This window comes from Argiope bruennichi, chromosome X1 (genome assembly GCF_947563725.1).
Source record: "Argiope bruennichi chromosome X1, qqArgBrue1.1, whole genome shotgun sequence".
Classification (NCBI taxonomy): Eukaryota; Metazoa; Arthropoda; class Arachnida; order Araneae; family Araneidae; genus Argiope; species Argiope bruennichi.
Genome location: NC_079162.1, coordinates 125636021 through 125748725, shown reverse-complemented (window position 1 = coordinate 125748725; position 112705 = coordinate 125636021). Strand labels below are relative to the sequence as shown.

The following is a 112705-nucleotide window of genomic DNA, read 5'->3' as shown; positions in this document are numbered from 1 at the left end:
TCTTAAAGGGAACTTTCGGAATTCTACTCGGAAAGACTACTTTCTGGCTGGAATTTACAGACTGTTTACATATTCATTTATATATTTCATTTAAAAATATTACTGTGGTAAGGTCATTAAAATTACTTGTTTACTACTTCTCACCAATTTATGTAAACCTGCTAAAAGTGCTGTTAGGATATGCTATTTTATTAGCAGAGGTACTTCTTATGAAGTACCCTATTAGTTTTGAGATATCGCCAGACGTTTATATTATACCCATGAATATTTGATTGATGAAGATTAAATTCTTTAAGAACCTTTATTTACTGTTATTTTTATTTGAATTATTTGTTTATTTTCTTCATTATCGTAATCTTTAAAATAAAAAGTATTAAAATGTTAAAAAAATACACAATGTTTTAATATATATATGATCGATACTTATTTTTTTCTATGTCTATGCTGCCGTTACCAATATTCGGATTCAAATCCATTCTATGAATGAGACCAAAACCACAGCAAGTTTTCTCGATATCAAATTCTTTCATTCTACTGTGACTGCTTGGATATTTAGTATTTCATAAATTATTAAAAGATATTTCAACATTATAACCAGTTGCACTTCAGTTAACGCACATATGAGAATCGCTTAACTGGTAACATTTGATACATTTAAATCGACGACGAAACCTTAAAAAACAAAATAATTAAAAAAACCCACATAAATCTAATTACTTTGATATTCATCTCTTAAAGCGAAAGTGATTCTAAAAAATATTTCAAAAGTTATCATAAAAAATATTATACACTAAAATTAATTGAAAGAAGCTTTACTAGATTATTCGAATAACTACTGTAAGAAGCAATGTTGAATTGTTAAACAGTTTGTGAGTAGAGAGATTTTATAATTTTTTCGATAGCAATGTATAGTAGAAAAGCTTACCTGTTTCGCACCAATTAGCAAAAGCTTTCAGTGTTAGTATTCATACTTGTTTCTGCATAATTTTCATTTCTTATTTATTAACTTGAAGTAACGCCTTCATGAAAAGTATACAATTACTCAAAAGATGATGACATACATCGCAGTTGATTAATCAGTAGAAATAAGATACCCCCAAGAGGCTACTCCACCCTGACCGTTCAGATAAATTTAATGGCCTGATTGATCACTGCGACAGCAATGACGGGTACCATGGCTGATTCCTAAGGTCATCACTGGCCACGGTAAAAACCCTCACATAGGAGGCATGTCCCGGCATCGGTAAAGAATAACCAAACCCACACTATTTCTGTACCCAACAGGGAGGAGAAAACCAATCATCATGTTGGAAGTTTCCCATCCCCATTTTTAAGGTGCCCCCGGGGGGATGTATGAATAAGATTAAAAAAAAGGAAGATAAAATAGAAGCAGCTTTAATTCTGATAAATATAAACATGAAATATGATAACAATTTCTGATTTTATTTCAATGCAAAGTGTAAGGCATTTGAATCTAAACTAATTAAAATCATGTCAATCATATTTAGAGCTAGAAATTTACGACTTTTTTTCTTTAAAATAAAATTAGAGAAATTTACGCGGTTTCTACGGCAAGCTGATAAATTTTTAAAAACAAAAATATCAGTGATAAAAATTGAATCAGACTACAAAGAACCTTATCTTTGTTTCTGAATTGATAAGAATGAAGGGTATTTTTAACGCAAAATAAAATGAACTAAGTTATTTGTTTAGTCTGTTCATCTTTCGAAATAAATTTAAAATTTTATCTCCAACATTTGTGATTTCTATTTTACATAAACGAAAAGTCTTCATAATCAAGTACAGTACTATGTATTAAACATTTTTTGTCAATAGTTTATCAAAGTGGCTTAAATTATGCAAGGTACGTCATAAATTCATATAAATTTCAAAAATTCATAATAAAAGAAGGAACGCTCAGAAAAAATTTCGGTTTGTACGAATATGATCAGGCGGACATTGATTTTTTTCCCATGTATAAAAGAATTATTCCTAAAGTAAGCAAAAGCGAGGGCTATCACATCATACTGAGATGTTTTATGAAAAGTAGGCAAAGATAAACAGACAATAAAGTTGGTCACAATAACAAAACACTGTGCATTTATTTTGAAGAAAAAGATGTTCAACATACCACCGCTTAAGATATTCGGTTAGTGGGTCGCGTCATTAAACCTATTACAAGTTAGTGCAACATGTTGGCATGAATGCCACCATCGGTTCATCGGATAGCATTTTTTCAGTTCTAACAAAGGGATTGCGGAGTCATGATACACATGAGACTTCAAGCATCCCCGCGACCAAAAATATGCTGGGGGAAAATCTAGTAATCGTGGGAGCTACTTAAACTTACGACCTCGACTTATTACTCGGTCTTCAGTGAAAGTATCTAACAGTTATGCCTTGATTTCAAGTGAAAAATGGAGTGATGCACCATCCTGCAAGAATATGACGACATGCAACGCATGTCTTTCCTACAATGCAGGCGCAACGTGATCACCCAAAAGTGTAACATACAGTTGTACAGTGACTGTACAGGTTTTCCACCCGGATACAGGGGCAACGCTTTTCAAAAAAAGAAAGAACCCAAAATGAGAAATGCGATGAGGAGAATGCAATGGCTTGGTTAAATAAACACTCTCCGACTCTTTTTGCAATGACGCTACCATGCAGTGAAAAAGGGGTTTCATTTGTTTAAACGAAGGTCGGCAAATATTGTGGGTCACATTCCATTTGTGCCGAAGCCCATACAGCAAAGTTTAGACTTTCATCTATATTTGCTGGTAATAACTGGTGGCCTGCATCTTGTACAGATTCCGAGATTATATATGAATCCAAGATTCCAACATCGAATCGAAATTCTTGAATCTCCATAGTTCTCCCAGTTTCACGAACACTGCTATTCCTCGTCGACGTCTCGGTTGATAATTCTTTTATAACACTTTTCACGAAAAAGACGTCGTCAGAGGCGGCGGCAAAGTTTTACCGACAGGGAGGCAAGACAAATCCGACACAGGGACAAGCAAAATTTCTTTAATTTGACTTCAAAATAATTCATAATAATTAGTTTTTATATTTAATTTTAAAAATTAAGCATTATTTAATACTGATTATTTCTTTCATTGTTAAAAATTTAAAAGATATTTGTAAATTTTTTTTCTAACCATCAAGTAATATTTGAGTCTATTTTTTTATGGATTTCTTGAGATTTATTTGCATTAAGATCTAATTTTGAAAAAAATATAGTTATATTTCATGCTAGATTGCAATATATAGATAGAAACACAGATTGCGCCAGAATGACGTGTCATGTTAATTGAACAAATGCATGTTCTCATCAGGGAAACTATATAAAATGAATGTATAAATTGTATTCAAAAAGTTTTATAAAAGAAATGCTTTTGAAATCTAGCATGATAAATAAAAAATATTCGATGTTAAAAATTAAAATAAAAAATATTCGATGTTAAAAATTAAAATAAAAAAATAATCGATCGATTAAAAAAAAATCGATTTTTTTTATAAAAATTTCAACAACGAGCAGGAACGTTGTTGTTACTTATGGCACTTGCCATAGATAAGCCGGCTGACGAAGTCAGTGATTTAAGTTGAATTTGTACAGTAACTTCTGGGGGTTAAGGCCTGTAGCACCCGAGGGCAGAAGTCTTAACTTCTAGCTCATATGAAGATGACACTCACACACTCGCTTGCACAATCCCTTTTTACAGGGAAGCTCTTTCACACACCTCACAGATAGAACGCAGGGTAAAGACCAGCGATGTCCAAACCAGGACTGGAACCCGGGACGCCCAGATCACGGGGAAGGCGTGCAACCCCTAAACCAGGACGCCAGCACGAGCACAAATTCATATGTATTTCGAAACTGATGCGAATAAGCACGCGTGCATAACAAAAATTTACTCTGATTGGCACATGAACAATATAGAATACGGAAAAGATACAACGATGTTGTTGTTTCTTAAGAAAGTCAGGGAAAATATTTTGTAGATATATGTATAAACATTATTTTATGTAAGACATAAAAAATTTACTTGTAAAAAATGGGCTACTTAAACATTAGGTTTTCCATGTATTTATTTTTAACGTATGTTCAGACTTAAAAAAACACCAATGCATTTTATTAAAAAACAATTAGATCTAGAATACGAATTGTCCTATCTTCATTTTTAGGTACGTGTTCTTTTGGTTAAATACTTTTTTCCCTCTAACCTATTGCAAGCTAATATTCCTCTCCAAATATGAATTTTATCCCCTCTGTTGCATGCATTGGTTTTTCTAAACCCCTTCATATACATTGACGAGTCTGAAATGTGCATCGAATTACTAAATTTTTAATTTTAAATCTGCAATTAAGTGAAAATATTAAGTAATTTAAAATGCAAAAATCACTTGAAAACGCTTCATTACCTCAAATGTCTTTATATTATTTTAGGGATTAAAATAAAAATAATTGTCCTAAATAACATGTGTCATTTAATCAGGAAGTTAAGTAAATTCATATGTCAAGGGGTTATTGTATTATACATAAATATTTTATGAATAATTATTTTAATCATCCTTTTATCACAACATCTTTATCTAAAGTCTATTAAAAAGTTAGAAGCAACTGACATTTTTTTTTTTTTTTTGCCACGAAGAGTAACTGACAGAAAAAACGAAAAAGAAAATTTAAAATTCACTTGTAAAGTTTTTAATCACATCGGTAGCAACAACAAATAAAATAATAAACCACAATTCTCAACTTAAAAAAGCTAAAAAACATAATGTTCATCACTTTTTGCCGAAAAAACCTAATGTTCATCACCACAGATCAGTTGTATGAAACCAATCAAAACAAATCAGTTGTTGTTAATTGGAGGTAAATGAAAACACATTGTGACCTTTAATCAAGCATGGATTTGCCTAATTGAGTGCAATAAAAATAGGTTCATTTGCTATACGAAGGAAAAAAAAAAACGTACAAACCTGGTTCTGTCAATGAAAAGAAAGTGTCAGTAAGGGATTTATGATTTTTATATGATATTAAAAGTAAGAAGAGAAGAAAACAAATGTTAAAATCAACTCAAAATACTATCAAGGAAAAATTTTACGCCCAATATCTACAGAAGAATTTCTACTTCTTTATCTCATGACTTTCAAAGAGTGAAATTTTATCAAGACAAAACTACAAATCATACTTCGAAAAGTGCCACTGCATTCATTGGAAAAAAAAATGAAGACTAATACAAGTATTGCATATATATCTTTTCAAGACGTTTTTACAACGACCTCTGACATTTCCACTATAGACTATTGTGCCTTTGGTCTGTTAAAAAGAGCTCTTTCTGAGAGCAAAACCACCACGACTAATGGACTCTGGAAAACAGTGGAAGACAAATGGAAATCAATAACCCTGGAAATTTTACGAAAAGCCATTCTATCAGAGGAATCACTGTGAATTATAGTTAAAAAAAGGCTATTAGATTGAACATTAAAAAAAATAATTTTTACATTTTAAGCAGCAATTAAATGGCTCCAAGACAGTTCTAAAAATATGTTAACACCCTCTGTGAAAAAAGTAAAATAAAAAATGATTTGGAACATGTTAGACAGAAGTGCCCTGTAATAAAAATTTTTAACTTGAATTGTAAATCATTGTTTCCGTTCGTAAACAAATCATAAAAAATGTATGGATTAGAATTAGATTTTATAAAACATCTTGTGTCGTTCAGGGAATCCTTTTGTTATTCTTTCTGTTAAAAAAAATGAAGAAATATAAACTCGATTTTTCAGAATGATAAGGACGTATTGCTAGTATTATATCATGATTTCTTCAAAGAAAACAAAAGACATTTTTGAAAAGCACATAAAATTTAATAAATAGCTATGCTTTTTTTAAAAGTACAACAATACATCAATTTTATATTAAACCTGCATCTTTACACATTTGATAAAATGTGGAATCTGGATCTTTCAGCAGGATTTTTGGGTTGCCAACTTCACGAATACTCCCACTTTCCATAACTACTATCCTGTAAAACAATTTTTCATTAGGAATTAAAGATTAAAAACCACATATTTATTTGCAAATTATGCTTTCTAAATAATTAATATCAAATAACGTAAATATTTCGCAGTATTTTGAAGAAGACCTCATGTCAGAAACCTGAATAAAACAGATTACAGTAAAATTAATGATATTCACGTGGAATATTATGAAGGTTGTCTCCAAGGTTAAAAACAGAAATTTCTTTTAGACGTTTCCTCGTTTCTGTAACCTTCATAAAACCTAATATGATACTCAGAAATCTGGCATTTTTTCTATAGAAATATAAATCTTGTTTGTAAAATTAGTTCTCAATTGCTACATTGCGCTATTTTAAGGTGGCCATAAAATAACTTTCCCCGTTTGGCGGCATCTGCTGCTAAAACGAATGAACGAAATGAAACCGCATTTCATATACAGACTGTAGAAGGCATGGGAAGATGAATTACGCAGCAAAAAGAAAAATAAAGTACTAAAAGTTGTCGATAGGAGAAATATTGCCGCTGCTCTCACGTACGAACGAGGAAATTTGCACATCGAGATAGATTATGTAAAATTCTTAGTGCGTGCGTGACAGCCGTGGTATGTATTCCTTGTAAAAAGGGAAGAGCAAACGACCTGTTAGCAGTTCTTTCTTCACTGTTTTTCTTGATGGACTGTTGAGGTATGCTTAATATGAGCCCTACCTTACCTCAGCATTAGTAAAATTGTTACCAGTTACCAGTATTGGTAAAACTGTTCTACAATAGATAGTGTAATGCCGTGGCTGCTCTTAAGCAAACTTGCATGTCTTGAAACAGAACATAAGACGAGCTGTTATGAACGTGGAAACTGACAGTATACAAGCAGCAGTGGAGAACGTTATACACTGTATGCAATATGTTGTACACAGAACCTAGAATATAGAAAACAAATATAGTCCAGAATATAGAAAATGTTACAGGGGGCCTTAATATTGATGAATAAAAGATTATTTTCTGTGAGCTTCAGGAATTCATTCATAACTGTACTCCCACAGCGCCAATATTCCCCTATTTTTGGTACTAATTTTTTTTCTGTGGAATTCATCTTCCCATGCCTTCCACAGTCTGTATATGAAATGTGATTTCACTTCGTTCATTCGTTTTAGCAGCAGATGCCGCCAAACAGGGAAAGTTATTTTATGGCCACCCTGTATATATGCAATATAAATAGCAAATCGAATTGTTGATAATTTTGATTAATTATACTGTAACTACCGGTGTGCATGACTATGAATGTATCATTATCGAATTCCATGAGATGATGCAATTTAATTCAATTGCGGCAGATTTTTAATTTTCAGGAATTTTTTCAAATTTAAAATGTTTAAGATATAATTTTTTATTTTAATTTATATATTGCTTTATTTAAAGATCAGAGTTCAGAAACACGTACAAATATGATCAACGTTGTTAGGCTGTGTGAAATACACTTATCACTAAATTCATCAATTTAAATGTTTATGGTAAGCTATTTTACGATCTCCGATAACAGCTTCTATTTTTTAATTGCTTCATAAGCAGAGAACATTTTAATAAACACCACCAAATGTAATTTTAACCATAAAATTATTATTATTATTTTGAAACAGCAATGTACCAACATCTAACGCTGAAAAGAGGGTTGCCGTAAGTTCCAACCAACTCTTTTGATGAAACAGAAACCTAGACGTTTCAGTTTCCTATCTCAGACCATAAAACAGCATCTTGATTTAGTTATCAATTATTAAAATTAATAACAAATCGACTTAAATTTATTTAAAAGCTAAATGAATTTTTTCTTCCACTCGTTCACTTTCTCATAACTCTAATATACAATTATTTGCAAAAATGATCCTTTAGTGAGTTAAGCAAAAGAAGTATATTTTATTGCAGGAAAAATGGATGAAAATTAAACTGAAAATAAATATAAAAACTGTTAAGAAGAACGCTTTCTTCAGTATATTAAAAAAAAATGCATCAAAAATTTTGAAGTCAAAGCAAAAAGCAGAAAAACGTGAAGAGAAACGGAAGTATGCTAAGTGCATTGAAACTGCAATCACATTTATAACGTACAGGATATTTCAACGTTATTCATAAAATAACAAAACTAAATTGAAGTGTCGTTTTACAAACTGAGTGGAAATGATTAATTTTGGCATAATCTTTACACAAAGAATTTCGTTTGTTCTCATTTTTGCAAATGCAACTTCTGGTTTGCAGACAAAATAGCACCATGCAGTGAAAAAAATGGTGTAGATTTTCTGGTAATAAGAAGCGAAATCTCCTACAACCGCTCAGAGGCTATTCAGATGAGAATTTAATAAACCTCTGTCAACGGAATAATTCATTAAAAGATAGTGAGAACTATTTCATGAGACTGGATATGCTTTATATTAAGGAGGTCTCAAATAGGTTAAGCATCCATAATGAAAATGTTCTTCCATTAGAGATTTATTTGAGTACAGTTCTAGTAAATCTATTCGCTTGGCAAGCTAATAGATTTAACTTGCCCAGATCTAGTGTTCATAAAGTTCTTTACGAAATGTTTAAGCTGACTGCTCATACATAGCAGATTTATAAAGAAATCAGACCTAATAATCGAGTTATCTGTAAAGAAATTCTCGACCGTATCAGTAATGATGATACATTTCTTCAAAAAGTCGTATTCAATGACGAAGTAACATTTCACACTTCAGGAGAAACTAACTGTCACAACTGTAGGATTTGGGACATTTGTGTACAGCTGGTAATCCTGCTGCCACTGAAAAAGCAGAATAAGAGGATTTGTGGTGACCGACTGCTGCCTTAATTATCATCCAGCTATGCCGGCAACCAATTCTCCAGATTTTAAGAGCTCCTTTGGAGAAGTCTGACCCCTTTCTCTTCTCTATAGCCACACTTTGTCGAACAGTCATGTGCCCGCAGTCCTCATTCTTTGTTTTGCCGCTTTTTTTTTCAGTGGTTGACCCCCAGCCATAGAGTCAGGTAGGATAGTCAAACTTTGAACGTTCTTCTACATCTTCAGCTTCGCCTGTCACCTTTTTCACGAGGTGCAGGCCATGTAGGATTTGGGATTTGTAAAATCCAGACTTTTAAGGTAGTATTTTCATTTTTGAGGCTGCCTTAAAGTCAACGTTTGGTAGGCATCAACTCATAATTAAGTGATTGGCTCTTTCATTTTCATGCCGTCTATCAATTCGGACATTTACTTGGGTATGCTAGAATGTATGTATGTTGTGCCAAGATTAGAAGAATACAGCCAAATATTTTTTTAGAGGTGTCTCCTGTCATTGGGCTATACATGCTTCCAATTTCATGATGAAATATTCCCAAATCGATGAATTGGTAGAAATGGGGAATTTTCATGGCCTTAACATATTTTTGACATCCTTTCATTAGACTTCTTTCTCAAGGGATACCTGACGAACCAAGTGTATGTTGCAGAAGTTCGCGGATTCTAATTAAGAAATCGAATCATCACAGACACAACTACAGTACTGTGACTATTCAAATATATAGAAATGTCTGCAAGGAAATTCAGAACAGATCTGATATTCTAAGCAACGAATGATGTTCATGTTGAAGTGTATTAATACAAATTTTTTTGAATTATTAAATAAAATTCAGTAAGTCTTTATTCTCTTACTCCTTCCTTATTCTGTATTATTAATAAAAATTATTATTAATGATTTCTCTATTTACAAATTAAAATATGTAAATATTATGATACATTATAAGAAAATTATGAATTTCAGATTAATATAACATAAAAAATTATTACTTTGCAGGACTTTTCACATGGAATATAGCATAATCATTTAAATAAGTAATTATTATAAATTTAGTATAAATAGGTATTATTAATATATTATAAATAAGTAATAAATTATATTTATTTCATAATGATTTTAACAATTCAATGTAAACACATGTTACTGTCCTTATATTTTATAAATTTATTTATTTGTTAACAAGGCTAATAATATTCTTTATATTGATTTACAAGTAGTTATCCTCAATAAACGGCTCTAAGCAGTTACATAACTGGAAATCGCCATTGACCTTGAAGGTAAGTCACCACTCTAAAAACTTTTTGATCACATCTCGTAAATTGATTCTTTTGCAGTGGCGTTATTTTGTGGCGACAATGTGAAATATTATTCACATTATAACTCTCCTTGATATTTAATGTATTTTTACTCTCATAAAACTGGAAAATTTAATTTTGCGACACTTTTGTTATTAAGTAAGTATCTTATGAGGTTTCCGAAGATAGTAGACAAATAGATATGTTTTCATGGTAATACCAACTGAAGAGAACGCACGGGTGAGTGTTACTGACATGAAGACAAAAATGCGTTTACATATAAAGGAATATATATATATATATATATATATATATATATATATATATATATATATATATATATATATATATATATATATATTGATTATTATACACTGAAGGAAAAAAATCCCAACACCAAGAAAAAATTATTGTAGAGTAATGAAATTTGGACAATGCATTTGTCTAGTTAACGTGTTTAATTGATTAAATTTTCAAGATCACAGGTTAATTTAAGCTCAAGAAAATGCATTTCAAATGTGAAATTTTGTTACATTAATAATCGGGGTATCCTCCAGAATTTTGAATGCAAGCCTGCAACAGTTCAAGAATTGCAACTATTCATACAAGTGCCGAATGTCACTTTGTGGTATGGAATTCTATGCTTGTTGTACTTGTTCTGTCAATACTGGGACGGTCAGTGCAGGCTGTGGATGATGCTGGAGTTGTCACTCTAGAGAGCACGTTGCATTACAACAGTGGTATGAGGGTGAGCTTTATCCAGTTGGAAAACTCCCCCTTGAATGCTGTTCATGAATGGCAGTTCAACAGGTTAAATTAACAGACTGAAGTACAAATTTGCAGTCAATGTGTTTGGGATAACCACGAGAGTGCTCCTGCTGTCACAGGAAATTGCTCCCCAGGCCATGACTCTAGAAGTAGGTCCAGTCTGTCTAAGCTGCAGACAGTTTGATTGCAGTGTTCCCCTGGCCTCCACCTGACCAACACATGGCCATCACTGGAGCCAAGGCAGAACATGCTTTCATCAGAAAACACAACAGATCTCCACTCCGTCCTCCAATGAGCTCTGGCTTGACACCACTGGCGTCGCAAACGGCAATGACTTGGAGTCAGTGAAATGCATGCTACAGGGCGCCTGGCTCGGAGCTGTCCTTGAAGTAACCGATTTCTAATAGTTCCTTGTGTCGCTGTGGTACCAACTGCAGCTCGAACCTCTGCCGCAGACGCAGTACAATGCGCCACAGCCGTACGCCGAATATGTCGGTCTTCCCTCTCAGTAGTGCCATTTGACTACCTAGAACCCTGTCTTCTTGAGGAAGTACCATCCCTTGACCACTGCTCCCAACAATCATTCACAATGGATACATTTCGGCCAAGTCTTTCTGCAATATCGCGGGAAGAAAATCCACCTTCTCGTAGCCCTATTACACGACCTCGTTCAAACTCAGAGAGCTGTTGATAATGGCTTCTTCGTCTTCTTAAAGGCATTCTTGGCTAACATGAACTCAATACGTCAGATTTCAAAGATAAATAATGCTCACGAATTTTACAGCACGCATTTAAAGTAAACCTGATACGTAACTTCTGAGTGGCGCTACTAGCGTCACACTTATGCAGGAAGCGCGAAATTTGAATCGATGTTTTTTTTCAGATGTATAAACATGTCTACCAAATTTTGTTTATCTAGCACAAGTCCTTCTTAGTGTTGAGATTTTTTTCCGCCAGTATGTGAGAAATTTCATTTCAATTTAGATAATATCTTTAAAATAAGTTTATCTAATGAGATATGTATATTTGAAGAGAGTGGTTCTATTTTGGGGCATTTTTATATCGTCAATGATTTCTTAGGCGAGTCACGGAGGCATGAAAATACGAAATTTAAATAGTTACTTGAATACTTACTTGTCGTAATCTATAATTGTATTCAATCTGTGAGCAATGGTGATCACAGTATCGTTATTAAAAGCAGTGCGAATCGTGTTCTGAATGAGGCTATCTGTATCCATATCCACTGAAGCTGTGGCTTCATCTAAAACCAAAATTTTCGTCTTTTTCAAAAGTGCTCTTGCTAGGCAAAGAAGCTGTCGTTGTCCAGCACTAAAAAGATGTACAATATCAATTATCTGAAAAATTTCATTCAGTTTTTAAATAGGATGGAAAAATCTGTTTCTTACACCCATTTTTTTTCATTGTTTGCTTTTCTGATTATATTCATTTTGCAATCGAGTTCTATATCGTGTGATTTGTTGTTGAATATTGAGAATAGTTACAATTTTGTCACATATATGCATTAATCCACTATAAAGCCAGGAAGCATGTATTCAAAAAATTAATTAAAATATAACGGCAACAGGTAGAAAGAACTGTTAAATATTTGTTTCGCTCGATTTGTTTGGAGCTTTATTAAAACTGATATAAAATTACAACTGTTACATAAAATAGTGTTATGGAGACAGTAAATTGTCTCAGCATAAATAGCAAAAATTAAAACTATGAACGTTTTCGTTACAAACATAACACACATTACATTAATCACAGCTTAAAATAAATTATTTTATATCTAAAAACGATGAACAACTCCAAATAATGAAAAAGCAAATGAAAAAACTTAATTGCTTTAATAAAAAGCGATCTCCATAAAGTTATCGTAAAACATTTATTACGTTGTCAAATCTTCGAAAGTAACAATTTGCTGATTTTCGCAAATTTGGTAGAAAAAAAAACTAAATCAATAACTAGAATTCATTACAACAAGTGGGACCGAAATAAATTATAGAAATTTAATCAGTTTGTAGGGAAAGAAAGATGAAATAAATACCAGGGGAAACTTAAGGAATTATGGGTAATTGAAAATAACGGGAATACTTATTTTCAATGTATTTTTAGGAATTTCTACCAACAATTTAGGTATAATTTATAAATTTTTAATAACATTTCGTTAATAAAAAGCAATATTTTTGAAGATATAAAACATTTATTACGTTGTAATATCTACGAGCGTAACAATTTGCTGATTTTTGCGAATTTGGTAGAAAAAAAAAACTAAATCAATAACTAGTATTCATTACATCAAGTGAGACTGAAATAAATTATAAACATTCAATGAGTTTGCAAGAAAAACAAAGATTAAAAAATATAAGGATAAAGTAAGGAATGATAGGTAATTGAAAAGAACTGGAATATTAATTTTCAATGGATTTGTAGGAATTTCAACCACCAATTTAGATATCACAATGACAAAAAGATTTGTCATTGTGATATCTAAAATTGTGATATCTATTTGTGCTTGTGAAAAAGCATTCATGGAGAAAATATTATCATTTTCTTCACCTACGAGGTAGTGAGAATGGGATTTTGTAGGATTCTAATAAAGGAATTTGCTGACATCTTTTACTCATAACTGGCAGGAAAACGTAGCATAACTAACCTGGCCTTAAAAAAGCGAATTCCGGTTAGACATAATTTTATTCTACGAATCAGGACGCCAATCAGTTATTTAGAGAGAAAAATATGTTTTCCCTTAAAAATTCTTCTTATTTACACCAAGAAAATATTCCTATGATAACTGAACTGAGTTCTTGTAATTTGCTTACCTAAAGTTGGTACCACCTTCTTCAAGATCGTATTCTAAACCTTCACTTAAATTGGATACGAATGTCTTTAAATGAGCTTTATCCAAACTTTCCCAAATATCCTCATCTTTGTACTCATTGTTTGGGTCGACATTCATCCGAAGTGTTCCAGTAAATACAACAGGATCCTATAAAAATAAAGAAAATCCTAAAAAAAAGGAAAATCGTAAAAGCAAAACCTATATACAAAGAAACGGTGCAACTAAACAGTTCACTGGATGATAAATTATTTTGATGGAAACCTTGGATTTGTTTAGACTTTGCCAAGAAAATGAGCAAGAGAGAGGTGTCATTTCATTGTATTAGATTTTAATTTTATACTATAAGCAGCTCACTATAAAATTCACAATTCAGAATTTCCAGCTTCTTAATATATTGACATCTATGATTATTTAGGCTATTGTTATCGGAATTTGTTTACGAAGTCTTTTCGTGTAACGTAACCGTCACACAGCAAATGCAATTACACATGTCATATAACGTCTAAAAGCAAGTTGCTTCAGACTGTGCTGTGAAGTCATGTCTTATTTTATTTTATTTTATTTATTTATTTGCCTGTAAAATGTGCGATAGATTCCAAAAATAAATTGGTACATGAATTGACTCTGTTACTTGTGTAGTCACTTTGATTCAGTTAAAAACCAATTTATTTATTTAAATAACACTTGTTTGAGTACCTCCAAATTTTTTGCTTGCAAATGATATATAAATGTCTCAGTTTCAGTTTCCATATCTAAAAACTCCGATGATATGATATACGTGTCTGACTCATTAAAAATGTCAAAGGATTAAGAGTAAAAGAAAGAGTGCAAAAGCAATAATTGTCTCAAAAAAGAAAAAAAAAAGGGGGGGGGGCGAAATTTCAGACGAAATAACATTTTGCTTATTTTCAAACTTTTGTTTTATCCGTATGTGTCGTATGGGAAATGGAACAAAGCAAATATTTTGCTTACTAGAAACAGAAAAAACGCTGGTGTTTAGAACTAAGAGAATTTTCACTTTTGGTCTATTATCACCTTAACTATTAGATAGAATTTCATGAAATTAGACATATAAGCAGGTTAATATAGTCTATATATAAAATCGCCCACCAATGTCTGTTACGCTGTTTTGGCGTCTAGCTAGACTCTGGCTCTGGATAAATTCTACCCGAGTTTAATTTTTTAAGTGTTCCACGCCATACTGTAGCTGTTAAAAGATGCGTTAAACTAGTTACAGAGTCTGTAGAGCAAGTGCAAAGACATGGAAACAGAAAAGATCAGTTTTGGTTTCAAGATTCACAAAACTATTCTAAAATTTGATTAAAAAAGGTGAATTCACGACATTTTTTACTAAATGAAGAAAATCAGCACACCTTAATCGACTTTATACTTGGAAAATATGCGGGTGGAACTCAAATTGCAGCTACATTCTCATGATGAGATCTTAAAAAAATTGTAAAACCGGCAGAGAGCAATAAAATGATATATTCTTATAAAATTGAATGCATAAAATCATTCGCATTAGCAAATAATCCAGTGGAAATGGTTTTTTATTATTTAAAATATTGCACAACGACTGTTTGTAAAATGGTAAAAAACTTCAAATTCTTACTTATCTTCTAAAACTTATGACCTTTTGCATGAATTCAAAACACAATAATAATAACTTTAATATTAATACCTTTTTTGCCATTTTTTTCAATTTTTAGGCCTCCTTTAGGATCTGAAGATTCTAAGCATAATTTTGGTTAATATTTTATCGTTGATTAGCATACTAAGATGCAGCTTTTGAACCTATTAAAAATTGGTTTGGAAAATTGATTTTTTTTCTCTCCACCTTAATATGCGTATCTAATTTTATTAAACTTTGTTTAATAGTCCTGAAGAAGGTTGACCAAAAATGAAAATTCTCTTCATTTTGAACATCAGTGTAAGTTAATAATTGAATTTATTATTACGCTTAACAGCAGATGATAAGGCCCTTTAACATTTTATTCAAAAAATTGTGATTATTTGGCTGTTAGAAATGAATAAAGGCAATAATGAATAACAGGAATAAGGGTAAGAGAACAAATAAACAGTGAAATGAAAATATTTTATATCTTCTACAAATAAATTTGACCGTCAAAACCTTTTCTTAGAATATTATTAAATTGTAGACGATTTCATTTCCTTATCAAAACAAAAAACTATTTACTGGTTCTGCTTTTGATTTAACTTTTATCTTGCGCAAAATGTAGGAACATCAAAGAATTAGAAACAGGCCTCCAATCTCATTTACTTGATTTATTGCATCATTTTTTTTTTACTTTTTATGCTGATAGTAGACTGCAGTCATTAATCTGAATGCATTTCGCTGCTTTCTTAACGCTTGAAACCGTTCATAAACATAATATTTCATTTGATTATTGGAAAAATTTTATTTGCTTCAGTAACCTTGAGAGACGAATAAAGATTCTTAACTTGTTAAAGGAAAGTGTTCCCTTTTGAATATCTGCTTCAAAGTTGCATTTTATTCTGCATAAAATAAGAAAAATCTTATTAAATGTGCAATGTAAACAGTGGAATGAATTATGGGAATCCTCATTTTCTGTATTTTCTCTTATTCTGGTGCCTTTTATTATAAGCGCTTTTACTTAGAACACATATATAAATACATACACCGTATGGCTACTATATGTCGACTAGAAGACTTCGTTTTCGCTTGTCACAATTATCGTATCATAAAAGTTCAAGACAAAGTCATAAAAGAGCTCAAGATAAGATCTTAAATTCAAGTCCCATAACAACTGTTTCACAGGAGGACAGCATTTTCAGAGCCATTGTAATTGCTTATAGAAATTTTTTATTTTACGAATGCTTCACTTTATTTCAACAATTTTATTATTTATATTCTTCGTCAGTAATTTTATCTAACCGGGATATTATACAATCGGAGAATTGGGAAAGTTTTTACTTTAGAACACTGCACCATTGTGGAATGAAATCTGAAAAAAAAAGTAAGAAAACTTTTTCAAGAAATTGTACATTCCTATTTGATGATAATTCATCAATAAAATCGATATATTTATCAGTTTAATATCTCACCGAAGCAATGTGTCTCAATTCGTTATGCAAAAATAAAGACGAATTACGAACGTCACTCAAAAACATGTGATGAATGATTCCGGAAAACATTCTTCAAATAACTGGAGCCTCAGTTACGTCTCATGTTGATAAATATAACTTTTGCTATGGATTTTTGATTTTTTCTAATTGAGATTTATTTATTATGTTTACAAGCGGAAACCATGAGTAATATTTGTACGTTCTGTGAAACCCGGAAGGACAAATCTGAAATCATTTCTCAAGGAAAACGAAAAGAAACATTAAGTTTACTTTAATGCAAAGTAGCTCCTAAAAGCTATGGAACATTTGAGAAGCTTTTAGAAAACGCCAAAAGTTAAAATTGATTTGAGAGGAAAGAGATTGATATTTTCTTCAGGCATAATCTCCATTTTATTCTGAATGAAATCTTTATCTTTATTTCAACAATATTTATTTAGTTTTCTTTATGAAGATAAAAATGCAAACAGACAGTAAAAGAAAGCACTCAGCAAGTGCTCAGATAACAAAACTTTTACAGTTACAAACCATAATTGTAAGCTTCCTTTTTTACTTTCACGTTCTAGTGACGTTAATATTTTTTTTCATACATTTATTCATATCGAAAAAATGTATTATACATTATGTACAAATGCAACATATGTACCATAAGCAAAAATAAACAAGGAACGATCCCCAAAAACTGATTATTTTTCATTATAGATACAGTAAATCGGTTAGAAATTTACCTAAATCTGTAAAATAACCCCATTTTACAAAGGGTTTAAAAAGGGTAATAGAATCATAAACCAGAAGGGATCGCCCAAGAAAGGTAACTCGATCCATGACTTGTTCGTGAAGAATTCATGCTTCAGTACCCTCATAATTATTAAAGAATCCAAGGAAAATTGCTCCTCATCATTTATACATTAAAATGAACAATGAATGTTGCTTTCAACTAGTTTAAATGCGCGTTCGGTAGAAAAATATTTTTTGTTAGAAAGATAACAGGAAGATCGGATTTTTGCAAAATCAACGATAAATGTCCATATTTTACTCGAATCAGGTTCTGCTTACAGATTATAGTAAATTAAATATTTTTGTCATAGACAGTGGCATTAAAAAACTTAATCTTAAGAACTTAGTTGTAACAAAAAATCATGCAATGGATTAGTACTTGTGTAAAGATGAATGTCAATATCAGAATGTTTACTAATGATATAATCTATCATTCTCTTTATTTAAATGCAATTTTAAATGATCAGTCCAAAATCTGAGTATTTAAAACAATTTTCTTTTTTTTTTTTATCATGCCAACAATCCTACTTCTGATGTTTTTAAAAGTGTTAGAAAGCTCAAAAAGTCCCATCCAAGTTATTCGATTGTATTCCGATTGAACACATTTAAATAGAATCGGGGTAATTTTGAACTAAATTTAAACAAATTTAAACATAATTTTTTTTTATCATGCAAACGATCCTACTTCTGATGTTTTTAAAAGTTTTAGAAAGCTTAAAAAGTCCCATCTAAGTTATTCGATTGTATCCCGACTGAACAAATTTAAACAGAATTGGTGAATTTTTGAACTGAATTTAAACAAATTTAAACAGAATTTTTTTTTTTATCATGCAAACGATACTACCTCTGATGTTTTTAAAAGTGTTAGGAAGCTCAAAAAGTTCCATCCAAGTTATTCGATTGTATCCCGATTGAATAAATTTAAACAGAATTGGTGAATTTTTTAATTGAATTTAAACAAATTTAAACAGAATTTATTTTTTTATCATGCAAACGATCCTATCGCTGATGTTTTTATAAGTGTTAGGAAGCTCAAAAAGCCCCATCCAAATTATTCGATTGTATTCCGATTGAACAAATTTAAACAGAATTGGTGGCTCGAAATGCAAAGTGCGACAGAAAATAGAAATATGAACTAGAAATATTGATGTTTGAAGAGTGGAAGAAAAGTGAGACAGAAAATACAAAGGAATTAGTTAATTCTATGCTCGGATGTTTAAAAGCTGTTACGAATTGCTCAAGAATATCCTGCTAAGTACTACATTGCCAATGTATCACAATATGCAACGACATATTTTGACTACTGAATTTTTCAAAAAGTTTTCCTGTGCAATCAAATGATTGGTAAAGTTTTGCTATAAATGAAATGAAAACATTGTTAAAGAAATTCCATTAAGAAATATAAAATTCCATAAAAAATTAAATCATTATTCAATAAAAATTTGAAATGTCAATAAAATCTGTTTTTTTTTTATAAATCAAACAAACTGACTTTTTTTTAACTGAAAATTTACATGTTTGAACTAGGTTCAAATATTAAATGATTCGTTTATGATCAATTACATTAAAATTGTATTTCGCGCTGTAAAATCCTTGGGCGTAATATTCGAAAAATACAATTTCTTTGCTCTCTTGAATGTAAATTTCCACTGCATGCTTTTGATCCAAAAATAATTTTCATAAAAACAAAAATAAGTTATTAGAATTTCAATCTGGGGTAGTATAAAAGATTTTCATCTTGCTCCTTTGTCGTGCATTCTCCTCTATATCACCGTCATGAAAAGATTGGAAATGCGAGCTACCATTGAAATCTACGTTTCCTCTTCACTAATAGTAATCTTCTTTAAATTCCTAACTAAATTCAAGATGTTGAATACTGGTACAGAGCGTGTTAAAATCTTCACTATTGAGCCCGCCATCTTGACGCATTATCAGATCATTGGCCTATTTCGTATATACAGGATGCTCTGTAATTCTTTTCAGCCTTTGAAATTCAAAATGCCATCTCGTATATCCAGGGAAGTAACGTATAGTAAAATGACTGCTGAATTTACCGAGACAATTTACGGGGTCGTTAACAGAGAAATAAGGAAATTACAAAAAACAACTAAAAAAAAATAAAGGAGATTGACCAAAAAGTCAATATCCTTTAAAAAAAGAAAAATATACGCTAAACTATAATGAAAACACAAGAAAAAGTTTCATGAAGTTACCTGTAAAATTGGCGAAGATATTTGCGATTAAAATTATGAGATTACCGTGACATAAAAAAACGTTTGTCCTAAAACTGAAAAATGTATTTTCTGGTATTATCAGACAGTCTCAACAAATCCAGCATAAAAAAATAGCTCTGCTCCAGCTCAATAAAATCAGCAATCCCCCGATATGAAAAAACCTCTTATCTTCCCCTTACCCCAGCTTCCCTCGTTTTCTGGCGTTCTATATAAATGCTTTCCCCCGATATGAAAAAAACCTCTTATCTTCCCCTTACCTTAGCTTCCCTCGTTTTTTGGCGTTCTATATATATGCTTTCCCCGATATGAAAACCCCCTTCTTCCCTCCCCCCTTCCCTCGTTTTCTGGCGTTCTATATAAATGCTTTCCCCCAATATGAAAAAACGTCTTCTCTTCCCCTTACCCTAGCTTCCCTCGTTTTCTGGCTTCTATATAAATGCTTCCCCCGATATAAAAAAAAAACACCCCTTCTTCCCTCCCCCTTCCCTCGTTTTCTGGCATTCTATATAAATGCTTTCCTTGATATGATAAAACCCCTCCCCCCTTCCCTCGTTTTCTGGCGTTCTATATAAATGCTTTCCCCCGATATGAAAAAAACCTCTTATCTTCCCCTTACCTTAGCTTCCCTCGTTTTCTGGCGTTCTATATATATATATGCTTTCCCCGATATGAAAACCCCCTTCTTCCCTCCCCCCTTCCCTCGTTTTCTGGCGTTCTATATAAATGCTTTCCCCCAATATGAAAAAACGTCTTCTCTTCCCCTTACCCTAGCTTCCCTCGTTTTCTGGCTTCTATATAAATGCTTCCCCCGATATCAAAAAAACCCCCTTCTTCCCTCACCCTTCCCTCGTTTTCTGGCGTTTTATATAAATGCTTTCCCCCGATATGAAACAGTGCTCGTCTACCCATTCTATCTCAATTGTGCTGTCCTTGAAGGAAGAAAAGACTGGATCCTTCCAGACTTTTCTCAATCATTCTCGTACATTAGAAAAATTTATGAATCAGCTATGAATCGGAATTTTCTTTTAATATATTATGTTGGGAAACAAAAAAAATTAAGCATTAATTAATCTAATAAAAAGGAATATAAAATAATCAAATAAGATCTAAAATAAAAAGCAATTACAATGAATTATTTAACATTTTTTTTACATAAAAATCTATTTTGTGAAACGATTTTCTTTGTTGAGAATTTTTACCTACACATATTGGAGAATCTACGAAAAGGCCATTTGAAAATTTTCGAAATTCTTCCTAAATTTTCTAAGCAACCAATCTAATGCCTCTATGTTCTAAATCTGTTAATAGACATTTAGCAAACGATTTCTTTTCAGACATTTTATAACTGCTACTATTTTTATTTGGTTAAAATATTATTAAAAAGTAAAAGCAAACGATTTTTTCTTTGATAAACATATTTTGTTAATATTATTTCGTTTATTTTTTGTATAATAGCTGATGATCCATTGTAAACCTTCTGGAATCTGGCTATGTTTGTAAGATATGCTGTTAAGTTGAAAGAATAAACAAGCCGATGGAATTCTAAAATGCTTGGAATATTATTTCAGTTTTAAGAATTTAAGATGCTCTGCAAGCTATAGTTTGAAGCTTAAGAAAACGAGTAGTTTTCTAGAAAGCATGCAAAACTCTCAATTCAAAAAGCTTTCTCTACCGTTCTATGTAAATGCTTTCTCTGAAATAAAAGAGCGCTCAACTAGACGTTCAATCTCGTTGTACTGTCCTTGAAGGGGAAAAAAATGGGTCTTTCTAGACTGTTGTTAATCTTTCTCGTACTTCAGATAAACGTTTGGATCGGCCGTTGTGAACTACTCGTGGAAAGGAAAATGTGTATCATAAAAGAATTTTTTTTTTATATATATCTTTCAAGTGGATAGATATTTTATTCCAGAAAGATACAGCTATTAAGAATGAATGGAAAGGAAAGTGGAAAAAAATATCGCATAACATCAGAACATATTTTTTTCGAAAATTTTATGACTACTGGAGATGATCAGATTTTATTTATAACTAAAAATTAGATAAATTATCAGCAACAAAAATAGAAGTTACTGACATATAATGATAGTTACAATGTGTTAAAATTAATGTTGCTTTTTTTTTTTAACACGAATATGATTTCCTAGTATTTATTAGTTGAAAAAGATTAGGGAATTCTTGATAGAATTGTATTGTGTAATATCTATTAAGAAAATGCCGGTAACAAAAATAGAAGTTATTGACATGTAATGATATTTACAATGCTTTAAAATTAATGTTTTTTTTTTTTTTTTCTAACACGAATGTGTTTTCCTCATATTTATTAACTGAAAATATTAAGAAATTCTTCATGGAATTGTATTGCGCAATATCTATTAAGAGCATGCGCATCTCATAACTTAGGAGATTGGTCACCTTGAATGCAGGTATGGAGCATAATGTTAAATGAATAAAAGAAAAGAAGTACGGATGTTATTTTCGTTTCTTTTCAAGGTTTCAGTTGGAAAAGGCTCAAATTCAACGGCACGTGTTGTCGATAACTGTAATACCCGCGAGATGGGAGGCTTACATGCGGAAGAGGAAATCTTTTTTGTAGCACATATTCAAATATTTAAGAAATGAGCTACAAACACAGATATAAAAATGTTATACTCTTTCATACACCTTTATCAATCAATTTCCATTTACAAAATCACAATTCTCTGTTTAGTAAAATTCATTTCATTTTTTTTTTCTCGTAAAATCTTATTCACGGATTGGATTTCTGGTGTTTAGCATAACCAGATCTTTTCATTTTAATAGTGATAATGGAAGCAGATAGTAACATAAATAAAATTATTAAAACAACTTTTGAAAAATATACTTTTGTTAATGTACTTTAGTACATTATTTTTTAATTTTATGCGTTTCAGTCTTTAATTTCTAATTTATTATGACTAATATTTTGAAATCATGTGGTGAACTATTCACAAATTCATTACCAAATAATGCCATACGTGAAATCAAAATTTAATTAAATGAGTCGATTAACTGAGAATAGGCCCTGAAAATATAAAAATAATGTATTGTCATCAAGCTAACACAAGTGCAGGAAATTTCAAAACTAGAATATCAGGAAGTGAATGGGACAATTCAATTCAAACAAGTCCAATTAAATAAAAGTAAGCAAAAATTGTGGTGAATTATTCATTATCGTATAGTTTTTATAAAAATAATTAAAGAATGAAAACAAAGTCAAAATATGTAAACAAGTATGATATACAATTTTGATTAGGATATAATAATTCCGCATTATTTCCGACTCATGAAATAATTCCCTACTTATTAACAATATACTGTTCAAAGCCGCATATTATTATCATTTGTGTTCTTGCTCTTTTAAAATTTATCAAATAATAAAATAATTTAATAAATACAATCTTGTCTTCGAAATGGAAGTTTATTTTCAATAAAGAAATTTGATAGAAACAATCGCAATTTTATAATAAAATAATAAAATTAAAAACTGTTTCTTTCATAATTTTTTCTTTATGCTTCATTCTCATTTACATTGACTTCACCAGCCTTAGTTGAAAAAATCGTGTATTTTAAGTTTCATGCTGAGACCAAAACATCTAAGCTGTTGCAGTTGTAGAGTATCAAAATTTAGAAGCGTTGTTGAATATCTCCGAGCAGTAACAGAACAAATGCATTTAATCACTTCTTATGATATTTTATGACTCAGCTTCTTCAATGAGTTATAAATTGCAAATCAAATTCCAGGTGATTTGTTTATTACTCTCACGTGGTTGTTGGATGTGAGTCATCCTGTAAAAATACTCTGGGGAGATCACTTACAGTTATTACAAATGTTCTAATTTCGCGATTAACAAGTCTTATGAGTTCTTATCGTATACCCCTTAACTTTCGATATTTTCTAAATACTACAGCAGCATTTTTGTTGCTCTGATAGCACAGTTTTATAAACAATGCAGGCTTAATGTAAAGATAATATGTTGCAGACGCACTACAGATTTACCAAACAGTGGTAACTGTCGGAGAGAGAAAGCACAAAGTGACATCTATTTGCAAAAATTTGCATAATGATGCCAACTGTGCATCTTTATTAATAATAAAGAAGAATGCGCCCATGTCTGTGGGTTGGTACTCCTTAGAAGAGATCGCTGGAGTTGGTGTACAAAAATCCGGCAAATTGTTTGGTTTGGTTTGTTTATATTAACGTCCCGTTTGAAGCAACACTAGGGCTATTTTGGGACGGACCTCGTAATTTTGAACAGCGGTCAGATGACGAGGACGACACCTGAGCTGGCACCCCCCTCTCCACACCACACCAGCGGGAGGACGTTTGGTTATGACGGATTTAACGTGCAACAGACCCCCTTACACGACGATTCTTCGGTGGAATCGGGTCACGAACCTGAAACCCTCAGGTTCCGAAACCGAGACCTTACCACCAAGCCACCGCGGGCCCCAAAATCTGGCAAATATTTACTTTGTAGTGTGGGAATATTCACATCCAAGCTTTTTTTTTTTTTTTTTTGAAAATTTAAGGAACAAAAAGTCAAATAAAATTTGGACGCTTTTCCATGATAATTTCCAAAAACTTAATAGCACAGAAATCGTAATTAAAAAAGTAAATCATAATTATTCATTAAAAATCATAATTATTAAATAAAAAATTAAAAAAAATTAAAAAAATTTGTTGTATAAAATTATTTTAGTTGTCGTGTAATTTTTTTCTGTAATTTTAAAAAAATTAAAAGAATTGTTAATGCATTTTTAGATTATATTTTGTTGTAATACTTTCCATTCTTGTTATGATATACAAATCATTTTTATTATTAGTTCAATGTTTATCCTACATTTTCCTTTCATTGCTGGCAATCAAGGTATGAAGATTTGGTCTATTTTTCACACTCGGAAAGTTTCTGTTTAAATAATAGTTCTGCAATTTTTTGATTATTTCTTAATTTTTCCTGCAATTACAGATAAAATTTAATTTTAAAGGCGAGACGCGAGGATTTTTTATAAAGCTTCAGTAATCTAAATATTACTATTTTTTCTTTCCTATAATTGGGTGCGTAAAAATATATCATCGTTCTTTAAGCTTGAAACTCTGCTTTTATATCTTAATGTCGTTAATTATTTACAGAATCAATAAACAAAAATAATCTAAAATATTACAGAAATTATGAAATTTACCTAATATTACACACAAAACACCGATGAGGAATGATTTCATTTATTACTCTTATATATTTTACGAATATGTTTCGATTCAGCAAGCAAGTTATTGCGTTAGTTGAAGTTGAATAATTTTCTGTTCCAGATTAAAAACCAAATTTCGGGAGATATGAATGGCAGAGAGAATTTAAAAGGTGCAAGTGCAATAAACAGAACATTAGCTTTTAAAACAGCGGAGTTAATGTTTGTCAAAATTTGAAATTTAAAATAATTTGCTGTGAGGACAATTATAATCCAGAGACGTATAAAAGATTAGTACCTTTTCCGGCAAACAAGCTGATCGGCAAAGTCGGCTAGTTTTGAATAATCTCTGCTCCAGTTCTAATTGCTCATGTGAATTTCATCATTCTGATTGTAAGCAGTGTAAAAACTCGTGGAATCTCGTGTATCAAGGATGACAAAATAAAATTTGCGGGGAAAATTGCGATTTCTGTAATGCTTTCGTCTAACTGACATGGTAAATTGTATACAGCTCTGAATCGTTTGCTATGAAAATTTTGACTATTTTTTGCGTCAGTCAAATTTTATGGTCGGAATAATATGTATTCAAAATTCGGATGAATAATTTGGTAGAACAGAGTTTTCACGCTTTATTTTGCAACCAATCTGCAATTCAAAATAGGAGGGGAGGGCGGGTGACGAAGAAAATAGCAGCATCTCATCAAAGGTATTTTTCAAATTTCTTTTCATTAATTAATGTCCTGCTGTTGTCATAATTCCTTATAATTCATAATCAATAGACTATCAAAGCGGGCCCAAATGGAAACAATTTAGTTAAACAAATTTAGAATTAAGAAAATGTTCTCACATCAGTTCTCTTATGTACCAATAAAATGGGGTGTCTTGTAGTAGAATGAAGAAAATTAAGTGTCCATCCTTTCCTGTGATTGGTACACATATGTATACAATTCAGGTGGTAGAAACCACTTACTAAATTTCATTTATATTTCTGGTTGCATTTTTGAGGTAGAATGTTCACGTAACCATAAGTAGGCAGCTACCCCTTTGACAGATTTGATCCAAAATGTAAAATGTAATCTCCTGATAAAACTGTTAAATTTAATCTAATAATAAACTAAGTGTTGAATTTTATGGATAAGCAGGCAGTATGTATACACAGCAGTAAGGGTGGGTAGATTTCTTTTAGACGGATTAAGTCAAAAATTTGAAGGATATCTAAGTGTTATGCCTCTTACAAGTTCTATCCATCGAGCTTTGCGTTTCTCAGTTACAGTGTTCACAGACATATTGATATAATTCTAGAAATGTTTTTAATTGACTCAGGGAGATAAAAAAGCTACCTAAAACTTCAATTTCTCACTATCCTGAATTCGAATTTTTGATGATTAGCATGCTGTCTCTTTGCCTACGACAAAAAAATAATTTAAAAAAATTAAATCTCTCAAATTTCTTTACTTAATTTATTACATCTGCTATTAGTGATGAGAGCATATGATCTGCCTGTCTTACCCTAGTTACACTTCTAAAAGGAGCAGATAGTGGATGTCTTTCTGATACTAGGCCCATAATTGGTAACATTTGGTCCATCGGCTAATGGTTGCGTCACTGGTTGTGTTCGTATATGATGTCGATAAAACTTTGTTATTAGTAGGAATGTCTATCTTCTCCATGTGTTCATTTTAAACGTCATTCCTCTTTAGATGGTTTGAAACCTATCGATATTTGGCATATCGAGCAGATAGTAGATGGCATTCTGATGCTAGACCAATAACTGACAGCATTTGGTCCATCAGCTAATGGTTGAGTCACTGGTTGTTTTCGTATATGATGTCGATAAAACTTTTATTAATAGTAGGGGCGTCTATCTTCCCCATGCGATTATTTTAAACGTCATTCCTTTTTAGACGTTTTGAAATGCCTACTATCGATATTTGGCATTTTTAGTTTTTCCTTTCAATTCTGTCCGTTCGGTTCTTTCGCAGTAAACTTCCTTTAAAGCAATTTAATTATCCTTGTAGATAAAAATATAAAAGAAGATTTGTTATCTCTTCTGCATTTTAAATGTTTGGGTTCCAATGAACCAGGAAGACATTTGGATTAATATATTCAAAAGGTTTCCAAATGAATATTAAAAAGCCATTAAATTCAAGATGATTACATGTAATTTATCTGCATAAAACTAATGTCTAGCTGGTCTAAAAAAGAACTATCTCACCTGAGGGATAATTGTCAATTTTGATCTTAAGCAATGCAGTCCCACGGTAGTTATATCGATATTATCGATCACAATGGAACCTTGAACCGGTTCAATGATTCGGAACAAAGCCATTGTAATTGATGACTTGCCCGCGCCAGTGCGTCCGACTATACCAACCTAAGGAAGAGAAGAATATGTATGAAAAAAGTAAAGGCAGATAATGATTAGGTAATAATGATAATAAAAGACAGGAAATTTCAACTTTGCTAATTTTTCTTCGCGGAAAGATATTTTGTACTCAAGGAATATATTTCAAATAAGAAGGCAGTCTTGAAGAGGAAGTATGCTAGCTTTTTTTGTTATTACTAATTTCGAAACATAAATTGAATCACGGAGGAAATTTGTTCTTTCTCATTTTCAATAGTATAAACTGCTGAACTGAACGTTTCAAATTAGATAATGCTTCTGTTTCAAACAACTGATCAAAAATATGCTATCTAGGGAAAATAGTTTAAGGAGCGAAGATGTGTAAAATCAGGAAATTATTATATATCCTTTCTAACACTTTAATGAAACACAAAAATTTGGATGTTACAAAGATTTCAACTGAACTAAAAATTGAATGGAGATTTCTTGGTTTGCTAATAAGCAGGATAAACACATTTTAGATATTTAAACAAGAATGTTGTGATAAACAGGGTTTCAGATATATTAAAAACTATTTTGTACCTTCTAAATAAATATTTTATACTAAATTTTTAATAATATAGAAGCGAAATGCAGATCTTGTACAAAACAAGGCAGACCTTTGGACCTAGAGCTAAGGAATGTGCCACAAAAATGATTTGTATGGAGGGAATATGCACATCGAAACTACTTTATAAAAATTTTTTTCTTCATAATTTACGAAAATATTATAGCAGAGAAGTGATAATTATACCATCTGAAAGTTCAAAAAATATGTGCTAAATAAATTAATTTAATTGCAGAAAAATTTGTCTGTAATTTTAACAAATTTTAAAAATATTTTAAAGTTTTTTTTTTTTTTGCAAAAATATTTTTTTATTGTTGCAATGTTATTCATGTAATAATTCAGATTTTTATTCCATTACCTGTAATCAAGTTTCGAAGATTTGGCTTATTTTTTTGGAATTGAGAAAGTTTCTTTTTCAAGAATTGTCCTAAGAAATTTGATTACTTTTTAGTTCTGTGGCTAATTATATATACTATTTAATTGTGAAAGTGAGAAATTATTTTTTTATATTTTTATTATCCTAAGCATTACTGCCCTTTTCTTCTAAAATCGGCTTTCGGCATGAGGACATTCGAACATCCGGCGAACGAAATGGAATGTATGCAAATCCGCCAATAAGTTTTCGGATATGAAGATATCTAACGGTTTGCTTCTAATATGTTTATAACTTAATAAAAATTCTACTTTTCTTGTTTGACTTTGTGGTTTTCTTTCTTGAACCTAGCTAGCTGGAAGTAAACGAAAAACTAAATTCAGATTTTTTTTTTTTTTTTTTTTGAGCGCCGCTTTTAGTGATGTGTTATTGCAAACGAAAGATTCGAAAGCTGATACAATACACAGATTTTTGGTAAATTTGATAGATAGTAGCTGGAACAATTGTAGTATTTGCAATATTCAATATTAAAGGCATTGCGACAATTCGATTTTGAATTTCGTCAAAGTTTCGGCGCTTGTAGCTCGCTTTAAATCCAGGTGTCCTAATGAAAATGGTGTCATGGGATTTTTTTCTGCTCTTTCAAGAATTTTACATATTTTACGTGTAGGTCTGTATAAAATGTTTTGAATTAGGATGTTTCCTGCTTGGCAGCATATTTTTTTTATCTACCATAACTTGCAAACGCTAGGAAATAAGATAAGGCCGCAATAGTGTTTTATGATTCATATGGATTCTTCTATCACTTTCTTTCATTTCGAAGATTAAGTCAAACTCACCTTGTATATACCATATGCTTGGTCAAAAATAATTTTAAAATGTATACTATATTTTCATATGGAGGGAATACCATACATAGAGATGAAATATAATATATTGTGGGGGGATTACCATACGTAAAGATCAAATACAGCTTATTGCGGAGTGAGTACCATACGTAGAGAAAAATACAATTTATTGAGGTAGGAACTAATTTTATAGGTACCGTAAAATCGCAATAATGAATTCTAATTTTTAATGACAGATTTTGAAAATAATTACTGGCATGAATATATTGTATATGTTTTTCATTTAAAAAACCCGCCTCTCAAATCGGATATTTGCATTTATGGCAGCACAAATACAATTTCCGATGCAATATTTTTTAAATATAATACCATAACTTTTTATTTATGCATGAAATGAGTATTTTTGAGGATGAGCTAGAAAACAGTTTTTAATAGAAATATCAGTTTACTTTTTCATGGGATTCTATGTGTAGATTTACGTCCTTGAGAACAAGGTCTAATCCCTCTGCATATCTTGTACTGTAACCATAGAAATCTATATTGCCACGTTGAGGCCAGTTGTGATAAAAGTTGTCATGTGTCAAAAACCAAGGAGCCTAGAAGTAAAAGAATTATTTATTTTTTATTTATATTATTATTATTTTAAAAATTAAGAGTTGTAAAAAAGTAAAATAATGGCAAAAAAAAGAAGAAAAAAAAAGAAAAGAATAGAAACCAGAAGAATCGACGGAATTTAGTTCATAAATGAGACTCTCACAGGAAATAACTCAAATAAATCTCAAGATACGGCAGACTAACTAAAAATACCTTCAAGGGTTTCACTGCTTGAGTTATGGCCTGGTGTTGAAAGGCGATTGGAACTTACGTACGTGTATTCTATCACTTCTTAAAGTTTATACTAGGAGTTTTCAAATACCTTGAATATCAAACATTTTTGACTTGAAAATTGCATGCAGCTATTGAGAAATTTACAGCTGTTGTTTTAATTGTGTAAATGGATGCCCTTAAGATGTATTTCTGAAAGAATTCAAACGATGACAATCTTTTTTAAATGACTGATGCAACATGATCAAATTTGTGTCTCTTGCGCCTTAAAAAAACCTCCCTGTCAAATGGCATATTTCGAAGCATAATTTGAACGATGCTCGAAAGGCAAGAAGCGCTTCATTTTCTAATTTCTTCCGATTTTACACCAGTTTTATCTGTGATTTCCAAATATGAGTCAAAATGGTGATACTTTCTAAAAATGAGCAATTTAATCTGTTTCGTGAATGAAGTAATAAGTTCACCTACTCAGTTTCTTTACGGATGATAATGATATAGTACATTTTTAAAATTCTAAATGATATGGACTTAACTGCATTTGTTATAATGTTAGTTAATGTTTATTTCTTGTTAAGAAATGGGTGCGAAAAAAAGATATTGGGAAAAGTTTTTGTATCGGTCAATGGACTGATGTCAATGGTTGTTCAGTAAGTCATGGACTGATTACTCCGACCCGTTCAAAAGCACACGGAAAAATTTGAATGACTGGACTGTAGCGACAGCAACACTAGCGGGAACTGTAGTTGAGTCCTAAGGGCCATCACCGGCCACGTTACAACCCTTCCCTAAGGAAGTACGTCCCGTCATTGATGGGAGGCGCCAGACCCCATGGTGTATGTACCCACAGGGAATGGCGAGAACCAATTACCATGCCTGAAGCTTCTCATCCTCAATTACGAGGTGCCACCCGGGGGATTTTTTTTTTTGTATCGATATAAATTTTTAGAAAAGGAAGGATCATAATTGAAGTAGTTTTGGGTTGTGGAGTGCTGAATACTTTTTTATCATTATAAATCTTTCTAGCAACTATCAAAGAGAAATTTTTTAAAAAATTGGTTAAATCTACTTTGCTGAAAGAAATTTTATTCGATAAAAAAATTGAAACTTAATTGTTACTTTAGTGCTGAATAACCAATAATAATAAGTAAAATGAAGCCGGAAACTTACTTCGGATTTTAATCTACAATATTCATCCAATCTTTCTATAGATATAATCTTGTTTTCTAATTCCGAGTTTGTTCGAACGAACCACATCAAAGCATCTGTAACCTTTAAAAGACCAGTATGATAAATTTAGAAAAAAATAATAATTAAATATTTTGAAATTTCAAAATTTGTTCAGTCAAAATTTTTAATTCAAATTTTTCAAAATTTCAAAATTTGTACAATCAAAATTTCTAATTCAAAATTTTTTAAATCTTAAAATTAACGTTGTAAATATTAATGGAAGAAAATTTGTGAATTTTTATCATCAAAAGCCTTTACTCACCGATAAAGCATACGTTATCATCAAGGCAACCACCGCTGGTCCCAAAGTATATCTTGCTTGGATCGCTAATAATGTAGCTATCAAAACTATCAGACATCCAAGCAGATCCAACCAAAATTGTAACCATCTAAATCAGAAAACATCAAACGAGTCATTTTTAAATTCATGAATGCATAATATGCATGAAAAGTTTTTCAACACAATGAGTAACTATAAATAACACATTACAGAAAATCTAGCTCTTTACTTTTTGATTAAAAAAAATATTGCAAATGTATCTTATGTAAATGTAAAATCTCTTTCTATATATGTATTGCTTGTTTTCAAATCTTTGTTGGTATAATAAATTAAATAACATGGTTCTGTCATAGTCATAAATATTACTATATTAACCATTTCCTTTACTATTCCTGTGACCACATTATTTAACTCATCGCATTAAAATGAATGAATTTCTCTACATAAGAAATATAATAAAAATTCAAAATTGTGACAAATTAGAAATTTTGTTGTTTGGGTAAATATCTTATTCCGAGGATTTTAAATTATAATCTCTTAAATTAGTGTATACACATAAAACAATCTCAATCAAATGAATTAGTCTTGAGACATGGAACTATGTTTTCAAAATTCTTAATAATAACTAATAAGCTTGCTACATAATCATATAAATTTTATAATGTGCATAGTTTTACCTGTTACAAGAAATCGTGTTGAAATTGCACAACATATGAATATTTAATTTTTCTTCAAAATTTTTAGTAAATTCTTCTCGAACTTTGTAGGCGCAGATAGAAGAAACACCCTGAATGGTCTCCAAGAAATGGCTGTAAATTGGAGATCTGGTAGTAGATTCGAGTCTCATCACTTGACGATAAGTATTCAAATTGAGTCTCTAAAATTGAAATTGATATTAAAAGCATTCAAATTTGAAAAATTAATAGAACTCCAGAAAAATCGATCAATAAATACAAAATACGCTTTAACTGTTCACTATAGTCATTTCACATCTATTACTATCAATATTTAACTTCTAATGAAGTATTTTTTGGGACAAATATAATACTGAGTGTGTGCGTTGAGATATTTATTCTTTCATTACGACAATTAATTGATATTCATTCAAAAAATATCGGAAAACCATTCATTCATCTGAATGGCAGTGTGAGCTTGAAGCAACATATTATAATTCCATTATGTCCAAATCAAGTCAAATGCATTTATCATCGATGTAAAAGCAGACTATTAAATATGGAATTTAAATCTACAATTCGATAGTTTGCCGATGTAGAAACAATTCTATACTCCTGTCTCATGAAGTTTCAATGCTTCGATAAAGAATTGTTGCGCACACATCGAGATAAATTACCCATAAATAAGTTGAAATAACCAATGTTATCTTTCTCAAAATTAATTGAAAGTTTGAATTGTTTCTTAGGTCACGAATAAACACAAAATATTTTCTGATTGCAAAAATGAACGGGTTAGAAATAGGCGAGTAATAATAAATATTAATGTTTGGAATGATTAAGAATAAACAGAAAAAGTTTCACTAAGTGCTAAACTCCTTTGAATTACAATTTTCTTTTTAAACCACAAATCAATTTTGATCAATTTCTTGAAAAAGTTTAAGTTGAGTATAATCCAAATAAATTTTAAATTTTGAAAATGAAGGGGCACATATTCTTGTTTTAGATCTAATGTAAAAAATTTAATTATGAAATCAAATTATTAAAATAAACAAACAACGAACAGTACTGTCTTCTTCGCGATAATTATTTGAACGAATAGCGTCCGTAGCGAGTTTGAATTCAATCAACTATATATAATACAGCATAAATTAATGAAACATGAAATGAGATTTATGTCTTACTTGAATGATGTAATAAGCGACTCCGATCGGTAGAAGAATGACAAGAAATATTGGAGTGTTCATTCCTATGACAATGAACGATGCTAAAGAATACAGCAAGCAATGGAACCATGCATCTAAAATGGGATATATCTGAATATCCATGATGTCCATGTCTGTACTAAATCTAGATTTAAAAACATAATTAAACTTCAATATCAGAATGAAATTTTGATTGAAAACGGTACATTAGAAGTAATTTTTATTGACTGCTAAGCCGTTATTTACACAATTTTTCTAAATCAGTTTTAAGATGACTCTAAATTGATAGCTCTTGTATCTGTTTGAGTAAAACATAACATTCTTGTTGTCCGTTAAATTTTTAATTTATATGGGAATGAAAGTAACAGATCACACGCAATAAAAGTGTTATTAAGTGATTTCTAATATATATATCATGGATTTATTATGTGCATATATATAATCTTCTACTGCCGTCTGTAATGCTGGATGGGGTTAAAAATATCTCCTCTCCATTTTGGTCTGTGTCACTATCGGATGCGAAATCCTAATTTTTGTTTTGGAGTTTCGCACCTGAGACAGTTTTTTTTTCTTTTTAATATGTAAATTGATTGTTTTATCGGCGTGTGAAGCATGAATAAATAGCAAAAGTCAATGAGCTGAGATCAGCAATATTTATTAGATATTGATTCATTATATTCTCCCTTCACAGACTAACGCTTGTATTAACTTTCAGCAAAGCATTTTTTTTAGTGGATTACTATTTGTTACACTTCGAATTTGTTTTGATTTGAGTATTCGTTAACATTATAAATAGAGAAGATCCTATCATAAGGAAACAAATGTTATTATGTATTTACATCTAAAGTGTCTTGTAAATAATATTTTTTTTTTCTTAAGCTCTCTGCTAACGTTCATCATATTTTCTACTACAACTTTCGTTAGTTTTCTCGTGATAATAAGATCTGAGATATTGCTAACAAGATTAAACCCCTTTCTAGACAGGCACATGTTCCAATAATTAACAAAAAAAATATATAAATGACATAAAAACGAATAAGCGACTTTTTTTTTTCTTTGAAAATTGCATGTTATTTGGATGCAATATTACTCATAACAAATACCTTTTCCAACTTAATAGAAATTGTAAATTATTATAAAAAAATGGTCATAACTTAGGTATTCATTCTTCCGTCATACAATTCGAAATAAGATTAACATTACAATTCACGTGTGTATTTTATGATTTTTGGAATATATCAGTATGCAATAAATGCAGCCAAAATTGTTGTTTAAATACTGAATGCTTTCATTTTTTGATGTTTCTAAGAATATATTATAAAAATATATGAAGCTTTATTTTGTATTCTGTTTAAAAGAAATGAATTTCATTTATTTATTTATTTGGTTAAATAAATAAGTTAAATAGAGAATAAATACTTCAACACATACTAAAATGTATAACCCCATTGACCACAAGCGTAAATGATCATTTAATCCACACAAGAACATTTTGCATTTCTGTGGAAATTATTTTGTGGCTTAATAAAATAAAAAAGTCATTCACTTTCATTTAGAATGGGATTTCTTTAATTTCTATGAGAAATTCCATTTCAGAAAAGAAATATTTTCTCATCCCATCTTTCGTCTGAAAAAGCTTTATTGGGATTGAAATATTTGAAAATAATTAAAAAACAAAGTGTTAATTGATAATAATTTAATGACGTTCATTTTAGAATAATTATTCAGTAAATTTTCAATGAAATGTTTCAAAACAATATAAGTTTCTAAAACAATTTTAGTAGAAAAAAACATTGAAAAATATGTAAGATTCTGTGAAAATGTTCGCGTACACAACATTATACAACTCGACTATTTTCGGAGCCGTCACTGAGAGCTTAGGAAGTTTTGTTTTAGATTATAAGATGACAATTTATATAAGCTAACTTATTTTTAGAGCAAAAGAAAAGAAATGAATGAGAAGTTGCAGTTTTAGAAACTAAGGGATTCTGATTTATATCTTCCTCTTTTTTATATTAATTTATAAAATTTGCAAGGATAATGCATTGACTTTGCATTTAAGAATGAGTCCAATGATTCATTTTGTTTACAATATTATGTAACTCGACCACTCTGGGCCGTCACTCAAAGCTTAGGAAGTTTTGTTTTAGATTATAAGATGACAACTTATGTAAACTAATTTATTTTTATAGCAGAGGAAAAGAATTGTATAAAAGGCTTCAGTTTTAGAAAATAAAAAAATTGTGATTTAATCTTCCTCTTTTTTATATTAATTTATGAATTTTTCAAGGATAATGCATTGACTTTACACTTAAGAATGAATCCGACAATTCATTCATAAAGAATCCGACAGAAGTGATAATTCTTGTAACCATCAGTATTTTTCAACTACGGGTCATCATCCTAAATGATATCATAAAAATGTAGATATTTGATAGATTCTTTGATTGTAGCAAGAAAAAAATTATTCGAAAGGTCAGCTTGATTTAGAACACTTAATTGAATTTTCACATATAGATATTTGTTGCTAATTTTGATTTTTATTTGTCTACTATATAAATAAAAGTGAAAAGCGTTATTAACCAGTACGCAATAAAAATCTTAGCTTCTTCATATATTTTCTTTAAACTTAATAGCTAGTTAAATAATTATATTTCCTTAATTAAAAATTGCAACTGATATAACTATACTCCACGCAAACAAATGTTTTTGGCTCCCCTCTCTCCAAAGAGATAATAAATAAACCAAAAAATGCGCACTGAAGTGAAAAGTGGCGAAAGATAAGAGGATTTTGCAAAATATTATATATATATATTTTTTTACAAATGAGTTTTTTTTTTGTACTAAAAATATTATATTTGTATTAAAAAAAATACGCATGAGCGGTAGCATTTCATTGAGTTCTATTGCCATATATATGTATATTATTTTTTCAAATATGACGTTCATGCCAAGTATACATCAACAGTTGTTGTGATATGTGATTTAGAATTTATTTAGCCTTTAGCCGCCTTATTATCAGACAGTGATAGCATTTATTTATTTACTTCAAATTCTGTTCACAAATATTGTAGAATAAACACATTGGAACTCCCAGATATCACACTCAAGATAATTGCGATATCTCGGAAATGGGAGTCCGAATGTCTATCACCATCCACATTACAACTCCTTCCAATGGAGGTATGTCCTGATAGTAAAGTAACTTCACCCCACAACTTTATTACACTCACTAGGAAAGTTAAAACCAGTCACTGATCCGGAAATTTCTTATGCTTCAGTATTAGCTCATCAATGGTCACCCTTGATGAGGTAATACTGAAGCATAAGGAAGGTTTTAGTGGAAGTTTCTTCACAATGAAATTTTTAGTTAATGCATTTTAATAATAAAAAAACTCATGGAAATATTTTTATCCCCTTCAACGCCTTGTATAATAGCCATTGATAGAACTTTATTCTCTTATCTTTCCCTTCTTGTATGCACATGTGATGTCACGAGTGAAAGTGATTGAGTTTTAGTCTCAGAAGTCTGATTCAAATTTAATGATACCTGTTCATTATCCGTCCCATGGGCGTTTGATCGAAGAATGACATGGGCGCTCGTATAATGCTGGCCAGAAGATTTTTATGATATCTTTCTGATGCTTTAACAGTTCCATAAACAAGAATGGCACTTCCAATCACCACACTAACAGCTATAAACAAATGAAAAATAAATTAAAATATCTTCCAATATATATATTTTACCTTAAATACTTCATATAATTACCTAAAATAACTTCCCAACCAAAAGTACTTCCAATATAAGTATTTAAATTATCTTCCAATATAAGTGTAATTTTTAAAGGCGAAAATATCATCAAGACACAAAATTTAACAACGTTTTAAAAATACGATTTTATGAATATGTATACGGGGGGAGGGGGTCATAAAATAACTCTTTTTTTTTAAATCTGGAGGCATCTTTAGCTAAAACTGATGAACGGAATAAGGATATTTAGGGAGATGAATTCGAAAAACAACTGCCCGATGTAATAGATTCATAAGTTCATATACAAAGGTAAGATCAGCACATTGAAAATTACCCAAATATTGATTAATAAAAGAATATTCTCTGTCAGTTTCTTGCTGCATGTCACTCATTTCAATATCCTCTTTTTTTAACACTCGACCATTGATGAACTATACCATGATCTATTTTCTATGCGTTCTCTGTAATTTTTAATCTAAGTGGTTTTGTTACGACAGCGCCAAAATTTCTCCTGTCGGTGAATTTTATTGCATTTTTTTTTTTTTTTTATTTTTCTTTGGCTTCGACAGTCTTTTATCGTCTCGTATTTTATTGCATTCGATGAATTTAGCTTTATTCCTTTCATTAATTTATCTGCAGATCTCTCCAAACTGCGAAAATCATTTTATAAATACCTTGTAGGTCATTTTTTACAATATTTTATAAGAAAAATTTTAAGCAAAAGTCTGGCAGCACAAAGGCTTCGAATTTTACATTCAATTTTTTTTCTCAAATGCCAATTACGTATATTTATTCTGAGTCAAAATAATTTTTGAGTTTTTATTTCAGATAATTAGATTTTGTAAAAATGCCAATTAAAATTATTCATTCTAATATGAAGCGCTATTAAATGAATATACATAGAGATTAAAAAAATCCTGAAATAAACTTTAAACTTAGGCTCGAAAGTATTTATTTTTACGTTCAAATGTAATTTAATGAATAAAATATATTTAAAAAAAGTTTAATTTGAAAAGGAGATATGTGAATATTATAAGGAAAATGAAAGTAATGATTTTAAATTGGAAAAAAAAAAAAAAAAAGAAGAAGAAGAAGAAGAAAAGAAGACCAAGAAATGATTCTTTAACCCTTTTCACTCGAATATCTTCTGTCAGTCACCATTCAAAACGGTGCATCATTTTGATATTTTAAAAAAAATTTAATTGTTAAAAATACCAACAGAATTTTAAAACGATGTAGATTCATTTTTACAGGAAACTGAAATTAAAACAGTTACATGTATTTATTCTTTGGTGTAATAAACAGGTCCATGTATTAAGTGAATAATTATGCATCGAATTATCTATCCGAGTGCAAAGAGATAACAGATTAATAGTAAAATATATTTTTTTTTGTGTATGTAAAGTACTTTTAAATAAAATTTTATTGTATTTGTGAATACGTTCAGCAGCTTTGATAAAAATATTTTTCTTTTTAAAACATGGATAGTAGGAAGCACTTTTTTTTAAAAAAAAATTATATTTACTATTCATATTATCCTTCAAATAATATATTTGAAAAAATTATTTATTTTGCATGTTTTGGTCCCTTATCTATACTTATAATAAAACTCAATGTGTGTGTGTGTGTTGGCGCTCTACAGGACAGACCGTTTGACATACAGCTACCAAATTTGGTACATGTATACCTTGGAGGTTGGGAATGTGCACCTGGGGTTTCTTTTTTCGAATTTTTAATTAGAATTTTAATTATTAATTAAAAAATAACTTTCCCGCAAAAAAAATCTTCCATTTTCCCCACCGCCAACTTTTCCGCCAAAAAAATCTTCCATTATTCCCAGCGCCAAACGAGAAAGGCTTCAGTTTTTTTTTCTCCCAACAGTAATGAGGCTAGGGTTAAAATTTTTCGGCGGATTATTTCAATCGGTTCTGTTTATTTTCTTAATGTTTGATGCATTTAAAATTAAACATTGTTAATGAATCAATCTTTCAGATTCATTCTGAAGTACTTTTGAATTAAAATAAAACAGAATAAAGGAAATTAAAAAATTCTAATCCGCATAGCGTTACCCCAACTGGCGTAGAAAAAATCACGTATTTGCGTTACGTAACCGGCGAAGAAAATTCACGCATGCGCATTCTGTTCTGATTGTTGCCATGACAACGTTATCAATGGATGATTTAAATTATTTTTGGGTTAGTTGCATGCTTTTGTAAGTAAATTGTATTTATGTTAGTTATATATTTTTTGTATATGCTTATAGTTTTAAGTACATCGTTTTTTAAGTAGTTTTTTTAAAACCTGTTTTCAACCGTTTATTTTAAACGATTCGTTTTATTTTCTTAGTGTTTGATGCATTTAAATTTAAACATTGTTAATGAATCGATCTGCTCATAATGAATCTAAGAAAATTTTGTTGACCAACTCTTGAGATATTACATAAATTTAAAAAGATATTCTTTAGTGCCCATAAAGTTTAAACGCTGAGTGACTCTATTTTCAGTAATCAGATTATAAAAAAATGCTTTGTTTCAGTAAAAAATATTATTATATTAATTGAAGATAAATTCTTTCCACTTTAATTTAAAGCATAAATTCTACGGGTGCTAACAGAAAATGAGAGAGATACATATTACGTTATGACTGAAGGCCTTTATAATATTATGAATGAATTATATGATAATCAAAATTTGAAGTTTTAAAATATTTTGATGAAGAAGCTATTAAAGTAGAAATTGCATAAAATATTTAATTATTAAAATTTTAACGAACATTAAGATTGGCGAACCGGCTGGTCGCCAAAGGCGGCTAGTATATTAATATTTCGAATTTATTGTCACTGTCTGTCTTATCCTCTTATATTTGCTGGATTTCAAATAGCGAATTTCTTCATCCACAAAAATTCACATTTCATTTTCAAATGAGTTCTGCTCAGTATAGAGGAGCAAAATAGTTAGGGAATTATATTCAGACACCTGGTGTGTTGTATAAATGGATAGATTAAATTACAATTTTCAACTAATGAGATAGACACAGAAACGTATTATCAAATAAATAGACAACTGTCAAAGGCCCGAAAACGTTATTGAAAATCCAGACCATTTTCTATTTTATTTTCAAGATAATTTTAATTCCTGCTTTCATTTTATTTATTTGATATTATTTAAATTAAAATAAGCATTGTTTAAATTTCAGACTTTTTTTGTACAAATTCGCTTGTAGATTAGTTAAATTTGTCTTGAAGTTAGTTGACTAATTCATAAGTCAAATGCTAGAACAAATTTTATATTAGACTATTTATATTACGTTTAAAATATTTGGTTTTTTTTTATCATTTTACATAGAATTGCATAAACATTTAAATTTAATTTTTTTTATATGCGAGATCTGAAATCAGTTTTCTGAATCAGTGCCCATCAATAAAATGTTTTGTGATTTTAGTTTTTTTTCTTCTTCATAACATTTGTTATTTACGTACTGTTTATATAAAGATTAATTGAAAATCGATAAAAATATCTGGTTCAACAGCTGAGGAAGGCCCCCCCCCCTGAAATTTGCATGATTTATAAGGCCCTGAAAAACATAATTCGATTTAATTAACAAAATTCTGACCCACATTTCTGCTAAATTTTCTTTCCCAGTATTTTTTCGATCTCTTATTTACAGCCACTTTCATTCCGAGCCTCTACGCACTCATAATGATTTCGTTTATTTTTAGTTCCTTGTGAAAACCCGGTGATGAAATGGAGCTTCCGTTGCTTTTCTGCGGTACCTCTTCAAGGTCAGTTTCACAATTCCAAACAAAATAACTCGAGGCTTTGCCAAATTCGAGTCATAAATTTAGAAGCATTTGTGGCGTAACACTATATGTAAGGTACTAGGATAGTCTAAATATCAGATAAATTTCTTTACTCCATTTATAGTTTTTCAGCCCATTTCTTTATAGATATTGCTGCGCTCTAAATAGGCAGCGAAATCTGTAAAGAAAGCGGGGCCTGGTGGTAAGGACTTGGTTTCAGACCCAAAGAACTTCAGGTTCGAGACCCGAATCCACCGAAGAACCGTCATGCAAGCGGGTCTGGCGCACGTTAAATCCGTCGGGGCCAAACGTCCACCAGCTGGTGTGGTGTGGAAGTTTGGAGAGGGGGATGCCAGCTTAGGTGTCGTCCTCGTCATCTGATCGCGGCTCAAAATTCCGCGGTATGTCCCAGAATAGCTCTAGTGTTGCTTTAAAACGGGGCGTTAATATAACTAAGCTAAAACACGATTTAAATGAAGATAAATTCATTTTCTACGTGGCCTTCCAAAATGCTCTTCCCATACACCCGAGATAACATCTATTCTCTTTTTAGGGGCCTTAGCTGCTTTCGGTTTCCGAAAAGGATTGTCGTGACTCGATATCAGAAGTGCGCATCAAATCAAATCAGTTTAGCTTGGTGGGAAACTTTGGCTAAAGGGTGTTGCTTCAGGCGAATCTTTAACTAAAGATATGTTAAATTTATTTATATATATTTGTAATTTTTAAGAAATCAGTGGTGATACAGAAAAATGAAATTTATATTTGTTATTCATGTATCTAGAAAATACAAAGTCAGATATTGAATATGGGAAAGATTTTACATTTTCTTATACTTGGAAAGTTTCCTAAAAAGTTTGGGAAATCAATTTTTCAACCTTGGGTGATTTTTCAAGCTACGAATTGTACAATTGAAATATATATTTTTTATTGGATCTACTTTTTATTTCTATTACAACGGATAATTTAAAATCATGCAGATTTTGAAACAAAGATGGCATTACTTTGTAAATGAGTGATTGCGTCACACTCACCTTGCGCAAATCCAAGAATACCATACACAGAAAGCCCCGTTGTTGTTGAAGATTTATCCTGAGTACCGTTATGGAGACCTTGCGCAGTCCACTCACTTAACCAAATGTTTCCACCTGTCTGAGAAAAAGGCACGGCAATCACTAAAAAATCACGTTGTGGAAAATTATTATTTTTTTTAGAACATTACGTTATCCCAGCTCACTTCGCTTGCCATGCAGTTATGTATTTCTGCTAGCAGTAGGATATTATATTAATTATTAAAAGAAAATTTCATTTATCTCATCAAATTGCATAAGCTTCTGGCACTAATTACTCAAAATTAAATCACGAATTTTTGTAATAATAATTGTTAGAAAGAAGTTTGAAAACTGAAGTGTATAATTCTAAGATATTTAAGAATCAAAATTATTTACATCAGTCAGAAATCAGTCATTTAAAACTTCTTAGTATTTGCAGTTGACTATTTCTCTACTTACAGCGACAACAGTCGCCGAGTCAAAGGATTTAACTCGTGAAAAGGCCTCATAGAACTGTCTATTGTTAAGCAGGATTGTTCAGGATCAAACAATTTTTTGGAAACTTTGTCTTTGCGTTTTATATATTGTCACACTTCTTGTGTGCACCTGACCATCCCACCACCACAGAATGAAGTCAGTATCGACACATTTATTGTCATACTATTGGCTAAACGAACTTGAAACTGTTTGCGTTTGAATTTGGGTGACGCATTCTGTCAGAAATAATCAAACCATTTTGCAGAACCAATGCATTTTATCTCCATATTTTTGCATTATAATTTGGTTACAGATAATTGAATTTCATTGCTCAGATCATAGAACTTAGAGCAAAATTTCGTAATGATATTATAATGCATATTGTTTTTGAATCCAATTTATAATTAAAACTGCATGACATAATTCATTTGTTCAAACTATCTATCCCAAAAGGATTTCATTGTTCCAGCTGATGATGAGGCAATGGTTTCAGGTAAATGCTTGCTCATTTTTATCGCAAATTGTCCTGGAAATTCCGCCGAATCAAACATTTAAACAATCCAAATTTGTGAACTATTGCCAAGTGGCGATTAATAAATTCGACCCGATTTTGCCTCTACATAGGCGTTTTTCTATTATAAATCTTCATGATTATTGACTTCCAAATTTGGCTCCTTGTCAAATCAGTAAAGAAATTTCTTCAAATTGATCAACCGAGGATCAGGGAGAAAAAGTCTTTGGACATGTTAAGAAAATAAATAATTAAAATGAATGAATTAAAATATTTTGATCATTTTTGTAATAAATTTGGGAGAAATGTTCGAATAATTACTTAAAATAATTTGAAAAAGATAATGGATTCGAATATCGGATGCAGGAATTCATAAAATTTTTGGAAAAAAGTGACTGATTTTTAAAATTTTTTCAAAAATTAATAAATTATGCCAGAGATACAAAATAAGTTTTTTAGAACAACAATTTTTACTATATGATGGTACACATATTTTTTTCTACAATCATTAGAAACGATTTGGCAACTATACAATCGTTGTGATCCACTTGCGCAGAAGACAATGTTTTTTTTTTTCTTGTTTTACTATCATCACTTTCTATCTTCAACGTTCTTGACTCATACGTAATAGTCTCGAACGTATTATTTTACACTGATTAAGACAATAACTTACTTCACGCATTCTTAAGCGTCACTTTTATTTACAAATATTTCCATTATTTTAATACCACCTGTAATGTTCATATGCAAAACATCTACTTAAAGTTCCATCGCTTAAGATTATATTTATAAACAAACACAAAAAAAAAGATTATATTTATACACAAACATAGCAAAACAAAAGTTTTCTTTGAAGAAACACACTTTTATTTTACTCCAACTCGAATAGCAGAATTATGTCATTTATTAATAAACAGCACATTTTTGTAACAGATAATTTGTGCTCGTTATATAAACTATTAGGATATAACTAAATGTATATAAACTACTGAACGGAAAATTAATATTTAACTGCGTGCAAGTAGATGCATTTTTTTTTCAAATAATCTCTGAAGAAATGCCGACGAGTTTTCTTACCGAAGCTATGCAAAATTATACTCAAAATTTCGTATTGTGCAAGTTATTGGGGGTGAACACAAAGTGGGATGTCAGAAAAAAAATTAACATTTGTTTCTTTATTATATGTTGTTGAAAAAAAAAGATAGCCTTGTTTGTTCACGGGAAAGCAAGACCTTAGTTGAGGAAATTCTTCAAAAAATGAACACTTACTTCAAAAGCAACAAACAGCATATATCCGAGCATAGCGCTGAAGAACACGTGCAAACCGGCATGTTTCACATATTCCCAATAAATTTGAGCGTTCACCTAGAAATAAAAATCGTGTGTTAAAAAGTATTTGTGCAATACTCAAAATGTTAATAAATATAAGCATATTTGCCTAAAATAATGAAATCTGAAGATTTAAATGGTCCAAGAATTATGGTTTGCTTTTCGCTTTGCTAACTACTTATGGATAAGAATTGAACCCTGTATATGACAAAGCTTAAGGTACTAATTTCAAATAACTTTATGTCAGGAGGAATATGACCATACAGATCAATCAGAAAAAATCAAATTCTGAAAATGAGAAACCATCGTCCCATTCATAACATTTAGGGGAGGGGCCATTATCCTAAATAAGTCTAAAGAGTCAAAGGAATCATTAAAAGCTCGTGTCATTTTAATTGTAAAGGTAAACGTGCATGGGGAGAGGGAAATGACGCGATACCACAATGAACTGTAACTTCATATTAATTATTAATTAATTAAACCTTAGATTTTCTCTGAATTATAATGCGCATTGTAATTGCTTGGCTAATCAAAGTGTGGGATTTTAGACAAGACTTTACTTTAAATGCGCATATTATGCAGATGTAAGAGTGAAATGGGTTGTTTTAAAATATTTTAAATCTCAGGCAGGTAAAAATGAATGGCCTTACATTATGATTGTTAACGCTTTCAGAATTGAGCTACATTGACGTTTTTGTAATAAGATTAACATACCCCACCAATCTCCATTTTTTCGTCTTCTGTCAATTTATATTCATTTTCTTTACAATAATCTCCTTTTTGACTCATGGACAAATTATCCTCACTTAATGCTTGATCAAAAGAAGTTCTGGGCTCCGTCGAGAGAAATCGAGAAAAAGGTCTGTGGAAAACACAAAAATAATTTAAACAGAATTTCTACCTTAAAAAACAGCATGATTTAAAATATGTTATAAGAGATGAAACGAACCTCGAAATTTGTCGTTTACTTTCTTCGGAAGTTTTAACATTTGCAGGTTCAATCGCGGAGTTTGCTAATGGTCCCGAATGCTCTGATACCTCTGAGCAAAGAATATCTTCATTAGATGTCGTAGAATCCTGGCGAGTCCTTGAAAATAAATGAATTTGAAATACATATTAATTATTCGAGAATAAAATACAACAGAATTTACAGATTGCTTCGAAGGAATAAAACACTTTCTCTTGGTTTGGTTTAGTTATATTAACGTCCCCTTTTAAAGCAACACTAGGGCTATTTTGGGACGGATCTCGTCATTTTGAATCGCGGTCAGATGACGAGGACGACACCTGAGTTAGTACCCATCTCCAAACTTCCACACCACATTAGCGGGAGGACGTTTGGTACCGACGGATTTAACGTACACCAGACCCGCTTAAACCAGCGGTTCTTCGGTGGAATCGGGTCGAAGCCGAGACCTTACCACCGGACCACTGCGGCCCTACTTTCTCTTATTTATGTATCAAGTATTTTATATCATCCAAATTTCAGACTGCATCATAATTTAATTCACAAAATTTTAAATCGCTTTTAAAGATCTAAGCAATTTTCGAAATAAAAATAAAACATAAAATTTTAATAATCACAAAAATTCATATCGATTATCATTTTTCTCAGAAAAAAATGGCCAATCGATTATCAGATACTGATTCCATTGTCGATCAGTGTCATTAAAATTCATTAAAACTGGTGTTTCACGAATAGATCGATAGATACATTTAGAATTATATACGGTACAATAAGTTGGCGTGACAAGGCGTTACCGCACGACAGTGGGAATTTTGCGGGTTTTTTTTCGAAATATTTTAAAAATTATTACAGATATGCGAGTAATGTTTAGAATCATGATCTTTTAGCATCCTAGCTGTGCTGTCATGTAAAAATATTACTATATTACAATTCACTTTTTTTTTATTACAGCCGCATTTAAAAATTTGCAAAAAATATTTTTTCTTTTAATTTAAAAATTTATTTCGTTTACTTGTGTAGTAAAATTATATTCTTTAAATGAATAAAAAATGTGATAAATATATTATAATTTTCGAGATAACGTCAAACTTTTTTTGATTCATTTAACAATGGATGCTCCATTTTTTTTAAACTTAATGACTTTCGAAATTTTTATCAGAAGCTTACAAAAAAAAAAAAAATTGTTTGCGGCTATTTTCATGGCACACAATCGATTAAGCAAAAAAATTTTGGGCGTAATGGGAAAATTCATTGATACTAATGAATTTGCTATGCTAATTAGTCCAGTTAATGATATGTCTGTCTAAACAAAAATGTCTTCTTGAGCCATTTCCATCAAAACCAGTTTTGAGAAGATGCGATTATAAAAAGCAACGTTACAGAAGCGTCACATTTTTGTTGACGACTGAACAATTTGGGGGGATTTCGATGATTAAGCATCTTTGCTTTGCTCTCATGCAAAAATTCTATGTTGTAATTCACATTTTTTTCAAAGTTGTGTTTAAAAATTCACAGAAAGTTTAATTATTTTTATATTTGAGTTTATTTCATCATTTTATGTAGTAAGATTATGCTCTTTTACTGAGAGAAAAAAGTAAAAAAATATGTAATAGTTTCCGAGTTGTCGCCGAAAATTTATATCATTCATTAACATTGAATGCTTCATTTTTCAAAAGCTCATAATTCTAGAAATTTTTATGAAAATCTCACAACGTGAAGATACAATTATAAATACACAAGCTATAGTGGTGTCTTATTTTTTATTACCTGACGAATATTCATGTGCATTCAAGCATAGTCGTCGTGAATTTCAAACTCAGCTTAAGTGAAAAAAACACAACAACATATTTTTAGATATAACAGCCTTTTAAGGCTGAGAAATAATCATTTTAAGCTTACTTTCTAAAAAGAGAAAATTTCAAAAAATTTCAAACCTGGGAGCTCTTTTCAGATTTTCTTCCATCGTTTTTGTATTTGTATGTTCACGAACAAAACTTGTAAAAGATTCGCCACGTTTAAGCAATTCGTAATAGGACCCGATTTCAGCAATTCTCCCATCTTTCATCGTGATAATGGTGTCTACTTTATGCAGTAAGGATACATCGTGAGTAACAAGTATTCTGGTCTAGAAATGTATACACAGAGTTAAAACATTTCATGCATTTGCCTAAACCAAATAAACCAAAATAATTGTATTGAAAGAGTCAGTGTTATTTTGTCAAGTTAAAAAATATATTTTATAAACAACTAATGCATGAAATTAACACAGTAAATATAGCTTAATATGAAGACGCTTGCGTTTATATCTTGGAATTAAGATGTTAATTCCAAGATTATTATTTAAGGTTAAGTTTACTAATTATTAAGGTTAAAATTATTAAATTTTTCAAATATAAATTTTTCTCGTTAGAAGCATTTTTATTTTGCACATTCAAATCGTGAAAATAAAAATTATTGATTTCGACAAAAGATAATAAGTTTATCTTTATCAACAAAAGATATATGTTTATCTTTTGTATAATAAGTTTATCCAAAGATAAGTTTGGATATTATAATTTCTGAATAATCAACAATTACTGTGTTGTTTATATTGGATAGTAATAAAAATCAATAAAAATTTGAAACATAAAAAACTGAATTAACCCTTTCACTGCTGAACTTGCCCAATTCTATACTAGTGGATCAGTTTCCGTTTCAAACGACAGGTGAAAGATGTAAAACGAATTATCACTAAAGCTGCCATCGCTTTACAACCTGCACTTCTTGTTTGAAACAGAAACTGGCAAGCCAGTATAGAATTTGCACGGCCGGTTGGGCCGGAGGAGTATTGAAAAGGTTAAATTAAAATGATGAAATTAAAATGCTTTAAAATTTGAATAATTCGTTTTTTCTAGTAAAGAGTAGGAGAAACTCTTACTTTTCTTCTTAAAAGACCTTCGTTGCCAATGACATCGTCAAACAGAGATTTTCTCACGTGAACATCGACTGCACTGAGGGGATCGTCTAAGAGGTAAATATCTTTATCTTGGTAAACTGCTCGAGCTATGCTAATGCGTTGTTTCTGGCCTCCACTGAGATTCACACCCTGTAATCCAAATACATTTTGTGTTGTAAATAATGTTCAATAGTTGTTTGGAGAGAGTACAACAAATGTCTAACTTAAGTCTAGATCGATGCATATTAACACCATGTAATGAAACTAGAAACGAAATAAATATTACATCAATTTATACGTTCACTGACTTTAGGTCCATGACAACGTCTGTGATGATTTTTTTTTAAAAGGTCTAAATTAGAAACATCTGTGAAACCAAAACATGTCAGTTAAATGACAAAAGATTTTTTAAAAATCAGGGAAAGAACTTTTTTTTTTTTTTTTTTTTTTTGCTAAAAAAGTATAAAGAAAAAACCTTTTAGTTTAAAGTTTTAAAAAATTATTTGCTTAAATTTTTACAGATAATTTAAGAAATATATTACCTAGTTTCTGAAGTAAAAAATAAGCTATATTTCCATCTTTAAATACTGGAATTCGACTGATAAACGGCATGAAACGATTACTTTATTTAGTATTGTGAAGCATTAAAAGAACTTTAGAATATTTTAAGGGAATCGATTACTTATTCTGTAGTTCAGAAACTGCAGCACATATTGAAAAAGTATTATATCAAACTTAAACAAAAAATATGCATTAGATTTTAGTTTATCAGGTTTTTTCATTAGAAAATTCTATCAACGATTAGAATTTGACAAAATAGCATTTAAAGATGTAAAAAAGCATTAAAATGTTTATAAATGCAAATATAAAAATCAGTAAAACTCCCCAAAAAACGGAAACAAAATCCGAACTGTTTTATAGAGAAAACTATTCAAGCATTAAGAATAAATCACATTAAAAAAAAATTCACATTTTCGCAAAAAAAAAAAAAAAAAAAAAAAAAAACCTTTTTTTATCGTACTCACCTTACATACAGTATTAGCTTTAGTGCGTTGTAAAAGAACATGAATATTTCAACATTCAAATTCATATGTCGCATTCAATTCTATATAGCCTTAATTCTTGAAATTATTATGTACTTTAAAGTAATGGCTAACCTGAGAAAACGAAAATATTTAATGAACCAGTAATGACTCTGGTTCATTAAGTATTTTTATTTGGGTTTGACTTTTCTTTTTGCTTTCCGCGAACAAGCTAAGAAGCTTTATTCTTCAGAGCAACTGTGAATTTTATACAGCAAATAAAATTATTTTAGAAAATCCAACAAAAGGAAATAGAGCGGTTATTATCTGAATTTGTGCATTAATTTGCAATGAATCTTAATATAAGCTTACAGTATTTATTAGAATAAAGTGCGAGGAAGAAATGGTTTAAAATTGTAACAAACGGAACGTTGATGCATTTTTTCTTCAAAGCGAGAAAAATTTTAAAGTTTGGCGCAGAACAGTTACTAAGCTGTTAAAAAAATTCTAATTTTTTAAAATTAGATTTCAACTTTTTTCTAACTTTTTCAATTGTTTTCATTTTTCATGAAATTATGTACAATAAATAGCATTTATCAAACTTCTGTATAATTGTATTCCATCATTTTTTAAGCTTTAAACAGATGCAGTTTTACAATGGAATAATCGTAAATTAGCTTTTCTTGCTTTTTTTGTATAGAGAAGGTTTCTGCGTTGAGTAGATTAATGTACAGTGTTTCTAAAAGAAGAAATTTTGTAATTTGTTAGGAAGAAATTAGTCAAAACTTACTGACATCCTTTTTTGTGGGATAGTTCGTAAAAGCGAATCACACCGATCAATTTTTTTTTTTTTGTGGTAAATTGTGAATAAATGAAATGAACTTTCCTTATAAAACATTTTTTGATTGATGAAAAAACTGAAAGCCTCAAAGTAGTCAATAAAAGTTTCAAATTACAATTTAATTCAAATAAAATCATAACACTTACATGTCATTATCAACTTCTGAATAATGACATGCTAAATACAACAGAAAATAGAAATCGTCTTAGCTCACAATTAATTGGCATTCCATGCCATTTATCTGTAAAGTTTAGTTTTACTATCCGAAAAGCAGAAAACTCAAGTAAGACATATTACGCATGCTAAATTACTTTTAAAGTTGCGAAATAATTAAGGTCATATAATTCTTTAATATTTTATATACTGCACAATTAAACTATCTTTTGTTAAATACGGAGAGAGACTTTCAAACCCTAATAGAATTCTTAAAATAAATCACTGGCGACATCAGGCATAGTTCTAGTTAAAATTCGTTAGAACAATAAATCTAGCAGTTTTTACATCCTGCTACTACTTCCTGACATTGCCGTGACATTTGAATCTTACTATTTTATTTAATATTGCCAATATCAACAATGTAGGTAAAATGCGTTCCATTCACTTTTTTTTATTTTCTACTTAAGTTCAGTAATGTTTTTTCATTGTTTAATGTCTGAATAACTTCAATCGAATATATAATACACACACATTAATCTGATAGTCTGAATTTTTTTATTAATAATAAAATTCATTCTTATTGAGTTAAGTTCCTGATTAATCGATCCATGTCAACGCCTCTCTATTTTTTTTATTTATTAATTTGCTTGTTTCATTTCATTTCATTTATTTATTTTATTTTTATTCATTCGTTTATTTTTTTATTTTTTTTTATTTTTTGTTCACTCACCTCTGTTTGGATGAAAAAAAATGCTCTTTCCTTGTAATGCTCTTTCTATTCGGAAGAATTTTCTCGTTACTCAAAAGGTGAAAAATAAACAAGGACATGAAGCATTCGTTAATAAAAACCAAAAAATTAATTAAAATAATTATTAAGAAAATTTATACCAACATCATTTTTTAACTATATTTGCTTACAAATGTTGAAGTGTCGAAAAGGAAGTGAGCCAACCATTAATGAAGTCGACTGTAATTTCTTTTTGCCCAGTTCCTTTTGAATTCCTGACCTTCAGTTTAAGAATCTCTGAGATTTTTTATTAATTAGGGAATTAAATATAAATAATACCTTTTCTCCAATTTCTGTCGCATCTCCAGCAGGCAAAATTTCTAAATCTGGTCGAAGGCAACATTTGTCCAAAATTTTGTGGTACTTTTCTTCTCGAATATGTTTGGCCAACAGGATATTTTCTCTGACACTTCGATTAAGAATCCATGCTTGTTGCGGAACATAAGCAATACTGCCCTGGAAGAAACATTAAGCAGCAGTGTTTGTAATTCAAACTTCACTTTGAATTTAAAAAATATTTTATTAATAATTACTGAATTCAGAAAGATTATAAAATAATAATGGGATTTTTTTATATTGCAAAATAATAATAATTAACCGCTTTCGTCGACAAGCTGTTTGCTCGTCGTATTAATGGTACTAATTTAGTCATGTCAACTAATTATTATAAGTTGCATCTTATCCCAAAATAAGAAAGTACCATTGAATTTAGACTTTCTCAAAAACCGTGGAATATTTTTATTGGTTAACTTTCTTACAAAGAGAAAAGAAAAGGCAGCAACCGCTCCTGCTGTTGAGGTGAGAGATCCTTTCAAAATTTTTCTGGTACTTTCATCACAATGAAGTAATGTTTTGAGACGTACATCAAATACGTTTTGAAATGAGAGGAGTGGAAAGGAGAGTTTTGATGCCATATCTAGGGGCCATGGATTTTCTTATAAAATAAACATTATTTAAATTGGCCCAATTTTTGCGACTGGGAGATCGGTTCTTTAGTTTTGCCACTCATTCTTAATATATAGAAATTGCAATTAGTTTAGATGCACCAAGGGAAAATTAAGGGTTTATTAATGACATTGACATTATTACAAATCCTTCAAGTAACAGCTATGCTTAATATGTTCTGCAATGGGGTGAAAGCGTAATATTACTCTATCTACAATATCTCGAAGCATATCAATCAAAATGTCACTGATATATTATTTTTCACTTCTGATAAATTTCTGATATCACTATAAATGATGCTTTGAGATACTCCTTGTGACGACTGCCATAAATTTCAGTGGCGTTCGGTAGGACAAATACCGATTCCAAAGGAAGAAAAAAATTCCATTTTGAATAAAACAATTTATTGCATTTTAAAATTACGACTCACACTCCTTCGGCCCTACTGCCGAGTTATAACGATGAATGCTTTGATGGAGTATCCGCCTCAGTGAGAGGTTACCTTCTCTGAAAACGAAAGACTTCTGCAATACGGCTAAACCCCCTAAGACTGATGAAATTAGATTACTCCGAAATGGGGAAAAAATTATCTTTTTTTCTATGGAATTCTCAAAGCGAATGGCATATTATCTTCGAGTCATGGCAAAGTAGGGAAGGAGAGAACCAATTGTTGAACGGATACTGGCCCAAAAAAGGGTTGACGAATGAGAGAGCTTCTTGACTTTGATGAGGATTCTTTACGAAAATTTGGATTTTTCCGGAATTTCTGAAGAGGTTGTGGGATTCTCTTCACCTCCGCTAAATGCTGTCACTAACGCATTTATATATAAATGAAACTGACGACATCAGCAGAATTCACAAATTCTCACCACAAATTCAAAATAAAAGTAACGTGAATTAAAGTCTAAACAGGTCATGCTGGAGAAATAGTCAATCAATAACCCCGTCACCTGAAAAATGTCGCCTAAATATCCAGTACCAGTATTGAGGGCGTCCAAGATGCCTCTCTGTTAAAAATCGGGAACCAAGAATCTTCTAAATGGTATGTACTTCATGGGAAATGGCAGTTACGATCTGCCATCGATTTTTCTTGGAAGAAGAGTAGTCCATTTAGAAAACTGGCAGCAAATTTGGGTAATGAAGTGGGTAAAAATGAGCCTCATCCATCACAATGTGATTCAGAGACAAACAATAATAATTTTCAATAGTGCAAGAAGCTGTAATGAAAAGCTTTTTTCAAGTAGAATCAATAGGTTGAAATACTGATCATATCTGATTTTGCAAGCATAGTAATGCAAAATTCTGTGAATGATTTTAAACACTGCCTAGTTTATTCCATTTGGTACGAAACAGCATATATTCTGCATTTCCTGTGAGTGCTTCCCATGGTTGCATCCAACGCTGTCATTTGCAATAGATTCCAGAGTTTTTATAGGATAAAGCTTCCTTCAGGCTATATATAGCGTATCTGTTGCTTTCAATTTCTAAATTATTTTCTTCCAAACCCGGAATATTAATTGTTCCTGATTTCAATCTTCCTAACGTACGATGCATGCATGACGTGAATTGATATCGGACTGATGATACCAATAAACTAGTTAAGCTTTGCAAATATAAAAGCGTTGCTGAATTGCAGAAACAATAAAAAAAGGGCTAAGTTTTATGGCAGAAAGACCATTTGATGCATAATGCGAATTCGTGGTTTTCTTTTTCATTGCAGTAAGCCATTAACTAAGCATTGCAAATTTGCATAAATGCTGTAGTGTTCCTAAGCCAAAATCCTGCCATTCCTCAACTGGCGATAAATTTTTGAACTTAGGTTTTTCTTTACCAGAAAAAAATACCCCATGATCTCTTTTATAGTGCTTCTAAGGCAGGCAGCTTCTGGCAAGTAACTTATCTTAACGATATTTGAAAGCGAAATTCTAATTATTAACAACAGCGGAAGACAGCAAAATGCAAACAAATATGTTAACATTGAATAAAGGTAAGAAAAGAATTTTATAAAAATAAAAAACTATCAAATTGAGAAGAACAAGTTCATTTTTTCACATGACATACATAAAAACAAGCACATTTAAAAAATGAAATATAAAAAATATGTTTAGATATAATGAAAAAGAAAACTTAGATAAATAAATTTAAATATATATCATGGGGAAAAGTAGAAAAATAAATTTATCTACATGTCACATAGGGAAAAAAATAAAATTCCTTTTAGCAGTCTGTGAAATAATAATTCGATAAAATTTTCACCTTCAAATCTGCTGCACCACTCAATTTATGCATTTCTCCCAGCAAAGCCGAGATCAAAGAGGACTTTCCTGAACCAACAGGCCCTATCACGGCATACAGAGAACCTCTGCGGATTCGAAGAGTGATGTCCATCAGAGTCGGATTTGATCCAATGCCCCAAGAAAAAGTAGCACTTTTGACGGTGATAGTCTCACCTTTAATAAATAAAAATGAGAGCTTTTAACTACATTGCCTCTACAAATTATGCAACCATGAGCAATTCTTTTTAATGGAGTTTTTTTCCATTAATGAGTTTTTTTTTAAATTTATAAAACAGTAAAAGCATGAAGCGCAGGAAACAAAGCGATAAAGTAATTTATAATTAATATAAAAGAAAGAAAGGTAATACATATTTTGAATGCGTTTAAAATTACAATTTAGACAGAATATTTGCTTCAACGTTTCACTTTTCGACTTTCGTTTGATCTCCAATTTTCGATAAAAAAAATTATTTTTACACATTTTAGCACATTAATAAAAAGGTGCTTTTTAAGAACTTTTTATTTATTTTTATTATATAAGCAATGAACTCAAATTTCAATTAAAACTTGAACTTTTCGAAAAAAGAATTTAGAATGAACTGCGAATTTGTAAATAGAATCTTTTAATTATTTTTACAGAAGGATTTAGTTTAGTTATATTAACGTCCCGTTTTAAAGCAACAGAAAGAAGAACTACGATAAAACTTATGTTGAAATAATGGTCCATTATGAACTTTTTCAATTATATAGAAAAAATTTCCATACATAGCATACCTTTCTCTGGATTGCTTCCAATAATGTTCGGATTCATATTTTCGGTAATGAGAAATTTTCTTATACGTTCTAGAGCGATTTTACTCTAAATGAAAGGAAAATACCATTTAAATGAAAATAATTAAGGTACAAATATGCAATATTAAGAACATAAGAATATTTTACCTGAATGAGTTCTGCTAGGGCTTCGGGTATCTCAAACAGAGCGTACCTCAATTGATCCATCAGTGTTAGTGAAACAAACGCTTTTGTAGGATCCAGAACATTTCTCGAATCGACAAGCAAATAGGTGGCAAAACTTGCAAGAGACACCTAAAAAGAGAATTTATTTTAAAATCACCACAAGTTACATTCCCTTGAAATATATTAATTATAGAATCAATTCATGAGATATGATAATATGATATATAATTGTAATTAGCTGAGTTGTGACACTGTCATTTCCTTTTCATTCATGTAATATGCGCATTGGATTCCAAAATGAAATTGACGCTTATCATTTGACTTGCACTTCATGGTTATGATTTGACACCATTGGCTATAGTGCATTAACTGACTGCTTGGATTGAATAATTAATCAGTTGCTTTGCAGTCATACATTTATACTCCATGAAGAAAAAGAATTTCGGCTTCATTTAATTTTCTAAGCCAAGCTTGTAAGAACATTTGGTACGATGTGGCATAATTTGGCTCTTGGGTTAAAAAAATTCAAAATAATCCAAGATACAGAAATTGAATTCTTTTGTAATTATCTTTTTGAACCATAAAAAAGTAACTAGCATGTATTTGCTCTGTTTAAAACTAAGCCTTCCAATATCTTTTCTTACAAAATAAAATCTTTTATTGTTTTTTTCTACAAAATATCTGCATTTCTAGTCTTTTGCCAACTCTAAAAAACTTTAAAGTGAATACTTTTCAACACAATATTTAAAAACTTACAGTGTTATTATATTATATTTGACACAGCTCAAAAAAATTATTCAACCGTTCTACACAATAAGATAAAACTAAATTATTTCATTGTTACTCTAATTTGTTTCAGCTTAATACGGCAAACCATACTTCCCATTCTTTCATTTCTTTTAAAATTCAAATGGACCCTTCATTTTTCAGAAAAATTTTTCTTTTAAAAATTAGTGAAAGATTGAAAGCATCGTTATGATGCTGAAATTATTTTCCAGGCTCAAATCTGTTTTCTGACACAATGAGAGTTCAATCATGCTTATTTACTGTCGTCAATATATTAAAAAAATTAATAATTAATTTTTACTTTTATTAAATTTTATATTATTTATTTTTCTGCTGAAGACAGGCAACTTTAAATCATGTTCTCTTAATTAGTTTTAATTTTTTGTTTGTTAATAAACGGTTGTTTTTTTTTTGCAGCAGAAGTTTTTTTATATTGAACTTTTAGTAGGCGAACTTTAACACGTAGTACAACAATTTAGAGTCTCCGTACCGGTGCCAGTAAACGAATATTCCCCATTGGGCCACTGACACTCAAATACGTTCTTCCTTAAACGAGGTGATATAGTGAAGAGAAATATTCTTCAATATTTTCAGAAAAAATTGAATTTAAATGCAAAAAATAAAAGCATTTAATTTTATTTTAGTTGATATGAGCTTATCTGTCATGGGGTACTAGTGAATACCTCTGGATGAACTTATTACTTTTTTATTAATAAAAATTAATAATTGCGCCATATCATATCTACTATTGACTGTTAAGTTGAGTGAACCTTCATATGCGAGAAAGGAAACTAATAATAATAATAATAGCACCAGAAAAGTTTCATAAAATAAGACATTAATTTCACGTGACCCATTTCAATTTTAAGAAATATTACCATCTTCTTGTATCAAGTGGAATACTGCGAATTCTGATTTGAATGCAAAATTTTCATTATTTTATTCGATATAAAAATATAATTTAAAATTTTTTATTAGCATTTCAACTTTATAATAAAGATTAAACTTCAGATTCTATCTATTGATTATTAATTTATTAATAATTCTGAAATTTTACGCTAATTTTAAAGCTTTTGCATACACTTTGATTACACTGTTGGCGAAGGGTTGCTTCAAGTCTAATTCAAAGATATATATATATACAGTGGTGGCCAAAAGTGTGGACATTTTTTGAAAGTTTCATGTTTTTCAACTTTGCATGCTTGTACGATATATTAATTTTTACTTAAATACAAATGTTTATATATCAAATTGAAGGTAATTTAATGTAGAATTTAATAACAAACACAGTATTACAAAAAAAAATTACGCTCATTTTAGTAGAACAAACAAACGCAAATCATTTTGAATAATGATGTATTTTGTAATAAAAGCGTACTAGCCAATCACAAACACTGTTCTGAGGACCCATCAAGTATCTGTAACTATAGTTTAGGTTATTTGGATGGTAAAAGAGTTATTGTGGAAATATTTTGCGGAATGATGCATACTAGTACAATTAAACAGAGCATTGCTGTTTTTGAATATTTTAAGTCCTTTATTTTAATTGAACTAATTTTAAACAATGTCACCAACAAGAAGAACTGATTGGACATCTACAAAAAGAAGCCGAATTGCCATATTGAGAGAAAATGGCTTCTCTTATGCTGAAATTGCAAGACAAGTTGGTGGTTAAGTGACTAGTTCTGGTGTACGAAAGTTCTGTTTGCGTTATGAAAAAACGAAATCAGTGGAAAATAATGCCAAATCAGGCCGAAAAAAATGCACAAGTGCTACTGCCGATAGAAAAATTAAACGGCTATGCCTTCAAGATAGAAAAAAATTCATCAGATGCCATTAGATGTGAAATGAATGCAGCGGGTATTGTAGTAAGTTCAAGAACAATAAGAAGAAGGTTATCAGGATTTGGACAACAGGCTAGAATTCCAAGGAAAAACCATATTTAAATCAAAAGCAACGCGGAAAACGAGTTAAGTGGGCAAAAGAAGACATTAAATGGTCAGAAAATGAATGGAAGCAAGTAATCTGGAGCGATGAGACTAAAATATTGCTCTTTGGTAGTGATGGTAGAAAATACGTGAGACATAGAGTAGGTGAAACGCTTCATCCTGATTGCATTGAAGCAACTATAAAAACAACAACAAATGCCATGATTTGGGCATGTATGTCTGCAGATGGTGTGCGCAGAATTCAAGTGATTGATGGCATCCTGAATGCCAAAAAATACATCGAAACTGCCTTGGAACCAAAATTGATACCTTCCATCAGGGATTTCTTCCCCAACAAAGCACCATTTATTTTTCAGCAGGATTCAGCTCCATGCCACACAGCAAAAGTATGCAAAGCATGGTTTCAAAATAAAGGCATATATGTATTACCATGGCCAGGAAACAACCCTGATCTCAATCCAATTGAAAATTTGTGGCGACGTTTGAAAATTCTTGTACGAAAAAAACGTCCATCCAATAAAAGACAATTTATTGAATCTGTAATTGATTCTTGGCACCATGTGATTACGAAAGATGAACTCCAAACACTCGTTCACTCGATGAAAAGACGCTGTGAAGCTGTCTTAAAAAATAAGGGTTATCCTACTAAGTATTGATTGTGTAAGTATCACTTTAAAAAAATGCAAATCTAAAATAGACCTTGCTAAAATGAGCGTAATTTTTTTTTGTAATACAGATATTGTAATACTGTTTTTGTTATTAAATTTTACATTAAATTACCTTCAATTTGATATATAAACATTTGTATTTAAGTGAAAATTAATATATTCTACAAGCACGCAAAGTTGAAAAATATGAAACTTTCAAAAAATGTCCACACTTTTGGCCACCACTGTATATAAACACCCTCTGTTTTTGTGGATTACATTTTCCTTGTGCAGTGAATAAAAATACGAAATAAAAGAAAGTTAAACCAGCATAGAATGAAGTTACTTTACAGGAATTATAGGATGGTTCCTAAGTTCCTATGTGATTTTAAAATCGATAACTTTGCTATTTTTCGTTCTATCAGTTAGAAACGAGGAAAATTTATTGTTAATCGAAAAAGCCAAACAAGAAATGAATATACGTTTTCGTGAGCTGGACTCCATGTTTGACTCGTTAAACATAATGAGATAGTGCTCCATTATCGTTTGAGTCGTGACAGTCGTGAGAAACAGATTAATCAGCAATCGTAGGAAAAGATTCAACATCAGCTAAACCATATCGAAGTTACCTCCGCCTTGGCAGGTGGCATACTAGGTAGTTAGTTGAATGACGTGACAGCTTGAAGGCGGAAGCTAATGTTAAGTCAAAATAGCCATCACGGTCACGGTAATAACTCTCTAGTAGGGAGTTGCGCCCGTCATTGAAGTAGAGGTTATTTAATTCCACAATATTACTACACATCTAAAGCGACCCTCTAGGTAGGATAATATCAACTAGACAAAAAAAGAAAAAAACTGTGCAACAAAAAAAAAATCCTTATCTACAAGAGTGCATTTTTCTTGCATTCAAGTGTCTCAAATAATCTATTCGAAATAATTAACATTTCATTTTCAAAACAAATTTCCATTTGTTTGAAGATTTCTTCATTTTGTGCATAATAAATATCCCATGTATTTAATTTCCAAATCTGAAAAAGAACGAATTTAGCTATGAAGGAAATCCTTTAGAATCACTTAAATTTGATGGTATATTAAAGCAATTGATTCTACGGGATAAAGTAAAACGAGAATATATACTATATGTTATATATGATGTAAAAATGACTTAAAGACAGATTTTTAAGAAGTCACATTTCAAAAAGCTATCTTATTAAGTTGCAGATCATTTTAATGTCCTTTCTTTACAGGGGGAAACGACCCAAACGCAGGAACTAAATAAGATATTTTGTGGACCCATTCAATGCACTTTATGAGACTCCCTCTTTTAATAACTAATCAATACTTTTTTTTATTTCTAATAGATTTTTATCTTTTTTAAATATAATATGAATATTATAGAAAAAATGCCTGAAGGAGAAAATTCCTTGAAAAATTAACCATACATTTTAATTAACAATTTCCTCAATCACAAATAAAAGAATTTATTTCTTATGATAGATTATAAAGAAACAATTAATTCCGAACAAATATTAAAAATTATTACGCAACCAGGGCCTGTTAAGTGGATCATATCATAACCACCGATTAAAGGAATAATTAATTTTGCATTATATTATATTATAAATAGGTAATAAATTGTACTTTAACTAATTTTATAATGATTTTTTAAAAAAATTCAATATAAATACATATTATAGTTCCTAATTTATGGAATTTGAAAATTTTATGATTCATATAACTTATATTTCTTTTTGAAAATTTATCGATTTGAGAGCTAGAATAATAAGAATTTTTAATCGACCTGCTAGCGATCTCTCTCTCACAGTTCAGAAAGCCTATAAGGCCTGGCCTGAATTATAAGTAATTCTTAACTGCCAAGAGTCTAATCCAAGTTAACTCACAAAAAAAATGAAAACAGCAAGTCCTCAGAAGTTATCTATCTAATCTGTTAATTCATAGTTTTTATTGAGGCACTTTATAAAAGGCAATAATATACAGGGTGTCTCTGAATTCACGGGGGAAAAACTTTAAAAAATGTTAAAATACCTATAAAGTAGTATTTTTTGTATAACAATATGGGGTCGGAAATGAAAGTGTAGACGGATAAAACAAGAAATGGTAAGGAAATGATAAAAAGATCTTTACTTGCATAATATTACAAATGTGCTCAATATGTACTCAAATGTGCCACCGTCAACATCGATACAGACCTAGTAGCGTCTAGCAAATGATTGGCGTACTCTTTCGAAGGTGACAAACGTTCCCTGAAATTTACAGAATTGAGATCCTCATCAGAGTAAATTGGAGTCTCACACACGAGTTCCTTGAGTTGTCCCCATAAAAAAAAACTCAATAAATCTGGTGAACGTGCTGACCAAGCGACCGGTCCACCTCGTCTAGTCCATCGAGGGCCAAAGGTGACAATGAAATAATTATATACATTATTGCAGAAACGGTCTCTTACTGTAATATATTATGCAAATGAATAGCTTTTTTTTTCATTTCTTCGGAATTTCTTGTTTTTTCCGTCTACATTTTTCATTTCCGTTACTATATTACTATAAAAAAATGCTTCTTTATATGTATTTTACTTACCAAGTTTGGCCTATGAATTCAGGGACATCTGCATATATATTATGGTAAAATACCGACATTAATGTAGTCGCCATTCGACATTCTCTGATGTCTGTCTTAAACAGTATTATAACATTTTGGGTGTTAGGAACTATAATCGGAAAAGATAAGCAGCAATTTTCTCGAAATTGTATTATGGGAACGAAAGCAATAAATAGTCTTCCTAAAAAGAGTCTACCTAATAAAGCAGTACTAGTAAGTTTCTCGTCAGGGTCGATATAGCTCTGCCTTCATTCAACCCCCCACTCCACTAGAACAGCAGCTCAATTATTAATACTATCGCAATTACATTTTTCAATTATAATCTGGCCCTGTATATGTGTTATGGTAAAAGATTGACATTAAAGATAATTACCATTCGACATTCACCGGAGAATAATGAAATTCTCTAATCTCGGTCTTTCACAATATTATACATATAAACTTTTAGGTGCTAGGAACTATAATCGGAAAAGATACGCAGCAGTTTTTTCGAAATCGTATTATGGGAACGCACGCAATAAATAGCCTTCCTAAAAAGAATCTACCTAATAAAGTAGTACTAGTAAGCTCAGGGTTGATATAGCTCTGGCTTCATTCAGCCCCCACTCCACTAGAACTGCGACTCAATGATTAATACTATCGCAATTACATTTTTCAATTATAATCTGGCCCTGTATATGTGTCATGGAAAAAGACTGACATTAAACATAGTCACCATTCGACATTCACCGGAGAATAAAGAAATTCTCTAATCTTTGTCTTTCACAATATTATATATATAAACTTTTGGGTGCTAGGAACTATAATCGGTAAGGATAAGCAGTAATTTTCTCGAAATCGTATCATGGGAACGAACTCAAAAAATAGCTGTCCTAAAAAGAATTTACCTAATAAAGCATTACTAGTAAGTTTCTGGTCAGGTTCGATATAGCTCTACCTTCATTCAGCCCCCACTCCACTAGAACTGCAACTCAATGATTAATACTAGCGCAATGTGATTTTTCAGTTATAATCTGGTTAGCAGCATTCATATTAGCGGCCGGGATAATTTTTTCAAATTACTTCCATTTTATTTGAAATACACATTTCCCTGATTTATTACGCAGTAATCAAACCTAACAGAATCAAGATTATGCTTATCTGCAGTTTTTTTGGGTCAGGTTGAAAACCATAGAAGAGATGTGCGGAGGCAGTGACTTGTAAGGAGTGGAGAGACTGCTGATACGATCGATCGAAATAAAATCTGATAACATCGTGATAACGGAACTTTTCCATTACCTTATATGTCAAGAAAAATTGTCAGGAATGACAACTAATTGAATGGGTCCTATTTTAGTTGCATGCTGCGCAATTTGAAAAATTGCAACATCATCATGATTTAATCACCTTTAAATCTTAATTCCTCTTTTAGGGTTATTGATTATTTCCTTTTTCTTTTCCGTACAATTCATATATAGCGCCAATAAAAGTAGAATTAACATTTCTTTTTATTTCATTACCTTTGAAGAAATTAAAACTCTTTAGCGTCTAGTGGATTTGATTGTAATTGTTTCAACAGTTTATTTTCCTTTTCTTGTATTTTCTCTCTTATTATACTGATATTCCAATGCACAGTAACGGGCATTCGTTTCTTAATCACATACTTTGCGTGAGGAAGTTACTCATTGCTCAGAGCGAAAAATAAAATCAAATTTCGCCAAACTATTTGAAATATATCTTTTAAAAATGAATCGAATCGATGGAAGCGTATGCAAAAGATATCTCCTACCATCACGTCAAAAAATATGTAGATAATTCTGTACAGAGGATTCTTGCTTTTTCTTTTTCCGTTCAAAATTCTTTCTTAACTATTTTTTTTAAATCTAAGGCCAATATTAAATCTAAGAGCGGATATTTCTTGTAAATTCATTTTAAGAAAAATATAACCATTTAATTTTTTAAGACAAAATGGATCTTAGAAGACATTTTTATATACGTCTCAATTTTTTTTTCCTAATAAAAAAAAGCAGAAAATACTATATTTTCAGAATAACCTTCCTTTTTTTTTATAAACATGAATTTATTCCAATATAACAAGAAAAAGCTGGGATTAAACATTTTCATCAAAGAATGATGTTATTTTTGCCGCTGTTGTAGTTATGCTTTAATGCGCTAGTGGAAATATTTTTTAATGTAATGAATAGTCGTGAATAGTCGTTACATCTTCTGATGATATTAATTCAGAAAGACCTTTAATATGTGATATTAAATATAAATATTATAGACGGAGTCAAAACTAAAAAAGCACTTTCTTTTTAATGTCTAGATTTCAATATGAATGTATTTTTCAACATGGATGTACTGCATTTTAGGACTTTTATTACAATTCTAGTTTCCCAGCTGATGAACCATAATACAGCTTGGTTATACAGAAACCAAGTTGCTTCATCATAGCAGAAATTTAAATTTTCATTTATATTTACAAAATGTACGAATTATAAAATTAAAATAAATGTTTCTAACATTTGGACAATTATTTTAATTTTTCCGATAACCATTATTACAGATAACAATTTTTCCGATAAACATTATTATCTCAAAAAAATATTTATAAATCAATTCAGGAATATACAAAATTCACAGTTTTAAAGACAAAAATAAATAGAAATTAAGGGAGTCTCGCAAGAGATAGAGAGATAGTCAACACACCATCTTTTGTTTTACTCATGGGTAAGTAGTCATAGAAAATAGATTAATTCCCTAGAATGATACTCAAAGAAAAATGATTTACCTTCCAAGTATGCAAATTTTACATAGAAAGAAACCACAACAAAATCAAAATTTATTTGAATATCCTTCCATAATATTTTCTTATTTGTTTAATAAATTTGAAATGAGTAAGTTATAGTTCAAGAAAAATGTGATAAAAGAGCATGAAATAATGCCTACTTACCATAAAAGGTGTGCAGAAAAAAACAAAACTTATAGCAACTCGACAAAGTTGAGAAAGATGAATTAATTTCAATTCTGCTTTTCTGGAATCAGAGACTTTAGTAGAGAAAGCTATCTCCCAAGCATATAACTTGAGAATCTATCAAAATAATGAAGAAAAAAACGAAGAAGGCAAATATTAACATTTTAAAATTTTATACGGAAGATAGATACAGAAGAATTCAAAATAATGACAAAAATGACAAAACTATACTTTGATTCCATTTAGGATTTCGCCCATATACTTCAATCTTAAATCCTTCTTTTCCATTTGCTCTTCCTTTAAATAAAATAAATCTTAATAATCTTATAAAAATAAATCTAATAAATCTAAAAATAACCTTAAATAAAATAATAAACAGATCTTAATTTCATACACATCTGAACATTTTCTGTAAACAAAAAAAAATTCCATTAATCAGGACAGACCTTTTAAATGACCAAAGTTTGACTTGCTACCAAAGCTGCAGTCAGAACTTCCTATTTAGATGGGGAAAATATGAAATGTTTTTTCAAAACCATCTTTCTAATCATTTACATTAAGAACAACACTTTCAGGGGGCCAGAAAAGGTTGAGATAACTCTATTTATTCAGATAGTGGACAAGACAATAGATTGAATGTTGGCTTCCAAAAATTTAGGAAAAAGAAAAACCGGGTTTACACCCACAAAAATAAGTAAATTTCCTTACACTATCCACAGTTTACATAAATGTAATACTACATAAGAACAGGATAAGCAAATTAGTACAGCTGATATTGTTTGACGCTTTCGAATAAGTTCGAAAACAGACTTTAAAATCCATTGCAGTCTCTACAAACAGAAAATGAACAGTAAAATTTTGAGAGGGTAATTTTTAGATATGGTATCCGTTGTACTTTATTTAAAGAAATGAGGAGTCTTTCCACTGGCCGAATAGAAGAACGCCACAATCAATCCTTTGTAGAAAGATTGTTGAATGCTAGTCCTTTTGTTTTTCATAGATTATGGATTCCATTTTTAAGAAAAGAAGCAGCTTCAAGAAGGTTCAGTTGTGGAAGGCATAGAGCTACAAGAGGCATGCGTGATTCAAAAGATGTTCTGAACTTTTCTATCAATTCACATCATCCTTTCTTTTGTAGAAGAAGGTTAGTTTCCAGAATTGTGAGCAACAGGCTCCAGAAAGAAGAAATTTATTCAAGACTTCAAGTATTATGTGCATCCCACACAACATGAAACCGAAATGAAAGTATTAGTTGAACATGTACACGTGTTAGTTAGAGTGTAAGTTAATGGTGGTTTGAACACTTTACTGATGAATCCAAGTTTCGTATGCAAAGTGATTTAAAAAGATTATTGATCATCTAGGAGGCAGAGCCCTCTATTATACCAAGCACATCCACGAAAGTTACAAGTATGGTTAATTCAGTATGTATGTCTAGGCAAGTATCTCTTTGGGTGACCGCGTTTACTTGTATATCGCCCCACAAGGGACAATTAATGGTCAATTATATAGAAATGGCCTTCTTGATTCAGTTGCTGGTCCTTACGAGGATGGACTTCTTATGCTACAAAATGATAATGTTAAACCACAGTTTTACTAATCATTTACTCAGTTGGCGGAGATTGTATCGAAGGGTAGGCCAGCACACTTTCCAAACTTAAAACCGATGAAGCCTGTTTAGACTGTAGTAGGATGATGTACTGCGTACTTAACCCATCCCCTTCATCCTTGCAAAGTCTTGAAATTGCCTTGACCTAGAAATTAGCTTTGAAACTAACTGATACATACGAGATAACTGATACTACTGAGATACTAAAACTGACTGATAAACTAACTGATACTACTGAGGCACGATAAAGGAGCATCATTATCGTGCCTCTATAGCGGTTACAGGTATTCACACTCTATATTGAAGATGATTACACATTGAATTCAGTCTTTATACATGCTAGCATATTTTCACTTTATGCATTTTCAAGAAAGAAAAGAAGCTTACAGTTTCTTTTTTGTGTTTAATTTAGGAGTATTTGTGTGATTAATGTTTTTGCCAAATATTATTAAAATCCAACGAAAGAAATTTCACGATCACAATTTCTTTGATTTTACCTTAATTTGTGGAAACAAGCATACTAAGTGTCTAATTGCAAAATATATGCTGATACATCTCTCTAACAGCACAAAGAAAACTTCTCTTTCATTATCATGAACCAATATTTTCAGTTATTTTAATTGGATAATAAGCCTATAATTAAACATAGATATTTTGCTTGATGATGCAAATATTTAATGAATTTACTTTGCTTCAAAACTGCTTTTCACATTTTCTTTTATTTAAGTCTTTAAGAAAAAAATATCTATCCCTTCTCCTGAAATTTGCGTGTTTACCAAAGCGATATTTTGACTCAAATTCTGATTTACTTAGAAGAACACCAGGATGATGTGACGTATTATTAGATATCAAATCGATATTTGCGACATCACTTTCATTTGTTGCTTGCCCTATAAACAGATTTATCGAAAAATGGTAGGCAAAATTTTAAAATTTGATAAAGGAGCCAAAATAAGTACTTTTTTTGGACTAGAAGGAAATAGCTAATTTAATTTTCTGGTGTCGGAGAAAAACGTGGAACAAAAGACAGACCAGACTATTTGACGAGCACTGCATTTACTGCAAATGCTCAAACGAGCGATCACTAACACGAACACGCGCTTTGCACACCACTGAATCATGGATGATAGTACATTTTCAAAGACATCTTGGTATACCCCTAACATATTCAAGATAAAAAACCAATGTGGAGACAAGATATTGTTCGGAATCAATGGAAGTATCATACAAAGTAATTTTCAAGTACTCCCACTTAAAAATTCCAAATATGATAAATTTAGTGACCGTGGTGGCCAAAGAATAGGCCAACGTATCCAGCATTTGCTGATTGATGGTTGTTAGATGACGTAAGTACTCGGAATCTTACATGGCATCCGAGTACTTACATCATCTAATAGACGTATGCACATTATATGACTATATTAATGATTAATATTTATTTTAATTCTTTATACTTGCTTTTAAATTTTTTCCAGAGCACCCTCTTATCTATGGGACGTAAATTCGACACAGCTTTAGAGTTATGGCCTTCCTGAAACATTATTTCTGAAATCTTTTTAAAATTGCGACTGTTTGAAGAAGCTTCAGGAGTAACAGACATTTTTTCAAAGTGAGTTATAACGAACAAGAAATTTTGAAGACTAACGAGTTTTTTATTTTTTGGTTTTACAACTAAACATCCCATAAAGTCAGAAAAGGTTGAAGCAAGAATAAATCAAGCAGAAACTTACCGAGTACCTTTCATTCACAGTGGAAGCATATATGGCGATGGGAAATGAAACAACCATAACCAGTACACCAGCCAAGCAAGATGGACCGATGTATTGCCACATGATGAAAATTATCACAATTATTTTAATTGGAGATGATATCAGACTTGCACAATGATATGTGAAATATTCAATTCTTTCCACATCTACTGACACCAGATTCATAAGAGTACCGCTGGAATACATTTTTCTAATTGATTCAGATATCAAAAGATTCTGAAATAAAAAGTGAGAATGTTCTCATAAACTTATCCTGTTTTAATTTGAATTTATAATATTTTATATTTCATAGAGCGGAACATGAATAATAAATTGGATATTTCATTGTAGATTTAACTTTTGTATTTTATATATAGGAAGGGACTAAGAAAACTTCAAATACTTTGGTAAAAACATATATATCTTGCCCAATAAAATGTTAAATTCACCGTATCCATTATGAAGACTTTAGTTGCTAATATCTACGTTTAAATCGTGAGAAAAGGGCTTGAATAATAATCAAGATGCCGTGATTGATAAAAATAATTAAAAGTTAACACATTTTTCCTCTCCTAATTTTAACTGATCTCAATTTTCCTGATCAAAAATCCAAATGAAAACTACAAGATAGTTTTAGTTTATTTTTACTTTATATTCTACAATTGATCAAGCACTAAATGCGCTAGATGTTAGCTTTGAATGGTTTCGTCACCACAGCAACTATTTTTAATTCTTATATACTTTTTAAATATCCTGTCAAATGAAACTTTACTAAAACATCCTAAGAATCTTTGTAGTGGTTCCAGGCTCAGGAAATTTCAGCAATATCTGTACTTTTTGCACACACAAAAAAAGGCCTAAGTTATGTATTAAATTTAATCACAAAGTCAAATTTTGCCCTTGATCATTGTTCTTCTTTGTATCGTATTAAAAATATTGCTAACTACGTCAATAACTGTAACAAGTGGCGAAAGGAATTTCTCTAATTTTAGAGCATTTTATGGTCGATTACTACGCAAAATCGTCTTAAATGTTCGAGCATATCGGTTATTTTTTAAAAGTATGTGTTTAAAGGGTGATAATTTCTGTTCGGGGCGACGTAACCACTAGAGTGGGCCCGTTTATGGCTTCAACTTAATATTGAATGATTTTCATCTCTTCTTTGAGTTGTAAAAATGGTTAGGAAGCCAAAGCTTTCAAACTAATGAGGAGCTTCAAAGCAACGTTAGAGGCCATTTCATTTCGCAGGCTACAACATTCTTCGAAGAACAATGTTAGAAAGTCAGCTCATCGATACGACACATGTATAATCACGGTGATTACATCGAAAAATAACTATGTTTATACATGCATGACCTCTGGTAAAAAAAATTATTTCGTTCTCTGCTCTTGCCTTTTTCAAGGTTCAATTGAGAATGAAAAAGTAAATAATCCTTATATATTGTTGTCTCATTTTGACTCGTGCTCTGCACTTGCGTTTTTAAGTAGTAAAGTTCAGAAATATTGGAAATCTAGAGATCTAATGGCGTCATAGCCAGTCTTATGGGAATTTCTAATAATAAATAAATAAATTTTACATCGTTATATTCTAGAGAAACTTTTTAAAGTTATTTATGAGCAAAAGGGCTGTCATAGTTCTTAATTCTACAGTAAAAACCAAGGAAAATATTGATTTAAAATAAAACAGTGCGGTACTTTGACAAAAGATACTTGATTCGTTTTATTGCAAATCTAAAGATATAAAAATTCAGCAGCATGTGGCAAAGAGAAAAAGTTCTTGTAATATTGTTTATTTTCAAAATGTTTTCAATGCTTCGGCTATTAGATGTTGATACTTAATTTTTAATTCATGCGTAAGATTAGTTAAGTAAAATTCAGACATATTAACAGTAATCTATGATGTATAAACAAATTACTCAAAATATTCCGATGTTGTTTCGATTAAAGCTCCGTTTGCAATTATTCTAGTTATTAATTATATCTTTAAAAAATTGGTAACAAATGTTAATTCACAATTTGCCTCAAATCGAGAAAAAAAGTTTTATTCATTTATTAATGCTGAAAATTTTTGCAGAAATATAAAAGTATTAAATTTTTTTTCTCTCAGCATTAGAGCACTTTATTAGAGCCTTTTTTGTTTCCTTGTAAAGTCTGCGCGGGTTTGGTTGCCATTTCGTCGGATATAAATTATAAAAGAATGAAAATAAAATTGAGCAGAAAGTAAAATTTCTTTAATCTTTGGTTTCCATTTGAGGAGTTAATAAAGGAATGCATGTTTTTATATTTTTTTTATAGTTTAAAATAATGTGGTACATTTTTTGTATGCGTCAGTTTTATCATTATTTTCGGTTGTATCTAGATCTCAAATTTTGAATACTTCCGCCACAGAGCATTTAAACGCAGGTCGAACTTATTTTTTGAATTGACCTCGCTTAAACATTCTTGATTGTGCATTTGTCGTTAAACAAAAAAAAATATATTTAAAAAATAGCAAAAAATTTTTAATCAGGCTTTTATACATTTAACATACTAAAATAATAAAATTACTTTTTTTAAATCAAAAATCTAGTGATCAATGTAAAAACAGCAAAGCGCGAAGGATTTCCATAAATACTACAATGAATCTTTTAAAGTTTTTTTCTTTTTTATATTAATTTTGGTTCCATTCACTTATTGATTTGTTCTCCATGCCTCACGCTTTTATGATTTTTGCTAAAAATATTCTTTGCTACATTTTTCTTCACTAAAAAATGTACGCTTTAAATTTTCTTTTGATTGTCTATTGCATTTTAATTTTTTAATTCATTGCTAAATAGTATTTATCGTATAAAATGAAATTTTAATAAAATTAAACGATCAACTGAATATTAATAAATATGAAAATAATATATTGTATCGGAAACATAAATCTATTGAATTTCAGAAACCTGCCACATTGGTATGTAAGTAAAATAATTACAAACTGCAATTTTCACAAACATGAAACGAATCTAGTGTTAAAAAAATTCAATTATGTTCTAAACTGTTCTCAGTAACTTACTTTTCTATAAACAGCACCCATAAGAGCTGATTTAAGTTGAACTCCAGAAATAATTAGTAGAAAAATGGAGCTGTTCTGCATGATTTTCCCAATGAATATTGTTAAGAAAATCATCAAAGCGAATAAGTGTCCTCTCCAACTGTAGTGATCATGATGCACGAAGTCTATAATGCGGCTAAAATGAAAATAAAAAATGTATTTCGCACAAATTAAGTTCGAAATATATACTGTCCATTCGAAGACTTGGATCAGTTACTGTGGAACAAGCGTATTTTCGACAAATTACTTAATTTAAAAGTTAATTAAGTGTCAAATTACTGAGTTACTTAAATTACTTAAAAGTTAAGTAATCAAATTACTTAATTTAAATAACTTAATTAATTTCGAACTTAATTTAAGTTCGAAATATATGCTGTCTGTTCGAAGTCTTTGTCCAGCCGCTGTGAAAAAATTGTATTTCACACAAATTAAATTCGAAATATATACAGTGTATTCGAAGATACTAACCAGCTACCGTGGACAAATTGTATTTCACACAAATTAAGTTCAAAATATATACTGTCCTTTCCAAGACTTCGACCTGCTACTAGGAAAAAACTAGCTCAAAAGTTTACCGATGGATGAACGCTGTACTCGTCATGAAATGTTAAAAAAGATCTCTTTGAAAGATATGTTAATTTGAAGGCACTAAATTAAAAGAATTAACACGTGCATTGTATATTGCACTTGCGTTAAAAAAGGTGGGGATCGCGCAGTTCTTGCTATTCTGCATCTGAGAAGGTAGTTATGACTCTCATCGAAGGGTCTGGCTCTGCTTGTGAAGCTTTTTTAAAAGAACGATGACTGTGCGACAATTACATTAAAAAACTTCCTGGCATTAAAGGGTTGAAGAAGCAGCCGACTGCATTCGTTCTGAAGAAAATGATTAACAAATTCGAAGAGATGGGTTCATTTGACGTCAAATGCTGGAGAGCTATTAAAGCAGTTGCTTCGACATCAGTGGGGGATGTGACTACAGCATTGCTGGAAGCGTCAAGCAGTGCTTTAGGAGCGTCTAGTGTATGGGGAATTTCCGGAACTTTAGACATGCATTTCAGCACGGTTGGTAATATTTTACGAAACATTCGGGAATGCTATCCATTCAAAACTACACGTGTTCAGGAGTTGCTTCATACTGACTTGCCAAACCGAGAAGCTTTCGTCTTGCAATTTCTGGCCCGTGTGGAAATGGATAATGTATGCATATGGAATATTTTGTGAACATTTGCACCTCCCAGATTCTGTCAAGACCGAAAAATATAGAATGTGAACAAGAGAGAATATATTCCAAATATAACTATTGCCTCTTCATTCTCATAAAGTCACAGTGCGGTGCGGCTTTACGGTAGCATTTATCGTTGGTCCTTTCTTTTTCGAGGATATTGGTCCTTCCTGTTCTGTACTCCGTGCAGTCAATGAGACACGTTATGAATATATTTTGCGCAATTAGTTCATTCCAGCACTTGAAAAGCGCAGATGTATGGATAACACAATTTTTCTGCAAAATGGCGCTCCTCCGCACATTGCAACACCAGTTAAGCAGCTGCTGAATCTGCATTTTGGAAATGAGAGAATTTTCATTTCTCAACAGCCTGATTGTCATGATCGCCTGCCTGGAGCCTTTGCTACTTTAGGCTGAGGAGTTACCTAAAATGGGGGTACATTTACGGGGTTCGATGGAGAACTTACATGAATTACAAACACGAATTACAAAATACATTCACAATATCACTACCGATTCATTCCGATCTGTTACGGAACATGCTGCTTTGCGCTTTCAGCTTGTAGGAGAAATCGGCGGACAGCATATTTAACATTTCTGAAGTAATTCGTCGTCGACAACCTTTTTTTTTTTGTTTTTTGTTTGTTTGTTTGTTTCATCAGGCTTTGCTTTTTATACGGTTTTTGACTTAGGCGCAACTAAAAACCGATTCATTTTTGTATATTCTACAATTTTAGGGCTTGGAACAGTTGTAAACAGATTTCGTCTTCTTTTTTTCTATGGTTTTTGACCTAAGGGCAGTTAAAACCGATTTTTTTTCCTATCAGCTGTGGCACCATCTCGTCGTGACGCCCCAGCTTTAAGCAGAGTGCCAAAACATGTCATGATTTTTAATTAGGATCTTAGGAAAAAAATTCCCATCACTTCACAGATATTCAGATGACATATCAGATCGTTCTGATCATTGTTTTTTTTACAACCTTTTGGAAGTGCAACTTTATAATCACCCTGTGTATATATTCTTAAATAAATAAAGAAGGTGAAAGAAAATTTCAGGAACTGGGTTTATATATATATATATATACACTGCTCTATAGTACTGATCAAGATAGCAAAATATTATAATTTAAGAACATTTTCTTATAAAATTGATAAGACAACTTTATGATTAATATTTTTTCAAAAAATAGCCTCTATTTTTGCCATCGAAAGCTTGATTTATCAGAAATTAATTAAATTAGATATATATATAATAAGATGGTATTTTTCTGTTTTGGAAATGTGTTGTTTTGATTTAACTCTAAAGGGTTTGATTTGATTTCATTTTTGTATTGAATTATAGCTTTTATGAATGACTTAATTTTGATTTATTAGATAGTTTGATGCATACATGATACTCGAGCAAATCAGTTTAATGTTTAGAGACTCGAATTAAAATTCCAATTCGAATTCGATTCTTTTAAACATTTACGTGATCAAAAAGTATAAAAACATAATTTCCGTTTAATTTTTCGACAAAAAAAATTAAATTATCTTTTCAAGACTTAACACTGAAAATAAAAAGAAGGATTATAATGAATAAACTATTCTTTACTTTAATTTGAGTCACATCTGTGGGGAAAGAAATAAGCTCTTAAGTTTCAGGTAATTACATTAAGGTTTCGTTTTGAAGCTCGGATCTCATCATTTTGGACATCGGCAGAATGATGGGAAAATGCGTTGCGAATTTCATATATAAAAAATAATGATTTGCAGTAGATGTTAACACTTCTCTGAAAAGGATGTCTGTGATGAATAAATCAGAACCTTTTGAAAAGCAATGTGAACGATTTCCTGAATAATGCTCACATTTTTGCTACATAACAATGATAGCCTAGAAAATAAAGGATTTTAGCATTACAGAATAAATATATTTTTCGAATTTCTCATGTTTAAAAGTAATGGTTTGTAGTGAATTGTTAAAATTTTTCTCTGAATAATGGCTCATTTATTTGAGAGCGTTAAGACAACTCCGTATGAAATATATTTCAGTGGTAATTGATATCTCTCATATTTTTTGTAAATCTGAGATGCTATTGACTGTAGAAAAGGTTTTATATTCAATTAATTCACTGGATAATTCATTTCCCGTCATTCTTTGAATAATTCCAACATTCCGGAATTATTCAGAGAATGAAATTATTTCTGTGCGGGAGCTTCATGCTCACAGAGGAGGTTTAGTGAATTCGTTATTCTGGAACTTTCAAATAATTTCTGTTCATTTTTTTTTAATTCGTAAAGTAGAAAAAGAAAACATTTGCTAAAACTTTATTTTTCGAAAAATTCACCGAAAATTTGCCTTTATAGCAACCGAAGATTTACGAACTAGATTCTAGGATTATTAATCTTATACTGATTTATGTAAATTCATTTGGTGTTTTTTATGTAAATTCATTTGGTGTTTTTTATGTAAATTCATTTGGTGTTTTTTATGTAAATTCATTTGGTGTTTTTTATGTAAATATTTTGTTGTTGTTTTTATGTAAATTTTCGTCACCTTAAACCACTTGTGGCTGAAAGACGTGGCACGCACATCGGGATGCTTTTGTTGCAGAATTGCTATGTAAATTACGTGACACATGTCAGCAGACAATTGTCACAGAAGTAAAAATGATATTCGCGACCTGTCGACTGAGACTGTTTGCCGAAACACAGTTTGCAGAAGCACAGTCTTAGGTCGAACATTAATTCATTTAGAAGCTACAAATGTTTTTCCGATTTCTATAAGGTATCGAATTTTTTGTATTGCTTCGCTGCAAGCTATAGTGGACTGTTTTGGCACGCGAACTTGCGAGTTTCTTGCCACATCAAGTGGTGAACAAGTGCATTAATATATACAAATCATTTAATGTGTAATAATTTTCCATAATTTTTTTTGCATTTATCTTCGCTATTTATTCTGAAAGAAGCAAAAGAAGATATTATGCAAAGAAATGCTGGATAAATTAAAAAAAAATGTAAATCTTTAAAAATATTCTCAAAACTTACTCAAGGATGAGAGGCGGCAAAAATAGCATAAATACAAAGAACACCTCCAAAACAGTTCCTGCAACAATCCACACCCAGAATGATTTTATTAACGCCCACACAAGACTTTTGGAGTGTAGTTCTGCTGCATTCCTAAATAGACAAAATGAGTCATCAGCCTCTTCCGAAATAAATCTAATCCTTTAAATAACAAAGTTGTTTAAAGGATCAGATCTTTATTTTGGCACTCATCTATATTAATTTAATGCCCATTATATATTTTAAACATAAAGTATGCATTATTTATTAAATGAGAAATCCACGGTAATCTTTAGTTATTTTCTTAGAAAAAATTATTTTATAACTTATAAAAATTTATAGTATTATAAGATAACTCTAAAATTCAAAATTTAAAACGAATTTATCTTAAAAAAATCATAATCAACATCTTTCGATATAAAAAAGATTTGAAATATAAAAAGTACTTTGATTAACTTTAAAGTCTTAAAATAGAAAAAATACGTTTTTAAATTTAATGAAATACTTAATATGACAAACGCTCTTCGACACGTCGAGACTAAAAGTTTTTGTTTAAGAAATAGCTGCTAGTTTTCAAATAATAATAACATTCCAATGTATTTTACTCTTTATTGTCTTGAATTAACAAGAATCCGTACAAGTTTAAAAGCTTTGAAATGTACGGATTTTGGTGAGTCACCATTTATATAACATTAAAATAACTGCTAAAAACACAGAAATTTCTAATGAAAAATTCTTCATTCTCTGATATGTTTTGAAAAATTTTGGCTTTAATTATTTGGTTAATTGAAAAGTATTCTATTTAGTATCAAATATTGCTCAAAAATAGTATTTTTATTTTGGCATAAAGAAATGAGAAACTTTTTAAGACGGAACTAAGCTGGAGAAAAGAAAAGGACGATTTGCTACTTCAGAAATGAAAAGTTTCTCTTGAAACCAGCAACAGCTCTCATTCCTGGATTTTTGAATTACCTCGTTTGCATGCACTCGAACAGACAGACTGACAAGTATTGAGCATTTTTGGCTTGTTGGTCTAAAATTTTATGTAGATGCATCAATCAGATCTTAAAAATCATAAGCCAAATTTCATCTATCTATCTCGTCGTGTTTTGAAGTTATCATGTGCACAGGCAGTCGGAGATAATTTCAGAAAAGATTTTTCTGATCCAAAAAGATTTAAACACTGAAGATTCATCGAAATGAATATTTTCTTTCTTTTTCTTTCTTTCTTTATTTTTTGTTTCTTTTCTTTCTTTCTTTTTTCGGGGAAAGGGAGACATTTACTATTGTATTTATTCTTTGTATATAAAGTAAAAAAGAAGACGAAAGTGATATTATGTGAAAACAAAATAGTATTATTTTTTCTGTTTCATCTTTTTGCTCCAGACAATCAGATTTAGAGTTGTAAATTGGCGGCCACTGAGCATTTTTTTATAAAAGATTAAAAAAAAAATAAAGGAAAAGCAGGGATAATTACATAGTCTCGCAGTATGTAATAGGATCTCATTTTAATCTGATACATTAGCATTTAGTTTTTTCTTCTCATGAATTACTTTGAAAATATCGGCAAATAATTTTTGGAAAATGTTAAGATTGATGTAGATGAAATGAGTAAGAGTGGTGTAGATGAAAAAAGTGCTGATGTTATAGAATGCATTAAGCCTTTTTCAAAAGAATCCTTTGAAGCAAATGTATGCTTTGTGAGATTAAAAATTATAACATGTCCACGGTACATCTAATTATCCAATAAAAACTGCACATCTTCTTTAATTAATATTCCTTTCAATTTTTCTATGAATACATTTGCATATTTGGGATTGTTTTTAAACTCACCGTTTTCGCTGCAACACTCCGTATGAAACATTTTCTCATAATCAGGGTGAAGATGTCATACATGAAAAAATATGTCATCATAGCTTAAGATATTTTAAGGACACGAATAAAATATTATCTGATGTCATAAAATAACCCATCTTCATAATAATAATGCAAAAGGACTAAAAAGAAGTTTTCGTAGTCTGAGTACCATAAAATATCGCAGAATAAGCAGCAAACTAGGCCATAAATAAAGTTAGTTTTACTGGAAATGGATTATTTATGACATTACTTAAACAAGGAATGTTTATGAGCAATTAAAACTTTCAGAAATATTTCAACACTCAATCAGAGGTTTTGCGAGCTCAAATAAAAACACTCTTCAGTCAGATGCTTTTAGATATCAACTTTATTGCTTGGTGCTCTTACAGAAGAGAAAGTATTTTAACTATCAAAACTTATACCTCTAGATTTTGACGAATCTATACATTTAACCCTTCTTTGCATGATTATTTTTTGTGAAATAAATCAGGGTGATATAATTCATGCTCTAGATTAAAGGAAAAATGTTTTAAAAAAATCCTAGTGTAAATATATAATATAAAATAATTTAAAAACAGTATGACTTAAATATCCGTCATCATGCAAATTTACATGTTTACCTCAGTGCAAAATCTTCAATGCCGCTCTCTTCTAAATTTCTCCATTCATTATCGCTTTTATTAGCCAAAAAATCCCAGATTAATTTTTAAAAAATATTCAAGAAATCGCACGTTTCTTCCAAAAACAACAAACAGCGGAATGAAACATTCAAATCCGTTATAATGATTGTGACATTTGTTTATTTATAGCTACGTTCCTTATTGCGCAATAGTCGTGAGGAAAAAAAATGCCAGCAACAACCAATTTACAATACACCTGTTTTGAGTACAGTTTTTTGTTCATTAAATGTTGTGATGGAAATTTCCATCATCATGCAAAGAAGAGTTTAGATCTATCGGTGTCCGAAAAATACATTACGTGGAATTATATCTGATTGCCAGTAATATTTCTTTGAATACACCTCCAAACCGCAGCGAGTCAGAAAGATGAAATTGGTACAAGGGTTTTTCATTGAAATTGTATTAATTGTAAAAGTTTGGACAAAATCCTTGAACGGGAAGTTTATCTGTATATAAACACTTAACTCAAAAACGCAACAGGGTAGATGGATAAAATTTTATCTCCCTAATTGTAGAGAAGTATCTAGCATAGAATGCTAGATGCATGAACTTTGGACTCTGATCTTTACATTCAAACTGATGATCGAAGCGAAATTCTATCAAATTGGAAGACTCCAAAATGCATATTAGATTCTCTTCCATCGTCAAAATTTCATTAATAACATATAGTGTTGTGGACGTATAAGGAAAAACGAGGGGTGAACCCTCTTGCTAGTTTGCTTAGCCTTTTGAAACATCCTGGAATCTAGAATGATCTTTTATTCAATGAAAACGAAATAGAAAAATGTATCACAGATATTGATCTAACAACATTAACGCAACATATACGCTTTAATGTTTGTCGAAATTTCTATGTCGTCCATTTCTGAATTTTTAATCTACTGATTTATGTATTTGACTATAACACTTTCATCTCCTTAAAGAATTTAAAAGAATTAAACAATTTTCAGAAATAAAATGTGAAAAAACTTATTAACACTTGCTCAAATGACTAATAAAGTTCGAAATAAATAAATTGCTTTTCTATATTTCAACTGTAGAATGAAAATAATTTAATAATGATGATGATGTAGGATTAAAAAATTCCTGCTGCCCCGTATATCGCTTTTTTTTTTTCCTTTATAGCTGAAAAAATTGTCTTAATAATCCAAAATTTATCATTTGGGTACAATAATTACAACACAAATCTCATCCTTTTAGTTCTCATTTAACTTCTATTTCTTTATTTTTTCTATCTTCGTGTTTACAGAAATTCAGGCATGCTTACAAAAATGGTTTCTGCTGACTCAGTGAAATAAAAAAAAAAAGCAGAAACTCATTTAAATCCTTTTTGCTGATTATAAAATTTTCTCTTTATGTTTGAGTAAGTAAAAAAGTCAAGTTTCTGAAATGCAGATTAAATAATACATAAACAAGCACTGAAAAATTTTAATACTTTTCTTCAAGAATCTGGTGTAGCAGAGAAACAAGCAATTTTGCTTACTTGGATATAATACGTTACGAGATAAGCTTCATCTAGAAGAAAGATACAGTACTATTTACTCTGGCACCAAAATGTAGTAGAGATGGGGACGAAAAATGAGCATTCGTTTTGAAAGTATTTTGCAAAATTTATGAGGTCGCATAACGTGTATTTAAAGTTTTGGAGATACGATTTTAACCGTCCACTCATGCAATTTAAGAATTTTAAAAAAAATTAAAGAAAAATCAGAAAAGGGTTAACATTGTTAAAAGAGAAATATATTAAAAATATTGCAGATGATAAGTAATTAAACAAGCCTTTGCCAGAAGATCTGTTTTCAATTAAATGTTAAATTAAACCGTGGCATATATCTTCACACTTCTTATATATAACAAATTATAAAGATAATGTTTTTTTATTTTGCATTTGTTTCACGTCGATACGAATCAATATTGAACAACGCTTTCCAATTCGCATGCTTCGGAGTGATGACCCGTGTTCGAAATCTGACAAGGAAAATCGTTACAAAAAATCAGTCAACACATCGAAGAATCTAACGCCAGTCTTCATGCTTTCAATTTTCACTTAGTAAAAAGAACCATATTTAGGATTCACTTCAAATCACGCGAATGACTCCGCAGAATATTCCAAACCTTGAAGATCACAGATTAGCCTTGAGATTTCATTATCAAATCCGGAAATAGAGTGAGCTGATTTCTGTTGATATATTATGACCGTCAGTTTTATCGATAAGAACATGAAAAAATGCTGATTAGAAACATTCAGTGTTGTGTTTACGAGTAAAATTTAAGGAGTTACGTTCGTGTTTATGAATTTAAAATAACCGATACAGAAACACTATGCAAATACTATGTTTATTTACTTAAAACTGCGTTTATTTAAATATTTTTTTTTCTTTTTCCAAATAAACTATCAATTTAATAACATTCGTGTTTGTGAAATTAAAATAGCCGATACAGAAAAACTATGCAGATACTACGCTTATTTGCTTAAAACTGTGTTTATTTAAATATCTTTTCTTTTTCTAAATAAACTATCAATTAAATAACGTTCGTGTTTATGAATTTAAAATAGTGGATACACAGAAACTACGCAAATACTACGTTTATTTGCTTAAAACTATGTTTATTTAAATACCTTTTCTTTTTCTAAATAAACTATCAATTCAATAATGTTCGTGTTTGTGAAATTAAAAGAGTCGGCACATAGAAACTTTGTTTATTTAAATGTCATTTCTTTTTCTAAATGAACTATGAATTTAACTCCCCCCCCCCCGCTGTGTCAATAAGATCACCGCTAGAAATATCCACAACAAAATGAATTAGATTTCTCTGCTCGTCGTAATCTACAGCTAACATATCGCATAATAGTGACAAAATTTCAAAACAGAAAATCACACTGCAAAGTTTTCTCTAATTTACTACATTGTCAGAGATACCGGTAACTCGCTCACTTACATGACACCTTCTAATACTCGTCTTCCAGATTCTTTGTCTTGTTTGAGGATTAGGACATTAAAACAAATTGAGAAAAAACCATTTTCTTGAGCAAATATTTTGAAGAAATATATAAAATATAAGTTATACTTGCTTACATATTCTAATTAAAACGAAACCCTTCAATCCAGATTGTATATGGTTTCAATTTTTAATTTCAAGCTATGCTTGCTTATATATTCTAATAAAAATGAAATCCTTCAATTCCGATTGTATATTGTTTCAATGGTAGAAATAATTAACTATTTAGGTAATTTAAATCAATACTTACACAAGAAGTTTCCAATTATTGGAAAACGTTTTGTACACATGCTGAGCTGTAAGTCTTGCGCTCAAGAATGATAAGTCACTGACGGTTAAAATCTGTTTTCTGCTCTTGAAAACTACTCTAAAAAAATTTACCGTGTAAATAGATCTTGAAAAATAAATTTCAATAATCTAAAAATAATATAATAAACACAAATAAAGGAAAAAACAAATTGGATGATAAGTATTTTTTTAAATTTTACTGTTTTTGCCAAATTATTTCCTTGTGAATACAAAACATTACTCTTTGAACATGGAAATACGAGATGGCTTCAAAACTTTTCGAGACTAGTTCTGTAACTCGCTTACAGATAGCAGCAAAGAGCCTCATGCATAGCCACAGGCAGCACCGATATTCATAAGTCAGCATGCAAGAATCATCATTAAGTCCGTATCAGTAACATTGCAACTCCTGTTTTTGCGATCACAACATGAACAAGAACTGTCGTGTACTTAAATGTAGTTCTATGTCAGGTATAACAGAGACGTTCAACATTAAACAAAAATTTTACAGGTGATGCTCCCATGAGACATTGAAGATATTTTATAGGGCATGCGCTCTTAAAGAGCGAAAGCATATCAACTGAAGACGACGAAAATGAACTTAAAAATTCATTTTCCCCCTTCGCACTTAAATCATTATTCCGAAAATGTCAATACAATCAGTAAGGAGCAGAGCAAAAAATTCATTATAGCATAAAATAAATGGAAGAATGATATCAGGGATGGTAAAATATAAATTTAATTTCCAACTATTGCTTCATGTTGAAAATATTTTAACCCGGGTAAGTTGGATAAAGAGAAAATGCTTATGTAAGAATTATAATCTTTTTCATAGCTGCCTTTAGCCTTTAAATCGTGACAGAGACATGATATAAATGAAGAGTTTACATGATATGATAAAATAAAAATAAAAACGTCAAAATATTTTGATTTGAAACTTTTCTCCAAAATAAACTGTTTTGTGAAAAAACTTTACGTGATAGAAAAAAAAAAATGTATTTCATTTTTCGAATCATCACCGAATATTATATAAAAAATAAGGCATCAAAAGTAAAACAATTTTGATTTTTTTGCAGATCTGCATAATTGATTAGATTAAGTCAATGTTTGAAAGTATTGTCTTGTTCTTTGAAGGAAAAAAAATCATACGAACTCATTGAACCAAGAATATGAGACAAATGACAAAAATGACACTTCGTCCAGTACATTTCCATCCTGTAAAATAAGAGAAAGACTATTTTAAGAATTTTTGAATAGTTTATTCTGTAGTAACACATTAAATTACAGAGAACGTTTCAATAATATAAGACAGCAACAAACGCCGCTTTTATTCTGAGAGGACCATTTCAACGCTTTCGAGAAGTATTTAGATGAAAGCACGAGTATTTTAGATAAAATGTGTCTATTGTAAAAGTATAATACTTCATTACAAGAATCTTACCATTTTTATCAGTTTGAATAATAAACAGAACCCATTCACATACGATACTCATTACCCGATTATCAATTTACCATAGATATTTTGAGGAATCGGATTCATTTGTCTTAAAAAATCGCATCATTTCTTACAATATTTGCTTATGGGCCATGATAATAATAAATGCTACCACTTGTTTGGCTTTTCTTATGATTATAACTCTTGATACTCAGCACTAGAAACGAGCTTATGTCGTTTATTTCTTTAATGACAATACTCTAATTAACCAAATTTAAAATAACTTCTCGCTCCTTCGAAAAATACTTATCTTCTATATTCCAAGTTATTTAGTTGCTCACTTTGATTTTTCGGAAACAGAGAACCCTTGAGTTCATGAATTCCTTTGAATACCCTGTTGATATCCATAAGCTCCATAATATTATTACAAATCTACAGTGCTGTTTCCCTGCATATTAGTTTTATGGTTGGGAAGAAAGATTTACAAAGATTCTTAATGGATGCTAGTCCTTAGTGATAGACTTGGTGATAATTTGATTACTTGGTGACTTTGGAGACAAAAAAAGGAAGGAAAATGCAAGAATTATGCTATATCTCTATGAGGAACCGGGATATGGAGATTCTTTTAGAGAATTTAATGTCACATCATGCCCTGTCAGAAGGCTATATACAGACAAAGCGCGTTCAAATGAATCAATCTTTGAAACGAAGTTCACAGGGCGAGCAGTGAGTTGTGGAAGCTGAGCAGAATATCTATTGTTATTAAATTAGCAAATTGCTGTCTGCTTGTGTTGTTATTTCTTACTAGTGTTTGTGTACATTTTGCTACGTTTTTATTGGCTACACCTCTGGTTTTTTGGAATTTTCCTAGAATAAAGCGTCGTTTTCTATTAGTCAACTTGTTTGTTTTCCTTCACCATGTACCCACCGGAAGATTTCTGCCACAGAGATGACAGAAGTGGGGTCTGCAGTTTATGATGAAGACGATATTTCAAGCGAAGAAGGCTGAGAACGTTGAACCGATTACTTTGTTAGATAATTTAAAGAAATCTATGTGAGCTGTACATGACGAAATGCGATCTGGTTAGGAAAGAAATGCGGAATAAAATGGAGAAACCACAAGAGAAAATGAAAAATCTAATCTGATTTGCTAAAAAAGAGATAAAAGAAATGGAAATACAAGACAATCAAGTAAAAATAAATAAGATCACTTTAATAGACGCATAAAAAATAGCAGGTATCCGAGTTGTGAAAGGAGAGATTGGATAAATAAAAAACTAAGTAAGGAAAAAATATTCAATATACGAAAGGAGAGATTGACGAAGTAAAGTACATTGTTCAAAGGAAGAACAGAGACATCAAGAAGAGATATAGTTATTTTGAGGACAAACACTAAATAATTTCCTGTAAGTTCAGAACTCCTACATTCCAGATGAACTTCAAAACTGTTGTCAGAAAGTTGACAGTTGGACCCCTTAAACATCATGAACTGTTCTTAAGACTCAATTCGATGTTGCGAGTTCTACAAACATCGATGGATTTTGCATATAGAATGCAACACGATGTTTTTCAAATCTTCCATTCCTCCTGGAAGATAAAAAAATACTCTTGACAGAGTTTTGGATTGAGTTCTGACAAAGAGTGTATTCTACTATTTTTTAGAGAATAGAGCCAATGTGGTAGACTTTATTTTGTACATCGTTATCAATATTTGATCGTAAATATTACACGGAATTGCTTCTCTACAATTGTTTAAACTTGTTATACTCCAGAAAAGAAATTAAATAAACATAATGTTTTTAAAAAATCTAAATCTTTTTGTATATAAACAAATTTACAAGAACCCTATTCAGATGATTTCTCTATCATCCATATTTTTAAGAACCATATTTATTATTTTATTAAATAAATCGCTCATATTAATTTCGTTATCTTCATTCAATGAAATTTTTTAATTATTATTTAGAATACATAGTGAAAGTTTCAATCAAAGTTCCATTTTCATTTTTTTTAAATTTTGGTACTTATTGGTATTTTTAGAACTTGGTATTGTGGTGACAGAAATTAAGGTTCTGGAAGATACAAGAATTATGGCTCTATCTGTATTAGGAGCCGAAATCTGAAGATTCTTCTGGAGAATACCATGACCTGTTGGAAGCATAGATCAAGATGAGATGGTTTCAAAAGAATCAATTTCTCTCTCTGCAGTAAAGTTTGCAAAATGAGCAAATTGTTATTTTGCTGTCTGCTTTTGTTGTTAGTTTCTATAAGTGCTATTCTTAGAGTAAATCCTGCTGTATTTTTGTTACATGTGTTTCGTGTTTTCTGGAATATTCGTGGAATAATGTGCCATTTTCTATTATTCAGCCTGTTGGACTTCATTCATCGTAAACCCACTGGATGATTTCTGTAACAATATTTTCAGTTTTTGTATAAAAAACATAAAATCCTTATAGAACTTCAGAAAAAAAAGTTTGACAAATAATTTTGGTTATTGTTATCGCCTAGCAAAATTGCTACTATTCCTAGCACATTTCGATATTCCATTATATGTGTTACGTGCCAATAAATCGCAGAAAAATGAAGTCTTGTAAATGATCTATATATAGTGGCTTCTTATTTTGTTCTGAGATAGTTTCGTTTTCTGGAACCGATGGGATATAAACTAGGGATATAAAATTGCAAGCTTTTCATTTCAAATCCACTTTATAAAGTGATAAAATAACAAAATATATATCTTACTTTCAAGGACTCTACTCCTTTTTTATCTGTAAAGGCTGATAGCACAAGCTGAATATAAATTAAAGGATAATACATCATCTCAAGAGCAAATATAACTGATGGTGGTTTTATTTCCTATAAAAAGAAAATCGTTATTTAACACAGAAAAAAAACCCGTTAGTGTTGCAATTACTAAAGTTTTTAATTCTAAAAACATGAAATAGTGAACATGAGTTCAAATTATTATATAAAAACAAAATGAAATGAAATTACTCCCAAGATATGATTTTGAGAATGATTAGGTAATAGAAAATTTCTTTCAAAAATGCAAAAAGGGAGAGATAGAAAATTATAAGCAGAATGCGTCATTTCTTAATTATGAAAAATGGTTGTTCAAGAGGCTCGGCTATTCATTCACCTGTAAAATTTCAAGTCCATGGACAGCGTGTTCAACAGCTGATCAGTAGTGATACTTCGCACATGAAGAGTTATGAAATTCTTTAAGTTACTCAACGTCGCAACAAGATACCGTCATCATTACAGCCAGAAATATCGACATGGAAACATGACAACGTCTGCAAACGTTTCTTACCTTAACCTGTTTTGTATAAAGCTTCCTCTTCTTTGCAAGCCTGCAAATCTCAACATTTTTTCATAGAACTGACAGCTTTTCCCAGTTTTACGATTTATTACTCATAATTCTTGTTCTGGATTGTTAATATGGCTTCCATATTCCGTTTTGGTCGTTTTTTGCATTAAATTTAATGTATGCCCAAAAAAACGCCCTGTAATGGACACTTTGTTACTGATTTTTTTTTCTTTGAAATTCCGTGAGCGCACTCGTATATAGTCAATACACCAAATTTCGCTGCAATCCGTTCATCCGTTTGCGTTGTATGATGCTGTTTATTGGGGAAGTTTAATTATAACCACCCTGTATAATGCAAGCCCTCTTTTCTGTACATTTAAATAAAAACCTAAATGAATCTGATTAAAGCCTAATATAAGATATTTCGATGGCAAAACAAATGTACATAACTTGAACAGCATGTTAGACTAATTTGGAACTAACCATTCATTTGGAAATGAGGACTTTCCAAACCATCTTCTGTTTCGGAACGAAAAGCAGTTTTAAAATCATTTGATTAGTCAGTTGCATTTTTACTATGTAAATTAAATGCATATACCCAGCATAAAAAATCAATTAATTCAACTTAATTTTTCATATATAATACCTATCAAATTTCACATACATTTGCTTCGAATACAGGAGGCAAAATTGATTTCTTCTAAATTTTTCAAAAAGATGAAATATAATTTATTTACTGAAGCAAAAGAGAGGACTATAAAATTTATCAGCCATTTGTGTTCCTGCATATCAGAGAGAAAAATATTAAAATAATACTAAAGTGAATCATCGTAAAAGCGACAAGTATTGCCAATACGATTTTTAAAAACTGGAAAATAGATTTCCACTATAAAACGCATGCCTCTTTTATGGATATGGATATAAAAGCTAATGAGTATATTTGGAGTTTAGGTCAAACTTTGGCCTAAGGTGTTTGTCAGCTAAATTTCGGAAACCTTTCATGGGTTTCTTATAGGAGCTTTCGATTAATTTACATTATAGTTACAGTTGCATGAGGCTGTTTTAGTGAGTGAATGTTTGAGAATCACCATAAAACATATACAATAACTCTATAAATTCTAATTTAAATCTTACATGAAAGCACTCCTCTAATAATTATGCAATATCAGATATATTTTGACTCTATGGGTATGTGATTTTTTTAATTTAATAAAGTCACGTTTCTTAAGATTGTTTTCTGATAATATTCTTCATTCATTCGTCAGTTCAGTTATACTTCAGTTAGTCTTATACAAGAAAACGATTTATTGTTCTTAAGGAGACAAAACAAAACTTTTAAGAGTCTGATACATGTACGAATGCATTTCAGGGATTGATTTTATGCTTCATTCCTAAAGAGGTTATAATATAAGCATGTTAGAATAGACGTAAGCATGAAAGGATGTCTCTGACTCATAACTTTGATTTTCTCCTGAACTCATGACTTGATCTTCTCCTGCACTCATGACTTTGATCTTCTCCTGCACTCATGACTTTGATCTTCTCCTGCACTCATGACTTTGATCTTCTCCTGCACTCATGACTTTGATCTTCTCCTGCACTCATGACTTTGATCTTCTCCTGCACTCATGACTTTGATGTTCTTCTACACTCATGACTTTGATCTTCTATACTTGTGACTTTGATTTCCTCCTGTTTCTCTCGAAATCTGTACTCACATGAAACTACCAGGTTCCTTTGAATACTACTGATTGTCCTTTCAAAGGCATAGTCACATCATTGGAGAATAACCTTTGAGAAAGGAGTAGTCGCTATATTTTCCATCATTCGCCATATCTTGCTGAATGATGCATAACTTTGGAAACAGTCTGTTATGCCGACATTTTTTCATTTATAGCCAAATATAAGATAAAGATATAGATAAAGCCAAAAACAAATCAGGAAGTTTATTTGTCAATTCCACAATTGTGATTTTGACATATGGAGTAAAATTTATTAATTCTTCCTTTTTAATATATTCTAATTCAGTAGTGATGCATTTTATTATCTCGATACAAGAATACTTTTTAATATTAGTGCAAGATTTTCCTATTATTGAAAAATAAAAATTACTAAATATTTTATTTTATTAAAAGGCATCTGAGCAATTGAAGTCAACCAAAATAATTTATATTTTTATTGTTGCTTTTGAAAAATTTTATATAGAGAGTAAAGAATCTAGGTTTCATATAAATAAAAATTAGGACCATTCTTTGAACTCCTGTAATAATTTTTTTTTGTATCTACTCTCAAATTCTCATTATTTTGCGTCATTTTTCAATTGCAATGAACTAGCAAAATGATTTTCCAGGAAGACGTCTGTTAATCTCCTAAATGAGCTGAATACAATCGGTTTCGTGTTAAAGTATAAAAGCTTTCTTTCTTAAATGAATATTTTTTAACTTTTTGTTGAATGTTTTATTTTAATTTAAAACTTTTGGAGGGTCTTATAACACACGCATTTTAGAATCAATAAAAGAGCGAATATCCTCTATTTAATCTATCCTCTTCGTTTTAGTTCCTTTCGGGCAATTTATTTTTATTATCGTGCTGCCATCTATTCCCAAAAATCAAAATCAGCGGTTGTTATGTTTTGTAGGTTAATTAATTAAATAAATCAAACATTTGCAATTACATTCCCTAAACTATCACACACACACACACACACACACACACACACACACACACACACGCACACACACACACACACACACACACACACACACACACACACACACACACACACACACACACACATATATACGCGTGTTCCAACATTCTTTCATTCATTTGCTGTTCAAACTTTTTAAAATTACTTTCATTTTCAAATAAATATTTTATAACTTTTATATTTTAGTTCAACGCCCATGTCTTTAAAAAAATAATATTAGCGGTGCAAATTATTAAAAAGGCAGAAATACTCTTATTTTCAAAAAACGAAACACGAATTTAAATTTACAAATTCCTAACACAGAAAAAAAAATAGTTTATGCGAAATATTGAAAGTGATTATCTTCCAGTAAATAATTCATTATTAAGAGGAATCAAATTCATTTATGTTAATGGCAATCTTATTATGATTCTTACAAATATTACCAACCAAATATATCCTGAGGTCTAGCGATGGGTGGCAAGGGGGCTATAGATGTTTTCCTTGAGGGCACCATGGATATAAAACCTGTTTGTATTTGTAACACTTTTCAAAGCCTAGTGAAGAGGGCGAGGAAATAATAGCACACCTCGGGCGCCATTTACCCTTGCTAAGCCATTGATCACAACTAAAGATAATATTATATGTGTGTGTGTGTATAACATTTTGCTTTATAATACTTCTTGTGTCATTGCTGTTAACTTTTCGAATATCTCTTGAACCTTCTATACGACACTGTTAAAAGTTGCTAAACCAGAAGCTCTTCTATACTATTTAAGCTAGACAATTTGCTAAAACTAAGCAAAAATTCTTAGTTTTAGCAAGTTTATCCATTTCATAAATCAAATGTGTGCGTGTTAGTCACAAATTTTATCCCAGAGATACTTTTCTTATACTATCAATCAAACTAATATTTGAATTTAAAAAAAGTTAAAATTTTATACTCAAACAGAAATTTTAAAAATTCCGCAATTGTCATATTTTTTGGATAAAAAATGTGTTGCACTCCTTCGCTTAGTAAAATATTCATAGACGCTTTTACAATTGTTTCAGACAGCCTATGAATTTTTTCTAAAGTCTTTTAAGAAATAACCTTAATAGTCTAGTTCAGAGGCTCTCAAACTTTTGTGGAGCACCAGCCAGTTAATAAGAAAATAAAATACCCCCTCTTCCATAATAGCTAATCATACGAAATATTAAAATACTGTTGCATATTATCTATATCTATTGTATTCTATATCTATTGTATATCTATATCTATTTGCCTGTATATCTATTAAATAAATATAAAAACGACTATCAAATGTAGTAAAAAATTTTGAAAATTTAAAAATAAATACTAAATCAACAAGAAATAAAAAATTAATGAAATGGCTGAGGCTGGTATATTTTTTAATATAAGATTCCAATTTTGTTAACATCAGTCACAAATAGCTAAGTTTAGTGATTTGTAATCTATTCCTTTTCTTAGACAGTAAATAAGCCATTGAACTGTACCCACGCATAATCAAATACGATGAATGAAAGCAGTTATGAATTTCTGTACTCTTAACCGCAATCCAATTAAGAGAGTTGTCATTGATTTTTAATGCCAGAATTCTTGGTACTTATTGCTGAATTTTATTTTCAGTTGTTCGTTACTTATAAGTTATACTAGTTCCTCTTCTAAATTTGATCATTCTGCTCTATCTGCATTTGTGGAAGGATCTAACAATGTTTAAACTATTCTGGAATTACTCCTTAAAATCAGCATAGGGGATGTCTAACTGTTGGCAGTAGGGAAGCCAATCTTCTTGCTTCGCAGGGCCTATTGATACAGTACTGTGATAATTCTCAGGGACTACTGTGAAAATTGCTATAAGCCTAACCTTCTTTAACGAACAGTTATTCTCCTGACATCTACATATTTAAAATTAAAGAACTAGTCCTTCAGGTATAAGCACTGGAATCAGTTTCTGCAATTTTTATTTCTTATGAAAGTTAATGATACCCAGAAACGTTATCAACGGTCACCTGCTCTCAACCATCATCCATTTTCTAATGATATTTCAAAAACACTACCTTACAGTACATTCTTTCTGGAGAAAAATCTGGACTAAGTTCCCTTGTTACAACCACTAATTAACTTATATAATGTACTGATTTCACCAAATTTTATATGAAAGCTTACAGCCGTTTGTACGTCAAATGGTGTAGAGGAAGTAAGTGATTCTTGTGGGGTATATTATGATTCAATTGCCCCTAGTCATTATCAATCGGTAGTGGTGACTACGCCCGGCACATGGTATTATCTTTTCGTTCTTTCATCATGCTTTTCTTTTAAAAGTAGCATACACGGACTAACGTTTTGTCTTCAAGGCGGATCGTAAGACTGGCGCCCAGGGCATCTATATTCCCCTTGAACCCAGTTGCCCAATCCTTTGCAGGGCCCGACTTAGCCTTATTGGGGGCCCCCTCTGTCTTTTTTGTCTTTGAAAAGCAATGTTAAAAAAAGTTCATTAAAGAAGGAAACGTAAAATAAACTTTCTATTCGATTTGGGGGCTCTCCTCTGATGTGGGGGCCCGGGGCAACTACCCCGTATGCCCCTGCCTTAGTCAGGCTCTGATCCTTTGTACACGTTTTCAAGGATAATCTCCATCTACTGCCTTCCTTATTGAGAGATATTGCAAAACAAAATCTAAATAGATCTCCCAACTCAACAGCTGGACCGATTTTGCTAATTTTCGCCACCGACTTGACAATTTCGTCAGTTTCCAAACATAGCTAACCAATCAGAATATCTTATATATGATCTTGTATATATATAAATTTCTTATATCTTGTATATACAAAATATCTTATAAGTTGCATATATATAAATTTATTTATTTTGTGTATCTCGGAAACAGCTCTAACAATTTGGATCAATTTTATATTTAGATAAGGTTTTGCTTTTCAAGTTTATAGATATAGGTGTTTCCTGAAAAAACTCGATTTTATACACACACACACACACACACACACACACACACACACACACACAAAAAAAAAAAAAAAACTATCTTTCTATAACTAATTATTTTTGCTGAACGAAACATCTTTGCTGAAAAGTTTGGAAATCACGAGCTTTCATATGAAATTAAAATTGGTGAAATCAGACTAATAGTGATTCGTTGTTAGGTTCGACTGGTTTTCTTTTATTTATTACTTTAAATAAATTTTTTTGCATTTATTACTTTAAATATACAGATAATACTATACTTCAACTATATACGTCAATAATTTGTATTTTTAAAAAATAGTAATTACATAATCGTACTGCATCGTAATTACTAATAGTATTTAAATCATTTACTTAAAATACAATTTATCTCTAACTGCAAGAAAGTGAACGGGCGATAAAATTCTGATCAGTGAAAAATCATAGTTATTCTTGTTTCTTTCAAAAAATTCTTTTGTAAGTTGGTTTCTAAACTTGCATTTTTGTGCAATCTGCTGCTGAAGTCATTTCTTGTCTAGTTGTCAAAACATGTGACAGGTAACAGACGCTATAGAAGGAAATGTCATTTCAACTTGACAGGTGTTTTTACTTAACAAAAATATTTTCAATTCTATGCATTAGAGATAGAAACGGATTTGAAACTTTTCAACGAATAGAAATTCTCAGAATATGGTAATTTATTTCTATTTTGTACTCAACGTAGTGCATAGGTTTCTTCTGAATTTTAACATTTTTTTCAATATCTGAATGACAAAGTTCTTAAAAAGATATTTTTTTTCAGAACATGATTAATCATTTCTTGCTTTCTGTTGCACTTTGTAGATGCGCTTAAAAATGAACTTTCGGTAATTTACCCCAATTCACTTTTCTAGATTTTTAGGCTTATATGTTTTAACTGTATTAAAAATCTGCAACAATAATTTTATTTTTATTGTTCTATATATATTTTAAAATGCTTAATATATCTTCAGGCTAGTAAAAGTAAAAACGGCTGAAATTATTTCATCTTCATTTCTCTTCCATTGCGGAACCTTTTCTTTATTGCAAACAAAATTGTCCCTTTCATCGTAATGAATGAAAACTGGATTACACATAAATATTTATGTTTAATGATTCATCAAGCCAGAACATTCAAAGATATTAAAAAGTTATTTAGCCAGACTCCTCATGCTTCCAATATGCAAATATAAACAGGGATTTCGGACAAGATGGCCAGCTTGAGAATTTTTCTTTTCATTATGATGGGAAAGACAAAAGAATAGCACATATTCAATATTTTTTTCATTATAAAACTATAATATTCGATATATCTCCTCACTATAACAGTTAAATGTTAGCATCTATCATTTAACTGCTTCTTGAAGAAAATATATTAAAATGACTAGCCGCCTTTGGCGACCAGTCGGTTCGCCAATCTTAATGTTCGTTAAAATTTTAATAATTAAATATTTTATGCAATTCCTACTTTAATAGCTTCTTCATCAAAATATTTTAAAACTTCAAATTTTGATAGTCATATAATTCTCTCATAATATTATAAACGCCTTCTATGTATCTCTCTAATTTTCTGTTAGTTCCCGTAGAATTTATACTATAAATTAAAGTGGAAAGGATTAATCTGCAATTAATATAATAATATTTTTTTACTGAAACAAAGTATTTTTTGTAATATGATTACTGAAAACAGTCACTGAGCGTTTAAACTTTATGGGCACTAAGGAATATCTTTCCTAATTTATGTAATATTTCAAGAATTTGTCAACAAAATATTCTCAGATTCATTATGACCAGAACGATTAATTAACACTGTTTAATTTTAAATGCATCAAACACTAAGAAAATAAAACGAATCGTTTAAAATAATCGGTTGAAAACAGGTTAAAAAAAAACTAAAAAAAAAACGATGTACTTAAAACTATAAGCGTATACAAAAAATATATAACTAACATAAATACAATTTAATTACAAAAAACATGCAACTAATCTAAAAATAATTTAAATCATCTGTTGATAATGGTTGTCATGTCAACAATCAGAACACAATACGCCTGCGTGAATTTTCAACGCCAGTTACGTTAACGCAAATGCGTGAGTTTTTCTACGCCAGTTGGGGTAACGCTATGCAGATTAGAAATTTTTAATTTCCTTTATTCTGTTTTATTTTAATTCAAAAGTAATTAAGAATGAATCTGAAAGATCGATTAATTAACAATGTTTAATTTTAAATCCATCAAACATTAAGAAAATAAATAGAATCGTTTCAAATAATCAGCTGAAAAATCTTAAGCCTAGCCTCATGACTGTTGGAAAAAAAAAAAAAAAAAAAAAAACTCATTTGGCGATGGGGAAAATGAAAAGATTTTTTTGGCGGGAAAGTTAGTTTTTAATTAATAATTAAAAATTCAAAAAAAGGGCTATCCTATCTTTTAAGTTAGATCAAACTGCACACGGTGTGCAAATTTGATTAAAATCGGTTAAGTAGTTTAGGAGTCCATCGCGGACAAACAACGTGACACGTAATTTATATATATTAAGATAGATTTTGCACTTAACTAGCTCAATCATAATCTTCAAATTTGCAAAATAATCTTATTTCTAGGGTAAATGAAATAACATTTCAATTTAGACTTTGTTGACAACTTTTATGAATCGTCCTGCAGCTTCAAACAAATTTGAATTAAAATTTTAAAATATTTATCGGTACCATTAGATTGTTCCCTTTTTTAGATCATTCTTTCAAGCAAACATAAATATTAGAGGGTCTACGAAAGTAGAGTAGACGGTAGCATCATTTTGACCGAACTATAGGAAGGTCTTTCAGATACCTGCTACTCTGAATTGAATGAACAAGTCTTTAATAAAAGTATTGCTCATTCGTCTGAAATTTTGTATCGATGATTTTCAATTTTGATTAAATGAATGTAAGCGATAAAGGCAAAATCAAATATGTTGCTCAATTTATTGCAGTCGAATTTTACTTTCAGTTTTATTTTTATGAAAGAAAGAATGGTGTGCAAACTTAAGTAAATGTTTAGAATCGATTCGCATGATAGGCATTCAAAAAGTGTTTTGTCTTTCGTGGTGACTAAAAAATATACTTATTCAAAACTCTGAAACAAGCATTAATAATAAAGTAAAATAATTGCATTGAATTAAAAGAACATACAGTCAGGTAAATACATAAAGTGTTGATTTTCGGGCTTTTACCTTTGACTGAAGCAAATCATATCCTTAAAGAATTTTTTTTTAATATTTTTCTATCATTCGGAAATTTATGATTGGAAAATACATTCGAATTATTGTGTATTATTCTCATTTATTTCGAAATAATGAGAAGAATATTTCTCTTTTAAAAGTTACGCTTCCCCCCTTTTTGAAATTTGAAAAATGGTAGTAAAGATCTAACAAAATAATTAATTTCGACGAATGAAGTATCATTCCTCAAAATGATTGGAAAATACATTCGAATTATCGTCTATTATTCTTATTTAAATCGAAATAATGGAAGAATATTTTTCTTTTAAGTGTTACGCCTACCGCCTTTTTAAAATTTTTAAAACGGTAGTAAAGTTCTAACAAAATAATTAATTTCAACGAATAAAGTATCATTCCTCAAATCTGCACTACAATGGTTGTTCCTTAATTCCTATATTTCTAATGAGAATACATGAATTAATGGACAACCGTTTATCTTTAAACGATTAGATCTATGGTTTTCAATTCTTTAACATTTTTGGACTCGATTATTCGTGACGAATCTCCTATTCGATATTTTTTTTAATTTGATAATATATATATATATATATTTAGAATTTTAAATAATTTATATCAAAATGTCCTTTGCATTATAAATTTGCATTTACCTATTTTTAAAGAGAATAAATCTTTTCTTACTTTACTCTCAATAATTATCTTTTCGATTTCACATCTTCGTGGTTAAGATATCCCAAAAGTATCTTTGAATTATCTGATACCCTAACCAATTTATAAACTAGACTAAAATATCTGAACATAAATTATTCTTCCTTCAGATCAAGCGAACCTGATTCATTCAGTTTCGTTCAATTAAAATCCAGAATATTTTCAATCTATCTCGATCGATTTATTCCTTTCGGGAAGGGGGAAATAAAAGTTGATTGACATAGCAAGCAGGTTCTCGCTTCCCTGGGAAGTGCAGCCTGATTAATAGGTCCCTCCTCGATGACGGGGCGTCTTTGCTAAGGAGTGATCCATGCATGGGTTGTGTCGCAATGGAGGCTATTTTATTCTGATCGCAGTATCCCTATTATTGAATGCATGGATCATTCAATTACTCTACTTGCCGAGGCTGGTTTGGAGGCTTTTCTTTATGGGTGCCTTCGTCGGCTCGATTGATGTGAATATGAAAAGAGTACTTTATAGAAGCTGCTATCTCTCTCGCTTTAGCTTTGAAAAATTATAAGTATATAATACTTAAAAATTCTTTGTATAATTTCAAATGATTTTATAAAAGTACGTTTGGATAAAAAGTTTCACCATCAACTTTAGGATAGGCCAAGGCATTAAGCTCAACTGTATAACGCTCTAATTTGCCATTAAATCGCTTATTCCTCTCAACTTGTTCAAACCTGCATGTATTTGTTCATTCTTGTTCTGATAAAGGAAAAAGAGATAGAGACCAATGATAATAAAACAAGCCGAAAGTTGTAAAATTATTTGAAAGTTGTAAAGATCTGGAGGGAACTGCAAAATAATGGAGTGGAGGCATCTGTTAAAATAAATATTCTTTTTCTGATATTAAAACAGCAAAATAATGCACTTTGTAATGACTAAATTGTATGAAATTTTCTGACTGAATTCCATATCTCGTAGTACAGATGTGGGAATTTGTCTTTCTTCCTCGTATTCAGAAGCCTTTTTTTTTTTTTTTTTTTTTTGCTTAATCAGAGAGAATCAATTATACAAATATATTCATACAGCAATACATCAACACAACTAAATAACTGGAATTCTGGCTTATCATTCCTAATTTTTAAAAAAATATTTTTTCCATGGGGGACTTAGAATACTTTTATGCTTATGATAATTTGACCCAAATTAGTTTTGCATTATGTGTTTCAAAGGGAAGAATTACATTAATGCACCATTAAAAACTTACCGACATGAAGTATTGTAAAAGAGCTGACCTATGAAGAAGGATTCCACAAACTGAGAAGACAATCCAAAAGATGGTTAGAAGCGTCGAAGTTGTAATACCACGACTTTTGTGCATCAACATCAAAATCATCACTAATAGCTACAAAAAAACCAGTTTTTAATATAATGCAATAACATTACTTTTATTTCATTGCGGAAAATCTTCATCACATGAAGCTAAAAATGACTGGCACATTTTGAACAATAATAATTAAAGTATTCTTAAAGATTGGAAAGCACTTCTTGATGCTTTTTTGTTAGAAAAACATTAAGTTTAAAAACAAAAATAATCTTCAAGCATCAGTCTTCTTAGGAACAGAGAAAGAATGACCACTTTTCAATTGATCATTCTTGTTCGAGTGTGTACTGTGAAAAAAGTCATGTCCTCTCTATCATTTTGGGTTATACTGTATTTTCTATAAGTAAAGAATATTGATATTCGCTGTTCTGATATTGCAAATTTGCTGCTGAAGCATTCCTTGTAACAGCATATCTTTTTTTTTTTGTAACCCACCGCCTGAATCATAGTTTTGTGCAAACCCGGTGAAGATTTCAAAGGAAAGAGATTATGATTTATTTGAATCGTTCATATGGAAATAACTAATGCTATGCGTATTGTAGAAAAGGATTAAATAATTACAATTCCAGATTGTCATTCTAATAAACTCAGATTCAAGAATGGCAATCATTTTCGTTCATTAAGGCATCTAATTCATATCTTGAATCTTCTCAGATCAGATGGAATCAGATTTGGATTTTAGATGGAATTTTTCAGTGGCAGGTGATTCATTCGAAGATATTATTCATATGTAGATAGGGTTGTACTAAATATGGTAAATTTATTATATATATATATATATATATATATATATATATATATATATATATATATATATATATATATATATATATATATATATATAATGGTTGCTTTTTTTGTTTTATGAATTATCATTGGAACTACCTCAATTATTTAAAGACAGCAATAACATTAGTCAAGAAATACCGTTTACATAATCGAAATGACATTTTTATTCAATTATCACAAATTTCAATTAACTTTCTTAACTTCTTCTTTCATAGATAAAGGTAAAACTCATGTCATGTTTTGAAAAACTTTTGAGCAAAATTGGTGCATATAATATCAATTTGCTGAGAAAAAAGAAAACACATTCTCTTTTACTTTTTATTTCATTTTAATCAAATTGTCTTTTTTTAAACACTTCAAAAAGTAATCAATAAATCAAAAATTAAAATTGATAAATAATTTTCCATTTTTCTGTGCATTTGTAGGTGATCTAGATAAAATCACTAGAGTTCTGGAGGCACTCAAACAGGTTTTATATCTCTAGAATCTAAAACAAATATAAGGCATCTAATAATTAACAATGGAAAAACTAAATATAGGCCATGTACCAAGACTCAATATACTAACCCTATATAGAAATAGAAATTACAAATCTGATGTCGTTAATAGTTTCAAATATCTAGGCTCTGAAATTAGCATTCTGAATATTATAAAATCAGGAATTTTAATTCAAATCACAAATACTAAAAGTTTTTTTCTCAGTACGTAGATGTCTGAAATCAATTTTTATCAAAACAAAAACCAGACTACGTATTTACATAAACTTAATTAGACCCATTATCACCTGTGATACTGAAACATGGATAATGATAAAAAGAGAGAGAGAGAATAAAAAAAGAAATTCTTGCAATACTAAAATGAAGAATCTTTAAAAGTGTACTGAATAAAAATAACTACTGAATTTACTGAAATAAAGGGCGAAAATATATGGAAAAGAACCAATTAATAAATACATGAAATTTTTAAAGGTATTATTAAACTAGTAAGAATTCAGAGATTAAAGAGAACTGGATATTTATAATCAAAATGGTTGATAATATAACCAATCAAAAACTTTGGGGGGAGAGACTAAATCAACAAGTGGCTGAAAAAAAAAATGTCCTAAGTTTATAACCTGATTGAAAAAAGACCTAAAATTTTTAAAGTTTTTAAATTGGATAACTTTGTCCCAAAATGGAGCGGGGGGCCAGATGGGAAAGAACTGTAAAATAGGGCAAGGATCATCCAGGGTTATCGTGTTAGAGGAGAAGAAGAAGATTCCATTCAAAAGTCCAAATCATATAGAATTCATGAAAGAAATGTGCGTGGAAAAGATTGACTCATCGAATGTCAAAAGAAAGTATTAACCCGCCACCACACACATGCAGACGCACACACTGCTCTTATCCAGCTGGGATTCGAACTTTTTAGACATGTAAATGCATCAAATCCTTTCATGACAATCTCCTTGTTTTTTTTCTTATTCTTTTTTTCTTTTTTGCAACTATTTACAGTACCAATGTAACTTATATCTATATTCTGGCGAAGGATCTAGCGCTGAATTTTTTAGAAAGTCTACTTTGAAAAAATGAGTCGCGTGTTGCATATTTTGCATGAATAGTTCATTGAATTTTTAGGCAAAAAGAAAAAGAAGAAAGAAAAAATTTAAAATAAGAAATTTTTAAACTTTCTGCCCCGTCTTTCATGGATATTTTCAATAATTCAGAAATATAAAACAAACAAAATTTCTTGATTGTGATGATCGCGTGTTATTTTCAAAACTAATAATCTTTTCCCACAAAGCTTCAGCAAAGATCTCACTAAAGCAATTTTTTTCCAAGGAATTCGATTTTCCCTTTTTAAATGAAGAAAAATCACATGCCTTTAAATTAAAGTAATTTTGATGCTCGGATATATAATCTTATATTCATTTTTCATTAATATTATCCACAAGTAATTCTCAATTATTAGCGATTTTCGATCCCAAAATATTGTGAAGACTTCAATCACAAATTAAAAAAAAAAGTGTTTTAGCTAAAAAAAAAATGGCCGAGTTTTTAAAAAACAAACCAGAAAATTTAAAAATTCAAAAAATTATAGTTGTATGCATATGCTCCTCTTTGCAAGTAAAAATTGTTTTAAAGAATTTTCATATAGATTTCTGTTCTTTTTCAACCATTTTGCGAATTATATGAGATCCATTTTTGCGAATAATAGGAAGTTCAATCCCATTTATTGTTTGGATTCTGATTTTTGTAAAACCTTTCAGCTGATATACAAACATGGATTTCGACTTCGAATACATGTATATCAAATATAGAGTTTTTAAAAACCTGATAATGTGCGACTAACATTCTATTATAATATTCAATGTTTGTATGAGGGAAACAATTCTAAAGTCATGTGGATTAGAAACATTCTGTTAATATTTTCGATATCACTATACTTAACTAAATTTGTTTATCATCAAACAACGCCTCAGTGAATTATTAAATTTTCTTATGTATGCAATGTTTTCTTCCCGAAAATGTATTTCGTGAGGGATGATTTTCCTGACAAAATGTATCAAAGAATTTTTTTTTAATTAGAAGGAAATGCAAATAAGGAATTGTTCTACACTGCATTAGACAAGTTTTCCTCAGAAACAAAAGGCAGGATGGCTACTTTTCTATATAATCACTTCGATTTTAACAAAAAAATATCAAAAAATTAGAAAAGTAAATAGACTGCCAAAACTCATTCATTTCTTTAAAATATAATTTTTTTCTTACAATAATTGTTTTAAATCTATTGTGAATTTTATTTCACATTATTTAAAAATATGGCTCTTCTTACACTTTTTCTAATCAAAATCCTCCTTAAGTTGTTTCATTTTCTTTAAGATTTTTTGCCTTCTGCTGAGAGCAACAGTATCTTGGAAAATATATTAAAAAATACAGCTGAAAATATATGCAGCTTTTCCAAAATCGTTATTAATAATACTATTCTCAAAAATGTTCGCAATAAAATATTTTAGTATGCGAGAGCTTATAATAAGATAAAGATTGGAAAATAATATTAATTATGAGTTTGCACGCATTTAAATTTATCATGTACCTTTCTTAATGACTTGTTTAGTCACATTACACATCAGCACGTTAAGCTGAAAAATAAATAAATTTATCAAATAAAAAAGAAGCAGCTCAAATTCTCAATTTTTTATATGATGACATGGACATTTACAAAGTAGAAAAGATCTAATCTCACTTACGCATTTTAACTTCCCAAAGGTTAGCAGTCAGAATCATTAATATTATCGCTGGATAAGAAAAACACGGGCCTTTTCATTTAAATCATCGTTATCAGTAGAAGGTTAAGTGTTATTCGACGATTGTAGGTTTCTTTTCATAAATATATTTCCGGGAGGGGACCTTATAATATAAGGCCATACTTTTTATTGATTGTTCATTCAACATTTGCTTTATAAATGCTTTAAATTCGACATTTGTTTCATTTCGCCTTTTCTTTTTCTTTTACGAGGCATATGAAAAACTAATAAAAAGATATTTGAGGTGAATAGATTTATTGGGTTGTGCCTCTACTCTTGCGATATAGCCCTAGTTTTGATGGCGTCATTATCCCAGGATAACAATATGGCGGACGTTTCTGATTCATTGTAAGTGAAGGCGCATATTCATAAAAATAATGATATAGATATATAAATGAATATTAGTAGAGTGTGTGTGTACACGCACTAATTAAGGCTATAAATTAACATAGAAGTGTCTTATTTTTATTTATGCCCAGTCCAGAAATTGTAAGGAAACAGTAAAAAATATTTTCCACAATAACTCATGAGCCAATTGGTATACACTTCTCTAGTCAGAGTTTTGATGATACTGAGACAATGTCTCCAGTTTCTTGCTAGAATGCAATACATATTGGGACTTCCTTATTGGCTATAATTTGATATGCACAAAGAATTGAGGCATTACCCCATAAGGTGCCAACCCCCCCCCCCCTCAAATAAAAAACCCCTAGCTAATATTCTCAGCTTTACCCAGGGTTAAATTCCATTCATGTATGCTATTTTTAAAGAAAAAAATATTTCTGAATAAATTATTATAGTATGAAAACCCTTTTATTGTCCGAAATTTTTTTAATTAAAAGGAGAATATCAGTTGAACTAAATGATTTTTAAAAAAAATCTTGATTGTTATTTTCTCCAAATTTCTCTAAATTATCAATATTTCTTATACTAGTACTGCAAATTTTCTCACTAATCTGATATATAAGGAAGGTTTTAAAAAGACTTTGGGACAATTCATTAAATAATTAATTTTTCATTAATAAAAACATGAAAGAAAGTCCAATCAATAGTTGTTCTTTACAAAAATTGTCGATTGTCTGCTTTAAAATTTTTCTTTTAGAATTTAGCTAATATGCTCAGGCAATTGTTCTTCGTATATATTCTTACTTTTAACAATCAAAAATAATTCATTTGCTTTTGTTTGAATAACTGACTCTTGCTTGCTTTCAGACATGTTTAAAATTTACTACTTTAAAATCAATAAAAAAAATCCCCAAAAATATGCATAAAACTCGAAATTTTAAAAGTTAGTGGTATAGCATTCAAAGTCTAACCTTTGTCTAGAAAAGAAATATATATTTCGTTATTTGAAATTCTCTGCATTACTTTTTAATTATTAGTAATTGAAGGGAAAATTGCATAAAAATGAAATTGGCATCGTTAAAAAGATAAAATTTTGTCTTTTAAAGCGGTGTAAAAGTATTTTTTTTTTCCTAGGATAATTTTTTCTCAAGTTACTGAGGGAAGAAATAAAATGTTAGTTAATTTCTACATAATTTAATATTTCAGTCATTTTTGAAGCCTAAAAAGTTGACAATATTCTTTCTCTTCTCTGAAAATAAAAAATTGGTTGAATTCGGCTCAGTTGTTTAGAAGAAATACATAGCCATAATGATTTTTATTTACATTAAGATATTTTAGTTGGAACGATCGTTGTATAAAAAGATAAACAAGATTACTACACATAAATTTTGCTGTCATAATTTCTCAGCAGAAGCTGGTGAAAACCAACGGATTAGTTTAATAAAAACTTTCTCGTATAGTCTCTAATAAAAGTGTTATCCCAGAGAATGTCTTGCACGGCATTAGCGTACAATAGTTAGGAAATATTAATCTTTAACGAGAAGTTATCATTTTTACTAAATATATCATACGATCCTTGGCGAGGCGTTTTGGCGATTAATAGTATCCGAAAATCGAATTTATGTTTTAGACGTGTTTTTTCCAACCGACTGAAACAAAACTTTGGCCAAGTACTACTTTTGTAGTTACGAAATCCCATATCAAATTTGAAACATTTAAGTCGTTTTGTTTTTGAGTTAGGCTTTTACATCCTTCTGAAAGTACAAACCGGCAGATGTTCAAACCCTTGCTGGCTTTGCTCAACAGTTGATAGGTATCTACCATATAAATGTTAAATTTGTGTACCGAATTTTATCTATCTACCTCTCTTCGTTTTGTAGTTATCGTGTTAACTTATATTCGGACAGCCGGACAGAAAGACTTCTTCCGAATGAATTTCGCTAAAAATTCGATAAAAATTTACCAATTTAGTATACAGATTATACACCAAATTTCCTTCGCTTATCTCAAAGCCTTTTTTGAATTATCTTTGTCACAAACATACAGACATAATGCCAAAAATGTGTTTTTCGAATTCAGAGAGGTCTAAAACTTGGGAGATTAGTCAAAATTTCGATCTCGAATTTTTTGACAATTGCAATACTTTATACTTCCTATACGACAAATTAAAAAAAAAAAAACCCATTTACACTCATATTTGATTCCGAACGATATCTTTATACGTTGAGCAATTTCTTTGCACGTTATACTTATCGAATATTGGCATAATTTACATTGATAAAATTATTTAAATATGCATTTCATTTATAGATAGTTGATGTAAATATAGGTACTTACATATACTATAACTTTAGAACTTGATGAAAGTAGAGCAGTATGAGGTACACTTTCGTAGGAAATATTTTCATGAAATAAAATGCCACACCACACAGCATTTATAAGCAGCAATGACAACGATAATACCTGGAGTAGAATTTTTCAACAGTCAGAAAATTCGTGGGACTTATTTTAACATTTAATTTCATACATTTAAGAGAACTCGGGAAATTCACAGTTGAATCGTATTAATAATTGATAAATAATAATTATATGAAATAATTAATTGCGCAGATCTCTTACAATTATAATTGATAAGATGATTGTTAGATTTCTTTTATTTAACTTTGTAATAATTTTTGCATTTTATTCAAATAATATTTAAATGTCTTTTCCTTTTTAAAAAATATGTATTAGAGATTAATTAGGCTACCTAATAAAGATATGATAACAAATTTCATAAGAATTTTACATTTTTCGGAACTAAAATTGGCTCTTAATTATCTAAAAGAACTCGAAACATAAAATGCATACCTAAATTTCTTTTAATGCTTAACCGAAATTTTCATTATCAATTTTATTTAATTTTCCCTAAGATTAAGACACCCAGAACATTTCAAATATATTTTTAATTCAATTAGAAATCATTTCAAGAAAAATGATCAAAATGCACTTTTTTCTCTATATTATTCAAGCATTTATTTTATTGAACAATGCATTTTATAAAGCTATTTTAAATTAACATAAACATATTTTGGTGATGGAATAAAAAAAAATATAAAAAAAAACTTTTATATTTTCGTCCATTTTTGATTATTTCAAAGTCCATTGTCCCCTTAAAGGTAAAACATTCATAATTTCGGCTAGTTGAAAATATTTCTGCATCCCTCCCTCTAAGAAGTTAAGGCCTCAGACAGAGTAATCATATAATTTTTGAATAACAACTTATTTTTCACGAAACGAAGTTCCAAAAATTCAATTCTGTTGCATTTAAAAAATGATATTATGAACATTTTGCTCACCGATTTAGTTATATTCAGCCATGTCCACGGAAGTGGACTAAGTGACGAACGATTTACTAGGCTCCATAAGCTTAGAAGGAAGAAGAGAGAAAATAAGCTGCATGGTGCGGTCACTAGAACAATGTCTTGGAAGCAAGACGAGAAATCGGGGACTTCAGCATGCCAAGTCTTGTTAATGTCCTAGAAAAAGCAAATACAAATAGTTTCAATTCATGTAAAATCTCTTGATTATAGATTTAACACTTAAGACACTGGTGACAGAACTCTACGATAAACAGGTGCAGTAGGAATCATGATGCGCGATGTAGACTTTATAATATTTTAATGCTATTTATAAATGTAATATTTCGCGATAATTAGCGAGATAATTTTAAAAGAAGTATTTCACATCAATTTAATGACATTTTATTCGCAGTTAAGGATATTATTACATAAAAACTGTTAATAATACATGCAACACTAGTTAAAAAATGGAAAAAATATTTAAAAAACATACTAAAAAATTGACTAGTGCAAGTAATTGACAACAGATTATATACAGTAAGCAAAAAAAAGAACCTATTTAATGCTATCAGAAACTCAATTTCAGAAAATAAAGATTATTTTGCGATAACAGCAATAGAATTCGAAAAAATATTAAAAAACAAATATCTAGTGATGAAGTTGCTTCCAAATGAAATAAACTTTCGAAATTTATCCCGTTATAAAAAATATAAACTCTCAAAGTCCTAGAATCAAAAGCAATGAAATATATATTTAAAATAGTTTGAATTAATATATTAAAATAACATCTCAAATTCTTGAAGTAAAAAAAAGGGGGAGGGAAATGTACGTTGAATATTCAAATAGTTTTTGCGCAGGAAATATCAACAAATGACTGAGTTTTGAATACAGATTCATAATTGCATAATATTTTTCTTTATAACAGTCCTCTTGTTATTTTTTGATGGATCAATTATCTAATTTCGTGCGAATATGATTCCTGGATATTCTTATTATCATTCTTTCATTGTTTTACAGCCATAACTAATATTAATGTAATGCATAAGTATTTGAAAATAGTTATTTTTAAATGTATAAGGATGAATGGCATTTAATACATTATGTTAATATATATATACTCATTAACATATGTATAACCTTTATATAATAGGAAACTCTCAGAAATTTATAAAATTAGCGGTTTTAAGAGTCTTTCGACAAATTCATTCTTCATACAACAGGAATTTTGATAACGTAAAAGAAAAATCATGCATCTTTAAAAACCATGAAACTAATAAAAAAACTGTTATAAAACGGAATTCAAACTATAAAAATCTTTTGAAAATACCAGGTATTTTAGGGCAGATTCTCCAGTGTAAAAAGCATATAAAAATAAATTTAATAAATAATATAAATTTTAATAAATTCTTTAACATTAACAAGAAACTACTGTTCCGATTTCATTATAAAAGAGGCAAATAATTTATTTAAGAGAACAGTAGATTAAAACGTAAATCGAAATTCTTGAGTATTCCTTGGATTCCCAGCCAGAACAGATTTATCTTGAGAGAATCAATTTTACTGAATATTTCAATATAATTTAGAATTCACCGTGAAAATCCTTATTTTTTTCCCAATAATACATATTAAAATTCTGTTTTAATAAAGAACTTGCAAGGCTTAATCATCCATTCTAATCAATACATTATATTTAAAATATACTACAGAAAACAAAGAACTTAATAAGCGAGTTAATAATGCATTAATGGCAAAAATTTAAACAGAATTTCTGATTCAAAAAAGGAAAGAATTCAAAGCATTTTCAAAAAAATCAATAAATACAAAAAAAAAGTCGGAATAGAAAAATAATATACTAAAATTAGTATATTGCTATACTACAAGTAACTTTAATGACAATAATTGGAATGAAAGCAATTTTCATAGGAAATAATAAAATATGACCTAAGAAGTTTTCAATTTATTCATAAAAGTCTTCGGAATATTTTTGAGAATTTCTGTTTAATTAAATGCAATAGAGTTGGAAATATTGGGATTTAGAGATTAGATATATTTTCTGAATTACTTCCTATCCTATTACTTCCAAACAGTTTTAAATGGTGATGTGAAAATCTATTTTGTTTTTAATATGAAATCCAATTTTGCTGAAGATCAACTCAATTGTTTTGGAAACAAACGATAAAATATAAAATTTAAGAAGAATGAGAATTTGGATAGTTATTCTTTGGCCATAGTAGAAATACGGTCAAGAAAATTTGTCAATAGTATCAGCAACGTTACGTAACATCCTTTTTTAATTCCTTATGCCTTGATAGATGTTTATACCGCATTTCAGATAAAACGTTTTATTCTACTTATGAACAAACTCTGAACAACCATCTTTAAAAAAAATTGATTCTGTAATTATCAAACATATAATATCTTAAACTATGAATAAAACTTCTAAGTCAATGATATTGTGCATCGTAGAATTTATGACATTATCCTGTTCATTTTTTGCAGTATTGTTGTAACAGGAATATGACATCGTTAGTTCAAAAACGCCATCATTGACGAATATTTTGTATAAAAAAATTGTGTGTGTATGTGTTTTTAATTTTGATAGAGTACAGATTTTTTTCACCTAATAATTGTATTCTCAATTAATTTTTCTGAATTATCCTTTAATTTTGTATTTTTTATCATTAATTATTGAATTTAAAATCATATTGTATTTTATCAATCAAAAATTTAAAAAAATAAAACGTTTTATCGTTCCTGTTTGCTACGCAACTTTCAAACAAGCATGCAAACTTAAAGATTTACGAAGGCCAAATAAAGGATGTTTGAATTTATATTTAACATAGAAACAAAAGAAGCATTATCATAATATTTAGGAAAAAAGAGCAAATACAGCAGTAGACCTGTGTTCATGACTTTTCTGCTACCAGTTTTTCTTTTCTGTAGAAAATCTTGTTCCAAGTGAATTGATTGAAGGTAAATTACAGTATGAATCTCCTAGAATTATTTTCTTCCATAATGCAATATATTGTCTAAACAGAATTAGTACTGCCAAATTTGATATGCCAATTTTTAAGCATTTCCTAATCTCAATGAAAAATATTTGTGAAAACTCAGACTCTCAATTTCGTTGAATTCAGTCTTCAAACCAAAATCATCATTATTAACAAATGATAAGAATTTATTACAACCCATTTAACGAGAAAATTTAATGAAACGGAGAATCATTGTCTTTTAACGATTTTGAAGATACAAATCTAGTTTCTAATTGACATTACATGTTTTCCATTTATGAAAATTTCCGCTAAATTTAATAAATCATTTCGTATTTTTAGAAATTTTCAAAATCAATGCACTAAATTTTTATCAAAGCTTTTGCTACATAGTGATATATTGGGTGCAGTGCATGAAGCTCAAGAATTTCCAATTTCCAATGTTTTGCAATGTATTATTAACGTGTTATGTTTTGTGTCTGACAACAACTATCGTGCTAGTTAAAAATACTTTGTTTATACAAATAGTGAACAGTGGGAATTTGGAAATGAAGTTCTTGTCTTCAGCCATTTATTAAAGCTTTTTTTCTTTCTTTCTTTCTTTTTTTTTTTTTTTTTCTTTTTTTTTTTTTTTTCGATTATGACTACCACAGCTAAAGTCGAAAACTAAATACCACTTCAAAAGCCATTCCATACAGTAAGAGCAAAGAAGCTGTTACCTAATAAGTTGGAAAATTGTTTTGAAGAAAAATGTTTGAATAAGTTGAAATTCACACATGAAGATTCATTGTGTACCATAAATTGAATAACACAGTTCATACAAAATCTCCATCCAAAATTTGCATCCCATTTGTCTTCCACTAGGGCATGTTTAAAATCGGAAAGCGATCATTTATATTGAAAAGCAAAGAACTGAACATAATTTCTTTTTATAAATGAGACAACAGATATTGTTTAAATATTGGTTCTCGGCAAACGTTTATATCAAGATACAAGTAGACACAAGCAACAAATAACAAACCAGTTTCTATAGTGTTTCATTCATATGGGAGGGCATAATCGTAAATTTCTAAACTCGGTATAATCCAGTTTGTTTGGAGAAAAAATAATTTGAGCTTACAAACAACGGCTAGTATACTTCAAAAGAAAAATTTAACTACCTGCCACACATATTAAAAGACACAAGAGAGGATTCTCTTGGAATTCCTAAATAATAATTTATCAAAAGAGTTAACTAAAGCCCCCGCAGGAATTGATTTAAAATATTAATTGTTATTGTGAAATGATGATGTTTGATATTAACCATATATCTAGTCTTAGCATTAAGAAAGGCATTAATTTTTGTCCTCCATTTCACCTAACACTTTTTTTCCTTTATGCATAATTTAATCGCACTGTCAAACACATACATTTTACATAATGCCTTTAAATGCTACTATATTATTTTTTTACTTTAAATAATATAAAGTATAAAAATAATACTTTGTAGAATATTAAATCAGCAAATTTTTTATTGAATTCTTTTCATTTTTAAAATTTTTATGCATGTAGAATTTTGTAATTTAATAATAAATAAATATTTATCCTGTAAAATTGTGTGTAGAAATTGTAACGTAAAAAATAACGTCATTCTTAAAAAAAAGATAAAACTATAAAAAGATTCAAAATAAATGACTGAAAATTTTATGCCAGGTAATTTTTGAAAATTTTAATGAATTAAGCTAATTTTTAATTCTCGTATAAATATTTTTCTGCTATTTAGTTTTTAGATGTCTATAAAAAGAATTTCGAATGAAAACTATATCAGCTGAAGAGAAATAAATCTTACCCAGAAAGATTCTCCACAAAAGTTATCCATTGTGTGACAACATCTTTCTCTTCTGTCATCTATTAAATACTGAACCACACAGCCTGTCAAAGAAAAATTCTTCTGGTGAGAAAAAAATAATAATAACAAAATCCGCTGTTCAAACTGGCAACTGTGAAACTCGTGCTAATACGCATGTTCACAAAATTTCGATGGAGGGCGTGGCTGAAAGAAACGAAGATGAAATAAATAGGAAAGCCATAATATTTAAAAGCAAAATGCATAATTTGAGTTTTTCTATTTATTGAAAAATATTACGTTATAGACCGAAATGCTCATTCAATTTTTTTATAGATCAGTACAACTAATTTGTGATTTTTTAGTACAGTTCGTAAATTTTTGTGAGAAAAAAAAATGAATCACGAGACACAAAATGTTCGTCCTTTGCAATATTTATGACTTAAGGAACACGTAATAATGTGTTCTACAAACTATTTAATCAATCAAATCAATAAGTAATCAAAGTAATGAATCACTACAAAATATTTAATCATGCAGGATTCAAAAGAGCAACTTAGATATAATCCAGCACATCATTTTATTAAAATCCAAATTTACATTTCCGAAATATAATAACAGACGAAAATAGTTGAAGAAAAATATATATTCCTCACTGGAAATCGAAAGAAATTTACTGTATTTCGAAAGACATTTTTTCATCCTTTTTAAGTTAACCTTTACAATCTTAAAACATAAATGAAGCATTAAAAAAATTACAATCTTCTTTTAAAGATGATAAATCTTGAGATCTATTAGATTGTTTAAAAAAAGAATAGGATCCTAAAATAAAAAGAAATATTTGAAACCGAAATATTTCTAATTGCATTAAAATTTAAAGAACTAGAGGAGAAATACGAAGAAAAAAATAATGAAATAAAAGCAATTGGAGGAGAAGATTATTATTACATTAAACACATTTTAATCCAAACAGGATCCTATAAAACCAACGATAAATTAATAAATGAAAAAACAGGTGTTCGATAGGTTCGATTTCCCCTGAGTTTAAGCAGAATCAGCATTTATTTTATATTCGAGCAGACTGACGAGCATGGAAACCAAAACCCTCGCAACTTAGAAGTAAAAGCTGGTATGGAGTCCAACTTTGAGCGATTAGAAAATAACTATTAAATTGAAATAATTACTTATATACTATAGTGTTACATACCAATATGAGGTATTGTTCACTTTTTGCTTTGGAACAATGGCTGCTACACTACGAGAAAAGCTAATTAATAGATGGATTTTTTTTTTTTTTTTTTTTTTTTTTTAATGTTTCTAATCCGGATTGAAATCCAGGGTCTGAGTAAGCCAATCGAACTGCTCAACACCTATGGTATGAATTAAAACTTCGAACTAATTTTAAATCGATAGGATTCTCCAGTTTTCCTTTAAAAGGAGGGCTGTAGCAGTTGCATTATTCTATCTTCTCTTTTGGATAATAGATGGCGATACCTGATTAGGTACGCATCCCATAGTGCACTGTGATTGTTATTAAAAAAAGAGATGAGATGCTGTTCTGTTAGGTGTGCGCGCGTTAATGTCTTGTCTTGTCTTTCGTGTTTTATGTGAAATGTGATCATTAAAGAAATGTTCCCGAAAACATACATCCTCTTGCTTCTACTGAACGGATCATAATGATTTTCATTTCGCCAAATGTGGCGCCCGACGTGTGTGAAATGTGATCATTAAAGAAATGTTCCCGAAAACATACATTCTCTTGCACGGATCGTAATGATCTTCATACCACCACATGGCTTAGAATGTAATTGTAGAGATAGCGGATAGGTTTTCTCATAAATTAACAACCTCATTTCTGCAAAAGATCGGTAACTGATACATCTGCAGGATATACAAAGATGTCTGGATGTTTTTAATTATATTGCAAATCAAATTACCTAATGTTAGCCGCCTAATATTTTGTAAATAATTATTAAAATTATAAATAAAATTTTTGTTATTTTTGCTACCTAATTTTATACAAATTATAGCATGCATTAACTTATAATAATGAATATTTCTACTTCATAGAAATCAGTTCAATTTCGTCGATAATTCAAGTTTAAAAAACATCAATTTTTGAAAAAAAAAAAAAAAACGCTATTTGGTTTTTCTTAGAAAGCAACTGAAATTCAGTTCACAAATATCTTCCAGGATTTTAAGAATATTCAGCGGGAATTTTTAAATAAATACTTTATATATCTGGCTTTGAAATTATAAAAGAAAAAATATGCTACATTTCGCACGCACTTAGTTAAAAATTATTTATTAAAAACAATCATATTTCCTCAAATATTAAAAAAAACACTTTAATAACACGTTGTCGGATATTTTTTGTATAATTTGATTAAATATTCTGCATTCTATATGTAAAAAAACTTATGGAAAAATTTGGCATCTATAAAAATGAATTTTTGTTTATTCGTATTTTATGCGCTGCCATACCATTCACCCGAATGCGATAAAACTTTGGCAACTTACTGCTCTCACTTGCACGATGGTTATAGGCATAGTACAATTATTATATCTAATATATAAAAATGAATTTTTGTTTGTTCGCATTTTATTCTTGCATATATATATATATATATATATATATATATATATATATATATATATTATTTATGCTTCTGCTTTATATATCATTCAATTTCAATGAATGTATTCATTGTCGACAAAAATATAAATATCATTCTATCATTCCTATTTAAACAAGATAGCTATTTCAAATTTCAAATGATATTTTCAAAATTAATTCTTCCATGGTAGCAACGAGCCGGATACCAACTAGTATTTTAATAAAAAGCTGCTCTACCATAAATATTCTGTTTATGAAAGTGCATCCTTACTATAATTATTGACACTGGAAAATCCACATGTTGATTCAGCTTTTCGGTCACTTTAGCTGCGTTGTTTACTTTTTAGATATTACAATCCTCTTCAATACCCGTCAGTCTCTTTCCCTCAGCTTCTTCTTCTGTCCATTATCTCGTGTTGCCAAGCGTGTCTAGCTGCGATGTGTGTAGGATGCCATGACTTTAGACACCGTACTCCTCGAAACGCCTAAAAGCTGGGATGTTTCGATCACAAAGGCTCCTACAGTTTGACCTCTTTAAATGTCAGTGAGGTCTGATGATTTACGCTCTTGACAAAAATCCAAAACGCATACAACTATTCTAAAGCTATCTCATACTACCATGATATACACTTTTTATATTTAAAAAAATAGTATCTAGGATTATATTTGAATGCTTAGGAAGCGTATTCTTAAATGTCATTTTTATTCACAGGTATTTCCATTATTTTGATAATTACCTGATGTAATGTGCTATAAATGCTACAGATATTTACAAATATTTATGAATATATACCGTATATACAAATCATGTATTGTATATCACTAGAAGTGGAAAACTGAAAGGCGCATATATTAATATAAATAAAAGTCAGTGTAGCTGTTCCATGTACATACTATGCATCTTTCACACCGCCTCTTAAACAACTGAGCCCATTTCAACTAAATTTTGCACATTTGTTATATAAGAAAGAAAAAGAATACCGTCAAAAAAAAAAGTTAATTAATGAAAAAATGTAACTTCGTATACCATTTGCATGCGTAACTGTATGTCACGAGCGCATATACCTGTCATTTGACATCTTGTGCTGTGGTCAGGTTTTGTTGGGAACTTTTTGAATA

At 30.2% G+C, this 112705-nt stretch overlaps 1 protein-coding gene across 2 annotated transcripts; it reads right to left on the bottom strand.

Moving 5' to 3' along the window:
• Positions 1-5849: 5849 nt before the first annotated feature.
• LOC129958676 (multidrug resistance-associated protein 1-like) lies at positions 5850-109127 on the bottom strand. Of its 2 annotated transcripts, XM_056071317.1 has the most exons (32): positions 108973-109127; positions 104152-104331; positions 103151-103276; positions 96277-96414; positions 84902-85015; positions 81878-81939; positions 80687-80803; positions 74882-75013; positions 70594-70768; positions 67536-67790; positions 64428-64493; positions 64176-64313; positions 55228-55374; positions 55063-55147; positions 54269-54462; positions 51347-51523; positions 48244-48411; positions 47261-47451; positions 45309-45446; positions 45074-45221; positions 44300-44395; positions 42025-42142; positions 36994-37138; positions 33423-33588; positions 32245-32444; positions 31550-31676; positions 31228-31329; positions 29685-29831; positions 27279-27437; positions 13726-13892; positions 12035-12229; positions 5850-6029 (listed from the first exon to the last, which is right to left on the bottom strand). In XM_056071317.1, exons 1-32 carry the CDS (start codon positions 109000-109002, stop codon positions 5918-5920), a joined length of 4515 nt encoding a protein of 1504 aa, XP_055927292.1. In that variant the 5' UTR covers positions 109003-109127; the 3' UTR covers positions 5850-5917. The 2 variants fall into 2 exon arrangements, with proteins under 2 accessions (XP_055927292.1, XP_055927293.1); XM_056071318.1 differs by lacking the exons at positions 103151-103276; positions 104152-104331; positions 108973-109127 and having other exon boundaries at positions 80687-80798; positions 96277-96300.
• Positions 109128-112705: the final 3578 nt, after the last annotated feature.

Coding starts and splice junctions, on each gene's coding strand:
- LOC129958676 (XM_056071317.1), bottom strand. CDS start 109,002: ATGGATAACTTTTGTGGAGAATCTTTCTGG. Junction 33,589..36,993: donor ATGGGACGGATAATGAACAG/GTATCATTAAAT, acceptor TTTTAAATCTAG/ATTTAGTACAGACATGGACA. Junction 29,832..31,227: donor ATTGTAGATTAAAATCCGAA/GTAAGTTTCCGG, acceptor TTTTACTTCTAG/GCTCCTTGGTTTTTGACACA.